The 143,324-nt window shown below is 41.8% G+C and overlaps 7 protein-coding genes and 1 long non-coding RNA gene across 19 annotated transcripts in view; 6 read left to right on the top strand and 2 right to left on the bottom strand.

Annotated features, from left to right (window-relative positions):
* zbtb16a (zinc finger and BTB domain containing 16a) overlaps window positions 1–39,775 on the top strand; it is a 133,165-nt gene extending 93,390 nt beyond the window's left edge. For both annotated transcript variants that reach the window (XM_058627673.1, XM_058627674.1), the window contains exons 5-7: window positions 22,547–22,717; window positions 31,757–31,927; window positions 34,917–39,775. In XM_058627673.1, the coding sequence (XP_058483656.1) occupies window positions 22,547–22,717; window positions 31,757–31,927; window positions 34,917–35,146 (572 nt within the window). In that variant the 3' untranslated portion in view covers window positions 35,147–39,775. The remainder of the gene's footprint in view (window positions 1–22,546; window positions 22,718–31,756; window positions 31,928–34,916) is intronic.
* Window positions 39,776–45,103: 5,328 nt separating this feature from the next.
* htr3a (5-hydroxytryptamine (serotonin) receptor 3A) lies at window positions 45,104–51,664 on the bottom strand. The gene is made up of 9 exons (XM_058626493.1): window positions 51,525–51,664; window positions 50,766–50,929; window positions 50,599–50,643; window positions 49,803–49,912; window positions 49,515–49,684; window positions 48,650–48,810; window positions 47,860–48,070; window positions 47,501–47,737; window positions 45,104–46,777 (listed from the first exon to the last, which is right to left on the bottom strand). The coding sequence occupies exons 1-9, from the start codon at window positions 51,592–51,594 to the stop codon at window positions 46,461–46,463; spliced, it is 1,485 nt and encodes a 494-aa protein (XP_058482476.1). The 5' UTR covers window positions 51,595–51,664; the 3' UTR covers window positions 45,104–46,460.
* A 3,267-nt stretch (window positions 51,665–54,931) lies between these two features.
* htr3b (5-hydroxytryptamine (serotonin) receptor 3B) lies at window positions 54,932–61,166 on the bottom strand. Its single transcript, XM_058626494.1, has 9 exons — window positions 60,449–61,166; window positions 59,814–59,977; window positions 59,616–59,660; window positions 59,111–59,220; window positions 58,067–58,236; window positions 57,546–57,703; window positions 56,221–56,431; window positions 55,489–55,698; window positions 54,932–55,275 (listed from the first exon to the last, which is right to left on the bottom strand). The coding sequence occupies exons 1-9, from the start codon at window positions 60,480–60,482 to the stop codon at window positions 55,010–55,012; spliced, it is 1,368 nt and encodes a 455-aa protein (XP_058482477.1). The 5' UTR covers window positions 60,483–61,166; the 3' UTR covers window positions 54,932–55,009.
* Window positions 61,167–61,521: 355 nt separating this feature from the next.
* Window positions 61,522–79,188, top strand: usp28 (ubiquitin specific peptidase 28). Of its 5 annotated transcripts, none has more exons than XM_058627704.1 (26): window positions 61,522–61,706; window positions 63,746–63,820; window positions 64,875–64,995; window positions 65,652–65,739; window positions 65,827–65,989; window positions 68,007–68,093; window positions 68,233–68,370; window positions 68,670–68,740; window positions 68,831–68,907; window positions 68,980–69,128; window positions 69,222–69,349; window positions 69,422–69,517; window positions 69,593–69,766; window positions 70,282–70,490; window positions 70,976–71,046; window positions 71,437–71,665; window positions 72,238–72,588; window positions 73,751–73,896; window positions 74,562–74,861; window positions 75,351–75,446; window positions 75,920–76,098; window positions 76,621–76,699; window positions 76,814–76,893; window positions 77,287–77,410; window positions 78,188–78,386; window positions 78,612–79,188. In XM_058627704.1, exons 1-26 carry the CDS (start codon window positions 61,662–61,664, stop codon window positions 78,785–78,787), a joined length of 3,651 nt encoding a protein of 1,216 aa, XP_058483687.1. In that variant the 5' UTR covers window positions 61,522–61,661; the 3' UTR covers window positions 78,788–79,188. The 5 variants fall into 5 exon arrangements, with proteins under 5 accessions (XP_058483687.1, XP_058483688.1, XP_058483686.1 ...); XM_058627705.1 differs by having other exon boundaries at window positions 63,743–63,820; window positions 72,241–72,588; XM_058627703.1 differs by having other exon boundaries at window positions 63,743–63,820.
* Window positions 79,189–82,202: 3,014 nt separating this feature from the next.
* orai2 (ORAI calcium release-activated calcium modulator 2) lies at window positions 82,203–89,546 on the top strand. The gene is made up of 3 exons (XM_058628406.1): window positions 82,203–82,556; window positions 85,968–86,203; window positions 86,759–89,546. The coding sequence occupies exons 2-3, from the start codon at window positions 85,973–85,975 to the stop codon at window positions 87,302–87,304; spliced, it is 777 nt and encodes a 258-aa protein (XP_058484389.1). The 5' UTR covers window positions 82,203–82,556; window positions 85,968–85,972; the 3' UTR covers window positions 87,305–89,546.
* Window positions 89,547–90,048: 502 nt separating this feature from the next.
* Window positions 90,049–95,443, top strand: LOC131458928 (uncharacterized). Of its 2 annotated transcripts, none has more exons than XR_009240168.1 (4): window positions 90,049–90,156; window positions 90,891–90,970; window positions 92,394–92,590; window positions 93,558–95,443. It is a non-coding gene; the product is annotated as an uncharacterized LOC131458928 (long non-coding RNA). The 2 variants fall into 2 exon arrangements; XR_009240169.1 differs by lacking the exon at window positions 90,049–90,156 and adding an exon at window positions 90,257–90,749.
* Window positions 95,444–105,047: 9,604 nt separating this feature from the next.
* Window positions 105,048–117,525, top strand: LOC131458927 (tubulin-specific chaperone cofactor E-like protein). Of its 3 annotated transcripts, none has more exons than XM_058628292.1 (9): window positions 105,048–105,229; window positions 106,711–106,781; window positions 108,715–108,863; window positions 109,273–109,412; window positions 110,283–110,464; window positions 110,991–111,247; window positions 111,362–111,488; window positions 112,615–112,731; window positions 114,551–117,525. In XM_058628292.1, the coding sequence occupies exons 3-9, from the start codon at window positions 108,725–108,727 to the stop codon at window positions 114,894–114,896; spliced, it is 1,308 nt and encodes a 435-aa protein (XP_058484275.1). In that variant the 5' UTR covers window positions 105,048–105,229; window positions 106,711–106,781; window positions 108,715–108,724; the 3' UTR covers window positions 114,897–117,525. The 3 variants fall into 3 exon arrangements, with proteins under 3 accessions (XP_058484275.1, XP_058484277.1, XP_058484276.1); XM_058628294.1 differs by having other exon boundaries at window positions 106,711–106,865; XM_058628293.1 differs by lacking the exon at window positions 105,048–105,229 and adding an exon at window positions 106,257–106,365.
* A 2,567-nt stretch (window positions 117,526–120,092) lies between these two features.
* Window positions 120,093–141,276, top strand: tecta (tectorin alpha). 4 transcript variants are annotated; one of them, XM_058628289.1, is made up of 24 exons: window positions 120,093–122,049; window positions 124,237–124,301; window positions 124,420–124,559; window positions 124,645–124,932; window positions 125,369–125,506; window positions 125,615–125,780; window positions 125,870–126,282; window positions 126,471–127,041; window positions 127,133–127,743; window positions 128,260–128,830; window positions 129,223–129,851; window positions 130,871–131,528; window positions 132,035–132,234; window positions 132,827–133,207; window positions 134,265–134,551; window positions 135,145–135,425; window positions 135,879–135,989; window positions 136,340–136,542; window positions 137,532–137,695; window positions 137,778–138,026; window positions 138,147–138,309; window positions 138,407–138,491; window positions 138,569–138,688; window positions 139,102–141,276. In XM_058628289.1, exons 2-24 carry the CDS (start codon window positions 124,238–124,240, stop codon window positions 139,203–139,205), a joined length of 6,597 nt encoding a protein of 2,198 aa, XP_058484272.1. In that variant the 5' UTR covers window positions 120,093–122,049; window position 124,237; the 3' UTR covers window positions 139,206–141,276. The 4 variants fall into 4 exon arrangements, 3 of the variants coding, with proteins under 3 accessions (XP_058484272.1, XP_058484271.1, XP_058484274.1); XM_058628288.1 differs by lacking the exon at window positions 120,093–122,049 and having other exon boundaries at window positions 123,395–124,301; XR_009240167.1 differs by lacking the exons at window positions 120,093–122,049; window positions 137,532–137,695; window positions 137,778–138,026; ... (2 more) ...; window positions 138,569–138,688; window positions 139,102–141,276 and having other exon boundaries at window positions 123,395–124,301; window positions 135,882–135,989; window positions 136,340–136,360.
* Window positions 141,277–143,324: the final 2,048 nt, after the last annotated feature.

Raw genomic sequence — 143,324 nt, 5'->3', positions numbered from 1 at the left:
AAAAATGAAGCAAATTCTTTAGGTTTAAATGCAAAGAGGTGCTCAGGGCAACGCTGTGGCGCCGTTAAAAAGGGTGTGTTAAGGTTTTCCTCCGAATAAAACTAATGATAATGGAGCATGCAAGCTGTTGTAGAAGCACTTCTTAATGGATTACTTAAGCGAGCAATTAGCAGTACACTAACAGCCAGATATCAACATTTGAGCGGTTTGAAAGATGTGTCATTTGTGACGATGCGGATGTGGCGACTCGTCTTGTTAACACATTGACGTGAAAGACGGTCCGACTGAGATATAATACAGCAAAAAAAAAAAAAAAAAAGATCTGCTGCTCTGTCTGCTCCTGACAACAAGTTCTCAAAGTTGTTTTGTTGTGTTGTATAATCATCCGCCCCCACGCGATCAAGAAGCCAAACCGAAAAAATCTAAAAACATAACGGTTTCATTTGAAAGCCTTGATGGTGAGGGAAGAGGGAAGGGTTTTTTGGGCTTCGTGGGCCATCGCTAAACACCAGAGAGAAGCGCTGCCATGTAATCCCTTGATATGTAGTCAGTCCAAAGGGTTTGCTGAGGGATAACATTGCAATTCAGAAAATGCGGCCGGTCCTTGGCCCTCAGGGGCCAAGCCTTTGTGGTCACAGGACCAGGATTACACTTTAACCCCCACCACCATGAGCGACCATCTCCCCCAGCCCCCCCTCTGGCTAAGGCCTTGGGTCAGGTGAAAGGCCAGGAATCTTAAACAGGATAGAAAAGGAGGGAAAGGGGGGAGAAAAAGAGAAAGTTGGTCCTTTAAACACACCAAAATACAGAGCTTTGAAACAGTCCTGGGTTGAATTTGGATTCCACCACTAAAGCCCTTAGTCTGTGCTTTTGTTCCTCTCCAACAAGTACATGCCAAGTTATTTACATCTCCAATCAACTAAATACAAGGAAACATGTTTTGCTTCTCAATTGTATTTGAATTGAAAGTTTTTCAGCTGCGCGTCCTGATCCAGCTCAGGGACAAAGTGAGTTAAAAAACAATGTATTTTCTTCCTCTTTTATTCCACCGCAGACTAAATCATCATCTTGACATCTGTGTAACAGTCTTTTGTACATAGTTTTAGCCATGGCTCACAGAATTTCATTTAAAAGGGAGCGCGAGGCATTGAAATGCAGATTACATGCTCCGTTCTGGAGAAGTGTGGTGAATACATTCGTACAATCACCACAAAATCAGCACAAGACTGAAAAACTGACTGAAACCAGATGGCAGCCCCAACTTAAGAGTTGCGCTTACAGTAAGTGTTGAATGTTAAGGGGGGGGGAAATGACATGTCCCCGTTAGTGGTCGCATTATCCAATCGGGGGCGGAAGAACGGATTGTTTGCACCGTTTTCTGTCAACAAAGCGTGATCCAGTGTTTCCAAAAAGTTGGTGCTCATTGAATCAAATTCGATGCGTCGCCGCAGACACACACAGGCTCGGTCTTTGTCACAGAAGCGGCTCATTGTGGCCCGATCACATGTATGAGGGCAGACGTGCCGGTTCTGTTCCCGTGCTGCTCGCCGCGTCCTCTCTCGACCACCCAAGGCGCGTGAGCGGAGGTCGGGGTTTGCGTCTGTGCCGTGCGTAGCCGGCGTCAGTCGGTGGCAGCCAGATGTACGGAGGAGGCCGCGGGGTCAAGGTGGTGGGGGGGGGGGGAATACCTTATGTACACTGATGAGACACGGCGGGAAGTGATGTCAGCGAGTTCCTCTCTGATTCGCCACCTTTGTACATTAAACACACATCTCACAATGTCTTCCATTAACGGTCCTAATGGCTCTTAATGACGCTCGAGGAACAAATAAAAGGCTCATCAAAGAAACTTTCTGCTCCAAGAAGTAGAAAGACGTGACTGTCGATGTTCCGTTCCTCTTGTTGTCAGTCGGCGAATTGATCGCTGTTTGCGTTCAGGTATGTCAGGGAATTACGGCAACTTCTTTTTTTATTGTCGTTGTTGTTATTGTTTTTGATGAAAAGGCTGTAGGTATTTGTGACGTGCATTTAAAGATTTTCTCGGGTAGGACTGAAAAGGCCCAGACGCCGACAGGACAGGGACATAATTAAGTACTGAGACATTGATTTAAGCATTGTTTAGTTTTGGTTTTAAAGGGAAAAAGAAAAACCATCATCCTTATGTCTGCATTGTACAAACTTCTGATGGATCTTTTTGAAGTCATTTTTTCCTGTCATCATTTTTGCAGACTGCATTGTTGCACTTTTTCAGGATTTCATTCAGGACTCGGTTTACTCAGCGACTCGGAGTATTTTTCGAGATCGTCGCGTAAATCTTATTTATTCACCGTAAAAAAAAAGAAATGCTTCAGGGTTTCCCTTTTGTGTTTTATTTAAAAAAGACGACATCAAACAAAGGCAAACAATAAAGTACAAGAACATCGCGACCTGCCAACTATGCCTCCAACTTTAATGAAGGAAAATTAATGTTTCCTTTGTGCGTGTGTGTGAGTGCAGTCATTTATTTTTAAAGAATAACTCTTTCATCTGTTCCTCCTCCTCTGACTTAATTACTTGCAGGTCAAGTATGTTTCCGTAATCCCGTTAAATTCGTTATTGCGAGTTAATACTAATTATTTTATTTATCATTAAAGTGACAGTTGAAAAATGTCACTTTCACCAGCCGAGATTCTTTCTCATGTTAATTCTTAAGCTGTTGTTTTGTCAAAAATAAAAAAAATAAATGTCACAGTGGAATGACTTTTGATCCAAAGCGTTTTCTTTTTCTTTTCTTTTTTTTTTTGTCGGAAAAAGAATTTTTCCATTATGAAGTAGTTTCTGTGCCTCTCACGGTCTTGTTTCGAGACATTGATTTCTTAAAAGGAGACAAAAAGCACCGAGAACAAGTGGAAATATTTCATTCCACCAGAAGAATAAAAAGTCCTCGAGACTCATATTAGACCACTTGCCTCGGTGAGACTGCTGTTGAAATCCACTGTGATTTATCTACATAAATTGCCAGAGAAACAGCATTTCTTTACCCTCATTGACCCTGGGTGCGTCGCGGCAAACACCTGACCCTGTAAACTACTTTCTAATCTCCATTCTCAGCCATTAAGTGTCTCAGCCGTGGACACTGAGACTGTTAAGTCTCACCATATACCATATAAGAGGCTTTTTCGCTGGAGGCAAACTCCTGTGAACCGAGGGGTCATGTGAGGACTTCTCTCCTTCCCTGTTGCTCCGGCTCTTCCACTGGGAACCAGTGAGTGCCGTGTGGAGACGGAGGAGCGCCCCCCGCTGGCCCGAGGCAGCACTGAAACCCTGCACAGACACACACAGCTGCCTCACACATGCTCCACCAGCACAGGCACTTTTACTGCTTATTTCCCACTCGTCTGCATCGCCTGTGCTTTATTCAGAGGTGACTTTATGGAGCCGTTTTGTTGTGATCGGCGCGATGATCGCCATTATATGATTATCTTCCCACTAATCTCTTCATTGTAAGAGTCCTGCAGGACCAATTTCTGGAGCAGGATCGTTTCTTATCTGCATTTTTAGGCAATCTGGGGCAGCAGGCTTCTCACTTCTCCCCAGAGATGGAGGCTTAAGATGATGGTCTTTCAGTAATGATTTCATTTCTACCTTCAGTGAATCTCAATTTGATCATGAATGAGTGTATGCCGCTGAACTCCACGGAATTTGGCAGCCGTTTTTTTGAATTCCCACATGAATATGTGGCGGTGGTATTTTGTATATCTGTATGTCGCTCGTTCCAACACTTTAAATATTTGAATGAATATTTCCCAGGCCCCATTCCGCAAAAGATCATCTCAGGATTGGTTTTAATTCCTCCTGGATACTGTGTCTCGGTGAGAGCTATTTTAGAAACCACAGGTGGGCACATGCAGGTGATTGTTACCAGTTCTGGCACTGAATACACTTGTTTTTCTCTCTCCTCTCTCCTCTCTCTCTCTCTATCTCCGAGGAGCTTTTTTAGCTTTGCCGAGTTTCTTGGCCGCCTTGTGATTTTCTTGTACAAATGTGGAAAACATGAACCACCTCTGCTCTCGTCTGTCTGCCTGAGCATACGTGCCGCAAAATGACAACGTCGACACGCTGCCTCGTGATACAGGCGATAAGTGAGGGGAAAGAGAAGCGGGGGAATCAAATCAGATCATTTAATAGGACGTTTTATTCAGATTTTGTGTTTTTAGATTATGCAGGAATTAAAAAATTGACTCCATCTAAAGTGTTGATGAATGTGTATTTATGTTCAGGTGCACGATGTACATGGAGTACTAACTAGGGCTGCACACCATGCAAAATAATCAACATTGCAACATGACCAGGGGTCATATCCACATTGAAAGGCACTGCAGTCAAATTCTGGGTTGCTGCAGGATTCCACGACCCCAAAAATGCCAAAATATGTTTAGTTTGTTGACAGATTTCTCTAGATTTCTTCATCAAACTGAAAAAAATAAGTCATAACAATTATAAATCACAAGACAAGCTACTGCAAAGTCGTTTGTTCGTGTCATATTGTGCAGCTAAGGTACAACACTTTTTGGGACGAGTCCTTTCTTGACCTATATTGCATTTCAATAAATACATTTATTCTAAGTATTTTCCATACGTCAGGAATTTAGTAGCAGATCAAGTCAAGCCAGGTTTGTTTCATTTGCAGCACACTAAAGCAAGATCGCTGAACATGTGTGCACATTTTAAATCAAAAGCAAGATATTCAACAGAAAATCTATTGACAAAAAGAGGAAAAACTTGTTTATATTTGGACAAACTGGATCATTGTGTAATGCACAACAATAATATGCCATATTGTGCATCCTCTCCATGTTTTTCCCACTTCTGTGTTCAAGGGCAATTCCAGAAAAGAATATCCTATTTAATTATTTTAAATCCAGGTATTATAGCACTTTGCATACATACTTATTCGGCAGCACATTATTCCTGTATTCCACCATTCTCCCCTGGTTCCTGTATTGATATTAGCGGTTGTATGTATTTATGCTGCAGACCTCCAGTCGGCTGTAATCTTTATTTATATTGGATTCTAATATTTATGTTCCTTTTTTTCCTTGTGACTTGTTGCTGCATCGAGCGGCTTCCCCACCCACAGGGATCATTAAAGTTTTATCACTCTTTTCTTTTCTTTTTTTTTTCTCCTCCTGCTAATGCTGCATATCTTAACACAAGCACAGCCACACAACGAACTGTACGCCGTAGCACCACAACACAAATGGGAGAAAGGAGGCCAAGACTTCATTACAGTGAAGTAATGGAAAGAGAGAAGAACCCTCTGCACCACCACACCGCACGACACCTACACCCTCCCCCCTCCCCCCAACCTCCAAATCAATTTCCTTTAAATGGAATTAAATGAGAGTCAGACACACCACTGTATTAGTTCTTCAAAACACAACCCTCCGAGCAAGTCTCGGACGCACACTCGCCGCCGTCCTCCCGTCCAACGACTGCCGTTCACCTCCTTGATGGAGTTTGATCGACACCCAGCTGATCTATAAATAAAGGCTTTTCTCCCAAACCCACAAAGTCATGTTGGCCGCTTGCAGTTTGGCTCCAAGGTCACAGCTGCCTGAACTCCTCTTTATTGCAGTCATCCACCACTTGTTTGGGAAATGGCTTTAAATGCACTTTAAACTAATGGGAGTCTGTTGTTTGATGGAAACGTGCGCATAAAATGGAGAGATGATGTGCGTTCTTTTTAAAGTGCAGTGCGACTTTTAAATGTAGTCTCTGGTGGGAGATGTAGTAAACCCACTCCCACTTTTTTTTTTTAATACCTATAATCACCAATTTAGCTTACGTACATATGCATCACAGTAAGTGAATGTTAGCGGCCAGATGTTTCGCACAAATGGGCCCTAAAATTATATGAGTCGTTAGGTTTTTGTTTTGTTTCAGACTTTTGTCTTTTAAAACACACTGCGGTGTCGTTTGTCTATTAGATCGAATCAAATTGAGTTCGATGGTGGAATATAATATATTATAGAAAATATAATGTTTGGTTAGATTTACAGATTAGAGATTTTATGCTCTTGCTTTCTTTATACATCGTCCACAATAAGTGAACAAATAAAATAGCTAATCATGATAACAGTTAGTTAAAATGCATTGGTCACATTAGATCATGAACACAAGGAAGCTGTAGATTCTCATGTAAAATCCTTACACTTTATCACCTGACTTTCTTGTCTTTCTGCAGAAATCGCTGCTGAAAATAAAATGCAACAGTCGTTCAAAGTCGGTTGTACCGGCTTTGTGATTGTGTCACAGAATAGTCTCAGTTTACTCTCTTGATGCGACAGTGCGACAGTGCTCAGCGGCTGGTGCCAATCCCAGCCGACGCGGGGCGAAAGGTGAGGTCACACCCTGGGACAGGGGGCCAACAGACAGAGACAGAAAACCGTCAGTCTCACTGTCTCCAGTTAACCTCTCACTCCTGCTGAACCATAGTTGAGTCCGTGTATTGCTGTGTCCTGCTCACTTTTCTGTGCGTACAGTAGGTCCTATGTCGAGGGCAGTGACTTCTCCAGTGGATTTATCCTGTGCAAAAAGGCTGCAGCCTGTCAGGGTGCTGCTGTGATGCTGTGTAACAATGTACATGAATGCCAGGACAGGTTTTCAACGCTCCACAGTTTGTTCCTCGCCAAAGATGCTCAGATCCGTACGCTTGTCAGTTTCTCCTGTCTGTCTGCCTGTCTGTCTGTCTAACCGTTGCACCTCCAGATGAGGTGGTCAACGCTCCTCCTGTCAGTGATTTTCATTGTGCGTCCAATCGTCGTACGTGTCCTCTCTGTTTTATCCATTTCAATATGTTGTTAAATACAGAAGTCCGTCTTTTTAAATATTTCGGTTTGTTCTGTACAAAAAAATTCCCTCCCAATGTCCTTCATACTCCTCTTGTTGAATAATGGAGTGGCCGTCTTGGTTTATGGCTCAATTCCAACCTGAGAATCATGAATGACTGTATTTTTTATGAACAGCCTGAACTTGTTCAGGTTCCTCTTCAACCCCAACACCACTATTCTGATGCCGCTTATCGTCCCATTATATTCACAGTATCCCGCTCTTCTTTCACCCACTCACTTATACAGGCTCGCGGTCTCGTTCATGTCGTCGCTCATCATGAGTGCAGTCTGCTGTAGTGGATGTCGCCCTGTCACATTCAGGTTCACAATACCAGCTTATCATGCATCGCTGTCACATTATAATGGTGGGAATCACAAGGGTACCTTATATGGTCCACGATACCAATAATATCACGACACAGCGATTCTGTGAGAACCAATATATTGCAAGTATAGTTACAGGATTCACCAAATCAATGAAATAAATAAAAATAAATATCGCCGCTCTGCCGCTTCCTGGACATTCAGCAGAAACACCTGCGCGCTCTTATTCTCGCTGCACTACTTCCCTGCGAACAAACCCCCCCCCCCCGCGCTGGTGTATGTGAACCAAACACAGCCCCGGGCCGACAATGAATGCTTGTACTGCACTGTGACTTTTTCTCTCAGAACTCCACCCCGGTACACATCCTCTGCTACGACCCAACAAAAGCCCTACAGTAGCTACATTAAGCCGGCCCGAGACGCATGCCATCCCCATTGTCGCTAACACGTCAGCGATTAGTGGGTTGGTTATGCTTTCCCCCGCAGCATTCACGTATGATTTGCTCGACTTTTTTTTTTTAAGGTTACACACATCAGATAGCCTTCATCCCTGTTCCTTTTTGTCCCCGTTGCTCCCTCCCCTCCTTTCTAAGACGTCTGAGAAAACACTGCTAACACCCCGTCCTGTCCAGCCTGGGACACGGAGGGTGCTAACTGTGGTTATAGGACAGTAGAGTGAGGTGCTAAAAGCCTTTTGTCCGGCAGGAAAGACGATGTCAGCAGCCACAGTGGACAGGGGGACGGGGGGGGGCAGCTGGGGTCATTTGGCTCCAGCCTTTTTGTGTTTATGTGTGTGTGTGTGTGTATCTGTGTATGGGTCAAAGGACATAAGAGCCTGTGACTAATGTGAGTTTGCAACCTCCATCCCCCCCAACCCCCTTTTCCTTTTACATTGTCTGCCCCCACTGTCCAGATGGCCAGTGAGAAGAATAAATCCTGGGAAGGCGAGGAGAGATTTGGGATTCCAGTGCAGGACAGGGGGTAAAGGTGGGAGGGGGGGGGGGGGGTGTTTGTGATGGGAGGAGGACAGGGTTCTGGAAGTCACTCTCAGTCTGTTTGGTCCACGGATGCAGAGAGAGAGAGAGAGAGAGAGAGAGAGAGAGAGAGAGAGTCTGAGATGTTGCTTCTTTTTTTTAAAAAATAGTGCAACTTAACTTCAGTGTGGATGAAGATGTAAACAGAGCGAACACAAGGAGACGGAAATAAATTGACTCTCCCGGAAAGAAAGAGAGAGAGAGAGAGTCGTTGAATGCAATAGCTCATGTTAGCAAGAGGTGAGGGATGGAAGCTAAAGAGGGAAAGAAGTAAATAACATCTGCACACAATGAATTATATATATATATATATATATATATATTTATAGGGAACTAAGTAGATGAGTAAATGATACATTTGTCAACACATTACTGTGGAAAACACAATGTCAAGCATGAATTAAATAGAATTTAAGTGTCTCTCATTTATTAAAAAATTAAAACATACTATACTATCATATATCTGATGAAGGAAGACCTGAGTCACATCTGCAAATGAGACTCATACTCTCATGTTAAAGCATAAATAACAGAGTAGAGAATGACTTTTCATTCTTTTCTTTGATGTCATACTTACATTTAATTAAGTAAATTACATTTAAAGACACCTCACACTTCAAGCATATATATATATATATGTATACATATATACATGGCAAACTTGGCAAACACTGTCTTTAAAGAAAAATCAGCTGTAATTTCTTCCTACGTTTATTTTATTTTTTTTAAATGATAAATTAAAACTCTCCTGGTTGCGGAGTCTGTGTCTTAATAAAGGTCATTGTCAAGGTGTTTGAAGAGACAGTGTTTGTTTTTGGAGCCGCACAGGAAGCCATGGTGATCAAAGAGGAAAGACATATGATGCAAGAGATAAAACCGTGTGACATCGACACGCCGGCAACATAGAAAGTCGACTTCTAGTAATTAACTTGTGCAGACACGAGACACAGAGTCGGGGAGAGGTGTCATTTTTGGCACATCTTGAATTGGTCTGGGACAGTTTTCCTGTCCTTTTTGTTCTCTAAATAAAACCAATATTATCCTTTTTAATTTCTTAATTTAGTAGTTTCTTGCACTGAAGTACATTTGTATTTGTATATAGCTCCGTGCAGGTTTGGTAAGAAAAAAACCAAAAAAAAACCTCATTGTTGTATCCAGTCAATCAGTGAATAAGATCTTTTTCTTCTCCTGGCTCAAGATCATTAATCTCAGTGACGGGGATTTACGTCACCTGACAGATTAACTGATAAATTTAGAGTGAAAATGTCTCCATTTCCTGTTAAAGAGAAAAATAGGGCTGCTCTCAAATGCTGTGCTTCATCTGTAAACACACAATCGAGCATTATATGTGTGTGTGGTGTGGGGGGTGTGGGGTGTGGGGGGGGCTGGGTATACAAATGACTGAGCTGCGCAAATTTCTCGGTGGGATACGGCGAACCTCCCACTGAATGCTGTCATTTATTTTCATTGGTTTCCTGCAGTAATGGACTTCGCTTGAACAACATCTTTGTATTTAACCTTGGGAACGGAGCGTTTTGAGTGCATATGTGCGTTTATGTATTCACTCAGGCACGCACTTAACCGTGGTGATCATCTCATGTGTTCTCTTTCTCTAATAGCACTTTTTTTATTTATTTTTTTTAAGCAGTTCCACAGAGGTCACAGCGTAAAAAAAAAGAGGCATTTTAATTCAGTCACACTCTATTTGCCAACGTTATTTAATGTACAGGTGTTTGTCTTGATGACACTGTTGAGCACATACGAGCAAATGGAATATATGACCTAGTGTGGCAGTAATAAGCGTACACAATTTTCTTTTTTTTGCGACAACATGCGTGCACTCTGTGTCGATAGAAAGGCATTCTGTGGAGTTGACATACTGTATAACCCTGTAATTTGCTGCACATAATGGAGCAGAAGACTCAAGGTCTTTGCACATTAACACGACAGTGTTACAGAGTTAAATGCAACAACTCTCCCAGTGATTGAGTGTGTAAATTATAAGGATCAGAAATTAGATCGCATCGGAAAATGATGAGGAATACATGGACACAGCCAGCACTAGAGAGGAGAGAAATTCTTATTATTTTGACTTTAGAACTTCATGATGTCTGAAATCTGTGAATTAATTGCTTGAAACGAAACGCGATGAACGCGGTCAAAGTCAGACGTCGGCGACATCTCGCCTCACGATGCCATTATTATCATCTTATTGTTGCACCTCCGCTGCCCCGTAAACACCTTTACAAATCCACGCCGTGTCACCTTGTCACTCGCACCTTCTCCTATCGACTGTTCATAACAAATAAAGACCACTGAAGATGTTACCTTGCTCTTTTCATGGAAGCGTTTGCCATTGGATTGGTGACTGATGGGCTTTGGTGTTCGCATAAAACCCAGCTTTATAGACCACACTGTCAAAATTTATATGTTGGTAAATGATAGAATAAGGGGCAGGTCCTTCTTAGTGGCCCCTACTGGCTCTTTACCAGTTGTACATCCCTTTGCCAGACCCCTCCCACTGAACCCCCGCCGCCCCCAGAGCAGCCTGCGAGCCAGTTGTCATGGCCAGGTTGGCCGAGAGTGAGGGAGGCCAGCTGTAGAGCAGGAGCTGTTCACTCTCGTTTCCACTTCATTTATCCTTTCCCTCCATTCATCCATCCGTCCGTCCATCCCTCCATCCATCCCTTCTTCCATTCTCTCCCTCTCTCTGCCAGTGGACCAGCACTTTCTCACTTCACGCTGCGCTCCACTGTGCCCAGTCAGCTGTGGCAGAGCAAATGGCATCTCCTTTGTTTCTTAACCCTCCGTCCACAAAGTCTCCCAGACTTTAAGTGTGTGTTTGTTTCCAAATGATATGTTCATTTATTATTATTATTTATATCTATTTATTAAAGCGGCATGTTTAATGTTTGTCACATTTCCGTGCCTGACGAGTTACCGAAGATGCCTCCGTATGACAGTGTTTTGAATTTGAATATTTCTATGATTTTGATCGTTGATAAGCAGGTTTATATAATTCCTGATTGTTACGGAGAGGTCACAGCCGCTGCTGCTTAAGATGGCTTCTCACTTCAATTTACGTTGGATTCTTCCAACAAATGTCTGCGTTTGTTTTTTAAGGATTTTATTTTTCTGTTCAACGCGTACGAGTCCATTTATTACTGACGTCGTGAGGGATCTATTTACGGCTTGAGGCCTGTGTGGAGCGCTTTATTTATGAAATGTCAACTGAAGTCATGCAGGAAATAAACAGAAACAAAGGAAACCTAATAATTTCCAGTTTTGACCCACTGTAGAGCAGAGCCAGATCCAGACAGAGCACTCTCTCTGTTTCCTTTTCCCCTCCCTCCCTCTCGCCCTCCCCTCCCCTCCTCTCCTCTCCTTGGTATGAATCTGCCGTATCTCATTCCCCAGCGCTAATTCCAATTTAATTGCCAGTAGCCCGAAGCCTCCTCAATAGGAGTAACAAATGGTTTGATTCTGTAGACTTCATCAGACTGCATTTTAAATGCGACACAGTAACCCGGTGCGAATGCCAATGAAGCCTGGCGAGTAGCTCCTCTGTTTACTAATTATCCTTTTTCTTACTCCGAGCCACACTGCACAAGTTGTCTGATTAAATCGGATTTGTGGGGATTGGAGAGTGGGGTAGGTGGGTGCTCCGGTGGTGGTGGGCGAGGAGGAGACGTCGGGGGGGGGATTGGACGGCGAGCGCGGTCTGTCCTTGTAAATGATCGGCAAGTCCACAACAAGAAGGGGCCGGCGGTTTAACTGTAAATCATGATAAAGGGCTTTGCCACTGTCTCTCATGTTGACATTAATTCCCGGCTTGCATCATTTATGATCTTTACAGTCAGCATGGGGGTGAAGGAAAAATAAACACAGGCTGGTAAATAAATTCCAGTGACATTTTAGAATTTATATCCACTGCAGGGAGGGTGTGAGATTTCCTTTAGGCGTCATGAGTGTGGTTTGGATCTGTGTTTAATATCAAAAAAGTATTGGTTTTTTTCCATTCTATGCACATGTTTTAGCTAAATTAAACAGTTACATTTTTGCTGGTTAATATCTGCAGGCATTCGAATATGAACAACAAAATATATTTAAAAAAAAACAAAAAACACAAGACAAATCTTATTAAAAGATAAAAACATAAATAATCTGTGACCTCCCCGCTCTGTCTGCGCCTTAAGCTTATTTATTTCTACTGAGCAATTACTCCTTAAAAGAAATGGGTCAAAACCTGTTTTTTTAAACAAATGTTCCATTATGTAATTGTGTAAGCAAATTTAAGTAAAATATGATGACTACACACTTAATATATACTTTGTTTGTTTTTTATAGTGTTACCACTTTCTACACAGTAACGTAGACACAAATAGCTTAGCTTTAGCTCTTTTTTATTCGTTTCCATCAGATGTATCCCTTCAATACAGTCCACATGAGACGTATAAGTCGTCTTAATAATGTATTCTCCATCATAGCGCGCTACAGATGCTGAGCAGACACGAGAGTCTGACTGATAATGTGCTAATAGTGGTGAAGTGCTCCACTCTTTACAGTGGGGGGAGAAAAAAATATGGCGACGGCTGTGATGCTGTGCAGATGAGGAAATTTGCACCGCTATAAAGACCTCTCCCTGTCAACTAAATGGCCAGTTGAGCTGCCATATGGTTGTGCTGACATTATCTCTGGGTAATTAATATGGCATCTCGCCTGGCATCTGGTGGCATTAATCTAGCTGCGAGCAGTTCATCTTACAATGTCAGCGCTGCTGCGGGGCCCCGACGTGAATTATCGCTGCCCGGTGGAACAGGGAGGCAGGGACGAAACAAAACAAAACACAGCAGGGTTAGGGCTTGTTGTTGTTGACTGTGTGTGCGCGCCGTTTCACTTTCTTATAATAGAGGTGGCCTTTTCTGTGATTTTCTTGTTTCCCCCCCCCCTTAGATGAATAATGTGAAGATCTATCAGGTCATTGAGCTGATTCCTCCGTCTGTAAAGCTCTCCGCTCGCCATTGGGCTGGTCATGTTTGTGTGCTTCTACAGATATTTATAAAACTCCATACACCACTCTTGCTTATTTTAATATGTATTTATGGACAATTACAACATGTAACATTGTCATTTCTATCCTTTTTTTTTTGCCTTCAATGCACTTTGTGACGAGTTCAAACGCTGATAATGTAAAGTAAAAAACTCAAAATAGTTTTAAAAGTGTTTAATGCTCGGGAGGGCAAGTGTGGAACTCCGCCCCCTCTTGTAAGCCCTCTCATCAAAGCTCCGCCCCACAAAACACTGAAAGGAACTGGAAATCATCGTCCAGTTAATAGCAGACACCGATATTTTTCTTTTTATGTGGATTGTTATAGCACGAAAACTTCGGCACTTCTCAAACCTGGAAAGGATGATGTTCTTTTAATGATTTCTTTGTAATATGGAGCAAAGAAACCAGACAATATTCACATTTACAAAACTGAAAAATCTAAAAACTTGTTTTAATTCCTTAAAACGCTCAAACCTATTAATTCATTGTCAAAACAGTTGATAATAATAATCAACTATTTAATAATCGAATAATCAAGTAATTTTTCAGCCCTAACTTTGAGAGATACATCTTTATTCTCACATCTCACACCCTATAAATAAATCTGTGCTGTCATGTACACTTAATGGTAAAATAGCTAGACGTTGAATAGCAGTGACCCTGAATAAAAGCAAATGCAGTGGGGATATGAGCTTAAAGTGATATCATGACATCCTTTTATGATATTGCAATGATAGATACTTCACAGAATTTCAAAATAAAAGTCTGTTGACATGGGACGAAGGTGGTGGGCCAAGTGGCGTGGATTAGAGGGCCGCTTGTGGCCCGCGGACCGCGAGTTTGAGACCGCCGCTTAAAACAGCGATCCCTTCCTCCTTCACTCTGATGAATAATCACCGTCTTTGACATATTAGAAGTGAGGGCTGTTGTATTTGTGTCACCGGAGTTATGAGTCTGCGCCTTGAAGCACATCAGAATAAGCAGACTGGAAAAATGTAAGCTGGGAAAAAGAGGATGTCGGTGCAAGAATAGTCTTTGAACGTGGCACCAGCCTACAGGTAACAGACTTCACTTTGAAAATCTGTGTCCTTTTCCCCGCTGACCTCCTTTTTTTGGGGGGGGGGAAATGCAAGTGCGAGCTCCAAAAATAAGAAAAAAATTGTGTCCCGAAACTGAAGGATTGGGCACAAACGAGAAATATCACCATTTGCATCATGGTTAGCCGCTCGCGTGCCAAGTGAGGCCTATGACGAATGGGACTCGCTCTTTGCCTTTGAAACGTCAATTTGTCCAACAATCTCCTCAGCCTTGTAACTTAATCCCCACCCAGAGCCCAGATTGTTTACTTGCCTGGATTTAAACATTAGCTTTAGGGGCTCGTGTGTAACAAACAGGAGGTGAGTGATGTAATTTGGGTGCAATGCATGTTATGTAAACTGCTTCAACTGTGCGCTGATTTCCTCATTTCTGCATCTGTGTCGGCAGCTCTCGTGCTTCCCTTTGCGCGCCACATGGTATCGTTACTGCATCACCAGGCCAAATGTACAATTAGACCAAAGCCCATGTGCTCAGCGTGTGCATCGTGATGCCCCTGAACAGACACAAGACGCCATTTCTAGTTTTCTCATCTCATGCAGCGCAATAATCACGCCGAGGAACGCTCCGAATGCAGAGAGTCGGGAAACCTGTAATTTGTTGATCGCAATATAATGATTTTGTGTCATGACAAAAAATAGATTTAGTCTATTAGGGGAGAGGCAGAAAGATCATTCGACTGATTTGAAGCTTCCAGCCAAATATGAAATGTCACTGAATTATACAGAAGATAATATAGGCTTAACTGATCCCAAAACTATAAAATATAATTATATCGAGATCAAAATAATGCGAGGACACTTGTGCACAGGCGGCAGTGATGCAATACAACAAGGATATGAGCAAAAAAGAATCGTAAAAAAGCATCTGCGGTTCAGCGAGGTGATGATTGGACACGCACTAATCTAAATTCCCTGTGGAATGGAAATGGAATCAGTTTTAAAATAATAAAGGTGTGTTCCCATAACTCACACATTGATGTCCAGAGTAAGAGAAAAAGTACATCCCCGGACAATATAAAACACGAGAGTAAATGACTTCATCATAAAGACTATGAACTTATAACCCTCCTTATTTTACTGATTGGTGTATTTACTCTTCTTTGCTCTCTTCAAACATAGTTTCCGTTGACACGATGTGGTGAGTGGAGTGTTTGCTCTCCAGGAAGCCACACTCGCCCACATGGGGTCCTGCAAAATCATGACCACAGCGTGACGCCTTCGCCGCGATGCTTCACCGAGAGACCTTTTCCGGTCCATACAGTCGTAAATTACGGATGGTGTGTTTATTTGCGCCCTCGCGACAAGATGCATTTCTCCAGTTATGCTCCGCGGAGGTAACAAGAGGGTGTTTGGTGACCTTTTCAGAGCAGCCCGTGACCTAATCTGTGATGAAGCCCCGACAACAAACACGGGAGCCTCCGCGAAGCTAAAGAGCAGCCGGGACGTCAGCTCCGGCTGCTTTGCCTTCACTCGCACCTCGAGGCAGGATTGTTGCGACTGGTGTTTGTGGTGACTGTCAGTCGGATGTTGGCAGCGAGCAGAGCTGGTGATTCCGCGGAGCGACCGGGCAGGATGGATGTGGCTGTGACTGATAGCTGAAGGCTTTGTTTACCGGTGTAAAGTGAGGTTAGACTGAGGCGAGAGAGAGAGAGAGAGAAGGGAAGAAATGGCTCTTGCAGTTTTGCAGTGAACACAAGTTACAGTCAGTCTTGTATAAAGTACCCGAAAGTGAAGTATTTTACCAGAAAATGAAGTTGAAGTCACTTTTTTATAAGATCACTTAAGTAAAAGTCTTAAAGTTTATGACATTTACTCTACTTAAGTAAGAAAAGTAATATTCTGATATGAAATGTACTTAAATTTTTACGAAAAAAAGTGAGGAGTTGGGATAGAGCCATGGTGGCTCAGTGGTAGGGCGAGTTGTCACTTCCTGGCCCTGCTAGTCGATGTGTGTCCTTGAGCAAAGACACTTAACCCCACGTTGAAGCGTGCGAATGGGTGAAAACTGTAGTGTAAAGCTCATCAACACTAGAAAAGCTCTATATAAATACAAATGAACTCTTCTGCGTCTGATTTTATTTGGTAGTAACGAGTAACAAAGACAGTTTGTCCCAAAAGTTGCGAGAAATATTGAACTAAGTAAAGTACAGATGCTTTAATTTTATAATTAAGTACGGTAACACAAGTATTTGTTGTTTCTTTATCGCTGTCGTGGACTATATTCACTATTAAGAACATCTTTAACACCTGGGGCTCGTAGTGGAGCAGATGATAGTTGCACTTCAGCACCACTCGTTTATCTCACCCAGAATCAGAATGACCACACGTGAACTCACAGAACGATGAGTTGTTCTCTTTACCTGATTCAATGTCCTTCCTTCTCCTGAGTTTTCCCACTGAGAACTTAAATCCCACCTGCAGTCTGCAGAGAAGAGACCGGATACATTCTCAGGCCGCGATCATCAGTGATGGAAAGATGATACCTGGTCAAAGTGAGCTAATGTCTTTCTTTTATTATTTTGGCAGTCTAGACACTGACTCTGCAGAACAACATACGCAACGTTCAAATCTGAAATTGTTCAGGCGCCATCGAGTTCGAGAGACGGAGAGGAATTATAATATTGTCTCTGGTCTCCATGGTGCTTCTCTTTTGTTGTGTGTTGTTTTTTTTTTCCTGCAGAAATTGTTGAATGTGACTCAGTTGTGGAAGAAAGAGCAGAAAGGCAGACTCCTCGACTGGAAATTGGAAAGGAGTAAATGGCCCTTGTTTTTTAGCACGTTTACCTGCTTGAAGAGAAAGAAAGAAACTGCATTACAGCCTCTTGTTTTGGTGTAGGCGACGTATAAGAAATGGAACCTAGCCATTTAAGGAGCCCATCCACGTGTGAATCTGAAACACCTGCCATTCATTTTCTGGCATGGACTTATTTTCACTGTTGCAGCTCAGCATATTTGTTGTGATCACACCTCAAAAAGAAAAATCCATGTGTTAGAGCAACGATGTCTCTATTAGGACGTCACATTTGTGGAGTTCATGGTTAATAATACAACATATTTGATGTCGCAGGTTCGAGACGGCCACAGTTATATATTTTTTTTAGGATACAGACACTCACATTTGGTCACTATTACACTCTCTACACACAAACTATGGATCGGTATTGACATGAGCGAGCAGTAACAGTGGTTGAGGGCTGTGGTAATGGCCTGTGATTGAACACCTTGTGCTGAGGTCCCGCTGCTCTCTGCCTCATTAACTCTGGCAGCTCCTCTGTTCGGCGCGCTGCATTGCAGGCCACAGTCGGGACACGTTTAACTGTCTCGACGACAGTCCGAGGCACACAGGCGCTCATTCTTCAGGCCGGATTATGAGGTGAGCGCCTAAACGCTCGCGCTGAAACATTATCTTTTTTTAAATTGTTGCAGTCACAACATGGCAGGATTCCTGCGGAGCCTCTGAGATAGTGCGGCTTCCACAAAGCACTGAGCAAATCCTGTGTTTGTCCGTAGAGGAAGTGAAGGCAGGAAATGTTAAGGGGGGGCGGATTTACACGTGAAACCGCAGGCTACACTGAAATATAGAGCCTGTAAGAGCCCAAGTGTAATATTTTCTTTTTTATGTCACATGAAGGAGGTTTTTATTGGGTGAAAATGTGTATAGTTGTTTTAAAATAAAAAAGCATTTGGTTTCTGTCGCCTTACAGTTTCTGAAGAGGAAGATTACTCTGCAAAGGAAGAAGAACAAATTCCTTTGTGGCATGAGAAGGACACTGGAGTTCTCTGTAGAGGAGCTGCAGTACAGTATATCTTACTGTTGCAATCTGCAGTCTCACCACTAGATGTCATTAATGCTTTCACACTGGACCTTTAAACCAGAAGTAACCATATTTGGAGGAACAGGAGAGCGGCCTGACCAAAAGCTTGTATTAAATGCATGTAGCATTGTTTATAATCCTTATTTCAGTCATTTTCCTTCGCGTCGCTACTGCTTTCTGAGCAACTGAGTAATTGTTTCAGCACTCGTTCAAAATATATCAGCTAGAAAAGTGCGACTGGTATTTTACTCGTACTGGACGGTAATGTGCAAGCTTTATCGTCTATTTGACAGGCTGTGTTATAGACCATGCACTCAAGAAAGTGTTTACTTTCTTTTTGTTGTTATAAATCAAGTGAGGGTCATTGTGTCACGGAAGGTTTCTTTTTTCCTAACTATTTAAGTCGCCCCCTGGTGTCGCCCCCTTTCCATGCCAGAGAGTTCAGGTTTTCATGCACCTTCACAGACTTCATCCTTTTTTATATACAGTCTGTCAAAGTGCCTGAGGGGCTGATGTGAAGTCGGCCACTTAGTAAGCGCACCAGAAAACTTCTAAATGCCATTTAAAAAGCTGAGTAATGCCATGAATATCTCACTGATTGTAAGTTGGAGACCATTAGTGTGATCTCTTAAGACTTTCTCAGAGTTTAATTAGAGCCGGTCGGTACATCATTGCTCCGAAGCTGGTGCAAAAACAACAAAGTGCGCCGGCTGCCTCCGTGGCCGTCCTCTCTAGCCCTGGGCTGTTTTCACAGATCTGTGCCCATCCGGACACTGTCACCTCCCATCGAGGAGTATTCCTCTCCATTACCAGCCTCTCTCCATCCCCTACTTAAATAACAGCAGCACTGCCACTCCAGCCCCATTAAGACACTGCCGACACGACCGCAGCCCCGCACACACACAAACTGCCCAGGCCTTTATAAATAGATGGCGGGAGACGGAGAGGCCGGTCGGAGAAGGTAAATTATTCCAAAACAACCAAACAGGACTGAGAGTAAGAACCCCCACCACTCCCGCTCCTCCTTTCAGGTGTCACTTTGGGCTGACTCAATTTTACACTGTAATGGACCTCCTGGGTCAACTACTTTTCTCCTACCTTTCCTTGCCTCTTTTTTTTTTTTATCTCTCCTCTCTCTCGCCGCTCTCTTCATCTATCAGCAGCCGACAAACACCTTTACTCACTTTCCTCCAACACACACACATTATTCCCTGTACAGGCCGCATGGTTTGCACCACTTAATTTTGTCTAACACTAATCAGAGTTCGCACTGCACTCGCCAAAGTGGGGTTTGCACACAAAGAGGAGGCGAGTGTTCTCAAAAGAAACACTCCACTCAGGTAAAAGCACCTTTACTTTGATGGAATTTCACTTAACTTAGTGTGGACGCATGATTTCAAACATTAAAAACCATTAAGTAAGTGTTCTGCGCAGAAATTACCGGAGCTTTACTGTAAAGTGGTCAAATTAGACCCACGTCTTTTAAGGATGAATGCGACCAAAAAAAAACAAAAAACTGCGCGTGCACTCTCACCGTGTGGATTTCACCGTTTTCATCTGCTGTTTGAAGGTAGAGGTGATTGGATTTTCTTTTTTTTCCAGCCCTGCTGTTAATGAAGCACAGGATAAAGGAGAAAAGTACCTTTCAAGCCTTACACGTTTTCCGTTTTCATCACATCAGGATATGCAAATCCTGCCATGTACGCGTCGCACGCGACGGCTCACGTAGCAAATATTATAAATTATATTTATTTCTGAGTTGCTTCAATGTTACTATTTTGTGTTTGTGTTGTTGTTTGAAAACACACTTTCAGGGATTGTCGGGGCTTCTTTAACTGTAACTGCCGTAAAAACATCAAAGCGTCCGTCTTTTGTTCAGCAGCATTCTTTTTCTCTCTGTGTGTGTGTGTGTGTGCATCTGGGTTTCATATTTCCTTCATTTCCAAGCCTTTGTCCGGGCCAGAGGTCAGAGGTCGCTAACCTTTTACATTCCAAAACCCTTTTTCTCTCCCCCCACCTCCGCACTAAATCTCTCCTCTTTGACCAAAGCCACTCTGTCAATCATCCTCTGACCCCTCTCACTTATTGTCCCTCTAAGACAATTAGAACCATTTCATTTTCCAAAACACTTGTTACGTTTGCCCCCTTTAATGTGTCCATTAACGATGACGCCTGCAGGAAAAAGTCCTTGGCTAATACTAACACACTGACAGACGGAAGATACATGATAAACTTTAAAAAAAAAAGAAGGGAGTGAGGGAGAGAGGGAACAAGGGTGAATAGGAGGCAGCCTTGTCAATCAAACCCACTTAAGTCCTCTGAGTCCCAGAGGGATTCCAGAAGCAATTGACCCCAGTCAATGGCCTATTCATTGATAAAAGAAGAGGAGAGGAAGAGACGGGCAAGGAAAACAAAATACTGGAAAAAGAAACAACAAGCACTAGCTCTCGTTACGTGTTTGTTTTATGTTGTACTCCAACCTCACTGCAGACCCGAGTCTTAACTAAACTGGGTTAGACTGCTGGGTCAAAACTATAAAGTTTGTCCTGGAGGTGGAGCAATCACAAAGGTTTGTCCTTTTCATCTAACGATGAAAGAAAGAAACCAATCATTTATATCTTCGTCTGAAAAACTGTACACACACATATACCTTGTCGTCCTCTGGGAACCATGAACATCTCACAACTCACCTCACTTGTAAATCTGACTCAGTCATGAGTGTTCAACAAGGATCAAAACCGTGGAGGCAAAGCTAAAATCGGATTTGTCAATAATAATTATTAATTTCCCAGTAAAAAGTTAGATGTTTATCATTTTCTCCCTTGGTTTTTACATGGCTTGTTCCAAATCTCCCATCTTTACGTGCTCTCCACAAACTCCCTCTCCATCCTGCCTCCTATCATCATCCTTCAGTGGTGCATCCTCCCCTCCATGCCCTGTTCTTTAGCGTTCAGTGCAGCCAAGACAGTGATTGATCTGGCGTAGAGGCTGTCGTGGGCCCTCCGCCTCCTCCAGTGGTTATGAACATGAGGCGGGCTGCTCTTCATAGATTTTTAAATTAGTGTCAGCTTTGCCCCAAAGATGTGTTATTGACTGATGAAATAGAAACTGAGCTCCAAACACTCAGTCCTTCCCCAGAGTTTTCCCCAGCCTGGTAATTGAAAAAGTGTGAAGGGAGTGTGTTCGTGGGAGTGTGCAAATGTGTGTGTGTGTTTGTGGTTTATAAGTGTTTTTGTGTTTGCAACTGTGTGCTCTTTATCTCTGCTGGAGAAAAATGTGCACTGCTCGCTGCAGACGAGATTCGATTGAAGCATTGCATGGGAGATCTTTATCTGTCTACTCACCCACCCTAAAACGAGAGTACCGTGTGCGACTGTAGACCTGTAAATACAGTGCTTTTCATGTAGTTATTAACTGTGACAAGCCGTAAAATATGAAAATAGAAAGCATGGGGTCGACGACTTCCTTGTTTTAGCTGATTGATCAGCTTCAACCGGCATCAGGTGACCCCCCGGCTCCAGCTGTGAACCTGCCTCCACCCATCATGTGGAGACGCAGATTACCGCTCTGCATGGAGGCTCCACAACCGCAGTCGTGACTGGCTCGCAGCACGCGGAGCACACAAACGGCGGCTATATTTGCTCATTCCGAGGCCGCCCTTGCTGAAAATGTGTGTGTATGTGACTTTCTCCTGCCAATTCATAAAAAAATAAACAATTTGTAAGACTCCGGGAAACTAAACGGTGCAGGCCAGGAGAGCTAGTGAGAGTCATGTGGAGTCTAGACTGTGTGTGCATTCAAGGAACCTTGTAAATTCCATTGCGTCGGCGTGCACTGTACAAGTGTCATAACATCACATATCACATTATCATAGGATGCACTATATCCTATAATGATTAACTTAGCCATGTAATGAAGGGGTCAAATTCACGTGCATTATGGGATTTTTGGAATTATAAACCATACAGAAGGTAAAATTATCGTACAGATATTATAATTATCGTACCACCGACACCACTAATCAGATGCCTGTTGCAGATGCATTCAAAGAACCTCGTAAATTCCATCACTTCCTGTATGCAAACACATGTATTTGCTACCCTGTGGTTTTAGATGCATGACTTGTGGAAATACACTATTGTTTGTTTTGGTAAATTTTCTTGGAATATTATGGCATTTACTGACCTTTTTTTTTAATTTCTGGAATGTTTTCATGGAGGAGTGGGAGTGGGGGGCTGTTGATGGATGAATCAGCCATCGACTTTCGTTGTATCACTATCGGCCCGACCTCCAGTTCTGAATTGTTCCAGCTCTCATCTCTAATTCCTCCCTCGATGTGTTTTTCTCAACACAGGGTCGGACATGGCCATCTTCTGCCTGCTCTGTGGGAAGCGTTTCCAGACCCAGACGGCGCTGCAGCAGCACATGGAAGTCCACGCCGGCGTTCGCAGCTACATTTGCAGCGAATGCAACCGGACTTTCCCCAGCCATACTGCACTCAAACGTCACCTCCGCTCACACACAGGTCAGTGGAAATACTCAGCTACACAACTGTGTGTTATACATCTATTCATTTTCAGCCTCTTGCTCTTGCCTGGCTTGCATTATGGTTACAAATGGATTGGTCGGTTTCTCAATATTTACGTCTGAGGTTTACGGTACGCTAAAACTCTCCAGTTGCAGCAGTTGGTTCAATATTTGAATTCATTACAAGTTACAGATTATGTTACAGCTTGGTTTTGAACGAAAATATCCTGCCTTCTCGCTCAGGCCTGGCAAATAAAAGGTTTTTCCATCTGAAGCACAACCCAAAGAAATTAATACACATCAGGACATTTAATACTCGTCCATTATGTCCTCATAAATGGGAAACCGAGAAAACTAAGAGTGGCAGATTAGCTCAGATATTCATCAGCGTTTCAGACCAGATCAGATATAATTCCCTCGCCGGTTTACTGTCAACTCCAATTTGAACCCAAAATACCTCATCCTAAAAGATTCAAGACGAGGAACTAAATATCTACGTTTGTTATGCTTTTCCTGGCCTGTTTGTTTCTCTATGACCTCAAACTAAGTCTAGTGTGGAGTGGAGTTTTTTTGTGTTCAAACCATTATAATGAAGCACTGAATTTATGTAACAGCTCAGCTGATTACATAAGTGAGTAAATAAGTAAAATGTGGTAACTTTTTGCCAGCATGTAGAAGTAAGTTTTAAGGTTTTTTAAACATTGAACTGATTCAGCTGATGTGATGGAAGAGGATTTAACAAAGGTACAGTCTCCTTTGGTTCCGGGTTCTGAGGTTTGTACGTGGTATTAAAAGTAGGTTTTGATATGACGACCTCTGTGATCTTTGTTTGGAGTAGTATCTGCTTAGTAAGAGGTGAATATTTGTGGACTATGTTTAAACAGTTTTAACTTACAGAAGTCAAATGTATGTAGGGCTGCAACTAACGATTATTTTATTAGAATAGAGTAATCTGTCGATTATTTTCTTGATTCATCGAGTGTTTTTTGTCCATAAAATGTCGAAAGATGTTAAATCCCGATCAGTGTTTTAACAAACCTGAAAATCATGATGTTCTCAAATATATTCACATTTAAGAAGCTGAAAAAAAACTTTGTATTAATTGTAAAAAAAAAAAAACCTCTGAAACCAATTAGTTGATAATTAATTGAGTCATTGATTAACAATCGAATAATCGTTGCAGCCCTAAATGTATGCTGCTTATGTTTGGTTGTCGTATCCAAATTGAATTGAAATTGAAGTTTTGGTCTGAACCCTGACTCAGGTCGCGTTAAATTAAATCCAAAACACTACATATCCATAATTCAGTGGCTGTCACTGTCAATCCCAGGTGAGAACTTTCCTCCGACAAAACTCCAAAATGTAAGAGTGTGAAAATTCATAGGCCTCCTTCACCGCGAGCTCCCTAATTAATCCCTTACACTCCACACGCGAACCGAACTGTTTTACATCAGCGTCTCAGGTGAGCCAGCACAATGCTGCTCCAGCGTTTCTGCTCAGGAAATGACTCATCTCCAATGGTCATGCTTAAAGAAGCATTTGCCGTCGTGTCTGCTACTTTATTCAAAGAGCACGCTCGATAGTGATTCGTCTGTACTTAAATAAATTCAAGGGCAGAGGCGGCACAGAGAAAAGGTTTGCGTCGCCGCGAACGGCTCTACCGCGCGTATTTTAATCATCGAGACAGTCCGAGGTGTCGGTGGATGTGGTTTCGCCACGATGACGTGGTTTTTGTGTTGTTAAAATATTGACATCAAGGAAAAAATGTAAAGCTCTATTAATATACAATGCCATTGAATATCGCTCAGTTAATAATATCTATGTCTTAAAACATGATGTATTTAATGGTCATTGGTCTTAAATTGGACATATCTAGAGAGAAAATATACATATTCTACACTATGTGAAATTGCCTATAGAAAATGCCTCTTGAATGTTTAGGAAAGCCATTTAAAATAATAAAAAATTATATTCCTTCAGTTTGTCCCGCCTTATGTCTTGAATCAAATATAATAATATAATTTTATTCATTTAAAGAATCTGCATCCCAAAAATGAGAATTCGGGAATCAAGAATGATGGTGTTATAAATTAACCAAATCAGCAAGATGATAATATTTGCATTAACCACTGAATCTTGAATCTATTCCTAATTAAAAAAAATATATATATTTTATTCATTCTTAAATTGCAGCTTGAAGTCACTGTCACACATATGAAAGTCAAATACAACATGTAAAAAAACAAAAGTGTTTCCTTAGATGATGCTCGTGCGCCCTCATATGTCAACACTTGAGGTCAGTGAAATGAAAAGAAATCTGCATGTCAGACAAAGCTCATTTACAGTGATTTTTTTTTTTTTTTACTTCCTTCATCTGCCGCTGCTGCTGCTGCTGCTGCTGCTGCTGCTGTTGTTGTTGTTGTTTACTTCAGTCCACTAGTAATTCTCTCGGTGCTCGCTCTCCACTGAGGCGAGGCCGGGATACTAATACATTGTTGCAAGGGAGCAGAGGTAGCCTGATGGATGTGGCTATTCAGACTGGAGGAGGGTGGGGGGGAACACACACACACACACACACACACACACACACACACACAACCATGACAGAATATGAAAACATGGAAATGAATCCCATTTCACCAGCAAAGGGATGGCGGCTTTTTTTCCCCTTCCCCTCTCTTTTTCTCTCTCACCCAGCTGCCTGTCTGCGACCTTAAATAACAGTCTCACTGTCAGAGCCGATTTAGCTCACCAGCTCCCGGATAAATATTTGAAACGAAAGGCAGAGAGATGAGAGCAGTCGTCCCTATTTACAAGTCAGGCGAATTCACCATTAGTCTGTGATGGTGGTACGTGCAGGGGATGGAGGGGGGCGTGGGGGGTGAGGGTTGTATGGGGGTGGGGGTGGCGTAGCCGGCTTGAGTACAGCCTGTACAGTAGCGGTGCACACATGCGCTCCGGCTTGGCAGACATTGGCGAGGACACGCGGGCGGCGTCTCTGATCCACCTGCCGCAAAAATGTCACCTCGGCTCCGTCTCCGGAGCGCGGAGACGAGACACTTTGAACCTCATCCCGGGCCTGTGGGCGTGTGCGTTAAATCACAATGAGCCCGCCGTGAAAGCAATCGCTTAAATATGACGCCGGAGCCTTTTGTTGTGGCGGGGGGGGGATTATAAAGTCAGCAACTCATGCAGCCATCACCAGCTCCAGAAATAGGTCCTAATTTAGCCTCTCTCCCCCCCACCTCCCTCAACCCCAAAAAAAGAAGAAGTGGAGGCACTGCATTCCTCTGCATTCACGCTTTGATGTTAATAATCGTATTCACACTTTGCAGGGTAACACAAGGCGAAAAATAGTGCGGAAAAGCAGAGGCGACATATCAGCCTGACAGACTCAGCCACTTTACTTGACATGTTTGTTCATATATGCTTTGTTTTTACACGCACATTCTTTTGTGCAAAGTCCTATTCCCGCAGTTCTTGATGGATATGTTTTGATCATTATTTTAGGTAGATGTACTGGAAATGCAAACTGAATCCAAAACAGTATGGCACGTATTAAAACAGATAACTGTCCCTCAGTTTCTTTATCGACCGTGATGTCGAGCGGCATTTTCTCGATCAACCGAGTGATCGCTTGTCAGAGGAACAGAGAAATGAAGAGAATATTCACATTTAAGAAGCTGAAACAATCAGAAATCTTGTAAAATAAGCGTCAAACCGATGAATCGAGTCATCGTTTCAGCTCTGTATAGTTGAACTGGACAGACTCTCTCCGGAATGGTGTCTTATCCTCTTCTTAACTTGCGCGTGGTACCAGCCGGCCCAGTGGGTCAGAGGTTACCGAGCTGTTTGAATGCAGTCCGAGATGTGAAATGCAGGGCAACGCGAGTTCACGCTATCTATTCATTTTTTGAGAGCTTCTCTCTTCTTTTTCTTTTTTTTTTTTATCTGGTTTACGAATGAAAGCTGAATATTTTCAGTGTCCAAAAAAACATATTGGAATAACTACAACGACTGAATGCTTGTCTCAGTGTTTTACTGTACTGTAAACAAACTGAGAACGCACCAAGAAATCATAATCTAATCATGAAATAATGTGCACCGAGGCTGATTCTGTTCCTTAAAAGAGCAATTCAACCACTATTATTATATGTTATATATAATTATATCTTTAGCTGTGCATATTTCCATCATGTTATTAAGTTAACCAGGCTTCTTTGATATTAGTCTCAGATGTTATGCAACGTGCTAAATTTGTCCACCTGTTGAACCCTTGCGCAAAGATTTGTTTGACAGATTTTTGAACTGCACTTTGGCAGCGATTACGGCGTGAAGAGAGATTTGTAACGGGAGAAGAAGTGCCGGCGTTGAAAGGTTGTTTTGGTTGTATAACCCGGATTGATGGCATTTCAAGGTTGCACTTTAGTTAATTTGTGTTATCGCGCGGCGTGTTTGTTTCCCCGCGTACAGTTGCTCCTCCGCTTCCTTCAGATATTCCTGCACAAGAAAACGGGAGTCAATCGCAGTGCGATTTTAATACCGACATCTCAATAGAGAGAGCGTTCAGCCCCTAATTTTAATGGACATGGCGCGGCGTCTCATCCCCCACAGAGAGGCTTTCAAGGCGCACCTCGGTTATTGGTTGAATCACCGCGCTTGTCGTATCATCTGACAACAGAGAGAGCGGCGGCAAAAAGCCCTTTTATACGGGCATTCATCATGTGTGTGCTTGGTTTTACCTGTCTGCACGCACGGCATCTTTTGAAAGCAGCCCTCTTTGCCCGTGCGCCTGACACAGGATCAGCATTCAGGACTGAAGCGAGGGGAGAGAAACAGACTTAATGGCATTTTGTTTCAGCAGCGTCTTTAATCTCGGCATCTCTCGCTCACTGTCTGTCTCCTCTGATTTCCCTCCATCCACCTGCAGTTTCATCACCCTCTATTAACATGCCAGACACAGTACACACACACACACACACACACACATACTTCTTCCCCTCCGCGTTGCCTCGTTGTTTTGGTTCATATACGATATGTTTACTGTCACCGTACAGTAAAGGTTCAAGTGCTTGTGCACACACATACAATGTGGGCTCGTAACAGTAGCAGCTGTGCTACACTCACACACACACACATGCTGTCTTTACAGACTAGGCCTTCATTAATATTCTGTTGTTGTGCACTGTCTGTGTGGAAGTGTGCGTGTGTGTGTTTTTTTTTTTCAACTCGGAGCCAATTTGCTGTCTGCTGTGGCGGGGTGTTTTGTGTTCGCAGCTGTATTTGATAGTGCGACAGCCAGAAAGAGAGAGGGAGAGACAGTTCTGGACCTGGCAGTGATGGAGCTCGGTGATTTACAGCCTCTTACCGTGTATAATGAACACGCCCCAGGTGCCCATGGGCACCCACAGTGGGCCTATGGGGAGTCTAAAGAGGTAACGGGGGGGGGTGGGGGGAGGTGGGTGATATGTAAATGCAGAGATGGTGCGTTGGTGTTTGTGTGTGTGTGGGGGGCGCGGGCAGGCGGGCGGTCAGGAGACGCAGGTGGCGATGCTCGGGGGCACCCATGGGTCCTCTCACCACACAGGCTGTGGTTCCACCTCACTGTGCTGGGTCCTCATCTGTGGCCTCACTGCCATGTGGTCACAGCAAAGGGAGAAAGGGGGAGGATAGAGGGGAGGAAGGAATGGTGGCAGATTTGGTATGGACAGAGGACGTGTCCTCATTCTTCTCCGCCGCCCTCCCCTCCATGTGAATATCCTGACAGGAGAAAGTCATGTCTGGCTCTTTACATCCTCACAGTTGTGATTGTAGAACTGTGTCTGATTTATTTAAAGCTCTGGCCGTGCAACAGTGCACTCTGGCGTCCCCGAGTGGCCAGAGTGTAGAACGTGCCTTGATGTGCATCCCACACACACACACACACACACACTGTACAGGATGCTGGAGCTGGGCAGCAGCCACTTGGCATTTTCCACCGGTCTGTTCTTCAACTGATACTGAACAGTTAATTGTGTCTACCCTCTGTTTGACTGTGTGCACACACACACAAAAAAAAAGACAGATAGTAATTTGAAACAAAAAAATCATTATTTTAAGCTGGGATTGGCACCGGCGGCCCCCCGCGGCCCTCATGTGGAGGTTAAAGCGGTAGAAGACGGATGGATGGATGGATGGATGGACGGATCATTATTTCACCTGTTCTCTGTTTATTCTACATCATCAGTGCACGGCGAGTCTTTAACCTCAGCCAACTGCAGCAGTATATGGGGTGAATCATTTGGGCTTTTAAACAGACAGACTCGATATGTTGATACAGTACATACAGTACATAGATAGAAACAGGACATATAGGAAAGAGGATAAGTGACGTGCATAGGTACAGGACGTAGGGACTCAAGTAGTTCAATAAGTAGAGACCACACATGCATAAATATGTAAGTAGAGACAGTCTGTACATAGATATGTAGATGGAAGCAGGACATGCATGCATGTATGGGAAAGGAGATAAATTACACACATAGATAAGTAGGTACATACATAAATACATGAAATATGACAATACTTGAGAGGATACAGTACATACAGAGACATATCAATAGACAGATTGACATATGGAGAAATGCAAAAGTCCTTCAGGTGAAGACCTTGCATTTTTACATGAATACAACCGCATTCTTATTCATTCAAGATTTCTGACGAGGGTTTTCCACCGGCAGACGTTTGCGCAGCAACAGGACATTAAGCATAAATAACCCTCCGCACACCTCCCCCTGTATTAGCATCCCGCTCTCTGGTCTGATCAGAGGCCCCCTAATTAAAGACAGGTGAATCCGAGCTCAATTATTATTCTTGCGGCGTCGCGCGAGCACCGCCGAGCCGACCGTGATGGATTGTGATCTCTGCTGTGGTTGGAAACGCTAGAAAGAGCACAATGTCTTACAGCGGGAGCCACTGATAACTTCATGCAGACAAATAAAGACTGTCACTTTTATTGATTTTTTTTTTTTCACCCAGCCCCCACCGCTGCCGCCATATACACCCACATCTCCTGCTCCGTCCCTCCCCCCCTCCCCTCGCCACAGCAGCCCCTCCACCCCGATCAAAGCCTCTCTTAAATAGTAAGCTGCTCAACATCACAGGGCACGGGAAAATGCCTTCTTCCTTATAGCACACCCCGAAATGAGATCGGCGGTTAAATGGCGACTATCTCTTGTTCCTGTGTGCACGAGTGAACCAAATAAACACATATATACTGTAACAAACATGAAATATTCACTACATTATGCAGAATGGAAGTGAAATTGTCCCTTAACAGTGGGGCGGCGGCGGCGGAAGCACATAACGAGAAATGCAATTTATTCCCTGGCACGTCGCTGCCTGGACAGGCAGATAATGAAAGGCATAGGTCATTGGTGGCGACTTAAACCTGCAGCAATGGTGTGAAATACATTAATAAATATCCACAGCATTAGTTGGGTGGAGAGGGGGGTGGTAAGGGTGTGGGCGCAAATGATGCGAGGAGGTGCTCCTCGTCAAATGTCGGGATACAATTAGTCTTTGGACCGCTGGTGAGAGGCCTCCTGCAAATCATAATATCCCTGATCGTTGACATCTGAATATCCATTACTGCTGCCCCCATGGGAAGCGGGGCCGTGGCAGCCCCGAGGAGCAGAATGTGATGAGTGTTGTCACTTTCGTTTTAGACGGCACACGTACTGTATAGGTTCACCCAGGCGGGGGCAGCCCCCGGTGTCTGAAATCGTCTCTCGCAATGCAAATATACGCCGTTAATATGTTTATACAGGGTGTAGGTGGAAAATAAAGGTTTTCTTTAATATTATTTTTACTGTACCGTAACACCACAATGTTTAAAGAGGCAACAGGCACAAAAAAGCTGCAGTGTAGGTCACTGGTATTTTCTCCATATTTGTTATGGAATAATGCACTTTCTTAAATAGAGTCTTAGTTTTTTATAAATCATCATAATGAAGCGTTAAAGACAAAAATATATCTGTTTTAACTTGAACCGGTTCCATTTAAATACTAATCCCTGAGGTTTATGTCAATGTAAATGTAATATAAACTGTTTTAAAATAGCTACAGTAAATATCTTATCTCAATGACGTCCAGCAGGGTAAAGGGTTAGAGGGGTGGAGCTATGACATCATCGTCCTATAGTTGCGTTACTTCTTTCACTCTGCGATCCATTTATCATTGATATCACAAGAATTTCCCAGACTTGCATCATGTGTCAGCAAACACAATGAACAGAGTTCTCAAACTCACGGCCCGCGAGCCACATGCGGCCCTTCAGCCAATTTCCTCTTGGCCCGCCACTTAAATGTTTGTTTTTAATATGTATTGATTCATTTTGTGTCATGGATGTGTTTTTTATACCAAATAATATATCGTTCCTGATCAAAACAAGTGCCTTTTATTGTGAAATGATGTAAAATGTCGGGAATATCACGATATGTTTAAGATACTGTAGCCCAAACCCTACTGAAGAGTTGTTCGGTTGGACTTTTCCTTCGACTGTTTGCCACTTCCTGTCTTTCACGGCATCTCGTCTCGCGTCTTGTCAGACTTTAAACCCATATTTGTGGGAACGAGGGGGATAATAAATTCTGCATTGACAAACTTAGTGTGTTGTCGCGGCGCCGCCACATCTGTCAGGTTTGTCCATTAGCGCATTGTGAGATTGGGACCGCGCGGTCAATAATACGTCTCGTGGCCGTCGGACAGCGCTGACAGGCTGCAATTATTTAAGGCTTCGCACGAAGCAGAACAATAGTGCAGGTGATTTGTTAAGAACAAATAAAATAGGTAACATTTGTCAGCTTCCATCAAACCCTTTACTTTTTTTTTTACTTCTTACTGGTATTTTGCATATCCATGTTAATGAGTTCTTGTGCACGAACAGTAATGAAATCTTTGTATTCAGGAAGTCATAGCGTTGCTTGGTCATTTTTGTGTTTTGAAACAAGACAAACTAATCCCTTCCTCTCTCCCTCTCTCTCTCTCTGTGTTACAGCGGGTGACCACCCGTACGAATGCGAGTTCTGCGGGAGCTGCTTCCGCGACGAGAGCACGCTGAAGGGTCACAAGCGCATCCACACTGGGGAGAAGCCCTATGAATGTAACGGCTGCGGGAAGAAGTTCAGCCTCAAGCACCAGCTGGAAACCCATTACCGCGTGCACACAGGTACTGTGATTAAAATGAGCCCAAATGACAAAGGGAGACGTCGGAAGAACAAAACCCTGTGTGTTTTCTTTCACAGGTTTTCTTTTCAGAGGATTTAGAAAACTGCATGTGGGTTTTCGGGGTAGTTATGCCCAAGAATAATTTCCGGATTTAATGAAAGCCTGAGCCGAGAACTTCTTGTACGGTCTTGTCTCGGTGCCATCGCGATGACTAATTTAGGGATTAGTTCATATTTGTTAAATATGTCTTGTCTCCCTGCCCCCGCTGAACTGACTTCATTTAATGTTTTGTGGTTTGACAACTGCCAAAAATGTATCTTTAGGGAAGATTCCCTCAAGATGTGGTTTTGAAAGGTCACAGTAACCTTGGTCAGGATTCCCTGGGAGTGTTCATGAGATACTGTGATCAACAGATATAAAAAATATATTAGTCCTTCGAGTCCGACTGGAATGCTTGACCAAATCTGAAGAAATACTCTCCAATAGTTGAGTGTAGAAGATCCAAAAAAGGCTGAGATGAGAATCTCCAATGACTTGGGATGAATAAGAATCTGTTCTGACACATGAATTAGAGCGGACGCATGGATGGACAAACTGGCTATGTAACAGTAGAGGTGCAAAGAAGGGATATTAGCCGGCTGTACATTATTGCCGCAATACCATTCTTCCATATCTCCTCATTTAATCACATCACATTATCCTTCATAAAAAAAACCGCAGTGTTTACACATACTGAAGTAGCACATGCAGCCCGGCGAGGGATTCTGTTTTAAAAATCCACATTGCACCGCACAGACTAGGCCAGATGAATATCTCTGTTGCCGTGATACAGTAGATGAATGTCTCCGAAGACTTTGTATCGATCCCGGTATATTTAGAGCCCCATAAAGATGTTGACACAGTGATAAGCTGGATGCCCTGGAGAATGAGTGTGCGCTCCGCATCCAGACTGAGGGAAGGATACCACGACTGCTCGCCAGCTTGGCACGCGGCCAGGGCTTTATGCCTCCTCACCATCTCTTTTTTTCTCTCACTGACACGCACACACACATATCCCATTCAATAAGCCAGCTGTTAAGCCACACTATCAAGGCAGGCTGTCCAATAATTGGCTCCCCCCTCCGTCCACCCTTTCACCTTTTATGTGGGGGAGAGGGGCTTTGCTTTAAGCCGAAGAGCAACAGCAGATAACAAGAGCAAGTGACAAGCTCACAGTCAAAGGCCACCGCGCACAAAAGGCGGCTGCTTGATGAATCATCGACATTGGCAACCTCGCCTCCCCGCCCCCTTCTCTCCACACATCCTAAATGCCAATGCCGGATCAATAGCCGGGGGCCCCATTTGCAATTCATTATTAGCTGGTTATACGAGGCGAGCCCCGTTTACAGTGTGGTTATCAATATCATCAGTCGTCCCCCTGCAGCACTGTATTTACGCTCATTGGGTAAACTGTGCCTTAACCCCCGACTCACTCCGAGGTCGAGGTCAACCCAAAAAAAAAGAGAAAGAGACGAAAGAGTTGCTCGGCGTGCCAGCGCACATGCACGCGCGCGGCTCCCAGCTGAAAGGTGACAGCAAGCGCCGGCGCCAGATCACTTCCGACAGCTCATTTCAAATGCCATTGGTAAAGGTCAGCATTTACATGTCTAATTTGCGTCTGCTGGCTCGAGCGCTGGCGGATTATTCCCTGCCATCGCTCAAATCATTAGCACATTTAGGCCCGGGTTGCTGTGGCTGAATTGAAATGTGCCTCTTGAATGTTGGAGCCCCCCACGGCAAAGGAAGCTGCGCCGGGCTTTGATTTATGACACCTTCAGGAGTTCTCTGTGGTCCGAGCTGCTTCCGCGGGTAATGTACCGGGGATCAGCTGAGTCGACGTGATGTCATAAAAGAAATACCACATATTCATGATATTCCGCGGAGTGTAACGTGGAGTTTTTTTGGAGCACGTTGCTTTATTTATTTGAGCGTGATAAAATAAAAGAAGGCAAGATAACTCGAAACAGCAGTAAGAAAAAAAGGTCCGTCTAAAGATCTGGCCAAACTGACTCCATGTTCTCCGTGCTCCATTTCTTGGGCACAGCTGTTCCATAGATGAACTCCTTTTGTCGCGATACAGCGGATCCTCCGAGAATAGATCCACTCGTTCATGTGCAGGAAACACGGTGACATTTTGAAGGAGCAGAGAAACCAAGGCTGTATGAAAATAACGTCTCCAGGTGTAGAAGGTGACATGTGGAGTCTATGTTGCACTCAATGATCTTCAGGTTGGCGTCGTCAGATATTGGTAGTTTCACGTCGTCTCCGATACAGTGTGGCGTCGTGCTAAAAATCGTGCTCGCACTGGCCAAACTGCAGAACCCTTGACACGAAAAAGTGACATTTCACAAACTAATGGGTGATGTCATGGTGGGTGGCCACTGTCCTCTGTGATGGATGACTGTGATGAAACTAAAACGCTCCAGAGGAAGCAAGGAAAAAAAAAAGACCCGTAAGTTCAGATTTGGGTCTCTTTTCTCACTGTAAACATGGGAACGTCTCAGTTCTCCAAAATCCCAATACAGTGGGGTCTTTTTAATGAGAGCGCTAATGAGAATTGATAACAACCGCACACAAAGCGCGGCAATCGCCCCAAGCCACGAGAATAATTAGGAGATCGTTGTGTTATCATTTGTGTTTTCAGTTGGGATGACTTTAAAGAGTTAGCGTTGGTCTTTTACAGCCACGCGCTGATGTTGGCGGGGACAGTTGGGATTTCACTCCCGACGTGTGCGCGCGGCACAATTACTATAACGGCAGTGATGGGATATCTGTCTCTCCTGGAGCCTTATGTTTCTTTTTTTCCTTCACTTCTTATATCTGTATTAAATGTCTTTATCCCCTGAGTAACAAACACATCACCGTGGATATAATACTGTTAAGGTTGGACGTTATACGGCTAACACAGTTGTTGTTGTCTTCATCCCCCTCCGCCTGACCTGATCTTTTAGGTGAGAAACCATTTGAGTGCAAGCTGTGCCACCAGCGATCCAGGGACTACTCGGCCATGATCAAGCACCTGCGCACCCACAATGGCGCCTCGCCCTACCAATGCACCATCTGCCTGGAGTACTGCCCCAGCCTGTCATCCATGCAGAAGCACATGAAAGGCCACAAGCCTGAAGACGTGCCGCCAGACTGGCGCATCGAGAAGACCTACCTTTACCTCTGCTACGTCTGAGAGCGGGAGATGGGAGAGAGAGAGAGAGAAAGGGTACGTGAGGAGCTGGGGATGGGGTGGAGAGGTGAGGGGGAATGTAATTGAGCGTTTCGGAGGCTCGCAGCTGTAGGTGAGCGTCGACAGTCGACGGCGAGAGACTCGAAAGCAAGTGGGGTTTGTTTTCTCTTTTTTCTTTTCATGCAAAGGCGGGGAGGGCAGGGCGGCAAAAAGACAGGGGTTTTTAGAGGGTGGTTACGTTGGGACTGGAGTGCTAAGAAGAGGAAGACTTGGACTTTCGGAAGAGAGTGACTCTCCACCATTGTTCGGATTCACCGGGTCATTCACTACATCTGCGACTGTGTTATTGTTTCAGGTCATTTCATGCAGCGCCATAAAGCAAGCGGGGCTGCAGGGAAGTGAATTTTTTTTTTTCCCTTTGGATGCTGCTGCCACAGTGGCAAGAGAGCGGCTTCTCAAGGGCTATCTCAGTTTGCACATCCATGCCACCAGGAATCTTTGACTCCACTTCAAAATAATCCAGAAGAAAGGACTTTTTTTCTTTGTTTTTTGTCGAGTTTACCTTCATGCTGCTCAGACGTTACGAGTTTGCGAATCCAAGCATCAGTTTAGGCCCCAGCTCATCTTTTCAATTTGTCTTTTGGAGGAGACGTGGCTTTTCCAACACAAGAAATGAACACTCACAGAGTGAGTGAGAGAACTGCTTTGGGCGAGCGTGCCCGTAATCCTTCCCTAAATAGGAAGCGAATCATCTCCCGTGCCTGAGCAGAAGACGTATATCTGCCCCGTCAAACTGTCCACACACTCAATCCCTCAGATCCCGGCAGTGGCAGTGAGATAGCCCATGAGAATCCGCACAGAAGAGCCGGCGGGCTTATATGCAGTAGATGAAACAGCTGAACTGGACAGGTGGGAGCATTAAAATACTGCAAACCAAGCACCCATTTGGTTGCGAGGGGGTGGGTCGGGGGACGGGGACGGGACGACGCTATAGTGCTGCTTTTGGTTGGACGTCTCCCCGGTTTTTTCTCAGTAGTCTTCCTGGTTCTGGTTCTGGATCTGTGTCACATGAGGCCTGGACAAGGACAAGGAGTCGCCCACCGCGGTTCTGCCCAGAGAGCCACTCTTATCATCGCATATATTTAGTTTCTCCGCTCCGCGTCATCGTTTATCACGGCTTGATTGCACAGATTAAACAAAAATGACGACAACGGTTTTCTTTTTTGGATGCCCGCACGGTGTATATCGTCTCCTTAGACCATAACTCGTTATCCACATTACAGCACAATAAACCTACTTAGCAATAGTTGACCGGACTGGCTTTTTATCCAACGCGCATTTAATCCAGATCACTATCATAATCTCACACTAACGACGGACTACACAAGCTGACACAGTACAAACAGTTAACACTCGGCAGATCTGTGCTACAAGGCTGCTTTTCCGTGGGAGTCCTGTGACTTTTTTTTTGTTGTTGTTTTGTTTTGTTTCACTTCTGCGAGTGAATGTTGAGGAGGTGCCGAGGAGGGGAGGAGCCTTAGCTGCACACCTTCACCATGTGGCGTCGCAGGATGAAGACTGTTATAATGGCTACGAAAACATGAATGTGAATGACTGTGACTGCCTGGCTTCATATCGGGCCGTGGTCCACGCACGTACCTGCAGAAAAGGTTCACGCTGCCTTTCACCGAACGTCAGAGAGCTTTAATTCCAACACAATACGCTCCTCCAGTTCTAATATGCAAGTGTTTTTGTACACTTGGAAACCCAGAATATACAAAAAGATAATCAGCCACACTGGATTCAATCACGACCAGTGCTGCGATGCTCATGTTTGGACTTTATAAACCACGGTTCCTGAAGATTTTGGAATTTCTGACTTTTCCTGAGGTCTGTGAAACGCAGCGTTAGACACGCGGGTACGGCTTGTACCTGAAGAGGCTTAAGTGAACATCACTGCATGTCACGGCGTTACTGGGGGGCGGTCCAAATGGCCGCTGGGGGGGGGGGGGAGAAACAAAGTCACTGGTTGGACGGGATACGGCCGAAGAGCTTAGGGGGCGACGAGTGAGACGACAGAATAAATCAACTCTTTATGTTCTTTTTTTTCTCTGTGGTATTTTTTTGTCCCCGCGCTTTGTCTCGTCTCCTGTTTTTTATTTGTTTTTTTTTCTCCTGTCGTTCTTATCGACCTTGAGTTTGAGCTCAACACATCGTACTTGAATTACCTCGTTTCTGTGACCTCGCGTTTGCTCGTTTTTTGTTGTTTTCCTTCATAATTCCCGCCCCCCCTTCTGTTCCGTTCTCGTTCGTGATTGTTCGTCGGAAAGATGCATTGCACAGCGTGATGAAGCAATGTATAGAAAAAAAGAATTAAGTGCCACGGTGAAGAGATTTGTTTTTCTAATGTTGTGTATTTCTCTGTGCATTAGTTGTTACCAAACTTGGTATTATTAACCCTGCTTGTTAAAGAGCCGGAAGGTTTGGTCTATTTTGTTTTTGTTTTTTTGTTATAAAAGCTACCTCTAAGTTTTTTTGTTTTGCAAAAAGCACATGTTTTTGTGTTTTGTGTTTTGCATTGTTTTCATCGTTGCTACTTCATCTCATGCTATTTTGTTTTGTTTTTCTCAAAAGTTGATTTATGATTGTGTTTTAAAGCAAAATGTATATAAAAGGGTAAGAAATAACAAAAGTAGAGGTTGATAGGATGTGAAAAATCATTCAAATGGATGTTTATGGTTCTCTTATAGTCTCCCCCCACTTCCCCTCACTGCACCTCCAACCATAGAAGAGTAGAGGGGGGAAAAAAAAAGAAAAAGCAATTTTGAAGCCTTAAGTGATGAGTCGGTGGAAGTGCAGCACGATAAGAAGAAGAACTATTTCTTTTTTTCAGATGGGGTTTAAAAAGCAAGAATTTAAACTTGAAAATATGTTAATAGAATTGTAGTTTTGTAATGTGAAAAAAAAGAGAGAGAGAGAGAGAGAGAAGGTTTGTCAAAAGTGGCTCAACCTCCCCGTGTGCAGGACAGGTGATCATTTGCAGAGATGCAGACGTGCGTTGGACAATTGGAACTGCAAGCGGTAATCAAAAAAAAAAACGAAAAAAGATAAAGAAAAGAAAAGAAAAACAAACCAGGAGGTTAAAAATAGAGATTCTCTCAGCTGACAAAGCTTCTCTTGAGAAATTAGTGTATTCCTGAACAAGAGCCAACAGAGGCAATTTGATATATAAAAATTGTGATATTTTTGTATTCAGTGTCAGTCCTTTTTCCATTTGTGGAGGGTTAAAGCAGGGCACAAATATTTGTATTTCTTTTTATTGTTATTGTTATTATTATTATTACCTGTCATTTTTTTCTCTCTGGGTGTGAATCATTTTTGCCTTGCTCCTCTTTGATATTGTTGGACAAAAAAAACCGTGTGTGAACCGTACGTTGTAATAATAAGTGTCGCTTTCTGGATGTCAATTGCATTGTAGGTGAAGGACTAGAAAAAAAAAAAAAAAAAAATCTATCTGCCACAAATTCTACGAGCGTGTGTGTGCGTGTAAACAAAAAAAAAAAAACGGCGAGTTCAATGAAAAAAATGATAAAATACCGGGGCGGCAGGGGGCGCTGCTGCCTCCGCCACCAACCGACCAATTAGTACTTGTCATTCACAGTTTTTCAATCAAACTTGACTGTCGACATTTGTTTTGTTTTTGTACTTGAAAAAAAAAAGAAGAAGAAGGGACGGTATGTCCCGTCCCGTGGTGTCTTGCCATTTTATTCTCAAACACTGTGAGCTGAGGGGGGTCTTTTTTTGTTTTTTGTCGTTAACCCTCGTAAATAACAAATATCCACCCACTACAATAATAACAGCCGGTCACAGTCTGAACCAAACCACAATGCAAAACCCGTGCAGTCACATGATTCCCATTAATCGTCCTCTGAATGTTTTCTACTTCTTTGTGCGGGTGAAAGAGTGCGTTTAAAAAAAGCGAGTGTGTAACTATGTGTGTGTGTGTTAGTTGAAAAATGCACTAATCAGATCAGATACAAAATAAGAGGATATTCTATGCCACTTTTTTTTTCTCTCTCTCTATGTTGGAAAAAAAAAATCGATATATATATATACATTGGCATCGATATAGTTCTTCCCTCAGTGTTCCTCCGATGTTTCTGTACTATCTTTGTGCCTAAAAATGGAAATTGTTCAACAAAAATATCCATCTACAGTATATCTGCTTAGTTTTCTGTATTTTCAGAAGAAAATAAAAAAAACCTCCAGCACACTAGGGATGTCATGACGCTCGAAAAATGACCAGATTTTTATTTTTCTTAAAAAAAACGAACCCTTATTGCTACTGAAGTAGCAACAGGGATTTCTTTCTTTCTTTTTTTTTTCGCGCTATGATTGGCACCCAAAAGCATTTACTTTCTGGACAAAGCAACAGGTTTGCTATCGTGAGAGAACTTTCTATTGCTCTTGAATTAAAAAAAAAAAATTTAAAAAATGAAAAAAAAAAATTTAAAAATCCTCCATTTTGGCAGGTTGGCACTCCTGTGTCGTTTCTTCACTTTTATTTCTAAGTACTTTTTTTTGTTTTGTTTTATTTTAAATTACTACGAAATGCATTTAGAGAGAAAAAAGGGGGGGGCAGCGGGGTGGGTGGGGGTGGGATTTGGGGGGGTGGGTTGTGATGAGGATTCATGGCATCCCTGGAGCTGGCACTCTGTGTTTTTCGGTGTGGTGTTTCTAGAACAAAGTAGCCATTTCATGCAGTGTTGCAATGCATGTGCCATCAAGGTCTAGACTAAAAACTGTTGGAGTAACAAAGCACCAAGACATTGTATTTTTTTATATTAGCACTGAGGACCAACTGCCCTGTCGGACCAAGCATAACAAAGCTTTTTTTTTTTTAATGTAACAAAGCTTTTTTTTTTTTTTCCTCACTCTCTCTCTCTCTCTCTCTCGTTGTCTTTCCCTGGCTTGTCTGTGTTACTTCTCTCCTCCATTGTTGTGACAGCACAAGTGCCAGTCGAGTTGCTCTGTATTAAGAAAATAGTGTTTTTATTATTATGATTTGAATTGTTATAGTTTTTGTCTACCTCAGCACCTAATCTTAGCCTAATCTTAGAAGGTGCCCAATTATTATTTTTTATTTTCATTATTTTGATCTCTTATTGTTGTCAGTTTTGTTTTTTTTTTAAATTTGCATTAGAGCTTTGCAAAAAGGTCCTTTGTCTTTTCCAGCGACAATGTGCTATATTTTTCTTTTTTCCCCGTGGCCGTGCGTTTCCTGTTGAGCTGTGCCACCAATCTATAGCCACCGTCTGTTGATATAGAGGTTGTTCTTTCTTTTCCTTTTTTTTGTTTCTTTCCATGTAGAATCAGACACATCTCTTTGTAACATTTCAGTGTTCTCTGATGGAGTGTGAAAAAAAATAAAAAGGAAAAATAAAAGATTGAATGCTGCAGGTTTCTCTTCTCCATGTTGTCACTGAAGTCAATGTCGTGCCTTTGATAGTGAAAATATAAAGAATATTTCTTTTTTCTACGCCCTACTAACGGTAGATTGTGTTTTTTGGTTGTTTTTTTTGTAGTGGAAATTTTTTTTTGTATTTTTATTTATGAGTCTCATAATAAAAATCAAATCCCGATGTTCGGTTGTATCCTTTCAATCTGCAGTTAGAAAAAAAAATAAAAAAACTGACTTCACGTTGTCTGTCTTTTTGGCTCAATATTCGTTTCCTATAATATTTAATATAAAGAGTTGAGAAAACAAAAATAGGTCCCAAAATATTACATTTCTAACTGCATGTGTGTACATGATTGTTATTTACCACTCTTGCCATAACTGAAATAATATACTGTCTCCTACTGTATAGCATTAAATCCCAAAATATAATTTTAATTGTTTTGTCTATAAAAAAGAATGTCATTTTTAATGAGCACCGTAAAATAAATGTTATTCAAAATTAGAATTGGTTCATTAGCTGAATGACAAATAATAATAATACATATGATATAATAATACTTGATAATGATATTAGAGTTTGTATTGTTTTTTTGATTATTATGCCTTTTTGTTACTTTTTACGATTGTTATTTATAGCAAAAAAATTTATGAATGAAGCCCAAACTGTTTCCATGTGTGCATTAACTGAGACTTTATTTATTAATTAATTTACCTTTTTATTTATTTGGCCCATGGGATTGACTGACATGTCCTTTTCTGTCTCCTCTATTCACAGGTTGTTTCTTTGTAAAGTAACGCAGTGAAAAATGTTACTAATGACAGTCATATGTCATTTTATATTATATATTCTATTCTATTGTTAAAGGGCCACTTCACCCCCCAAAAAAATACACACTTGGGGGTTTTTTTAACGAATTTCCAGAGATAAATGTGTTCCCACAACAACAGAGGAAGTTGGGATTGTAAAATATTTATAAAATTGACAAAAAGCCACTTCCTTCAAAGAAAATAAAAGCCCTCCGCTGCTCTTTACTGTGTTTCAGTCAAGTTTTATGAGTAAAATTAAAAAAAAAAAAAAAAGCAGCATCATAATTATTTTAAGTTTATTCTTCATTTGACCAAGTGGGGGAAAAGATGGGTGGAACCGCCCTTTAAGAGTCTATCCAGTACCTGCACTGTTTGTGCTCCTTGTTCTAATATAATTTAGAATGAATGGTTGTAAAGTTGTGCAAAAACACCCATGAATCCAAATGTATCCACACACATTAAAGTCAATTGTCCATTATTATATTTGCACCACAGTAAATCTAGGCTGGTGCTGCTGCTGCCGATGATGCTGATGATGCTGCTGATGCTGATGCTGCTGCTGATGCTGAGCATCAACATCCTGTCATGTGTTTCCACACAAACATCCCAGCTGAAGCTCTTTGTGCCTTCGCTCTCACCACCTGTTTGTGGCTGTTTGCCACCTTTTTCATACTCATGATGCACTAATGGCGGCACTTCAAGGCCGACTGCCTTTTTGTCTGCCGTGCCTCTTGTGTCAGCGAGGTCATAAATGCTATCATTAGATATGCGGGGCGTGTGTGTGTGTGTGTGTGTGTGTGTGTATAAAGTCACACACACACACACGACTGTCATTAGAGAGGAGGCGAGCCAAGCTTTTGCATGTACACAGATCAGTCTGAACCAGGTTTAGACTGTTCTTACTCTTTTTTTGGCTCCCTTTGTGTGTTTTTGACGGATCAAGTCAACCAGCAAACCTTTGTAACATGTGTAAGTGCAAATACTCGTCACCTAAAGTGACAATTGTGTGGAAAAAACACATTATTTTAACCTAAATAAAGTAAAATTAGGAATAAGCGATAAGCGATCATCAGATTAAGACATATAGTCAGTGCTCTTATTTTATAACATCAGATTATAACATCCTAATAGTCCCAGGTGAACAGTCTGATTATTGTTATACATTTAAACATTTACATTCCCTTTATACTGAACAGTACTGTAGATCAGAGGTCTCAAATTTGCGGCCCTCCAAGTGATTTCATGCGGCCCGCCACTTAAAATCAAGTTATTTCTGTTTTTGTTTTCTACTAACATTAATTATGCATCATAGTATGCATCATTTCCCTAGCAACAAAATGCTTTTATTTTGAAAATTCTGTGAAATGCCATCACAGTAATTGCCATTTGCGATATCATGATGGGAAAATCATGGTGTAATTCTAAGCTCATATTGCCCACCCGTACTGAAAAGTTGCTTGTTTTCCCCCAAATAAGTTAAGTTAAGTTTATTTTTTCACTTAACCGGCCCCCGACTGTCCAGACTCGAAGCTCAGTGGCCCCCAGGTCATTTGAGTTTGACACCGCTGATGTAGATTCTCTAAATGTAATACTGAATGTAATATGAGCACAGTTTCCAAACCTTTATTATAATAATTATTATTATTTATTTATTCGTTCATGTATTGGCTGAAGTGACATGCTTTATATATGACAGCATTTTCTTCTGCTGAATTTAAACATTTAAAATAAACTGTTATTACAATAATAACAATAAGAAGAAGAAGAAGAATTATGTGGAATAACATGTTGATTAATCCCATGAGCCAAATAATAATAATATCAGTATTCAGATAAATCCATCAACCTCACAAATCATGTCACTGGTCAATAGTCAGATTATCAGTGTCACTTTTATTTTTGTGTGAGTGTCTAAAGTCTTTCATGACTTTTCCTTCTTCGCCATCAGCTAATCATCAAAAAAACACCAACAGGGAAAAGGCCAGAATATTAGAGAAACTGTGAATCTGAAACATGATTTCCAAGGCTTTTACTCTGGGAGAACTCATTACTTTTGAGAGGAAATGAAAGGAGAATCACATCAGGGGTTGGGGGCGGGTGGGGGGGGAGAAAAATGAACACTTGAATGTCATGTTGCATGTACTTGATTTGATGTACGAAAATCTCTGACGTGGCCCTTTAATGTGCCGGAGTTTAAAAATTCATCAGACCAGTCAGTAATAAATCTCCATAATCAGCTCTGCATGGATGCTGTCATTTCACCCTCAATAAAGCCCCGACAAGACCCGGGCTGTCTGCTCTTCCAGCAAATAAACAAAAATCACATCAGAAAAGTGTCTGCAGTCCGTCCAGCGTCTGCTCATTTCCTCTCGCTGATACACGCCATCAGATCTGGACTTCACTATATTAGAAACTAATGAGGCCACTCTGCACTTTTCCACTGTTAACACATTCCAGCGTTTTTCTTTTTTATTTATGTCTCCCTTTTTTCAAGGTTTTTGGCAGAAAACAAAAAACAGGAAATGAGAGGGTGAAAGAAAGAAAAAGTCGGTGTGGATGAGGGTTTTTTTTTGTTGTTGTTTTTGCTGTGACTTTGATCTTATTTTTGGGGTTTTTAGGAAGGAAGGGGCAGCGGTCGGTTTGTCAGGATGGTGATGGGAACAGTGAGGGGGAGCCTTTTGTGTCGCCACGCTGATCTTTGTCCCACACAATATGTAAAAGGCTGGACTCCACGGTCAGAGTCATACTCTTCAAAGTTTTCGGCTCTACATCAGACTTTAATCTCACAATTCTGGCCCCTTTATACACGTTTTTTCTTTTAGTTTCCAAAAAAAAACATGTGGCCCTAATCCTCTTCTGCATCTGTGACACATAAATCTGACTTAAATTGATGATAAAATTGTGCATTAGAAGGAGAGGATGCAATTCCTACTTCATTTAATCTGATTGCAGTACAATTTTGTATACTTTTAAGTCACAGCAGCATTAAACTGATGTATTTCTAGGGTTTTTTTGAGTTGTTATTTCTCTTTTTATGAAGTAATCCATTCCTAATGTATTTATTCTACACTCCCTGAAATAACTGATTGAATGATTATTATTATTTGACCTTTAAAAAACGTGTCCTGTCCAAACAAACAAAGTCCAACAAGGTTACAGACAAACAGTCAGCAGCCATACATACTATAAAAACATAGAATAATCAAAAAAACACATTTCAGGATCACAATCATAATCATAAAAAAAAACCATAAATCAGAAATCTGCCTCCAAGTTGTCTAGAATAGTTCATTCCAGGCAAACGGAGCAGCAAACATAAAAGCCTTTTTTTTCACCCAGTTAATTTCAGACTCTTGGGATTTATTTATTTATCATCCTTTTTTTATTATTATTTATTATTATTGAAATCTCTTTTTTCCTGGTAGCAGTGCATACAGGGTTTTTAGACAGAACAGTTTACAGTTACAGCATACAGTTTATGGAATATAATCTAAATATATATATATATATATACAGAATACAATATAAAATCAACAAATGTCAATATAAGGAGCAATTGGACAAATCTCTGTGCCTCGGCGTCATTCAAAAGCACTTTGAAAGTGTCCAGCGAGATCCGATCCTTCAGTGTGAGATAACTTTGTTCCAGTCAAAGCGAGTTGTATATTTAAACGCCTTTTCCCCAGTTCACTGTGGACAATAGGAGTAAATCCTGGGTCTAAAGACTTCCTGTACTATTCTGACTGGTGTGGACTTGAGTATATGAAGCTCACAATGACAATAAAGGAACCTTGAACCTTGAGGCGACACAGTTAATGACAATATAAGCAACTGTCCAGGCCTTTAAAACTCTCTTTAATAACACATGAATATTGCTTTTCTTTAGTTTTTTCCTTTTTCACACAATTGTCACTCCCACAAAGTGGCACTTTAATAGCCGTCATTGATGTGACACTGATATTGACAACACAATACGTTAAAAGATAATTAAATATCACAGGTTTCACACAGACATCATTTGCAGGGAAAAAAAACAAAAAACAATTTGAGAGTGTGAAGGCTTTGTCCTCGGTGAGGACAGCAAACTGATGCCGTTGTACATGGTGCCCTCCTCTGGCTGCTGTGGTGTACTGCATGTGAATGAAACGATGATGTCCAGGTGAAAGGAGTCGTGTTTACAGTTTATTTAAGAGACAGGATAAAGAAAAGTATGAGGAAAATACAAACATCTCAACACAGAGCCAATACAGCAAAACTATTAATACTGTATAATACTTTTAAAGCCCAAACAAAATTATTATTATTAAACAGCTGTTTAAAAAAAGATCATCAGGTTTTATTATATCATGTGACACACATTTAATAAATAAATGTAACCAATTACATTTTTTTTCATATCTACTGTATATGTTGAGCAATATATGCAGTTTATAGTTTAAAATCTTTATTTCTTCCGTATTGTTAATGCATATTTAAAATATTTACATTGCAGTAATAGTAGTTTGATATTTTATGTACAGATAATCTGCCACACACCAGCCTGTGTATTATCCTGAACTGTATCTTCAATGCAGAAGATTAGAACTTGTTACTTTACACTTAAAAATACTGATGAATTTAAATAAATGAACATTGAAACTGACTCGTGAGCCATGAGGAGGCCCTGAAAGGATTTATTTGTCAGTATTGTTTGTACTTGCCATGAAAATGAACTAATCCTGGGATTTCTTTGATGGATAAATAAATCTGTTTTGTATTTTTACAGTGTAAGTGTGTGGGGATGTCGTATAGGTCTACTTGGCTGCTTTGGGCTGGACCCTGAAAGCATCTGTGATGGAAAAAAACCGAACATACTAAATGGATGATAACAATAATAGTGCTTGCAGGGATATAGTGCCTCAAGTACAGGAACCATTTCACTGTTCCACTGCTTTACGAGAGCCTCCCCTGTCTCCACTGAGCCACGGGGGCTTAGAGCTGCTAAGTCTCGCCTTTTTAATTCCACGCTCCGCTGAGCTTGTATCCACACTAGTTGTGTTGCTGCAACACTCAGGCGACCTGCCACACTGACCACAGTGTGCCCAGTGTGATGCTGTACGCCACCACGGCCACCAGGTAGACCCTGAAGAGCAGCACGTCCAGCACGTAGCCCACCTGCAGCCACTCTTTGGCCACTTCCCGGCACCTGTCCCTCTTCTCCAGGAAGTGACGTATGGCCGTCACCTCGTGCAGGATGTTGTCCATGACGGGCGGCGTGGGGTCTCTGGCGGGCGGCAGGCCAAGGCCACGCAGGCCGCCTTCCCTGTCGTGATGGCTCAGCCTTTGACCGACCTCGCAGGTGTGGTGGTGGTGGTGTGTGCACCGCGCTGCGGGGGAATATTTCACTTTGAAATGTTGCATTTATGTGGTGGTCCTTGGCTTAAAGGACCAGTATGTAACATTTATGGTATTTTATTTTTTATGGTTTGTCAACCATTTTTTTCTTTTTTTAAATATGCAGTTTGTACAGTTTGTACAGACGCCGCCACATTTTCCACATGAACAGACACGTATTTTGAGTGTTTACACCCTTTTTGGTCTACAAAGGCAACCGTAGTTCTCTGACATGCCTCGGAAAGGAATGGGTGATTGGAGGAGTCTGTTTTTTGGGTTTTTTTGTGCAGTCTCACCAATAGATGTCACTAAATCTTACATACTGGACCTTTAACCCCAAATATACCTCACCCATGGTGAAACCACGCAGGGTTTCTCAATCCTCTAACGCACCTGATTCAAATGGTCAGCTCATCAGCATACTTCAGAAGCCTGATAGCAACCTATTTATTTGAAACATCTAAAACATGCAGGACAGTGGATCCCAGAGGACCAGGATTGAGAAACCCCGGAAACCACAGATGCAGAGACCTCTGTCCTGCATGTTTTAGATGTTTCCCTGCTCCAACACACCTGATTCAAATAATCATCGTCATCAAGCTCTGCAAGAGGCGGACAGCCACTCACTCGTTTGAATCAGGTGTGTTGGAGCAGGAAAGTGGATCCCCGAGGACCAGGATTTTGGACCACTCTACATGCTTTCACCTGTACCTTACCAGATCCATAGCTGTTCTCCTTGTACGGCTCCAGGTCCGAGGTGTGGGACGACAGTCTGGAGCAGAGGCGGTGCTTCCTGTGGATGCAGAACAGGACCGGAGCTCTCTCCAGCACCAGGTACTTCACCCAGTGAGGCACGGGAGGCTGCAGGTCCTGCTTGTGGACCAGGCGCACGATCAGCACGGTTTCTGTCAGACTGATCACCAGGAGCGCCATGCACACCACGAAGTACACGCCTACAAGGCAGGTGAGAGCGGGCCACGTGTTAGACGATCCGCATGGAGTTCACTCATTGATTTAAAACTTCCACAGTAGATTAGAGGTGAAATTGTATGGTTTTAAAGTCACAAACGGTCACCTATCAGCGGGGTTCCTATGGCAGTGGCTGGCAGAGTGTCTGAGACGATGATGAGGAAGACGGAGTAGCCCAGGAGCAAAGTGATCTTGAAGGAAACCCTCTCTCCACTGTCTGGTGGCAGATAGAAGCCAACGATGTCCATCACCATCAGGAAGATGCTGGGCATGAGCAGGTTCACGGTGTAGAACAGCGGCCGCCGTCGGATCACCACCTGTAAATGTTCAGTTTTTAGATCAAGAAGAAGAACGTGGTTATCAGTGAGCTGAGAATGTCCTTCAATCAATTTGAGAACAAAATTCTTCACTTAATTCACGTAATTTTCCCTTTTCTTTGTTAATTTGTCCATTCACTCATTCATCTCTCTGTTCTTTTGTTCATTCGCTTAATAATTCATTCATTAGTTTGCTTGATCATGCGTTTGTCGTTCACTCCTTCATTCATTAGTTTGTCCATCACATCGTTCTTGTCCATTAATTTACCTATTTACTGTCTTTTGTTTGTTTGTTTGTTTGTCCTCTTATTAGTTAGTTTGCTCATTAATTCATTCTTTTATTTATTTGTCCATTCACTCATTGGTTTTTTCTTTCTTTTCTGTCTTGTTAATTCGCTCGTGTGTTTGTCAGTTAGTTGGTTAGTTAGTTAGTTAGTTAGTTAGTTATTTAAAACATTACAATTGAATGTTTTAAAATGATTCATTAATAATGATATTTAAAGTGTGGTAAAAATGGCCAGAACTAAATGGAAGGAGAGATCCACTCTGAGTAAGAAGTGCTCTGATCAATGCGCTCACGTGGAACTTCATCTCGGCGTAGTAGTCGTCGTTGTCCACGCTGAAGATCTTGTAGTTGGACAGGATGTGCAGCAGCTCCCACTCTCCCTGGTTCATGAAGACGCTCTTGTCCTCCCTGAGCTCCTCGGGGCTTCGCATCAGCGTGATGTTGATGTCATCGACTGCGGATCGAACACAGTTTGGAAGGAAGCGGCGTGAAACAAGGCAACAAGTTACCCTCTGACTACCATGATGGGTGAAAGGAACAAGGTGTTGAAGATTTAGATTTAGACAGGTTTAGATTTGTGTTTACAGCCAGTGCTAAAAACTAGTGTAAACATAAATATTGTAGAAATCTTTCAAAAACTTTAAAACAATTATTATTGTTATTTATTTGAAAAAATGACAAACTAAATTCACCTTTTTATACCCAAATTTGAGCCGGTTCATTGTGGTTTCTCTGAGAAGTCAGAAATTAATTAAGCATTAAACCACTAAAACTAATTTTTTCTCTTCAGGAATGCAAGAAAATTCCTTTAATTTGACATTTTAATCAAGAAATAGTTTATTGTAGAACAGTAAATTTGAAAAATTTGATAACAATTATTTTAGCATTAAAAATATAATTTTGGCGTCTACATACATGTGTATTATCATTACAGAAATGGTCAATCATAATAAATGATAATTTGGATTTTGTGCAGCCCCAATTAAAAGTATATATATATATATATATATATATATATATATATATATATATATATATATATATATATATATATATATATATATATATATATATATATGATGCAATATGTTTTATAACAAATGATGAAAATATGTGTGAAACAACAATTGAAGGTTCAGTGAGAGAAGAAAGTCTTACTGGTGTGGAGCCAACTCTGGAAGGTGAGGCTACATTTCTGCACATCAAAAGGGAAATTGTAGATGTTGAGCGTGCAGGCCGTCACCACCTGGATGGGCTTGTAGTTGCGCACGAGTCCATCGTGAGTCACATAGACGTAAGGGATGTCGGGAGACTTCCCCACGTCCACGCTGAAGATTCAGAGACAGGAAAAGACAGAGGATCTGTTTTCAGACGAGAACAGGAAGACCGAGACGATCCCTGAAACAAAAACCGTGCAGAGGAGTAAAAAAAAAAAAAAGTTCTTACAACTCATTGATGAGGATGTCGGGCACCCACACGTTAGCCGTGGGTAAAGACACTTGTTTGACTTCATCAAAGTCTTCAGGGTCCCAGACCAGGAATTCATCCGTCCACGACTGAAATATTCAACAACAGAAGCAGCAAAATCAGACAGATTGTGATTTGTTTTTCAAAAGAAATGAGGCCTTAAAGATAAATAAGCTATGAAGAGAGAGAAACTGTCAACTCACTTTTGATGATGAATGAATGGATGAAAAATGTGATACATTATAATTCCATTCCATTTGCTTTGATTAATTAAACTGTCTTTAAAAATGTAATGTTTTGTCTCTGATCCTGTTCCAGGTTTGATCATCAGGGTCCAAAATGGAGGAGACTTCACCAATCAGGGTTATAAGAGGTAAGTGTGCATTGTATATGCTTTTTTAGAATATACAACAAATTATAAATTTACCTTTTAAATTAATCTGACTAAAGGTGGTTGTTGCACACTGTAGGATGTTATTTTTGAGACCTAAGATGTGAAAAACCGTGATGTTTTATATCTTAAAGGCCAATTACTATTACCATTGTTTTACCAGACAGACATGTGTAACTTTTCCTTTCACTTCTACAGTTTTACCTCTTATTTTTCAGGCTGAAATTCCATATTTATATATTTGTATCAGTTTCTTGTCAAATGGAAACTAATCTGACCCTGGCTTCTTTTACTCAAGGTCATAGATCGGTCATATTTCAAACATTTTATCTACAGACAATAAACAGCCCATGTTTTTGGCTTTTAAAAAGACATGAGTCTTACTTGTCTGTACCACACGTATGTTGTCAAAACCTGGTTCTTCTCATCCTGTGGTGAAATACAAGAAAAAATCATTGGTATTACAGCGTGAATGGTAGAGAAAAATGTTTAGGGAAAAATTGCTCATAAAGTGATTGTGAAAAATGATACGAGATGTGGACTGGACTCACCACATTCAGAATGGAGTAAACCATGAGGTCTATGGCGACGATAGTGGACGTCCTCCAATCTTTCACTGGTCTCACTCCTTTCTTATAACCCGCACTCAGGAACTCCGACAGGCGCACGAGTGTGGCGTTGGCGAATCGTCCTGTGCTGCTGCCCAGGCGCTTAGCTGCAAATCCACAATATTTTTTTTTTTACTGTGTGTATATGTGTGTGTGTGTGTGTGTGTGTATATAAAGTACAATAAATGAGTGTTTAAAATTATAAAAATTAATGTGAGAATTCATATTTATAAAAGACAAAAAACATGCAAATTGCATTCATTTATAACAAAGAATGAAACATAGTATGTATAAGGTTCAGAAAATAAAAAGCAATCAGAAACTAAATTACCTCCTAAAATATGATCCCTGGTCTCAAAAAGGAACTGAAAATCCACTCAAATCAACACATACATTTAAATTAAGCCAATTTTTGTCATTTTTTTAAATGATTATTAAGTGAAATACAGTTTGTCAGTTTGTAAAATTACACCTGCTTATTAAAGGTGTCTAAAACTCTAAACAAATGGACATTTTATACCCTGTTTATTCAATTCATTTAAAACAAAAACATTTAGTGCAACAATTTAGTTTAATAAGTGCATCATCATGTCAGTCCCTGATAAAATAATAAGTAATGTAAGTGTGGTGTTGTAAGATTGACAGAAACATTATTGAAAGCATATAAAGGACAGAAGTGTATGTGTGTGTGTGTGTGTGTACCTGTGCACGCTCGTGAAGCTCCTTGAATCAGCAGGAACAGTAGTGTTGTCCATCCCGACGAGAGTCTCATGATTCCAGTTCACGTGCGTTTCCTGCTCCTGCTGCTCTGATGTGGGGCCTCAGGACGCCTGACACCGTTATGCTCCATCGCTCTCCACTATATCCATCAATTCACCCCGGCGTCCACCATCAAAACCTTGTTAGTGTCTCTCAGCCCATTAGGGTGTAACCAATCTGCTGTGACGTCACTCGTCCGCGTTCAGTAAAGCAACAGATTGCAGATAAATGGAGCTGATAGACTGGCAGAATGAAGCTGTAGGTCTCTATAAATCATATCTGAGAAATAATTTGATTAATATTTAAACTAGAACTTAACAGTCTTAGCTATTAATACATTGTATCACATAAATTCCACAGTAGCCACTGTTATATATGCATATAGCTGTGAAAACAACCATAATTCATGTAGCATCAGTTTTCAGTATAAATCAATTTGGAGCATATTATAGAAGAGGATTTTTTTTCTCAGAATTCTAACTTTATTCTCGAAATTGTGCCCTTATTTTAATTGTTTTATAAAACAATATTCACATTTGATTTATTGGTAATTTTACATGACTCTCATTTCAATTACATTAAATGTATAAGTTTGTTTATACTAAAAAAATACATGGATGGAAATGTTGCATGCAATTTAAATGCAGTGCACATATCTTAATATTAGGCCCCGATATGTTTACGAGTATATCATTTATTTGCACAGCTAAAATATGGAAGATTAAGCTGCTAATGTTAAAAAAAAATATTGGTTGAAATTGATTGCATCAATAATTTCTAAAATGTTAGAATAAAAAAATAAGATTTGGCTGTCAAGTTATACTTGAAGCTTGCTGTATGTTACTAAATGAATTTACTGTACAATTATGCAATTAAAACTGTACGATAAAACTTAACTGTACAATTAAAACAGTAATCTAAATAGGAATAATGACTTGAGACTTTCTAATTGTAATGTATTTTCTTCTCAGTGTTGCTCTAGAAATAAAAAACTCTTTTGATTTAGTCATGTTTTATCGTCATGTCTTCAATCATATGGAGCTCAAAAGGCAAAAGGAAAGTTTTTTTTTCTCAAGCTGCACAATGCAGTGTTTTATAATTATTAGTGTTGGCTCACAGTGAATTGGTGCATTAGATTATTCCACAAACACAAATACACACTGCTTCTCAACAGACTCTCTAAACAGGCACATTTTCCAACATCTTGGTGATTTAAAAAAAAAAGGCAATAAAGACAGTAACAAGACACTTACTTAACATTTATCCATCGCTCAATTGCATAACATCACGTAACTAGATCCACTGGAAGAAGAGGCTCGCAATTACTGTGACAATTACATTAATATGGATCTTTCCACCAGTGAGTTTTCTGTGACGCACTTTTGATATTCTTATCACGAGTATTAAGAAACCACCGGGGACTGGAGACACAGCAGCTGAGCTCTGAATGGGCCGTATTGATCTATTTTGTGGCTGCAGGATGGAAATTAAAGTATGAACACAGTATTTTATAACATCACACTGGCACTGGGGGGGGGGGTTCTCCAGAGAGCTGCCTCATTATAACATAATCTTAGCGTGAATCTCCGCTTGTCGGGAAAACAAGATAACAGACCTGATATCATAATGTGCCTGTGAAACAGTGACGTTGCAGTGCAATGTCTGCAGAGACATTTTAGACTGAATATTTTGTTTTGTTTTGTAGTTTTGAGTTTCAGACAGTTTGACCTTTTGGCTATTTCCCTTTTGTCTGACTCACCAACTTAGAATAGTATGAAAGGACTGTAAGAAGTCTGTGTACAGGGATATTATGGTCTAGATACAGTGGTTCTCAAACTTTTTATACAAAGTACCATCTGAGAAAACTACGCATTCGAAGTAACACCATTATCACCAACGTAAAACTACATTTTACTCCCAATAAGATCATTTGCTCTCATCATCCTCTTCCTCACATATACTTCACACACTGTTATAGTGAAATCAGATTAAGATGGAGAGAGAAATAAGGTGATTATTATCATTTATTTGTTTCATTTTCTACAAACTTAGGTCAAAATTCCTCAGCTGATTAACGTCCAAATTCTCACCAGAGGAAGCTTGCACACCACTGGTGATACACGTACCAGTTTGAGAACCGTGGTCCAAGAAAATGAAGAGGAAACCAGTGCTCAGAATTTTCAAATTGTCAATTTTATGACACACACACAAAAAAAAGAAATCATGAGGATTGATGATGATTCTCATCAATGTTCCAAAAATGTTATGCTGCTGGAACAGAAAATATTCCCCTAAAAATAAGTTTTTTATTTTTATGTAAATGTATTTTCTCCATCTCAATGTTCCCTGAATGAGTCCTTGCGAACTATACATTTCCATCTGATTTTGAGTTTATTACTGAGTTTTAACTGCCCCTCTGTGACTGCCTCTGCTACTCAATCACCTGCCTCATTTCCTGTATATTTGCTATTTGCTGCATGGAACCCATGCATACATTATTCTCCGACCTTGGTTGATTATGTGTGCATCAACAAACCTATTTAGTTTACTTGTAAGTCCAAATAAATTAATTTGTATAGTGTTGTGGACTGAAATCCAGAATTTTGGTCACAGTTGTCTAAGCAGGAGCTTTTGCCTGCACCTGTGTTGTTCTCCCACAGCCGTTCTGAGGTTATGGCTTTGAATGGAGGTGTGTTTTTCTTCCATTTACCAATTAATTTTGTTTCCCAACAGTCCAGTAATCTGTGTTATGTTTTGTTGAAAGTTTTGTGGAGCATTTACATGTTCCAAAGTTTGGGAGCTGCAACTGCAAAGGTCCAATCTCCTCTGAGGTTCAAACTCATTTGTGTTTGTGAAGGAATGATGGTGAAGTAAGACCATTTTGATAGAATTGATGGGTGAATGTGTTGAGTATAACTTCTCCTGCCACCTTTAGAAACCAAAAAAATTATTTTCTGAGCTTTGTTAGATTCCAGAAACTGCTAAATGTGCTCCCTGATTTCAGCAATGACTCCTGTGATTGGAAATGTTAAGATTCAGGGTACTTTATTTGGTACACAACATTAATATACACAATAAAATGGTCCACTTTGTTGGATTTAATGTGAATATGATTCTTTTACCATATCAAATCCAAAGTAGCTATCGGTTGCCTTTATTAGATGTCTTTATATTGAATATATTGAAGATCAAACTATCAATGTAAAAAATAATTACTTTAATCAACTGAAAAATATAATTTATCAATTTTATATACAATCATGTATGACTAAATCCATGTCAAAATGAAGATTAACTATAGTGCCAAATACACCACATGGACATATATATTTATTTAGTTTTTCTCACACAGATCTGCATCCGGCAACATCATCACACAAGAAGCTTGTTCTGTTCAGTAAAAATCAACAAAGTCTTTGAGCATGAGTTCAGGCAAAGCTCCAGGTGGCCCAGAGCAGCAGCAGAGTACCAGCGTACAGGGCCAGCACCAACAGGTAGAGACGGAACAGCAAACAGTCGAGCTTTGAACACAGGGCCAGCCAATCACCCTGAGCTGCGGACTCGCTGTCCTCCTGGGATAGAGCCAAGCGAAGGGAAATCAGCTCCTGGAGGAGCCATTCCGGCCCAGGAGAAACCTCCTGGATCTCAGTCAGGGACAGCAAATCACCCTCCAGTGAGGAGTCCAGCTCATAATCTATGAGAAGAACATCAACAAATGTCATTTGTGGGGAATTGAAAACACATCTAAAGACAAACAACAAAGAGGGAAACCATGTTGAATAGCTGAGAAATTGCCAGTAAAGATATGCATGGAACACTAGGCTGATGTGGACCCTCATTTAAAGTACCAGCACATGGGAAAATGTGCAGAACTCAGTAAGCGTATAACCCGGCCCTTGTACCTTACCATCACTCGCGTTGATGTGTTCAAGGGTTTTGACAGAGGTCACAGCGCTGTCGTCGAAGTCGTGACCACTTGAGCCGTACTTGTCCAGCAGGCAGGCGGACACCGACATTTCCCTGACCTCCTTCTCACTGTGGTGGAGCAGCTTCACCACCAGTATGGATTTGGTCAGGCTGAGCATCAGCATGGCCATGCACACCACGAAGAACACACCTGAGCAGAGGTGGAGGAAAGAAAGCACGAAAAGTAACACAACAGCATGAGTGAGGCATCGTTGATGTTGGTCTTAAAGCAGCGGTAGAGGCAGGATTGATTGAAAAAGACGTTGATTAGGTTGTTGAACAATGGTCGTTCTCTTGGTTATTATTGATTTTTTTGATATTGAAAAAGTAATATACTTACACCAGCTTTAATCCAGTTAAGGTATTGTCTTATTTGAGTATTCAGGAGTATAAGTCAGGTTTTTATTAATGTTTAATTAACTTGCTTCTTACAATGGGCCTCAGTTATTTTCATGCAGTGAGTAATATGAGGAAATGACAGACCAAGCGCCCTCCACCGTTTATTATCTTTCTCCAGGAGGTCTGGGTAGTTGCATGATGGATTTTAGAACTGGAGGCTTTTTTATGGTTGCAATAACAGGCCTAACAAAAGGGGATTGAATAGCTTGTACCATGAGTTCATTTTGTCCATATTCACTCGTGTGCCTGGGAAAAACAAATGTGCCAAACCCACCGATAAGAGGAGTCGTGACAGCAGAGGAGGGCAGTTCGTCCGTCAGGTTGACTCTGAAGACGGTGTAGCCCAACAGTATGCTGATCTTGAAGGCGATGCGTACGCCACTGTCCGGAGGCAGATAGAAGCTGATCACATCCACCAGCATGAGGAAGATACTGGGTATGAGGAGACCCACCACGTACAGCAGGGGGCGCCGGCGGATCAAAACCTGAACATCAAATATAAGAACAGAGAAACCTACATATGTGAGAAACACTGATTTTAAGATGTCATAAATACTCATTATAGAGTAGTTTCTGTAACAGTGGTAAATGTTTGCATTGTGTATATATATATATATATATATATATATATATATATATATATATATATATGTATATATGTATATATATATATATATATATATATATATATATATATATATATATATATATATATATATATATATATATATATATATATATAAACTCCCAGTGCACTGTTACCAAGCCGTGTTTGGTCTTTTAGCTGAATAAAGAGCAACGCTCCCTGCTCTCCACCTGCACTCGGCTGCAGGGCCATTTTCCTCAAGACTAACAAGAAGTCCATTGATCAGGCAGCCACTGAGACAGCCTCATTATGGTTGCTCACCAAGCTCTGTCTATCGGCTCTTCTCTCGCTCCCTCGCTCCCTCGCTCCCTCCCTCTCTGTCTCTTTACTTGCCAGATAGAGCAGCAGCTTCATCATTTGGCATTAGCGCACAAGCGGGATCCATGAAGGTCATGGCCAGTTAGGGTGGCTGGGTCTAACCCACAGAGGGCAACAGTTCGCCATCGATGAGCAATCATGCTCATCACAGTTTAGTAACTCACTTGCTGGGAATGACTCATTGGAGAGAGGTGTCATGGCTGAAAATGGAATAATTATTTATGATTTTGTGGAGGCAACTGTGCCTGTGAAGAAACGACCGAGAAGTCGCCCGTCTGCCAGTAACTAATGGAGGACCTGCGTCTACGCCAAGGCCTGAATAATCAATATCGCTCGGTTTGAAAGGGGTTAACAGTAAATTTCTTCACCTCCTTCTGCTTTATTTGTTCAATTACGACAATTCGTATATCAAAATGTGCATTTTTTTTGCCATGAAAAGTGCGGAGATGCACACCGTCCTCATCTGTCAGTACGCGGCCTGCTGTGATAAGGCTGATTGTGCAGATGTGTGCAAAGCCAAAGGTATTTAGCATTCCCTGCTGCATTGTCTGCAGGAAATTAAGATTAACTTGACTTGACTTAAACTTTCTTCACCATTTCCCTAAGTGCGAGCAATGAGGCAATAAGTCCCGTACATTGAACTGGATGTGTGCGTAGTCGGTGTTGTCGTGGTGGATTTGCCAGTAGCGTGAAGGGATGGACAGCAGCTCCCATTCCCCGTCATTCATGAACTCCCTCTTGTCATTAGCGATGGCCTCCGCGCTCCTCCACAGAGAGAGGTCTATTTCATTAACTGCAGCGAGTAAAGGATAGAAAGAGATGGAGAATGAAATATGTCCATGAATTTTCTCTTCTATTCTGATTTTGCGTGTTTGGGTACATGAATTGTCCTTATACGTAATGTATTATGACTTTATTCAGTCTCTTTTAACTAACATGCCTGTCCACTTAAAGGCCCAGTGTGTAAGAATTAGTGACATCTAATGGTGAGACTGCAAACTGCGGCAAACGTAGAACTCCTCTGCTCAACTTAACAGCCTTATTTTAAAGTTATTGTGGACTAATACATACATATGTATGGGTAGCATGTTCAATTTCTATCCATAAACGTTACATAATTGGACCTTTTAAATGAAAACTGTGCAGCATCACAGACCTGAGTGCAGCCAGCTGCGGAAGGTGAGGCTGCAGTTCTGCTTGTCAAAGGGAAACGCGTACATCTCCAGGCTGCAGGCCAGCACCACCTGCATGGGCCGATAGTTCTTCACTGAGCCGGAGGAGTTGACGTAAACATAAGGGATCGGTGGAGATTTCCCTCCATCCACACTGTGAACACACACACACACACACAGACACACACAGGAGGGAGAAGGGAAGTAAGGTGAAACTTGGAAAACAGGGCGGGAATTTGAGACTCAGCCTTCACACTCACCTTTATGTCGAGTTGACCTCGTTACATAAGTGTTAAAGCTCAGTTTGTTGCTTTGTGGCTGCTCACATGTTTATCACCGGTGCTTTCTGCACAGCTCACGTTTCGATCAACGATGTCGTTGAAATGTCAAATACACATGGACCAAACTCTCTTTGAAAGACTCCCCTGTCCTCCTTTGCATTTGAGACACTTTGAGTCTGTTGTTCTGCACTTTGCACTTTATAAATAAATTGTATTTGGAGTGGACAGAGTATTTGTAAAACAGGAGACATGAGGCAAGTTCTTACATAACTATTCTTTACACATATTTGATTAATGTTTACTTAACATTTAATGAATTTGACCAACACTACATTTTTTTCCTAATATTTACTGAAATATATGTTATTATCAACTATATAGGAACTTATTTCATAGTAAACTGCTAAAAAAAAAAAAAAAGCGTGGTGGAAGATTTGGTCTTGTTTTGTATTTTAAATCCCAGTGCTGCACATTTTATCTTTTTAAAAGTTTATCTATTTAGTTTCTTGATTTGTTTTGCTTTATTTTGCTTTCATTCGGCTTGTTTTCATCAGTTTTGTATTGTTTTAAAGGTTGTCTGGAGTTAAGAACTAACGCTTTTACTAAAATCTGGCATTGGAAAAAGGAAAAAATCCCATTCACAAAATTTGACCTGCTTAGTCCCAGGTAATAAATGAGACTTTAAGATCACACTGTTGACATAACCTAGCACTGAACTAAAAAGGTCCAATTTTCTCATAATCTTACAGTTCACTGACGATGACATCAGGAATCCAGATTGCATCTGATGACAGCGAGATTTCTGTGATGCCATCAAACTCCTCTGGATCCCAAACCAGGAACTCATCGGTCCAGATCTGAAAGCAGCAACGTAATATGTCATTAAATAGTATAGTAACGTTTCCTGAAAGTGGGGGGGAAAAAAACACTTAAAACAGTTTGTTTTCTCAATTAATCAATTAATAGTTTGGTCGATAAAATGTTGATTGATGTTTCCCCAAACCTCAAAATGATTTCTTTGTAATATGGAGCAAAGAAACCAGAAAATATTTACATTTAAGAAACTAAAAATTCAAACAGATTGTTTTTTAATATAAAAAAAAAATCAAACCACTCATAACAATTAATGGATCAATTTAGTCATTGCAGCTGTTTTGATTATAAATACATGGGTGTTCAAATTGTTGTTTACCTTTTAGATGTACAATAATTAACAAAATGGAAAATACTGAGAAGATAATGGGCCACATACCTGTCTGTACCAAATACTAATTGTCATACTCTGTGTTTTTCCATCCTGTGGGAAAAGATAATGGGTTTTAATAATAATACTGTTTTAAGGCAACTTTATTGAGCTTTCTTTGGGGTTAAACTGAGTCAATTTATTAGCAACAAGACAAATGTAGTGTATGTAAAACTATGACAACATTTTAGATTTTAAATTACACACCACTCCAAGGACAGACTGCAGTATGAGGTCTATGGAGACTGTGGTAGCACTGGTCCAGTTGTGAACAGGCCGGACGCCGCAGTCATATTGTCTCAGCAGGGTCCTGGTCAGCTGGTTCAGCGCTGACCTCTTTGGCTTCTCTGGCACACATTCGGACAAATGGGCTAAAAGACAAACAAAAAGATAAATAAAATAAACATTCAGTTCTATTTATTGTACTTGAGCAGTGCAGGAGGCTCTGAAAGCAATAAAATAAAACGGTTTTATACTGTACACTATTCAATGTGCATTTGCTGATAAAAACAAATTCAACAGCCAGATATTTAAAATAGTATACATTACTATGTGACAATTGGGAAATGTCAAACTATCTAATCTTATTTTAATGATTTTTATGCAGAATTGTGCATATATTTGTATTTAATAAGTACATTAATCACTAAATAAGAAATATAATGACACTGGATGACTTATACTGAATTAGACTATTTGACCTACTTTAAGATATAAACAGGAAAATGGTCAGTCTAAAAAAATATACTGCATACTAATAATAATACAGAAATCTTTGGAACAAAACCCCTGCAGGTCATTTCTCCCCTCACAAATCAATACTTCCCAAATTAAAATCTTACCTGAGAACAGCAGCATCAGCCAAATGAGCGACATCGAGCCGAAATAAATCAATGCTCCAGATTACAGGTGTTATCCAGGTGTTGCATCCAAACATCTGCCCTGTTTACACACAAATATCCTCAGGCTCATTGAAAAGCTTCAACTGCAGCAGCACAGAGTGCAGAAAAAACAGCAATGAACAGAGTAGCACAGAGATTTTGGCTCCACTGATATTGATTTTCCACTGGCCGAGTAATGTGATACGTATATTAAGGAAGAACTGGAGAAGGAAACTCCCTGGAGGTTTGTTTGGTGCTTGTTTATTGCTTCACGGCAGAGATTTACATACATCTGCATGTTGTGATTAAATTCATTGGTCATTGTTGAACTTCCGTAGCAATTGTGCAGCTCAGGTCACACACAAGCATGTTTGTCAGGGCACGTCCTAATGGGGATTAATGACAATATTTGTTCCATTTGCATGTACAAATACAGGAAATACTGTTTGTTTCTGTAAGTTTTCTTTAAGGAAAAGCGGTTGTTTCCAAATTGCATAAAGAAAATATGGGAGATACGGTATAGATAGATTTTCTCTTTGCTGGTGAAAAACACAAAATATTGAATGCACTTGACAATATGTAGAGCAAAAGGGTTTCCTGGACACATTTAAATATAATAAAACCCCACGTCAATCAATTTTGTAATAATTTATTTATTTTCTAATTTGTTAAACCACTTAAAGACTATAAAGTGATTACGTATCGAGAAAACACGTCAATATATTGAATTTGTTGTAATGTTATTGTATTTTAGTGTAGTTTTTGTACAATTCTTCAATGTGTCCACTGTATATACTTTATTTGTACATACAGTGTATATTTGTAGGCTTTTGACTTGTGTGTCTTTGTTATTTTAACCTTGAATGCTAATAAAATGATTTATGGTGGATTTTTTTCCTCACTTTTTGAGCTCACACAACGGATACGTACTGTAAAGTTGCATGTAACCTGAATGCACCACCAACTGTCCTGTCACTCACGTTGCGCGCGCGCACGCGTTCCGGTCCACGCGCGTGCCCTGACAGGTGAGCGCGCGCAGCTGGCCCCGGCTGTGTGGGCTCGCGGCTCTTGACAGATGGAGCTGCTCTGACTCGGGATCGGCGCTGACAGCATTTCGGACGTTGAGGGGAAAAAACAAAACAAATCAGGACGGAAATCCGGGTTTCCATCTGCAATGACAAACGAACAGAGCGAAAATGGAGAAAACTCGACGAACTCGGTGAGCGCAGAGGATGATGTGGAGCCGTTATTAACGTAACAAGTGGCATGTTTGCTTCGGAATGACTGAGGAACTAACGTTAACACTAACCCCCACCGCTGTTGTGTGGACAGAATCCCAAACCACTGAATCTGCCTGAGAAATCTCATTTTAACGTTAGCTTCATTCTTTTCTCCTTTTGAACAGGCTTTTACTAAAAAAACAACAACAACTTCTTAATTTGTATGAAGCACTTTCAAATTCGGCATACATAAACTCCATCAAACTGCTTTAGTTTTCTTTTTTTAACCAAAATTCAAACTTAATCTTCCCACCAACGTGGTTGTTGGCAGTTTTCACTTAGCTTGTAACCTACTTGTTGTTTTTAAGTAGATAACTTTGGAAGCAAATGCTTGACACACTGGAAATGTCACAGTAGATGTAATCACATATTTCCATCTCCATACACAGCCATTATAATGTCTTTCTTAGTCTAGACTACCACCTTAAAAAAAAAACATCAGTAATCTATTCCCATGTGTATCTTCAGGCCTTTAGAATTTATGTGGAAGTTTCTAGACTAGCTTTTTTTTTTTTTAGCTCAGTGTCCATTCAACCAGGCTGCTGCTTTATTAAAAGGCCTTTCTAATCCCAGCTAGCCACATACATGAAGTCATATTTTTAGTTATGTCATGAACAAAGGGTCAGGGTTCACAGTAGTCATGATGTGTGTCAAAAAATAATGTATGCCTGCATCTGTTTTTCCGTTTGCTATTGACATAGGATGTGTGTCTGTGAGTGTGTGTGTCAGAGAGAGACAGAGAGACACCCAGTGCCTTTGTCACTCAGGACTGGTGGCATGGTGAGTGGAATGATAAACAGAAGCCTGTGCTATCCATGTCAGCGGCCTAAAATAGAGGCTCACCAAGAGGGTCTCAGATAGACCTCAGACTCCATATAAGTCTGGTATGGTCTGTGTGTGTGTGTGTGTGTGTGTGTGAGAGAGTGTGACACACACACACACACACAGAGAGAGAGAGAGAGAGGTCCACCTGCTGTTGGGTATAGCAGGCTTTATATAGCAGATCTCACTCAGCAGACTCATGTTATTTCTTTCTTGTGTCTGTGAGGTTGAAACACATGACGACCGGTGAGAGTTTACATTTGGGGACAAGTCATGACCAAGCATTAATACGTGTTTTGGTTAGTTTTCTGTCCCCGAAATATGCTAAAAATCATTTATTTCATGCTGTCAGGACCAGAAATGATGCACTTGTTTAACATCGAACCCAAGCTGTGGTTTTGGTGATTAACTTGCATCATGACTAGTTGCACGCACAGTATATTCATATTTCCGTTTCCTGTGTCGTCCAAGTAGATGAATTGTAAACAAAACAAGAGCGATATCAACATGTAAACATGATATAGTGGTCATCAAACATCAGTCAAATCTATAAAATACTGCCTTAAAGGAATAATCAAACATTGCTAGTCGACGAACTTCACTTGGCACATGGACTGGAAATGAGACCTTGGCTCGGTCCGAGGGCAACATTATCCAATTACCAGCACCTTTAAAGCTCACCAACGTTTATTTGTCGTGTTTGTTTGATCTGTGTGAAAACCAGAAGTCATCAGGGTCGAGCAGTGTGGGTATGGAGGCTTTTGTAGACGTCCCTGGTTGCTTATATTTACGTCTGACGCATGAAGTACAGGCATGACGCAGGTATTAGTCATCTACTAAATGTACTAAATCAAGTATAGGCCACTTAATTGTGCTCAGTGTTACAAGCTGCATTGTCCTGACACAACTATGTGAACCTCAGCAGCTTGGCATTTTGGAATTTGTCCTTCAGCTCCATATATATATACACTCCGTGTTGTGCCAGTCCTGCTTTCACATGGGTCTCAGATCATTGACATTAAAGGATGGACGAGAATTTAAATACTACACAGAGAGGCAGTGGGAGGGGATTTGTAAGACTTTGACATCTTTCAACTCAAGCTTGTTTCCCCCCTCCCTCCCCCCCTCCCCCGTGTCCAAACCTTTCTCTCAGCAGAGCGAAATGCTGATCAACCAGCTGAGGGAGATCACTGGCATCCAGGACCCACAGATCCTCTACAGAGCCTTGACTGTAAGACCTTGAAAACCCTTCCGTTTTGTTTTTGATGACCTATATCTGAAATCTGTATTTATACTGGTTTACACTTGGGGAGAAAACCCGCAGATTGGGCTTGGATACTGAGCTGGAAAGGGTTAAGCGGTCGAGACAGAATCATGTCATCATTGATAATGTCCACGTGGTCACTGTCACATTTTTGAGGTCGTACGAGTCACATTGACGGGGGGGAATATCTGATCCGTCCACTTAGATGGCAAATATCTGATTTATTTCCATGTACAAGTGAGGATGGATACAGATCAGAATTGGGTCACTTGGAGCAAATAGTGTAAATGCAGCCTAACAGTCCCTGCTATTGGAAACTAACTGACTAATGGTAGTTGGCCCTCTTTAAAAGATCGATAGTGCCTGGTGTCATGGCCCCTAGTTGTTACACTCCTCTTCTGTGTGTGTGTTACTGTGTCGGCATATACTCTTATTATGCAGATTCCTGTGTGCCATCCCTCCTTCGCTATTGGTGCTCTTGCGTCCTGCTTCTATTCCACCTTCTTCATCCCTCGGCCATCCCTCACCTGCACAAACGTCCCTCACCTCCTCATCCAGCACACCTGTGTAAATGCCAGCAGCTGAGATTCAATCAGTGCTCTACAGTGCATCTGCATGAGATTGAATGAGCTGCTCGTGTGTGAGGTGAAGGTATGGAAACAGATTATGTCAACTAGGAAATGAATTGGGCTTGTAACTAGAGGGTCTCTGGTTTAAATCCCACGGCAGGGCAAGTCCCTGTCCCGTCAACAACTCCCTTATCCGGCACAGGATAAGGAATTGCATCGGTTCAATAAGCATGAAGATACTACACCATTGACTTAAGACCAGGTTTTTGCTGGTCGGTGGTGGACAATGTGCCCGACCTCACCTCGTTTTAAAACACACACACACACACACACACACACACACGGACACACAAGAGAGCGCCCAGTAAGTCTGACATCATCACAGCTCTGTCACATCCTAATAGTTGGATGGACAGGAATCATTGTCATGTCCTCGTCTCCTGTCTTTTAAGGCCAGTCAGGGTGATGTTGGACATGCAGTTGGACTGCTAACAGCACAGCCCGCAGAGCTTCAGGATCCTGGAGAACCTCAGGAGTCAGGGAACCCTGGAGAGGCCTGGGAGGGCCAGAAAGGTACTGGAAGAGTCTGGAAAAGGTCTTGTTAATAAGTCATATTATGTATAATTACACCAGCAACTGGTGATTTCAAGAAGACTTAGATATGTTAGCAATCATTGCTTTTCACAGTTTCCAATAATCAAATAAATGGTTGTGACTTTCTGTGTTTAGGCATTTCTGACACCTGGACACATAAAGTGGTTTATATTACAGTGTCTTGTTCACAGTTTTGGTTTTGTTGGTTAAAGTAGAGAAAAATGTTATTACCATTTCCAATTTTCTTTGGGAATTTCCAATTTCCTTTGGAAAAAATGGCTCTTTTCTCAGTAAAAGAGCCACTTTGCCCACAATTGCCCACAAAAGTGCGTGCAATTTTGCATCGTTTACGACATGCAGTGCAATATTAATCCATCTGTAGTGGCTTTACCTGTGTGTTTAGTTACTTGTTCCTTGTTTTTCGTCTGATTGTTAAGATAAACATCAAAACAACAACATAAAGGCACAGGGTGGATAAGAGTGATACGGAATATACACAAGCTCAAATGTTACCTTTCAAATCTGACAGTCGGTTGTCTATTTAAATAAATAAGTGAGGTCTCCAAAAAGAGCTATACAATAAGAATATGTGTCATATTATTCACAATATGTTATATTGTTGTGTAATTCTTCAGGGATTCCTAAAGATGAACTGCAGACCGCCATCGAACTCAGCCTGCAGGAGTCCCATAACGCCCAGGAGGAGGAGAGAGAATTTCACAGGTACAGGAAACTGTGCTTTTTTTTACTTTACTATCTCTTTGTTAATTTAAGCTGCTGCTGACGGACGATTATGATGATGTTCTGCAGGGCTCTGGAGGCCAGTGCCGAGGAGAGCGCAGCGAGAATGAAGAGGAAGCGATGCGAAGCCCAGAGCGACATGTGCAGCCCCTCGGACTGGGTACGCCAGGGCGAGTGGCCTGTGGGCATCCGCAACGTGGGCAACACCTGCTGGTTCAGCGCCGTCATACAGGTGAGAACATGCAGGGTCTGCTGAGCTATGAATAAAACACGGCAGGATTCTGGAGAGCGGTCGACCGACGGGGGGTTTTCTATGGCATAAAACATGAATTTAAATATAAATGGAATTTACTAAATACAGATATATAAAGTGCCTTGAGATAATTTATTGTCATTTTTCAGTCACAATGCAACCAAACATACAAACAGAATCAATAACCTTAACATCTTTGATTACTTAGATCAATAAATAAACATTTTACCCAGGTAGCAACAGTCACTCTTCATGTTTCACTCATTGCTATGTCCTAGTTGTTTTTCCTTCCCTGTAAAATTAGCATATGCATGGTTTATATATTTAGTCTTCTATTTTCTTTCACGGGCATCGCTCCAATAAATGATATCCCCGTGAGTTCCTGTATCCAGTGTGGTTTCAAAGTGGCGGCACAAGCGCTGCGGTTATAACGAGATCTCGTCTAAAATCTCAGCCTTTCTCATCAACTCTAATAAAATTAAACGTAATAAGAAGATAAAAACAAATATGTGAGGGCATCTTCCTGTTGTAGGTAGTTTTGTCTTTTTTTCCTGAGCTGCTAACTCTATTAAAAGTCCATTCCAGGCTGAATTTAGTGAGGCCTATCAGGTGGCTCGGCAGAAACCGGAGCTTCAGAATGTGTGGCTGATGTGATGATGGAGCGAGTGGTCACTTCCTGGTGTGAGCCCGAAATGGTCTCCAACAAAGACAATGGTTATTTGTCTCTGTTGAACTCAAATGTGCTTCTGCTTTGGATTTAACCCCCAAGGATGGGGGTCATTTTCTGGAAACACGAGTGAGAAAATGAAGAGTCGTTGTTTGAATACAAATGTCGTTCGTCTCATACCCTCCGTGTTTTCTTTTGTTTATTTACAACTCAAATGACTGATTCAACCGAGCCCCGGCTCTTGATAACATAGACTTTACTTAAAAAAAAAAAAAAAAGTAATTATGCTATCAGATTTAGGCTCAGTGACCACATGATTGGATTGTCAGTTCATTATCCCTCGACTATCCTTTGTGGTATAAATTACAGTAACACTGAGATAAGCCGTAATTGAATTTCCCACTCAAAGGAAAAATAAATCATTATATTCATAAGTGCTCAGAAGCGCCAGTCGCCAGTAAACATGACACATAAGACTTACTGACAGGTGTTAATGCATTTAGTTTATCATGGAAAACAGTGGCTTAGTATGTGAGTTTACAGTTTATACATGAAATAAAATAAAGTAAAAAACTACATTTGGAAACTGGAAGCAGTGTGTTTTTGGAGCCTACCAAAACAAAACGTGTCTCTATTACTACTAGATATTCAAGTAGAGCTGCAACTAAACGTTTGGTCCATTAAATGTCAGTTGTTGATCAGTGTTTGTCAAACCTGGAAATGATGATGTTCTCAGATGTCTCAAATGTCTCAAATTATTTACTTTTAATGCTTTCTTTGTTTTACCGGAGCAAAGAAATGAAGAAAATATTCACATGTAAGAAGCGGAAATGATCAGAAAACTTGTTTTAATTATGAAAAAAGCTTCAAAGGCAAGAGAAACTCATTGAACTGATATATAATTGGATGTCATCAGTATTTACAGTTGTTTTTTTTTTTAATATCTTAGTCAAATAATCTTGTAATTCACTGAGAATTACACTAATCAAGGGCCAACATGTTCTCCCAATCAGAATTCTTTATTAATCCCTGAATGGAAATTGGGTAAAAGTTTTGTTTCAAAGTGAGGGGAAAATCCACTGTTTCCTCTACAAGATTTTTATTTATTTTACATTCAGTTTGAGGAGTACTTGTTTGGTTCATAAAATGTGGATCACTGTTGACCAAACCTGGAAAGGATGACGTTCTCAAATGTTTCACGTTGTGTCCACAAACGAGTCAGTTTTAATGATTTCTTTGATTGTGGAGAAAAGAAACCGGAAAATATTCACATTGAAGAAGCTGAAAAATTTGAAAGTATGTTTTTAATGCTCATGTTTTTTGTTGCAGTCATTGTTCCACCTGCCTGTGTTCAGGAGGCTGGTGCTCAACTACCACCTGACTGAGCGACTGCTGGAGAAGTGTAAGAGCCACTCAGTGAGTAAACTCCTGTCAATGTCACGTTATTCCTCATTTCTGGTTAGGTTTCTCCCAAAAAAAAAAAGGTAATGTTGTGTATTCATCTAAACACAACACAAACAGTGGGTGGAGTTTGACTCTGGGTCTGTCTTAACAGGACAAAAGGAACATCGCTTTCATGCAGGAGCTGCGCTGCCTCTTTGCCCTCATGGTGGGCTCCACCCGCAGGTTTGTAGATCCCTCTGCTGCCGTGGAGTTACTGAGAGAAGCCTTCAGGACCAATGAGGCCCAGCAGGTACAGCACACAGTCACTTTATTACCTTTTTACTCTCACATAATCTCTCAGTAACCCTCGAGTCAGTGTCTGGCAGTGATATCTCTTCAGATTTCAAAGATCAATATTTTGGAGCTTCCTGTTTATGTCTGGGCCAAGACTTTTGTTTTCCGTCAGCTATACTGTTTGAAGTGTGATGAAGCAATACGCGACGTGACTGTGGAGTAAAAAGACGATCGCTGATGCATTACTGTCAACATATTCTAACAAAGTTGGCTTTTGGCCTCTCAGACCTTCAGTTCCTTTCGTCTTCATTTCAGGATGTCAGCGAGTTTTCCCACAAACTGCTCGACTGGCTCGAAGATGCATTTCAGTTGGCTGCCAGTGGAAAGTACGTCACATGTCATTCATGGCTTATTCCTCCTTTTCTTCTTCATTGGAACGTCTGTTTGCTCAATGACGTCATGTTTCCCTTTTTTAGTAACGCGGAAGACAAACAGAAAAACCCCATGGTGCAGCTCTTCTATGGCACGTTTGTGACAGAGAGAAGACATGAAGGTACAATTGCGTCGTGCTCGTCAACGAACTCTGCTTGTAGTTGCTCTCATACACGTGCGCGTTTCTGTTCAGGTAACACGTTTTGCAACACGGAGCAGTTTGGCCAGTATCCACTTCAAGTCAACGGCTTCAACAACCTGGATGAATGTCTCGAAGGAGCGATGGTCGAGAAGGAGATCGAGTCTGTCCATTCGGATCACGGTGTCACATCCGGTCGTGAGGTGAACAGATTCTTCGACCCATTCGCTGTTGAGTGTTTGTGCAGTTTGACGCCGTGCTGAGTCGTTTATGTTTTTTTTCTCTCTCGGGCGCAGAGATGGTTCAAAAAGTTACCGCCAGTCCTGACGTTCGAGCTGTCGAGGTTTGAGTTCAACACCCAGCTCGGTCGTCCGGAGAAGATCCACAAGAAGCTGGAGTTCCCGCAGATCATTTACATGGACAGGTCAGCTTTGTACAGATGACACGATTAAAGTGTCCAGGATTCTCTCAAACCACTGAGCTTTTTCTCGCACAGATATCTTCATAAAAACATAAAGCAGACCAATGAGAGAAGAAGTGAAGTGAAAAGACTTAAGGAGCAACTGGCAGTCCTTCAGCAGAAATTTGAGTGGTAGGTCACCGATTCACTCTGATTTTAAAAACATCAGATGAGTTTTGTCTAATTATCTCACGTCTTTATTTACAGCTACAAAAACTACGGCTCGGGACCGAGCAAGTATCCTCTGGCGGACATGTTGCAGTTTGTGTTGGAGTTTGCGACCACCAAGCCCACGAATCTATCCCCAGCTGAAGATCTGAGACTCGCGGCATCTTCACCGACTCCTGCAAACCACCCTCTAAGTGAACCCGTCTCCAGCAGGTGGAGTAAAAACCTCTCTTATTATGAATATGGTGGAAACCCCATCCTCATATTATGATTGGTCTGATAATGAGTCTAATTCATATGAAAGTGAGTTATGATGCAGCCGTAATCCATCCAGAACACTGAGATCAACCAACCTGGTGTTTCTGGATCTTTCTAGATCTTTGCCCGGGATATATTATGTACTTTGGCCTTTGCAGTTCATTTCTTCAACAGCTTTTAATAACAGAGCTGGTCAACGATAATCCCCACTGGGATTTCCGTGCTCATCAAAGGAGGAAAGAACCTTCTAGTCTTATTTCTGCAGCCCTAAAGTCCAGAATTACTCTTTAATGGTGTAAAAATACACTAAATCTTGATGTTTTTCATCAGTTTTCCTCTGTAATGTTGCTTCACTGCCTTCTTTCTCTCCTTCCCTTGCGTCCTCGCCTTCTCCCTCCAAATATCACCTGCCTGCAGCAAAAATAAACCAACAGACAGACTTATTTAAACACTGTTTTTTTTGCCCTCAGTGAACCAGCGGACACAGACTCACCTGACGGCCTGCTTTCCGGTGTTTCCAGTTGCCAGCGGACGCCGATATACAAGCCCTTCACGCAGTGCAGACACCCGGTGGACTGCTCGCCGCACCCGGCGCCGCACAGCGTCACCGACGAGGAGCTGCACTTTGTGAAGACCTGCCTGCAGCGCTGGAGGACGGAAGTGGAGAGCGACATAAGCGGTACGCTAACGGCGGAGTCGCGTGGGCCACAAATGGCACACTTAACACGTCGTTTGATCTATCGATGGGGGCGTTCGTATGCAACAACAAACCAATTACAAACTGATAAGAGCAGATGGAGCGTCATGACATATTTATCATGACTGTGAAATAACGGTAAACCCCAGGTTTGCCCAAGGCACTTCCTTTTACTGCACTTTGTTTCACCGAACAACCTGGAATAAAAATACCTGCTATGTAAATATAAATATAAATAAGTGTTCCAGGAAAGAGCCTCTAAAGTGCCTTAGGAAAATGCACCTTCACTAAAATAGAGCTTAATGTCTCTCTTTATATCTGTCAGCTGATTGTGACCCAGGTTTGTCCCAGGGAACAGATAACAATAAATGTGAAATGTCAAGTTGAATCCAAAACTTTTCCCTAATGGGGGGAAACATGAGTGAAAGGAAGAGAAAAAAGTGCTACTCTACTTTATTCATTCTCAGAGCTGAAGGCCAACATCGACAGGCTCTCGCAGAAACTGGAGGGCATCTACGCGGACAACAGTCTCTGCCAGGTAAGACTTCAAATTCAGCGATTCAATCGCAGTCTTTACTTCACGGAACTCGACCTCGTGACCTTTCGATATTCTAACACAGCTTTCTGGATGATTTAGTTCAGGAGATGCAGGCTCCACAGAGTCAACACCAAAAATATCAAAATGTTCCTTTTATTCTGTGTGCAATCAATGCTTTTGATTTCTGTTGCACTTCATTGGCAGTTCTTTTAAAACTGTGCTGGGCCGATGTGAATTATTTATGTTACATACATATATATATATATATATATATATATCGAAGGGGTTTTATTGCTTTTTTTTAAAATACAGCTAACAGCAACACAACTTTCCCCTTGAGGGACAATGAAGCTCCTAACTCTGATATGCCGTTGTGCAATCCCGTAACAGGTTCCCTACAGACTCCACGCTGTGCTCGTGCACGAAGGCCAGGCGTCGGCGGGCCACTACTGGGCCTACATCTACGACCACGGCAACCAGCGCTGGATGAAGTACAACGACATCTGCATCACCGAGTCGGCGTGGGAGGAGCTGGAGCGGGACTCGTTCGGCGGCATGACCAACGCCAGCGCCTACTGCCTGATGTACATCGACGACCGGCTGCCCTACCTCATCACAGGTACGCGCGCGTGTGTGTGATGTACAAGAACTACGTGTACTGTATGGACACACGCAGATATCCGAAGACACATCAGAAATCATTAATACTAAACCAATAGCGTGTTTGCACCGACTCGACTTAAGTAGCGTTTCCACTGGCATAGTATCTGGTAGCAGGTACTTTTTACAAATAGTTTTAATTAACTGATTCTAATGATTCAGTTCCACTGAAAACAACTGCTGTACAAGTCACTCGTCACTTGTTTGTGTGTGTCGTGTGTAAAACGAAGTCACCGTGCAGTGTTGACTCTGCCCAAGTTGACAAGGTACTATTTTAGTAGTGGAAAACCAACCTATACTGTGCCGTGCCGTGCCGTGCCGTGCCGTGCCGAGGCACTGACCAGAAACAGTCTGTTTTTTAGTGCATTAACACAAGAGCTGCAACTAATGATTCGTTTCTTGATCAATTAATCAGTCTTTTGGTCCAAAAACCAAAGATCTCGGTTTATTGTAATAGAACTGCAAAGGAAACCAGACAATAAAAACATGTGGAAAGTGGAAATCATAGAACTCTCATTCATTTCTCCCCAGAAGACACCGATGACGAGACAGGCCAGGTGCTGCATGGCATGGACTCCCTGCCGCCCGTCCTCAAACGCTTCGTCCATGAAGATAACCGCTGGTTCCAGCAGGAGCTCAGTGAATGGGAAGAGCAGTTCTGTCAGACGGCAACGCCACAGGAGGAGTCCGCTGCTGCTGCTGCTGCTGCTTCTGCAGAGTCGCCTGATCCTGGACCCGACAGTGCAGAGCAACAACCTGTTGAGCCAGCACCTCAGTCAGGACCCAGCAGTGAAGAGCTGGACCAGGGAGCTGCTTCAGAACCACAACCAGATCCAGAAGTGGAGAAGGATCCGGAGCCAGAACCGGAAGAGAAGCCTGAAGGTCTGTAGTAGAGCTGCAACTAACGATTATTTTCATAATCAATTAATCTGTCGATTATATTCTCGATTAATAGATTAATTGTTTGGTCCATAAAATATCAGAAAGTCTTAAAAAAATTGGATCGGTGTTCATCGAACCTGGAAATGATTCACTTTTAATGATTTCTTTGTTATCCAGAGCAAAGAAATGAAGAAAATATTCACATTTAAGAAGCTTAAACAATCAGAAACCTTGTTTTAATCATGAAAAAGACTTCAAACCGATTATCGATTTCAAAATAGTTGTCGATTAATTTAATAATCGATTCATCGTTTCAGCTCCAGTCTGTAGAGGTGAATGAAGGAGAATCAGGAGAGGGGTTGTGTGTTGTTTTTCAAATAATTAATCAGTAGTTAATCCTTTCATCCTTAAATTGTAACACAACATATACAGAAGCAGATCAAGTAGATTTCACAATTGAAATGTTTGATGTGCATCAGTTATGATACAGTATGTTGTCACTGCGTGGATGCAGAATCGTCGTAGTCCACATTGCAGCACTTTTGCAATTGTAAATAAAACAATAACACCTATGATCCCACATGTCAAAAGAGTTGAGGAGGAAAATTTCATTTGTTTGCAACATGTCACAATGATGGCTTAATCTACCTTTATTGACCTGATAAAACATAGATGTAGCTAAACAGTATTACAATGACTAAGTTTTACATGTTGGGGGAGATGACACATTTTAAAATATCTTTTTAATAACTAAACATTGTATTAAGCTGGAGCAGCCATCTCAACAGGTCAAGGGTGTGGGGGTACCTGACCCCCATTGCTTCCCACACATCCTAGTGCCAGTCCCAAGCCTGGATAAATGGGGGGATGGGCATTATGCACATCACCGTACAAGCTGTGGTGACCCCCAGTGGCAGAAGCCGAAAGTAGAAATGACACAGTATATTCAGCAATTATCTTTATTCATATCAGTATTTTTTCATATTGTACATTCCTAGATGTTAAAATGAATGTTTTATTGCCTTCACCTTGACCGCCTTTGCTGCCAACACAGTACATTCTCCTCATTGTTAGACTCATAAAGGACTTCTCTTATCTTATCTTCAAAGTCATCTTCCACTTTAAACGCCTGCATTTATTCACTCTCTGGTTTTGACCCCAGAGGAATCAGAGTTAACGCCGCCGCCGCCGCCGTCACAGAGCGATGGCTGCCAGCCAGACGACAGCGGCAGTGCAGCAGCAGTCACCGACACCACGGCGTCGAATCAGAGCTCCGCTCCAGCCGAGAAGGAGACGCAGGAGAGTCAGGTGGGCACGTCCGTGGGAACCCTGACGCCCCCCCACCCCCACCCATCTGTTCCCTCCCCCGCTGCTGAATATGGGTCAGAAATTCTTGGCCACAAAAATAAAGTGTGTACATGTGGGTCAAGGGTCCCATTTCACCACTTAGCATAGTGACGGAAATGTCAGGACGAGGGAAGAGCGATGTACAGATACAGGCGAGGTCGGGAGTAATTACTGCCTTCCACTAATTTGTTTTATCCTCTGTGGTTTGTTCAGAGACTTACCAAGTATTTTTTTTACTTTCCTTTTTTTTAAGCTTGAATGTGGTTCAATCCTTATCAGTAAATGATCTCTTTCAACTTAAAAGTTTATCATATAAGCGTTGTGCAGAGATAAACTCTTAATGACTTTGAATGTTTTGATTTTTAAATCTGCTTAAAAAAAAAGTTTGTTTTCTCTCCATAAATAAGTTTAACGTCACACACGGCTGCTTTCCTCAACTTTCACTCAGGAGCCAAAATCAATATTTAATCATCTGACATTACTCGTCAATATTGACCAATTACTTTTACATTATATCACTCGGTAACAAAGTTAAGCTTGTGACTAGAAACCACTTCATTAAAATGTATGGATTTATTGATTTCGGCGTGATATTGAGTCATTTAATATTTTTGTTTCTCTGGCAGACGCCTGATCCCGAAGCAGAGCTTAGCAGCCAGGAGTCGTCTGACCTCCACGAGGATAAAGGAGACGCTGAGGCGACGGGCTGCAGCTCGGAAAAAACAGAAGGAGAGCCGGAGGCTCCGAGAGAAAATCCTGAGCGTGAGGCTGAGCAGGAGGGCGAGGGGGAGGAGGCGCAGCAGCAGCAGCAGCAGCAGGAAGTCCCAGCGAGACCACGACGGACCGAGAACGAGGTCTCGGAAGTGGAGATCCCCAACGTGGGCAGGATCATGGTGAGAGCGGATGCTGATGGATACAACGAAGAGGTGAGTGCATTGCGCAGTAACTGTTTTTCACTTGAGCTTATGTTTTTCAAAGTGTCAAACACTAACGTTGAGGACACCAAGATAAAGTTAATGACCAGCTCAACCCATGAACCACACAGGTTAGTGTTTTGAAGGAATAAATGAAGGACTGCAAGAGTGGTCATCCTCGCTTTGGGGACATTGTTAGTTGTTACTATAACTTGATTCACCCAAATTATACAAAAACAGAACTGACTATATCGTTCAAATTCTAAAGAATCACATTTATAATCCAGTCTTTATTTATTCATTTATGTGCTGCTTTATTAGACATAGACAGTGCATAATAAGGAAGTTTTTATCCCATAGTCCAGGGTGTGATGTTACAATAGGCTGCGTTCAAACAGAATTACTAAGCTGATTTTGCTACTAGTTGTTATAAATAATCTATTTGACGTTTTAATCACTCCTCTGCCTCTTTCCTTTCTGATGCTCCGTCTTTTCCCCCAGATGATGCTGACTCCAGCGATGCAGGGTGTGATTCTGGCCATAGCCAAGGCCCGACAGATTTTTGACAGCGAAGGCCCCGAGGCGGGCCTCATCAAGGTGTGACCTTTGACACCAACACCGCTATCACAAAATCACTGCATGATTAAAGTGTGTGTGTGTGTGGGGAGGGGGGGGTTGTGAGCAGCTTGTTCTACCGACACGGAATAAACTGCTGCATATTTTTTTTTCAGCGTTAATCATAAGTGATAAAAATGTGCTCTAATAAATGACAGACATTTTATAATCCACTGTGTTCCGAGGGCAAGGAGCTCAATGTCAAGAACGAGACGAGTGGAACAATCTTCACATTGTTAATGACGACACACAGACACAGAAAGGATTTTCCAAATTGGCCTCTTGTGCTTAAGAGAAAATTCAGTTTGTTCACATGAAGAGACACTCGTTTGAAATTTTGAGAGACACTTATTTAAAGCTTAAAGTTAGGTTTTAAAATCTGCTGTGTTTTATCGACACGTGTTCCCTCACTGAGGGCTTTATTCTTACCCCCTCACCCTCTCTGTGTCTGCCAGGCTTTCCACGAGGAGTATTGTCGCCTGCATGAACTCTCCGAGGAGGAGGCGACGCCTCAGGAGGACGCTCGTCTGCAGCACTCTCTCGTCTACTTCTTCCAGAACGAGGCGCCCAAGCGCGTCATCGAGAGGACGCTGCTGGAGCAGTTCACGGACCGCAACCTGAGCTTCGACGAGAGGTGATCCTGTAGTTATTAATTAAAAAATGTAAATGTAAAACCAAGCCCTCATTGTCAGTGGCCTTTCACTGCGGCACACTTATTGCCCACCAGGTGGCATCAGATGATCACACTGGAGCGGACTGTCCTCTGATTTGGATCCCCCACCTTTTTAAGATGACAGATTTAAAACCTTACATGAATCATAATAGCAAAGAATATAATATAATGTTTCTGACCGTTTCACTGCCATTTCTGTAACATCTAATATTATTTTAAAAAAGCAGCCATTTCCAAGACATATGCCTGACTAATGAATCAACTTAATTTTATGCTCCAACTCAAGGACAAGGCTGGGGGAAAATAATAAAGCAAATTCATTTGGAGACCTTCAAAAAGTGTGTATAATATAATATACTGGCGTAGGAAAGCACTACAGTGGGCTTAGTGTGCCATCTAGTGTGGAGAGCAGGGATGTGCAGTCAACGTGGTTGTATGTTTTTCAACCTCTGGCCTCTTTATATGTCCGTTATGTAAATGCAGGGGCATCAGTATCATGAGGGAAGCCCGTGCCAAGCTGCGCCTCATCAAGCCAGAAGACATGGACATGGATGAATATCTGGTAAAACCTCAAACAATCAGTGCTTTATTCTTTTGAGATCTTCAAATTACACAAACCAGGAGCTGGAAAAACAGAAAATAGGAATTGTTTTTTTTCTCCGTGTCTCTCACACAGCAGTGGCACGATGAATACAGGCTGTTCAGGACGGTGTTCGTCTACCTGCTCACGGGGCTGGAGCACTACCAACACGGGAAGTAGGTGTCAAATAATCACCAGAAATCTCATGCACCACTTGGGCGAAGAAACATTTAGTCATTCATGGTCTCCTGCTTTATCCTCCACATGGAAGAAAATGCACAAGCACACATGAAGAATATGCAAACTCCATCTAGAAAAGTTGAGTTCACATGAGTTTAAAAGCTAAATTTGACGACTGAGCCACAGTTTGTGGAGCTCTATTCTACATATCCATTCAGTGGAATAAACAAAAACAAAGATATGAAGGGGAACTGATTTCAAAGGTTAATAAAGTCTTTTCTGTCATTGTTACTGAAGATCGTCGGATCAAAAATGTCAGTGTTGTGGTTTTTAAAAGTGGTATTCTGTGTTTTCTTTTGTTTCCGTGTGTGTGTGTGTGTGTGCTGCAGAATGAAGGAGGCGCTGACGTACCTGGCGCACGCGTACGAGACCAACGCCAGCCTGCTGAAGAACGGCGCGAAGCGCGGCGTGGACAAGTCTCTGATTGCAGTTTACAGGAGGAAATGTCTCACTGTGAGTAAGACGACGACGACGACTCTGCAAGACACCTCTGTGTGAAACCACAGCACATTATTGCAAGCCACGATAAACGGCCGAGGCTCCGTCTTACATTTACCTTAACACCAGCGCAGCTGACGAGAGAGAGGCAAGAACACAGTGAAAACACAGAGCTATTCAACAAGAGGCCTTAAGAATATGTTCGCTGCTCTATCTCACTGTTACTTACTTATTTACAAGCAAAACAACCTTTAGTTTCCTGCCGGTTTTTCACCAAAATCCAAGAAAATAATTGAGTTTGCATGGATTTGAGAGTCGCTGGTCTGCTGCTGCCTTGTTAAGTTAATTTGTGTTGCAACGGTAAAGCTGACTCAAGGATAGCAAACACCAAAATCACAAAATAAATGTATCTTTGGATATGGAAGACAAAACTGCAGTCTCCCCTTAGTGCCAAGATGAATAGGTGAATACATATAAGTTAAAAACACGTTAATAAAAGCAAAGACATGGGGATAAATGAATGAATATGAATCAAATAAGTAAAAAGCTTTATTTATTTGGAGATGAAATTGAAAGCAGCCTTCACAAACTCAATGAAGAGATCGTTTTGTTGAGTGACACCAAAAAAACTTCAAGTTAAGGAGGAATTTCAGCTTTTCATGCATTAAGATGCAACGTAAGTCCTTTACCTGTAACCAAGTTAGTACAAGGACAAGTAGTACTTGAGTAATTCCTCAGTGTTCGCCGTGCTGCAAACTTCACAATCGCTCCCTTTCTCCATCCTCCTCGCAGACGTTGAACGAGAGCGCGTCGCGGCTGTTCGGCAGCGGCGAGGAGAGCAAAGTGGAGGAGGGCGTCGCCATCATGGACGACGCCGTCATCCCCTGCCTCCACCTGATGAGCCGCGACTCGGCTTTGTCCCAGGACGACCGGGACGCCATGGAGAGCATCCGCAGCCACTGGTGCTGCTGTCTGGGCCAAGACATGGAGGGTATGACTGTTTATGACCACACCAGCATGTTAAGTGATAATTCACTAACCAAAAGGTTTTGGTCATTTCTAAAGAGATAATACGGGTTTTTTTGGCAAAAGAAAGCAGTGAAGACATTGTTAATATTGCATACAATAGATTTTATTAGGTTAGGCACAATCAGCTGTATGTTATAATGTTGAAGTACCTCATACAATACTTAATCTAAGCTTCCTTTGTGTCCAGACTCGCTGCAGGTGAAGCTGGGTGAGTTGCTTCCCAGGGTCCTGGACGGCACGTCGGAGACCGTGGTGCTCAAAGACCCCCCTAAAGTCCACGTGAACCAGGCCCACGACCTGTGCAGTCGCCTGGCGGCCGTCATGGAGTCCCTTCACAACACCACGATAGTCACCGTCAAGTAAAGTCCGAAATGAAACCTCCTTCTGCCGTGCGCTGCCACTGCGAGCGCCGCGGACGATAGACTGTTGGGACTGTGGGGATGAGACATTGGTTTAGTTTTTACTCGGCTCTTTTTTTATCAGCTGGTTTTGGTTTTGCACATAAACATGATTTTGACATGTCAAGAAAAGCACTCGTTAGGGATTCATTTAAGGATTGATCATGGCTGTCACACGATGACTACGTGCTCATTGCAACAGCATTGCCATATCAAGACATTAAAGCTTTTTGAGTTCATTTCTAATCATGCTTAAAAAAAATCTACTTGAAAGTCTAATTTTGAAGAAGCTCCCTTTTCTAAAAAAACAAAAAAAAATATTAGCAGTATCTTCTATGACCTGCAGAAGTGGCAGCCTGTGACATCACAAGTCAGTCAGTCATCATCTACCGCTTTATCCTCCGTCAGAAGGTCGTGGGGGGTGCTGTGCCAATCTCAGCTACATCGGGCGATAGGCGGGGTACACCCTGGACAGTTCGCCAGTCCATCGCAGGGCCACACACAGATAGAGACAAACAACCATTCACTCTCACACTCACTCCTATGGTCAATTTGGAGTGTTCAATTTACCTATCCCCACATTGCATGTTTTTGGACTGTGGGAGGAAGCCGGAGAACCCGGAGAGAACCCACGCACACACGGGGAGAACATGCAAACTCCATGCAGAAAGGCCCTTGTTCCAACCGGGGCTCGAACCCGGGTCTTCTCGCTGCAAGGCGAGAGTGCTAACCGTGACATCACAAGTAAATATACTTATTTTTTAACGTCTTTGGGTTCCTTAAAAGCACATTACTTATATACATAAACACAGCACATATGTACATATGTAACAATTTACTCTCTGTAGCTAGATGATGTTGTTGTTGTTTACCTCACAATGAGCAGCCCCTTTGTATCACACTGACCTTTTTAAATACTGCACATGTAGAGATGTTGGCTGAACTGACTGAAATGGTACTTTATTGTATTGACACCCAGATTATGCGATTTCAGCCGGACCTGAGTCAGACTCACGTTGGCCCAGGGAACTGCTTATGTGCCACAGTCCTCTCGAAGCTCTGTCTGCAGAAATAATTGTAACGCTAACAACAGAGGTTGACATTGATTCGTTGAAATACACCAGACTCTTCTTTTGAAATGAGATTAACGCATGTTTTTGGGATTTTTAAGTCTTTTTAACTGATCTGCAGTTCGGCATCGTTCGGTTTGATTCCTGTGTCGAGCGTCGCGCTCATGACTCTTCCAGTGACGACACTCTCTGACCAATCAGTGGCCGGCAGTCTGTTGACATCACTATTTTAGTATCGGCTCAGCTTGTTTGGAACAAGCCGAGCTGTGCTAGAACTGTATAATGGAAAAGCACCACAGTAGAACTCGGCTGTCGTTACGGTTTCTGCAAAACCACACAGCTCAGTGCCTGTTGGAGTATTAGTAGCAGTTGGACTTGGATTTTTCTCATTTCTCTCATGCCACTAAATCCTACACACTGGTCCTTTAAATCTAACTGGCATTCTGGAAAAAAAGGTTCATATAGGGGTGTGTTAAACTGATGGTGTAGACTTTTAACACTGTCAATGACTGGAGGAGTTGCAGCCTGTTGCTCAACTCTGCAGGGTAGTGACGAGGCTGCTGATGAGCTGAATGTGTGGCCGAGCAGTGAACACAGCACCATAAGCCTTTATTCAAGGCTTAAAAAAAACACACTAGACTTGTATTGCACAGTAAACAAATACTACGTTAGCTTTTTTTAAATGTATATGTTGTATTACTTTGTAATTTTTCCGAAACAGATTCTCAAAACAAAACAAAAATCCACTCTTAGATGAAGATCAGATACACGTGAGTGCTTGTTATGCATAATAATTAAAGGCAGAATGCTCTGTTTCAAACATCGAGGTCAGTGCATCTGTGAACCGGGTCTAATAATACGTGGCGACTCTTCTTTGTGAATCCTGTTGAACAGATGTGCCTTATCTGCCTTTTTTTTTTTTTTTTTTTTTAAACATGTCAGTCCTTTGAAAGGAAAGACGTGGACGGGAGGAGAATTGTGTGTGTGTGATTGTGAAAATCAGTATGAATAAATCGTGTAGTAGCCGCCTCTGCAGAGCTGCTGATCCCACAATGCCTTTTTCACTTGTAGTCTGTGATGATATTAATAAATATTTTAAATATGAATCGTCTATTTTTGTCAATGTGCTTTTTATCTCATTTCATTTTTTTTATTTTGAAATTCTTCAGTGGAGCTATAATGGAGTTAGGTGTTCAAGAGAGTAATTATAGTTAAGTTAAGTATTATTATCCTTTCCACTCATGGTTAGTTGGGTTATAGGCCACGTGTTCTCTTAAGTGCTGGGATTCTTGTGTTTGTTTCATGGCTTTATTCTGGAATAGCTACATGTAATCTTCCTAAAATAACATAAGCCTCTTTTATCTCCGTGTGTAATACGGCACAACACCACAGCGTGCTTCTTCATTGTGAAAGGAAGCCTTTACAGTAGAGACACAATTATACTGAGATTAAAGCAATAATACTCTGGAGTATTGGATAATCTCGCTTGGCTTTCTTTTCCAAAACAGTTTCATCCAGCGTTAGTCGTTATTTAACCAGGATAAAATAACACAAAATCAACAAGATGTTATTGTCATATTACAGAACTAAAATTCAGAGGAAAAAATGATTCACTTTTAATGATTTCTTTGTTATCCAGAGCAAAGAAATAAAGAAAATATGCACATTTAGGAAGCTTAAACAATCGGTTGTTGATGAATTTAGTAATCGATTATTAATCGATGAATCGATGAATTGTTTCAGCTCTAATTTAAGCAATATGTTTTTCACGCTCAACAGGAGGAACTATAAATAAGCACGCTAATAAAATATAAAAAAGCTCTTTTCTCATGTCAAGTGAGAATTAAGATTATAAATAGAATAGAACAGATGTACTTTATTCATCGCAAACTAGGAATTTTTTTTAAATGTTTCTGTAGTTTATGTATCATTATATTTTTTTTAATCTCCTGGGATGTTTTCATTTTTAAAGCCACATAATCCAGCACATTATTTTTTTTCTATTCACTTTGATCACTTTCTCTTTTTTGCAGTGAGAACTCTCAAAGTGAAATTGTGCTTTGCTCAGTTTTCCATTGGCAAGTCAGCCAATTTAGGGGGACATTCAATTTTATTTAATTTTTCTGTACAGTGATATGATATGATATGATATGATATGATATGATATGATATGATATGACGCCCGGTGCCATAAAGTCTAAAAAAGCTGCGCCTGTGAAAACACAAATTACCAACACATCAACGACTGCGCCGAAGTCCAGATCCGGATGGCGGCGGTTTTATTTTGAAAACCGGATGTTGGTAACCCCGCACACCAGCTAGCTTCGATCCAGAGCGTTCACCGCTCCAAATTTGGGGTTGGATAGAGGGATTGACTTGGGAGAAAAGATTGACAGGAAGCTTGACCGCGGTATGAACTTCAGCTGGCAGTGACTGTGGTGAGATGAGTATGAGGAGAAACGGACTCTCTTCCTCTTCTTCTTCTCGTGTTCTGAGCGGAGCTGCTGTTGCTAATAGTTATGTGTGAGGAAAAGGCGGAAGTTGCCGAGACAACACAGCGATAAAGGTTCGTGCTGGTGTGGATACTTCCATTTATTGTGTCGCGCAGCGTGGGAAGAACTGCTCCGTGGAGTTTGACTCGGTGAAAGGCTCTGCAGCAAACCGGTAAGTTAAGAATAAAACAACTATCGTAGTTAAAAAACAAACATGTTTAGTGAGCTAACTGAGTTAGCTAGCTAAGGAGTGGTTGCAAAGCGCTGTCTTTATACTCATTTAAATGCATCAACTAAACAACTACGAGTGTTTTTGTTCTGGTTGATTTGTTCCTTTGTTTTTTAATGTAATGTTAGTTTAATGATAGGTTAGCTTTCTGTTAGCCGAACTCGGGAAATGGATCCTGCTGAGTTAACCACTGCTCTAAATATACTGTACTTAGGCTCATGTGTTAGCTTTGCGAAATCAGCAGGTGTGAAGGGGCCACTGGGTGTAACCGTGGGTGGAACTCATCTTCTCTTATAATGTCATGTAGAAAACACACTTTTTCGAAATAAATTCTATTTCACACACTCAAACAATACAACACAGGTGACAGCACAGTACATGGAGGAAAAGGGTGGCAAAATACCTAAATAAACAATCTCACAAAAGTTTAATATATTCAATAGTTCACAATAATCATATTTGCTCGATTATCCGTTAATTAGTAGATTATGTAACTGAAGTGGATTAAATAAACATCCAAGGCTTGTTATCTTTATAATGTTTTGTAAAAAAAAAATCCACTTTTCAAAATAAAGTTCTATTTCACACACTCAACATAGGTGACAGCACAACATATTTGTATCAAACAAATAGGAAAAGGATGAAAAATACCTAAATAATACACATTTTATATATTCCGTAGTTTCCAGCAATCATATTTGTTCAATTATCCATTAATTAGTAGATTATGTAACTGAAGTAAGCTTATACAAACAACATGCACAGTACATTAAACTATCATAGATATTCATCTAACTGTTCTTCTCTCTAAACTCTATTTCACACGCTTACTCAAACAATACAACGTTTATTATTACAAAAAAGTAGGAAAAGGATGGAAAAATTGCTAAATAAACAATCTTACGCAAATGTTCAATACTTCGTAAAAGCATACTTGTTTGATTATTCATATAACATTTAAATTAATAGATTAGTGTAAGTGAAGTAAGCCACAATGCAGTGTCAGTCAAACTTTTAAATCACGTTGCTTATCCAGTTATACTGCATTTACATGAATATTTCATCAGCAGAATTTTTTAATTTAATTTTTCATGCACACTTCTGATATTTGTGTTTTCATTCTTAGAGATCGATCACTAAGGGTTATTCTGCTGCTGCATTATTGATCTTTACAAATCAGCTGATTGTTAGTGCTGCAACCAAGGATTATTTTTCATAATCGATTCATCTGTTGATTATTTTCTTGATTAATGGTGTACTTGTTTGGTCCGTAAAACATAGAAAAATGTTGATCTGTGTTTCCTAAATGTGGAAATGATGAAAAAAAACGATCAGAGAATTTAGTAATCGATTTAATACAGGTTTTTTTTGCTCCATCTGATCAAATATAATCATATAAAATAAAATTATATTAAATATACACATACAATTGGTTAACTCTTCCTTCTATAGGTAAATTACTTACATTACAATCAGGTGTATTTTTCCTAAATTGTGCAGCCCTCACTACAGTGCATGGCGACTCCTTTTCCGCCTACGTTTGTTTTACTGCTGACTTTCTCATGAGATGGTTGGTGTGCAAGTTTTAGCACAAACTCGGAAAACCTGTGTGGTTCATGTTTGCACAGTCAAAGACACGAGCCACAATGTCAAGTTTCACTTTATGCAGTTTTAAACTTTAGACTTTCACTCCTTCCCCCAATAAGTGGCTTTTAGCTGCCTGTGTTTGCTTTACTTTCACTTTTATACGATTTAAAATTTTATACGATAATAAAATATGCTCTCCAATTCAGCCTCACACACACTGGCTATGTAAACGTGGACACCAATCAACCACATCCTATGACAATCTTTCTCACACACACCACAAGCCCACAAACAAACACTCACCTAAGTGCACCCTAGTGCAAATTATTTCTATATGAATTGCTGTGGTTGTTGTTGTTGTTGTCATTATTGTTGGAAATTGGAAAATCGTTTGGTGTTCAGAATATCAGAAAACCTTAAGAAGTGTTGATCGGCTTTCATCAAAACACTTTTTTTCGCTCAAGCAGGCTCTGTTTTTAACAATCTACTGAATACATGGTAGACGTCTCGGGCTGCATCCTAACTACTTCATTTTCATTTAAAAATGCATAAGTTCTGCTCCAGATACGCCTGTCGTCCACAGTAGCCCGAGCCACAGAAATTGAGAAATTTAAAAATACTGCTCGCTCCTTTTTAGTTCATTTTCGTTTGGACGGACAGAAACTAGTGCTGATGACACGGTCTACCACATTCACTTCCTGACTGCTTCTTATTGGCTGTGCGCCAAAAAGTAAACACTTATTTCCAGTTTATGTGTAACAATAGACATGCCTGCTTTGACTATTCACCTTTCTTGTTACTCGTACTTTCTGAAACTAAATAAACAACTGCAGTATTTGAACATGAAGTTGATTTAACCTAACTTTATTTCTGATTATTACTTTTGTTTACTTATGTGTTTTTTATCATGATTTCGAACTTAAAACATCCTGTGTTATTTCTAATATGAATAAGAAGAAGGAACAGGAAATTAGAAGTACAGATGCTGACTTATTTTTAAACGTCTCCTGGGGTTGTTCTTGTGCGTTACTTTTCTCAATATTTCCTGTTTTTCATTTGTCATCTTTTTACTTCAGCTCACACACGTCAATAGAGAGGAGGGTCGGTACCAGACGGCCTTTGTTACACTTTATCTTGACTTTTAGACGCCAACCGAGGTGGAAAAAGCATTTAAAAACATTAATGTGACAGACGTCTGAGTGCATCTGAAGAAGAAAAAGTTCATCCCGGGTTGTGGGAATATTTGTGTTTTTCCCTTAAAAGGCTGAACATGTCGATGAACTTGGACAGAAGCGTGGAGCTCCAGTGACGGATGGCGAGATTACACTGACTGCATGAAGTCTGTGTTGTGTTGCTTTTGGCATTATTTAAAATCCGAAAGCAAATGGGCTACTTTAGCAATCATTCTTATACATTTTTGGTTCTAAATGGAGGGAAAAAAAGAAAGCGTGGAATCCTGTATCAGCTGCAGAAAAACATATAATGTTAACGTCGAATTGTGTGTTTTGTATAAAGGCCCTTTAGGCACAGGAACTGTCAAACAGCCTTCGGTTATTAATGTTGTGGAATTTGGCTGTGGTCCCTGCTATGTACCGGCCCCAATAAAAGCCAATATTCATTTCAACTTGAGTCAATATTAATAGTGTCATTAATACATAAAATGACATACACACAGGCCTGATGAAATTATTATTTTTAATCTCTTTGTGTGATTTATGGTCTAAATTCCAAGTCTTTACATAACACAAACTTCATCTTCATCACCAGGAGCCATGAGCAGGGAGCTGAACGTGCCAATGGGCTCCCCAGATCCAGGAGTCTCGGAGCCGGGTCAGGACCGAGGGGGGATGGACTATCGGGACTGGGTGCGGCGCAGTTACCTGGAGCTGGTCAGCTCTAACCATCACTCGGTTCAAGCGCTGTCCTGGAGGAAACTGTACCTGAGCAGAGCCAAGCTGAAGGCGTCCAGCAGGACATCTGCGCTGCTCTCTGGCTTCGCCATGGTCAGTCATGTTATTCTGTGTTATTATCAATATCTTCAAGAGCTTGTGCCGATACCAGTTATGTTTTATTCTCAAATGCAGAGGTCATTTAGTCTCTTCTGTAGTAAAAATTAACATAATATTTACCATACTTGTGTCACAGCAGGTGCAGATAGACATTTTCTTCATTGTGAAAAATAAATAAACGTCAAAAAATAATAGTTGGAAGGGGCACAAGTATAGAAGTCGATGAGGCAGCTGCTTATTCTGCCAACTGTTTTAGTCATTTAAGGGTGATATATTGTAATATATTACATTTTAAAGCCGTTTTAAAGATCGTGCTGATTTTAAACCACATGCATTTCTGTGTTAAGATGGTACTTGCAAGACTTTGTTTTTGGATCATTTTTTTTCTCTTTAATTTCAGCTTCTTCAATGTCACAATTCATAGAATCTTTGTGACATTAAACTCCTATATCTTTACTTTTGGTGTGTGAACAACACAAGGCGTGTTCAGATGTCGCCATTTTGAGGTTTGGGAAGCACACAGCGTCATTTTCGATCTTTTTCTCACAGGTGGCCATGGTGGAGGTGGAGCTGGAAATGGAGTACACTTACCCCCACGTGCTGCTCATTGCCTTCAGCGTGTGCACCACCGTGCTGGTGGCCGTGCACCTCTTCGCTCTGCTGATCAGCACCTGCATCCTGCCCAACGTGGAGGCCGTCAGCAACATCCACAACCTCAACTCCGTCAGTGAGTCGCCACACGAGCGCATGCACCACTACATCGAGCTGGCCTGGGGCTTCTCCACCGCCCTGGGCATCCTGCTGTTCCTCACCGAGGTGGTTCTCCTCTGCTGGATCAAGTTCCTGCCCGTAAACTCTGGCGGGGTCAAAAAGGTCTCCACCACGTCGACCCCGCCTGCCAACAACGGCTGGCAGGCGGCGCTGGCCTCCACCATCATCATGGTCCCGGTGGGGGTGATTTTCATTGTGTTCACCATACACTTCTATCGCTCTCTGGTGCGCCACAAGACCGAGAGACACCACCAGGAGATCGAAGAACTGCACAAGATTAAGATCCAGCTGGACGGCCACGAGAGTGGCCTCCTGACTGTGTGACAACGACGACTTCCACTTGTTTCTCATATTTATGAAGCCTCACTCCTCTGACGTTTGTTCAGATCGCCGGTGTCGCCTCACCCAGACTCAGGCTCCTCTGGGCTGTTACACGTCAGACTCTTAACTTATTCTTAAGGTCAATTTGTGTTGTAAGATTTTTTTCCGTAAACTTAGTCTGTTTTTTGATCTGTAATCTCTGTCAGTCAACGGTTACAGTCAAAGGGCTATTAGGTTCAATGTGCCATTTTTGTTTGTGTCGACGTGGTCGGAGTTTGATGCAGGTAACGGTTCAAGTCGGAGTCTTTTCTCTGTTCTCAATGAGTCTCTGATTGAACACTCACTTGTGTTTGAAAACAGAAGACAGGTTTGGCGACACTTTACAGCAACAGTATGGTAATAGTATGGTAATTATTCTGCTCCCCATCATCTTATTAGTTTTTATGTGGCAACGTTACAGCGCCACATACAGGCCTGGCATATATATACTACAGCGTTTTGTGTGTATGCAGTTATTTCTTGAAACAGTGCCGTTTTTATGAAACAAAAAAGACAAATATTGTGTAGGCAAAGTTCTGTTTCTGTGTAGATTAGGTCTATCTGCATATGTTAATGCTGCAGCCGTGCTACTGACACGGAGCAGAGGAGATCGACAGAGAACGCAGAAAAAAAACACATCATATTTTAAAGTTTGTGTGGCATATTTGTCCGTTCACATGATGATATTTAAGTATTAAAGACTTAAATCGCAAATAAATATTATAATGAATTGAAAGCAGTCGGTAGGCACCATTTTTATCTACATCTTTTATCTATAAACTCGTAAATTAAGCGAAGATGCATTTCACCTTATATATTGTAATTGCCAGTTTGTACACTGATAGTAGCCCACAGTAATTATTATTACCATGGTATTGCCTGGAAGTCACACTGGAAATATTGTGTATTACTGTAATAATCTATCCTTATTACAACACTATTACATTATAATTACACTTACCAACACAAAACTGCCATCAATATTTCCGATATGCCATGAAATATTGCAATTTTTCTGGGAATGTTTATTTTCTTACACCCCTTTACAAATAGTATAGTATTGCCAACTGATGATAAAGTTATAACCATACTTTGACCATGTTGTTACTGTACTGTTAATGTATAGAATTCAAATGGCCGCCAGTAGAGTAAACTAATTAACATTAATGCCATGAGGAAATTGCTAAATTTAATGTGGATATTTTTAAAAAATATATATATGTATATTATTTTCTGCTTTTGATGCTGGTGTTTATGGTTCGGGCAAAGATGACGTTTGCACCGTTGAGCTAAAAACGTGAAAATGTGATTTTAAACAAGTTTTTAAAAGGTTTACTCGATTATTCTGCACGTCTTGAGTAAGGCTTGAGTAAGATAAAATAAACAGTCTTAAACAGACATAGTCAAATGCTGCCGAGCCTTAACTCTACTCCCTCGTGGATCACAACACACACTCGTCTTAACTGTTAAAAGTCAAGTGTTTGACTGTGTTGTGGTTGATTTTGTGTGTTTTCGCTCATGTATGTGCACACACAAGGAGAAACGACGACCGCCATAGTTTATAAACTGTCAAAAGTCTTAAATGTTCTTGTAAAATAGCAAAGAGGTTTCTCTGTCTGGGTTTTTTTTCTTCCTTCCTGCAGCTTTTTTGTCTTTTTTTTTTTTTTTTTTTACAGAGACCACATATCCTGTTGAAAAGGCGTCAAACCGGTCACACTGATGCTGCTTAAATATGAATGTGCTACTGTCCAAATATCCTTCTGCCTTACAGAATCATTGCCTTTTCATGTGTTGCTAAATGTTTTAACACAAGCATATGTTTTTTCTTTTTTTTACCGCTTTCTTTCTTCATTGGAAATATAAGGTCAGGTCCTGGTTCGCAGGGAGAAAAGGTCAAAGTGGAAAAATGAACAGCACATTGAAATTGTGTTTTGTTAAGGGTTTTGTTTTTTGTTTTTTTAAAAAAGAGGGAAAACCTGTTATGACATTCCAAATAAGATGCCTGACCAAAGTGTCGCTCATATGTTTTTTTGTTTCTCCGTAGAGGAAAAAGTGCACTTGTAGTTTAGTCCAAACAGAAAGTTACTCGTCAGAAAAACTGTTGCTATGTCTCATGTTTGTGGATTTGTGCTTTTTTTGATTGAAAACGGCAGAGAATCAACCTGCAAAAGATTAAAAAAAAATAAACTAATATATAATAACTGGATCATAGTTGTCATGGTATTTCATGTGCCATTCACAGACAGTCATTCCTAGACACTGGGTTGGACTTTTACTAATGGTGAATTAAGAACAGGTGTGTTTTTGTTTCCCGAGGTCAAACTCAAATGTGTGGAAGCCTGTTTAGTGTCATAACATGGTAAAATATCTTACTATCTCATAATTTTGACTGTCGTGGGTGGAGCCACGATGCGGTGCGCGATGCAATATTTGTAATATACTGTACATATCGCCACATAAGGACAGCAACACGACGAATTTAATAAAGATTGCAACAGGTAAGTTTACGTATTGTTGTTTATTGTTTGTTTACTTAAATGAACGTTACTGCAGCGTAATATGTGCTTAAACTGTGATCCATGTAATACGACGGAGTATTCGGGCCACATTGATTAAATTCAGACTTCGAGAATAAAGTCTTAAATTTACGAGTCGTACTGTACTGACGCCGCGTGTAACAATGGGAATTGTTGCCATTGTTCATGTTGTGCACGGACGTCTTAGAGTGATGGACCGGAAGTGAAAGTCGTGAATTCACAACAATAGGACAAGTTTTGAAGTCAGTTCAGAGTGATATTTTGCCGGGAAGGGCCGAGGTAGGTGAGGGGTGTCGAGGGGGGAGGGATTTTTCAGGATATAACGTCTAAAAATTTGTATTATTATTTATTATTATTAGGTATTACAACTAAGCGTAGCCTGCAACGATGCAACTGTATTTACTGCAACTGAACTGCAAACTGTTGTTTCAAAAAGAAAAGAAACAACACAAACACATGATGGAAATATGACTACACTAGTGTAAGGACAAGAAATGATAACAGAATAAGCCCCCCGTATATTTTTCAAGTTATTTCATTTCATATGTTAAGAGGTTATTATGTCCAGTTTTTGTATGTATTGTATATGCATTGTTCTGTGTAGCAGTGTAGCTCACAAAATAGTATCTGTGCTCCAGTTTCTGTGATGAGAAGTGGCACATACAGAGAGGTGTGGTTTCTCCTTTTGGCCACAAGGTGGAGTATCTGCTAAATTGAGCACTGTTGGGCAAACTATTGTGTTTTTTTATTGAACCTTTCCTTCTTTTTTTTTTTAGATTGACAGCTAAGGAGCAGGATCAACTCAGAACTCTATGGGAGACATGCTTGATTCCATAGCGTCGTAATGAAACGCTAACTTAAGATATTAGTGTGTAGGTTTTATTTTATGGCTATATGGCTAACTAAATGAAAAGCTAACTAAAGACAGACAGTAACTGATAAAGCTTAGCTTGTTAAAATCTATTGCATCAGCTGTTAAACAGCTCACTGTTTTGTTTATCTTGTCCTGACAGTGACCCCTGACCCTGATGTGAGGAGGAGGACTACGCCTGGCAGAAACAGGAAAGCTTTGATGTCAACACAGATGCTTTTGGTAAGAAGGGCCAACAGAGGTCTTACCTACCTAGGACGTTAAACTCATTTAATATAAGTAGGAAGATACAGTGCATATTTTACAAGTCCTTTATTGAAAGTACTTTGACTTTCTCATTCATCTGCTGGCACAACAGCTTGTGTGTTAAAGACCGAAAAACGTGTCTGAACAACATTGTGAATTTTTTTTAAACTTTTCTCTGTTGTTTATTAATGTACTTATGCTATAATGCATATGTATTTATGCTGTCTCTTGCATTGTGGACCAGATGTATTTATTTATTAGTGGGCTCTTCTTGGTCTCCCCCTGTTTTATTGTTTATGCACACCTTGTAGTCTCAGTAGGTGACACAGCCTGCTTGCTCTCAATGACATTGTAAATATCTGCACCGGTATGTATGTATGTATGTATGTATGCATTGGAGCCTGTACTGTTCTTGGTGGGCTACTGAACAGAATTGCCCTCTGGGATTAATAAAGTTGATCAAATCAAATCAAAATGAGTAAAGGAAAAACAAGACAAGTGCGACAGTCACAAACTTTATTGTGAAAGGTTTGCTGCTCCATGGTGGAGGTGAGTGAGCTGTTAAGGGTATTGTTGACCAGTTAAGTTATCTCAGCCTAGATAATGGTTTTTGAGTAATAATAATAGATTAACTATGACGTGTACTGCTGCCTTTCTTGGCCAGGTCACCCTGTGAAAGATATCTTGATGTCTAAATGGGTCTTTATCAGATTATAATAAAATAAAATACAAGTATGTTATTGTTATGTTTTGTGTTCTAATGTCAAATAGGGAGATGATAATGTTGACATGTGCAGAAAACGTGTGCTGCTAATACTGTCTTGTACTATTGCAAACTCCTAACTTATACATACAACTTTTTGCTGCTAATTCCTTCATTTATACTGTGAACTCCTACTCTCTTATTGTTTATTTTAGTGTCAGTAAATGTCTTGATTTACTGTGCACATTATTTATTGTTTACTTTAGTGTCAGGATATGTCTGTTTTGTTATCGAATGACGTTCGTGTGCTATAGCAGTTTATGGCCAGTAGAAGGTTAATATGGTGTTAAGCATACAGTTACTGAAGAGACGTTGCCTGCATTAAAAATCAGCTGAATGGAAGGTCAACTTTCTGCGTCCATGTCCATATTAACATCAATAAAAACTGTCCAAATATAAACTGTCATAATGTCCTAGTATGTTGCGAAAAGCTGTCCAAATATAAAGTGAAGTGAAGTGTCCCGTGAAGTGTTTTTATAAGAAGAGGGGGATAAAGCACAACCAGTAGGTGGCAGCATTTCCTATAGGTGGTGGTTTTTTTCTGCTTTAGCAAAAATGTTTTTAAGTAACAACAATTTCAGCTGCCATTTTTCTTTTATTTGACCTGCGAGGACATGAATGTTTATTTTTTTACAGGTGGAGTTGCTCCTGAACAAAGACACACTGATTTAAAAGCCTTTGTGTTCATCCCGTGACTTGGTACATTCCACTCCTCCCCTCTGTGTCGATCTATTTGGAATGTTCCACTTCCCTTGTCGGCGCTTTCTCAGACGGAAACAGGAAGAGAACGCGGAACAGCGGGAACAAACGTGATACCCTTCTCCAAACATATGGTAACTGCTACTTAAAAAATGAGCCACACATTTCTTAGATTCTCTGTTGACGCTCTGTTCACACCTGCTGTTAACATCCGACCAGAGCGATCCGATCACAGGTGTTCAGATTACACCTGCTACGCTAATGTGACGTCACTGCTCCTCAGCAAACACACGATCAAATATGAACGTTCCTAGTATAGTAGGTCATCAAAAACGTTAACATATAAATTGTCCACATGTGTCATCAAAACATTGTCCAAAATGTCAAAGAATGTCCTCAAAAAATGTCAATAGACCATTAAAACTTTTAAGAATGAGTATCTAGTCACACTCTAACCATGTACTTGTGTGTTTTCAATGAAACTCTTTTCAAAAACAGACTAAGTGTCAAATATGTCATTATACGGTATGATGTCAACAACTGCCTTCATACTGTCCAAAACGAGATTATTTAGTAAACTGTCCAATTATAAACTGTCCAAAATGTCAAACAATGTCCTCAACAAAAAATGGCAACATACCATTAAAACTGTTGAGTATCTAGTATCTAGAATAACTTAAAAAAAAAAAACCTGTTCAGGAGCAGTGGTTTAGTAGAATAAATAAAAGTGTCTGTGTTGATATGGACCAATATATAGTTGACAATAAAAACGTTTGAATGTATTTTACTCACATTTGTTCACTCATTTACTGCAATGACCACATGTGGAAACTCTAAACTGGATACTACTTTGTCTCATCATGTCCCATGACTGAACACCTACAAACAGCTGCAGTTAAAGACACAGTTCATGTGTTTTCAAGCATCGTTAAATGAGGTCATTATCATCAGAATTTAGGGCAATAAGAGAAAAAAAACCAAGCCAACCAAGCCAGTGCTGTCACTAAATACATCAGAATCCTTAAATGTTGAGATTTTAGAAATGTTTTTAGGATTTTTAAAGTCATTTACAGTGTAACTCATCTACAGCATTGTTTGCAGCAGGTGCAGGAGGACCTGGCTGACCTGGAGGAGGACGAGGACGAGGACGAGGAGCAGCGCGGACAAATGTGTGGTAACTGATGCTTAAAAATGATCCACACATTTATTAGACGTTCTGTTGATGCTCTGTTCACACCTGCTGTTAACATCTGATCCGAGTCATCCGATCACAGTTGTTCAGATTACACCTGCTACTGCTATTGCTAATATCACGTCAAATGATGATTCTCAAATGTCTTTTTTTATCCACCAACCAAAAATTATTCAGTTTTAATTCCTTCTTTGTTACAAGGAACAATGAAAACGGGAAATGTTCAACATTTATAATAAAAAACAAACAATTAATCCAATATTAAAGTATTTGACAATTCATTTAGTAATCGTTTAATAATGCTGTAATCGTTGCATCCCTACTTTATATATATATATATTTTTTTAAATCATCAGAGACACAGCAGCGCTAGTGAAAGTGACCACTTGGCACCATCTAGTGGACTGAGAGGTTCATTTATTTTGTTTATTTGTAATGCTAATCCACAAAAAAGTTTGACGTTTATTTATAACATCAGTTCAAAACATTGTTATGGAACAAACCATGACTCTTTCACCTGTCATTTCATCACCTCACACGGACGATGTTAACAGCACTTGTCAACAGAGCCTCTGTTTAATGTGTGCACATTATTTTTACATTGTTAACAGGTGAAAACTAGGGACCACTCAAAGTCACAAAATTCTATCAATAAATACACCATTCAATAATTACTACAATGTGCCATTCATTCATTGATTCAAATTGGAATTAAATACATACACGTCTTATTAAATGTGACATTCATTTGTTCAAATACCAATTAATTTGATGTAAAAAACAACATATAGAATGACTTGACTGTTGAATGAATGATTTCATGGTCCTATGTTGCAGTGCATCATCAGTTGATTTGATGCTGATGGGTGACTTTGACACTTTAAATCAATTCATGATGCACTGCAACACAGGACCATGACATCATTCATTCAAAAGTCAAGTCATTAGATATGTTTTGTGTTTTGTTTTTTTACCTCAAATTGGTATTTGAATGAATGAATGTCACATTTAATAAGACGTGTATGTATTTCATTCCAATTTGAATCAATGAATAAATGTCACATTGTAGTCGGTGTATTTATTTATTGAGTGAATTTTGTAACTTTGAGCGCTCCCTAGTTTTCACCTGTTAACAATGTAAAAATGATGTGCACACATTAATCCCACAGAAGTCTAATTGATGTGCTGATCATTTTTAAGCATCAGTTGCTGGACACCGGTACCCCGACTGTGTGGTCAACAGTCCAGAGAGTGGACCCCTGTCAAATTTTTTTTGTGTGTTTTTATGGGATTTCTTGGGGGAATTTTTTTTGGGAAAAAATGTGAAATAAAATGGTATAACCCCCTGCTGTCATCTGTGCAGGGGGCCGGGGGAGCACAGCCCAGCCCCGGCCCCAGTTTGGCCCCGGCGCCGGGGCCAAGTGTTCGGAGCATGCTGGATTTGAACCAGCCACAGCCGGACTGGCACAACCTCCTCGCGGTTGCGAACCAACCCACCACGCCACAAACCCTTTTGAGGTGTTGGGACGGAGCTCCGGGCGTTTTTGAGTCTTCACTTTGGCTGTGGAACCTTAAACCTTGACATATAAAGGAATTGAACCGTCAACGTCAGGACTGAAAGGCTGCTCTCTATCCAGCTGAGCTATCTGTCCACACTCTTCTGCAGCTTTTGTCACACCTATTCACTCTCTGTGTAGAATATTGGGCTTAAGAAGTTGCTTCATCTAAGATTTGAACCTCTGACCCCAGGAACTCCAGTCTTTGTCTGAACCACGTGAGCTATTTGTCCTCACACACTTCTTCAACGTTGGACGACTTTTTCAATAATGGATGAGCACAAGCATGACTTCAAAAAAACCTCCGACTGATGAAGTATTTCACGGTACATGTCCTCTGTGATGGGCCAAACAGTTGGTGTAGTGGTTAGTGCTCTTGCATTTGAAACAAGACTTTCAGGGTTCAAGACCCATTTGGAACAAGTATCTTTGTGGAGTTTTTCATGTTCCCCCTGTGTGTGCGTGGCTTTTCTCCCGTTTCTCTGGCTTCCTCCCACAGTCCATCAATCATCTACCGCTTTGTCCTACACTGGTGGGTTGCGGGGGGTGCTGTGCCAAGCTCAGCTGTCATAGGGTGATAGGCGTGGTTCACCCTCAACTCTTCCCCAGTCCATTCAAAACATGCACTACAGTGATGAGGTAAATTTCGACTTAAACAATGACTTCATGTAAGATTCGAACCCATGACCATAGGAATGCCAGTCCACGTCTGAACCATGTGAGCTATTTGTCTTTGTTTGGATTTGCTCACAATTTGTAAGTCTTTCAATAATAGAACCCATGACTTCAAAAAAATGTCAGACTGATGAAATATTGAAGAACGTTTGTCTCCTAAAATGGACAACGTGGTTGGTGTAGTGGTTAGTGCTCTTGCCTTTGAAACAAGACTTTCAGGGTTCAAGACCTATTTGGAACAAGTATCTTTCTGGAGTTTTTCATGTTCTCCCCGTGTGTGCGTGGCTTTTCTCCCGTTTCTCTGGCTTCCTCCCACAGTCCATCAATCATCTACCGCTTTGTCCTACACTGGTGGGTTGCGGGGGGTGCTGTGCCAAGCTCAGCTGTCATAGGGTGATAGGCGTGGTTCACCCTCAACTCTTCCCCAGTCCATTCAAAACATGCACTACAGTGATGAGGTAAATTTCGACTTAAACAATGACTTCATGTAAGATTCGAACCCATGACCATAGGAATGCCAGTCCACGGCTGAACCATGTGAGCTATTTGTCTGTGTTTGGATTTGCTCACAATTTGTAAGTCTTTCAATAATAGAACCCATGACTTCAAAAAAATGTCAGACTGATGAAATATTGAAGAACGTTTGTCTCTGGAAATGGACAACGTGGTTGGTGTAGTGGTTAGTGCTCTTGCCTTTGAAACAAGACATTCAGGGTTCAAGACCTATTTGGAACAAGTATCTTTCTGGAGTTTTTCATGTTCTCCCCGTGTGTGCGTGGCTTTTCTCCCGTTTCTCTGGCTTCCTCCCACAGTCCATCAATCATCTACCGCTTTGTCCTACACTGGTGGGTTGCGGGGGGTGCTGTGCCAAGCTCAGCTGTCATAGGGTGATAGGCGTGGTTCACCCTCAACTCTTCCCCAGTCCATTCAAAACATGCACTACAGTGATGAGGTAAATTTCGACTTAAACAATGACTTCATGTAAGATTCGAACCCATGACCATAGGAATGCCAGTCCACGTCTGAACCATGTGAGCTATTTGTCTTCGTTTGCATTTGCTCACAATTTGCAAGTCTTTCAATAATAGAACCCATGACTTCAAAAAAATGTCAGACTGATGAAATATTTCAGAACGTTTGTCTCAGAAAATGGACAACGTGGTTGGTGTAGTGGTTAGTGCTCTTGCCTTTGAAACAAGACTTTCAGGGTTCAGGACCCATTTGGAACAAGTATATTTCTGGAGTTTTTCATGTTCTCACCGTGTGTGCGTGGCTTTTCTCCCGTTTCTCTGGGTTCCTCCCACAGTCCATCAATCATCTACCGCTTTGTCCTACACTGGTGGGTTGCGGGGGGTTTGCTGTGCCAAGCTCAGCTGTCATAGGGTGATAGGCGTGGTTCACCCTCGACTCTTCCCCGGTCCATTCAAAACATGCAGTACAGTGATGAGGTAAATTTCTACTTAAACATTGACTTCATGTAAGATTCGAACCCATGACCATAGGAACGCCAGTCTACGTCTGAACCGTGTGAGCTATTTGTCTTTGCATGTTTTTTTGCACAATTTGGAAGTCTTTCAATAATAGAACCCATGACTCCAAAAAATGTCAGACTGATGAAATATTTCAGAACGTTTGTCCCCGAATATGGACAACGTGGTTGGGATAGTGGTTAGCGCTCTTACCTTTGAAGCGAGAGGGTCCTAGTTCAAGCCCAGCTTGGAACAAGAGTCTTTGTGCATGGAGTTTTAGAGACTAACAACATTTCAACACATTTACAAGTGTTTCAATAGCAGAGTCACAGACCTCAGTTGCTCAATTTAGAGTTACCAATTAACCTCATCGCCATATTGCATGTTGTTGGGAAGAAGCCAGAGAACCCGGCGAAAAGCCACGCACACATGGGGAGAACATGAAAAACTCCATGCATTAGGACACTTGTTCAAACTTGGTCTTGAACCCGGAAAGTCTTGTTTCAAAGGCAAGAGAACTAACCACTACACCAACCACGTTGTCCATTTTCAGGTGCAAAACGTTCTGAAATATTTCATCAGTCTGACATTTTTTTGAAGTCATGGGTTCTATTATTGAAAGACTTCCAAATTGTGAGCAAATGCAAACAAAGACAAATAGCTACCATGGTTCGGATGTGGACTGGCATTCCTATGGTCACGGGTTCGAATCTTACATGAAGTCATTGTTCAGGTCGAAATTTACCTCATCACTGTACTGCATGTTTTGAATGGACCGGGGAAGAGTCGAGGGTGAACTACGCCCATCACCCTTTGACAGCTGAGCTTGGCACAGCACCCCCCGCAACCCTCCAGTGTAGGACAAAGCGGTAGATGATTGATGGACTGTGGGAGGAAACGGGAGAAACATGAAAAACTCCAGAAAGATACTCGTTCCAAATGGGTCTTGAACCCTCAAAGTCTTGTTTCAAAGGCAAGAGCACTAACCACTACACCAACCACGTTGTCCATTTCTGGGGACAAACGTTCTTCAATATTTCATCAGTCTGACGTTTTTTTGAAGTTATGGGTTCTATTATTGAAAAACTTCCAAATTGTGCAAAAATGCAAACAAAGACAAATAGCTACCATGGTTCGGATGTCGACTGGCATTCCTATGGTCACGGGTTCGAATCTTACATGAAGTCATTGTTCAGGTCGAAATTTACCTCATCACTGTACTGCATGTTTTGAATGGACCCGGGAAGAGTCGAGTGTGAACTACGCCCATCACCCTTTGACAGCTGAGCTTGGCACAGCACCCCCCGCAACCCTCCAGTGTAGGACAAAGCGGTAGATGATTGATGGACTGTGGGAGGAAACGGGAGAAACATGAAAAACTCCAGAAAGATACTCGTTCCAAATGGGTCTTGAACCCTCAAAGTCTTGTTTCAAAGGCAAGAGCACTAACCACTACACCAACCACGTTGTCCATTTCTGGGGACAAACGTTCTTCAATATTTCATCAGTCTGACGTTTTTTTGAAGTTATGGGTTCTATTATTGAAAAACTTCCAAATTGTGCAAAAATGCAAACAAAGACAAATAGCTACCATGGTTCGGATGTGGACTGGCATTCCTATGGTCACAGGTTCGAATCTTACATGAAGTCATTGTTCAGGTCGAAATTTACCTCATCACTGTACTGCATGTTTTGAATGGACTGGGGAAGAGTCGAGGGTGAACTACGCCCATCACCCTTTGACAGCTGAGCTTGGCACAGCATCCCCCGCAACCCTCCAGTGTAGGACAAAGCGGTAGATGATTGATGGACTGTGGGAGGAAACGGGAGAAACATGAAAAACTCCAGAAAGATACTCGTTCCAAATGGGTCTTGAACCCTCAAAGTCTTGTTTCAAAGGCAAGAGCACTAACCACTACACCAACCACGTTGTCCATTTCTGGGGACAAACGTTCTTCAATATTTCATCAGTCTGACGTTTTTTTGAAGTTATGGGTTCTATTATTGAAAAACTTCCAAATTGTGCAAAAATGCAAACAAAGACAAATAGCTACCATGGTTCGGATGTGGACTGGCATTCCTATGGTCACAGGTTCGAATCTTACATGAAGTCATTGTTCAGGTCGAAATTTACCTCATCATTGTACTGCATGTTTTGACTGGACTGGGGAAGAGTCGAGGGTGAACTACGCCCATCACCCTTTGACAGCTGAGCTTGGCACAGCACCCCCCGCAACCCTCCAGTGTAGGACAAAGCGGTAGATGATTGATGGACTGTGGGAGGAAACGGGAGAAACATGAAAAACTCCAGAAAGATACTCGTTCCAAATGGGTCTTGAACCCTCAAAGTCTTGTTTCAAAGGCAAGAGCACTAACCACTACACCAACCACGTTGTCCATTTCTGGGGACAAACGTTCTTCAATATTTCATCAGTCTGACGTTTTTTTGAAGTTATGGGTTCTATTATTGAAAAACTTCCAAATTGTGCAAAAATGCAAACAAAGACAAATAGCTACCATGGTTCGAATGTGGACTGGCATTCCTATGGTCACAGGTTCGAATCTTACATGAAGTCATTGTTCAGGTCGAAATTTACCTCATCATTGTACTGCATGTTTTGAATGGACCGGGGAAGAGTCGAGGGTGAACTACGCCCATCACCCTTTGACAGCTGAGCTTGGCACAGCATCCCCCGCAACCCTCCAGTGTAGGACAAAGCGGTAGATGATTGATGGACTGTGGGAGGAAACGGGAGAAACATGAAAAACTCCAGAAAGATACTCGTTCCAAATGGGTCTTGAACCCTCAAAGTCTTGTTTCAAAGGCAAGAGCACTAACCACTACACCAACCACGTTGTCCATTTCTGGGGACAAACGTTCTTCAATATTTCATCAGTCTGACGTTTTTTTGAAGTTATGGGTTCTATTATTGAAAAACTTCCAAATTGTGCAAAAATGCAAACAAAGACAAATAGCTACCATGGTTCGGATGTGGACTGGCATTCCTATGGTCACAGGTTCGAATCTTACATGAAGTCATTGTTCAGGTCGAAATTTACCTCATCATTGTACTGCATGTTTTGAATGGACTGGGGAAGAGTCGAGGGTGAACTACGCCCATCACCCTTTGACAGCTGAGCTTGGCACAGCACCCCCCGCAACCCTCCAGTGTAGGACAAAGCGGTAGATGATTGATGGACTGTGGGAGGAAACGGGAGAAACATGAAAAACTCCAGAAAGATACTCGTTCGAAATGGGTCTTGAACCCTCAAAGTCTTGTTTCAAAGGCAAGAGCACTAACCACTACACCAACCACGTTGTCCATTTCTGGGGACAAACGTTCTTCAATATTTCATCAGTCTGACGTTTTTTTGAAGTTATGGGTTCTATTATTGAAAAACTTCCAAATTGTGCAAAAATGCAAACAAAGACAAATAGCTACCATGGTTCGGATGTGGACTGGCATTCCTATGGTCACAGGTTCGAATCTTACATGAAGTCATTGTTCAGGTCGAAATTTACCTCATCATTGTACTGCATGTTTTGAATGGACTGGGGAAGAGTCGAGGGTGAACTACGCCCATCACCCTTTGACAGCTGAGCTTGGCACAGCACCCCCCGCAACCCTCCAGTGTAGGACAAAGCGGTAGATGATTGATGGACTGTGGGAGGAAACGGGAGAAACATGAAAAACACCAGAAAGATACTCGTTCCAAATGGGTCTTGAACCCTCAAAGTCTTGTTTCAAAGGGAAGAGCACTAACCACTACACCAACCACGTTGTCCATTTCTGGGGACAAACGTTATTCAATATTTCATCAGTCTGACGTTTTTTTGAAGTTATGGGTTCTATTATTGAAAAACTTCCAAATTGTGCAAAAAAGCAAGCAAAGACAAATAGCTCACACGGTTCAGACGTGGACTGGCATTCCTATGGTCAGGGGTTCGAATCTTACTTGAAGTCAATGTTTAAGCGGAAATTTACCTCATCACTGTACTGCATGTTTTGAATGGACCGGGGAAGAGTCGAAGGTGAACCACGTCTATCACCCTATGACAGCTGAGCTTGGCGCAGCACCCCCCGCAACCCTCCATTGTAGGACAAAGCGGTAGATGATTGATGGACTGTGGGAGGAAGCCAGAGAAACGGGAGAAAAGCCATGCACACACGGGGGGAACATGAAAAACTCCAGAAAGATACTTGTTCCAAATGGGTCTTGAACCCTGAAAGTCTTGTTTCAAATGCAAGAGCACTAACCACTACACCAACTGTTTGGCCCATCACAGAGGACATGTACGGTGAAATACTTCATCAGTCGGAGGTTTTTTTGAAGTCATGCTTGTGCTCATCCGTTATTGAAAAAGTCGTCCAACGTTGAAGAAGAAGTGTGTGAGGACAAATAGCTCACGTGGTTCAGACAAAGACTGGAGTTCCTGGGGTCAGAGGTTCAAATCTTAGATGAAGCAACTTCTTAAGCCCAATATTCTACACAGAGAGTGAATAGGTGTGACAAAACCTGTGGAAGAGTGTGGACAGATAGCTCAGCTGGAAAGAGAGCAGCCTTTCAGTCCTGACGTTGACGGTTCAATTCCTTTATACTTCAAGGTTCCACAGCCAAAGTGAAGACTCAAAAACGCCCGGAGCTCCGTCCCAACACCTCAAAAGGGTTCGTGGCGTGATGGGTTTGTTCGCAACCGCGAGGAGGTTGTGCCAGTCCGGCTGTGGCTGGTTCAAATCCAGCATGCTCCGAACACTTGGCCCCGGCGCCGGGGTCTAACTGGGGCCGGGGCTGGGCTGTGCTCCCCCGGCCCCCTGCACAGATGACAGCAGGGGGTTATACCATTTTATTTCACATTTTTTCCCAAAAAAAATTCCCATAAAAACACAAAAAAAAATTGACAGGGGTCCACTCTCTGGACTGTTGACCACACAGTCGGGGTACCGGTGTCCAGCAACTGATGCTTAAAAATGATCAGCACATCAATTAGACTTCTGTGGGATTAATGTGTGCACATCATTTTTACATTGTTAACAGGTGAAAACTAGGGAGCGCTCAAAGTTACAAAATTCACTCAATAAATAAATACACCGACTACAATGTGACATTTATTCATTGATTCAAATTGGAATGAAATACATACACGTCTTATTAAATGTGACATTCATTCATTCAAATACCAATTTGAGGTAAAAAAAACACAAAACATATCTAATGACTTGACTTTTGAATGAATGATGTCATGGTCCTGTGTTGCAGTGCATCATGAATTGATTTAACGTGTCAAAGTCACCCATCAGCATCAAATCAACTGATGATGCACTGCAACACAGGACCATGAAATCATTCATTCAACAGTCAAGTCATTCTATATGTTGTTTTTTACATCAAATGAATTGGTATTTGAACGAATGAAGGAATGTCACATTTAATAAGACGTGTATGTATTTAATTCCAATTTGAATCAATGAATGAATGGCACATTGTAGTAATTATTGAATGGTGTATTTATTGATAGAATTTTGTGACTTTGAGTGGTCCCTAGTTTTCACCTGTTAACAATGTAAAAATGATGTGCACACATTAAACAGAGGCTCTGTTGACAAGTGCTGTTAACATCGTCCGTGTGAGGTGATGAAATGACAGGTGAAAGAGTCATGGTTTGTTCCATAACAATGTTTTGAACTGATGTTATAAATAAACGTCAATCTTTTTTGTGGATTAGCATTACAGATAAACAAAATAAATGAACCTTTCAGTCCACTAGATGGTGCCAAGTGGTCACTTTCACTGGCACTGTTGTGTCGGTGTATCACAATGTATGATTTTGCAAGTATCGCAATAAATCATATGATGTCTATGACGATTACTAAATGAATTGTCAAATATTTTAATAATGGATTAATTGTTTGTTTTTTATTATAAATGTTGAACATTTTCCGGTTTCATTGTTCCTTGTAACAAAGAAGACTTAAAACTGAATAATTTTTGGTTGGTGGATAAAAAAAGACATTTGAGAATCATCATTTGACGTGATATTAGCCATAGCAGTAGCAGGTGTAACCTGAAAAACTGTGATCGGATGACTCGGATCAGATGTTAACAGCAGGTGTGAACAGAGCATCAACAGAACGTCTAATAAATGTGTGGATCATTTTTAAGCATCAGTTACCACACATTTGTCCGCGCTGCTCCTCGTCCTCGTCCTCGTCCTCCTCCAGGTCAGCCAGGTCCTCCTGCACCTGCTGCAAACAATGCTGTAGATGAGTTACACTGTAAATGACTTTAAAAATCCTAAAAACATTTCTAAAATCTCAACATTTAAGGATTCTGATGTATTTAGTGACAGCACTGCAGAAAAACCTCTTTTTACTCTTCACTGTAAAGTCATGGCTTGGTTTTTTTTCTCTTATTGGCCTAAATTCTGATGATAATGACCTCATTCAACGATGCTTGAAAACACATGAACTGTGCCTTTAACTGCAGCTGTTTGTAGGTGTTCAGTCATGGGACATGATGAGACAAAGTAGTATCCAGTTTAGAGTGTCCACATGTGGTCATTGCAGTAAATGAGTGAACAAATGTGAGTAAAATACATTCAAACGTTTTTATTGTCAACTATATATTGGTCCATATCAACACGGACACTTTTATTTTGAAATTCTACTAAACCACTGCTTCTCAACAGTTTTTTTTACTTGATCTACCCCCTACTGGCCAGAATAGATACTCATTCTTAACAGTTTTAATAGTCTTAATTTTTTGTTAAGGAATTTTTTGTTTTTCTTTGACAATTTTGATGACAAACTTTAATAGGAAAGTTCATATTGGGACATACTATCACATTGACCACAAATGTACATGGTTGGATGACGATCATGTGTTTGGTGTGGAGCAGTGACGTCACTCAACAGTTTTAATGGCATGTTGCCATTTTTTGTTGAGGACATTTTTTGACATTTTGGACAGTTTATAATTGGACAGTTTACTAAAAAATACATATTTGACACTAAGTCGGTTTTTGAAAAGAGTTGCATTGAAAACACACAAGTACATGGTAAGAGTGTGACTAGACTCATTCTTAAAAGTTTTAATGGTCTATTGACATTTTTTGTTGAGGACATTCTTTGACATTTTGGACAATGTTTTGATGACACATGTGGACAATTTATATTTTAACGTTTTTGATGACCTACTATACTAGGAACGTTCATATTTGATCGTGTGTTTGCTGAGGAGCAGTGACGTCACATTAGCGTTGCAGTAGCAGGTGTAATCTGAACACCTGTGATCGGATCGCTCAGGTCGGATGTTAACAGCAGGTGTGAACAGAGCGTCAACAGAGAATCTAAGACATGTGTGGCTCATTTTTTAAGTAGCAGTTACCATATGTTTGGAGAAGGGTATCACGTTTGTCCCCGCTGTTCCGCGTCCTCTTCCTGTTTCCGTCTGAGAAAGCGTCGACAAGGGAAGTGGAACATTCCAAATAGATCGATACAGAGGGGAGGTGTGGAATGTACCAAGTCACGGAAAGTACACAAAGGCTTTTAAATCAGTGTGTCTTTGTTCAGGAGCAGCGCCACCGCTAATTAATCAATACTAATGTCCTGATTGAACAAATAAAAAATGGCAGCTGAAAATGTTGTCATTTAAAAACATTAAAACAGAGGAAAACCTAGTACGTGAGGAAATGCTGCCATCTGCTGGACGTACATCATCTTTTAAAAACGAACACTTTTTTTTAAGTACAGTAAAACACGATCGTTGAAAAACAACAACGGGCACTTAAAAAACGTCATTTCCGGAAGTGGGCGTGTTTAAATGGTCAACTCACTGAAAATAACAAAAACAAACACTACGCCAAGGTGTTCAGGGGAAATGGTGAGTGCAGCTGTTTTAAAAATATAGGATATCAGTTACAAAACACACTGTTACTGAATTTGTTTTGCATGTGACAGTATCGTCCGCTCATGACAATGACTAAAACAGCTCCATTTAACTGACAACTTGTGACGCGGTGCACAGTTTTCAAGGTTGTCAGTGCCGTCCTTCGCTTCTGTGGAAACGATAGGCATCGATAAAAACTGCGGCTGACAAAAGTGTCGACTCTCAGCTTGTTTTTGTTATCATTCGCATTTTCACGGGCAACAGCCAGAACGCTGGCATAAACGACTGCACTAGCGTGCCTTTTGTCGAAGACGCGAACAATGTTTCGCAGAACCTCGTCGAAAAACTCGCTTTTTTAAGACGTCCTTGCTCGTCGTCGTGTACATACACTGTATACAATGCGACCTTTACGCCTCAATGAATCAGGAAGAGTTGCCATTAAATTCGGCACCAACAACGCGTTCATTTGAGTTATGTAGTAGCACAGAAAACCTGGAAAACCAGTCAACAAATCCTTTTGCCGAACCTCATTGAAAATTCTCCTAATTTAAGACAACCTTACCTGCAACCATATGTTAACAACCGGAAACAGCAAACCCTTCGAGTCTTTATGAATTATAGTGTTTTACCGTTCATTTCGGCTTTGATTATATACCAATTTGCGCTATGTAGTACCGTAGAAATCCGTCAGTGTATCAGTTTGACTTTTCACCAAACTTTATTTAAAAATCTGCATATTCATGACGTCTTCGTCACCTTGTGTGTGAATCATGTTTGAATTCAGCATTATGTCAATGCAATTCGGCTAATATTATTGCTCCTAGCGAGCAGTTATACATTTTATTTATTTTTTTTAAAAAGAAAAGAAAAACACATTAATGTGGTAATAAAGAGAAAACCTTTCAATTATAATTTTTATGTATGCAATTGTTTGTCAGAATTTGACCAAAGGGAATACCCGTGGTAACAAAGGAACAAAGGTAACTTTATATTGGCAGGTTGAATAGATGCCATCATCTCTAATAGAGAAAACAGTGCCAGTGTGACATATGCTTACCAGACCTTTAAAAAAAAAGACAAAAACTCATCCTCTGCGAAAACCAAGCATCTTCAATTTTCTTCTCTTTCAGGTATTGTCACCCTTATAAAACAAGTTGGACTGCTTCTTTCATGGAATTTATGTCGTTTTATGTTTATTTTATCTTTTCCTCGACAAATATGTGTCAAATACTTAAAATAACTTAATTTAATTCAATTGCCAGTCATGGGCATAGTAGGGTGTTTAAAACGTGGGTCAGATGATCGGCAGCCTTTGTGATTTGCCTACTATTTCAGTTTTAAAATCTTTTTCTAAGTTTTTGCTTGTTCAGCCCTCACTTTCTCTTGCTCTTTCTGCTGTTTTGTTTTGAACGCCTAATTTTCATTTCATCAAAGTTCTTATCGACTGTTTCTCTCTGTGCGTGCACGTCTCACAGGAGGAGGAGGCATGTGATCTGAAGTGTTGCTGAAAACAGGGCTGTCTCCTTTGGTCTCCGCGAGATCAGAGGTAAGAAACAGACGGTCCGTGAAACGGGAAACTGTCTACGAGAGGGACATCAAACGGGCTCTGGACGCAGTGTGCAGCTCAGGCGTGGGTTTTTTTTGTTTTTGGCAAAAATACCACCTCAGATGGGCTGAGATGATCAGATGATCAGACCACATGTGTCTGAAAGTGATAGGGCTGATCAGGGTTATGAGTCTGTGTGTGATCTGACGATCAACGTCAAAAGTACATGCACACTGATCGCAACCAGAAAGCTGGTTCTGCTGGTTGTGTATTAATTGACCAATTAATCATTCATTAAACAGGATTATTATTAGACTACTATTAATTATTTCTTGCACTGCTGCTTTTGTTGTGGGCCTGTAGCACGTTTGTCGTCAGTTAGAAGCCAAAACTGACAGAAATCGTAAAAAAACAACTAGGGTTTAAACATATTGTCGATCATTAATCGATGACTAAATTAATCAACTATTTTGATAATCGATTTATCATTTTTTTCGTTCTCTACTTTTTTTTAGCTTCTTAAATGTGAATAATTTCTGGTTTCTTTGCTAAATATCACAGAGAAATCATTAAAACGGAATAGTTGCAGCCCTAATCCACTGTATAGCAATAAATATTTCAAATATTTCATATCACACATATTAAATACAGTATGACACTCAAATATATTCATGCTACAATGATTTGAAACCGAAAAAGCAATAGGTCCAGTCATTTGTGTCAAAGAGTGAGTAAATGATTGATTATTGAAATATTTTGTGATTAATTTTGTAATAAGTTTGCTGACTAATTGTTTCAGCAGCAGAGAGAATGACTCTCAGTATGAACAGGTGGTGCAGCCTCAGTATAGTATAAGTGCATATGTGTCAGATATGCACCTGCTCGTGTCAGTGCTGCCTCTCTTCTCATGTTTCTGCGTTCTGTGTCACGTGTGATGTTGATACGGGATCAAACGGGGGGGAAAGTTAATTATTACAACTGTAAACCAACAACAACTTTATCACTTGATTTAAATATTTCTATAGTTTCATTAACGTGAAGACACCAAAACCCAACAATGAATTTACTGTATCGTATGAAAGTAGCTGTTGTAACTACACCATAGAACTCTATTATTGATGTAAAAAAAAAAGATGTTGACTCTTCAGTCATCATGACATGAACTCAGCCACTGCAGTTTATTTTTAGTCCATGTCACGTGTTGATGATACCGGTGCCATAAAAAAACAAACTCAGAATTTGTGGCTAAAAATAGTCCTCGTGAAATAAATGCACACTGTACTTTTTAATAGATAATTATTGGACTACTAAATTATTTATTAATTATTTGCACCTCAGATGAGACTTGTTGTACCTGAAGCATTTACTGTTTCTGTCATTAAAGGATTTCTGTTGTATTCTATTAATAATTGTCTATTTTGAAAATCAATTAGTGGCTTTCTGTGTTCTTGAGTTCATTGTTTCATACATCTTTTTATTTGTATTTAAATATAATTATATAACTGAATCAATTATCAATAAAGAAAACCATATATTCACAATGCATAAGCAGGAAAGAAGATAAAAAAGATAATCAGTTTGCTGTCACAGAGAAACAAACGTGTAATGTGTCATAGTTTTCCGACTTTTTATCTAATTGGCTGATTGATAAAATAATGAACAGATGAATTTATCTGGAAAATAAACATTGCTGTTGTGGACAGCAACCGTTTTTGGCTTGCACATCCACTTCTTATGAAAGGTGCGTAAAGAGGAACACAGATAAGTCTGAACTTGCAAGAACAAGTGTATTACTACAAGTAACAGCCAGCACTGAAATGTTGCAGTAATAAAATTGTTCTCGCAAGTTCAGACGGTGTGTGACACGGAGGTAAAATAGAGGAAATAAAAGTGACACTGAGTCCACACTGTCTCTGATGATTCTGTCTCTCAGAACTGTGACCATGGAGTCTTCCTTTGATGAAGAGGAGGTGCGCACCTTTGTCCAAGTCGTCAGTGAGAAGTACAACGCTGATAATTTCCCGTATGGCCACGGCGTGGGAATAGTGATCCTGCCCAGTCCTCCAGGTTCACCTGTGAAGGGTGAGCGATATGATCACCACTGACACCTGACTTTACCGAGTCCCATCCTTATTTGCTGAAGGGTTATTGCTCCTTCTACCTAATACTTGTGTTTTAAATGTTGTAACATTGGCAGATGGTTCTCATGTGTGTGCTCCTTATTACTTTGGCCTTTCTGGTGCTTATTTCAAGTTGGTACTCGCTGGAAACTCTGTTGAGTACAGCAATTCTTGGCAGTCCTTCACGCTATATATCATTGGTGGAGCAAAGCCTGTTTATGTTTCTGCCTTCTGTAGCAGTAGAAGCAGATCAGAGACAACGGGCGACCTTGCCTTACTGCCTTCCTGCATTCAAACCCCTGCACTGGCTCCACCTATCACCCTACATTCTAATATTTTAGTGTCATAAATCACATTTTTCCTCTTTGCAGAGCACCTGTTCCTGCCCAGCAGTGTGGTTGTGAACAACTGTGGAATCAAGAAAGCCGGAGACAAGTCATACATCGCAACTCTGTGTGCCCACGTGATGGAGCTGGACCTGTCCCATAATCAGCTCGACGACTGGGCAGAGGTGAGTGTCCGTCACTAGTCAAGCTGCAGCCAAATCACGTTCATGTTCCTCACAACCTTCAGACAGAGATGATGTTATCAATTTTTATTTATTTGTTTGTATTTGACACGACCTTTGCTAACCTTTAAATATAAACTAATGCATCAAGTTTACGTTTTCTTCATGCTGATATGTAATTGTATGCCTTTTTAATTGTATTTTATTGTTTAAAAAAGGAGAGGAGAGTAAAAAAATATGTATTTGAATGCAGAATTTACGACCAGGTAAAGTTGGTATGCAGCATACGCCAAAAAACACTTTCACATTTTTTTGTTGGGCTGTCTTTAGTACTGATTATGACTAACATGTGCTGTGGCATTGCTTCAGTAAACACATGGTATCTTGTAGTGATGATGGGAAAGTTGAGCCACGGTGTTAGTATTCTCCAGCCCATCCCATAGATTCTCTGCTGCCTTTGTCATCTTGGAATATGGCCAAAAAAACAAAAAACAAAACTGGTCATCCAGTATATTTAGAGTATATATAACTGACCTCACTGTTCTCGGCACATAATATCGCTGAAGCTCCACAGGCTTGCACTGCTGGCGCTGAGCTAAATATTCCAGTCAGTGACCTTGTTGACCTCTAAACCCGGTTGATGTGTAGCTGCCAGATATTGTATATTTGTGCAAGGTTTGTACACAGAGCACAGTTTACCTGTATGTAAGAAATGGACCATCTAGAAGTACCTCATACAAAACCACATCAACAATCCCCAACTCTTACTTTGTCTGTTCTACATTCGAGCAGAAAAAGTCAAAATTCAGCTGAAAATAAAGTCTTGAGTGTTTTCCTGAGTTGAATTTGTGTGTGTGTCGCCCTTGTTGCCAGATCTGCTCCATCGTTTCCAACATCCCCCACCTGGACTTCCTCAACCTGAGCATGAACCCGCTGAGCGGCGTGGAGCTGGAGCCCAGCATGGCCGACATTTTCTCCAGGGTGCGACAGCTCGTCCTGATCAACACACGCGTCAGCTGGGAGACGGTGCACACGCTGACGCAACACGCGCCCGAGTAAGTGAAGGAAAACGCTGCGTGGCACGGCACAGAGAAGTTCGGCGCACTGTCCCTTTTAGAAAAGAATACACCGATGCTCACTGTTCTAATAACGATAATCAATATAGATGTTGCTGGGTTTTTTTTTCTACTATTTTAAATAACGTGTCATGAGTTTTTCCTGCATGTTTTTGCATCGATGTAAGACACCTTTCCAAGACGAGGACGTCTCAGCTGGCTCACCAAAGACGGTAGTGTAGGAGCAGGTGCAGGAATTACTCACGAGTAAACAGTTAAACTGCTGAGAAGGGTTTTTATAACGTTACAGCGTTTGAGGAGGAGGTGCATCATCAAAACATATTTTTAGAGACGCCTTAAAATCCTGAACAAAAGGTTAAAGAGAAAAAGGTTTTATGTTTTTACTCCCAGTTGTAATTTCTCACATGTTCACAGCCGGAGGTAGAATCTCTGCATTTGCACAACTCACGACTTATCGACTGTGCTTTTCTCAAACGTACTCAGTTGTGTGAACCTCGTCTTCCAGGCTGGAGGAGCTTTTCCTGTGCCTGAATCAGTACAACACTGTGTCCGAATCCCCGACGTCCTGTCCGTCGCTACGCCTGCTGCATATTTCAGACAACCTGCTGCAGGACTGGACAGAAGTGAGGAAGTTTGGTCTGATGTTCCCGTGTCTGCGGACACTGGTGTTGGCCAACAACGGCATTGAAACTGTGGGCGACTCTCAGGAAACGCTGCAGCGCCTTTTCCCCAACCTGCGCAGCATCAACCTCACCAACTCAGGTCTGAGAGCCACACTGAAGAATGTGCACCTGTCATTGTCCAGAAATAAGCACCTGTGTGTGTGTGTGTGTGTGTGTGTACAATTATTAAACTCTGTGATATTCTGTCATCCAGGGCTGAGTAAATGGGAGGACATTGAAAGGCTGAATTTCTTCCCAAAGCTGGAGGAAGTCAAAGCAAAGGGGATTCCTTTATTGCAGCCCTACAGCGACCATGAGAGACACAGCCTCCTTTTAGCACAGTGAGTCAAAAGACAAACACACACCCTATTTGCCACGTATATGCTGTATAAATGAATCTGATGACACAATTCAATCTAAAAACGACTATTAGAGTTGTGCGATTGCAGTGCGTCGCACATAACGTTCCCACACGCTGCTGTTTTGTGTCGTTGCGCTCTCACGCCACATGAGTATCCAGAAACAGGGGATCAAATCCTGCCACTCTTCCACCAGAAGGAGGCGCTGATTCATCATGAAAGTTCACCTGAGAAGAAACACTGGGAATGATGCGGCTAATTTAGCTCAGTTTCACGTCCACAAATATATCTGTTACATTTCTTGTTTCTCTTCATCACTCGTCTTCTTTCCATGAACGTTTGCCTGTTGGGATTTCACCCAGACTGGATTTGTTCTTGATTCTTTACCCGGATTAAACTTCCAGCTTTTTGGAAATTAGATCAGGGTCCACAGATTGTGACTACGTTCAGATTACCAGCCACATTGTTCGAATCTAATTCATTTCAGAACAAAATTTAGAACTTCAAGGGTCAAACACCACATGTGCAAGTGCACAAATCCCTTTTTTAAGCATCATCAGCAAAAGAAAATGTTTGTGAGACAACTCGGTATTGAAGCATTAAATGCAAGATATGAAAAGATGAAATAAGAGGTGAAACAATTAATTGACGGAATGATTATTAACTATTTTGATAATCGATGAATCGGTTCAAAGCTTTTTTCATGATTAAAACAAGATTTGTGAATCATTTTTGTTTTTGGACAAAACAAGACATTGGAGAACATCATCATTTACCAGGTTTGACGAACACCGCTCAACATTTTTTAAAGGTTTTCTGATATTTTATAGACCAAATGATGAATCGAGAAAATAATCGACAGATGAATCGATTATGAAAATAATCGTTCGTTGCAGCTCTAGATGAAATGTAACTTTATTTATCCTGGTGAAGGAAATTGAAGCTGTTGCTGCAATATTGGTCTCTACAGTACAGCGCTCCTCTAGATAGCGTAACACAAAAACCAGTCACCTGTTTGTCTTGACACTTACGTCAACTGTGCTGTATTTGCTTACGCCTTAAAACAAACGCGCCTAAATATTTGTACTGGCGTTGCTTTTGCCTGCAGGCTGCCGTCTGTCATGGTGCTTAACGGGGGCGAGGTGTCAAAAGGAGACAGAGAAGCCGCCGAGAGGTTCTTCATCAGGTACTACCAGGACTGTCCGCAGGAGGAGCTTCCCCCGAGGTAAACAAACGTACAGCGAGCGCAGTCTCCTCGGACGGAGGGCCCGACGGTGTTTATATAATTGTCCACGCTCGACAAGAACCACATTCCACTTAACCTGTGCAGAATGTTGGGGAGGGATATGTGAAGGAAGGTGTAGTCACTGACTGGGGGAAAAGTAACCTTTGGGAGACAATGCTGCCAGTCTCTCGCTGCTCAATGACTCCTTTGTGTGGGGAATTCTCTGATTGGAAAAGTGATACATGAGGTAGCAGGTAGAATTTTTTTAGACATACATATATATATATATATATATATATATTCACTCACTCACACTTTGAGATGAGAGATTGATGTGTTTTTCAAATCTTGGGAATTATGGTATAGTCCGGATGAATTTATCCAGTCACACGTGTTTCTTTGAAGTCCCAAAGGCTGATACTTCTCCAAGTCTAAAATCCTTTCCCCCACGTTGGTGAATGTTATATTCGTGGTCTTGGCTCGGAGCCACATTCCCAGTGAAGGTCTAAGGTTGGGGATCACCGTGGCTGCGCGGGGGTGTTATACGGGTGTCGGACACGCTCAGTAAGCATTTGAACACACCGCTATCCGCTTTCCCTTTTCGGATGGCGCTGTGGCCCTGCTGACCTCAGAGATCAGAGCACTGCGGGCGGGTCACAGCCTCTCAGGTGAACACGTCTTGACGTGAGCTTTGAGAAACTATAAAGGCAGCTTCACGTTTTAAAACCTACGTCTGCCTTATCACGACGGATATGCCTCCGTGGTCTCTTAAAAAATTGGGACACGGAATTGTGGATAATCTGGGAAAGGGGTAGAGGTTGTGCGACTTCTGTGGACAGGAAGTATTAGTTGCAAAGGAAAAGAGAGGACTGGCTTGAGGAGGAAATTTGAGAGTCAGTGTATCCAGTTAAATAAGTAGAGAGAGGGTCTGGAAAGGGAACAGGTGATGTCGAGGTCCACTCTGGGAAAGGAGAGGGTAAATCAGCATTTTAACTTTTTAACGCAGGTCATTTTTCACGTAGAGAACGGGAGAAATGAGAGGCGAAACACAGAGAGAGAAGTCTGTTATTTATAGTTATATAAGCTTCTGAATTGGTTCCAAACACCCGTTTTTTGTCCTGCTTCACCTTTAGTCCATTATCGAATGATGCTTAAAAAGACAATGGGAACTGTGTCTTGTTATCACCTGCAGCTTTATTTGCCCCATTATTCTGTGCTTACCACCTTAAATGAGGCCTTTTAGTGAAATGGCTTTCGCTAGAATGGCACTTTGTGCACTGTGGCCTTAGAGGAGAATTCCCAGGGTGGACCACGAGTTTTGGCCACAAACCTCAGGCCAGGGGGACGGGCGCGAGGGGGGGGGGGGGGACAGACAGCTTTGTGGAGACGTTTTTGGGGAGGGATTGGTCCAGCTGTTACTGTAGCTTTGAAAGCACAGGTCATTTTCTCTCTCCTGGATTTTACTTAATCGTTCCTGGGTCCTTATCTCAAACACGCATTCCCCTGAGATGCCCGGGAGCTTTCTCACGGCAACACGGGGGTTCTTTGCCTCTTTAATACGCGTGTACATTTCCAGCCACCTTTTTTGTTTGTATGATGATTTTCAAACCCAGAAATGTGGGGAAGGGACCTATAATACCGTGTGTTGAATTGAAACAGTACGTCATAGGGTAAACATGGATCTTAATAAAGGGCGTGGTATCTTAAAGTGGGAAACAACAATGAAATGTCATTAAGGGCCCATAAAAACAAGAATGAGGGTTGTATTAAAGGTTTTTGTCAACATCCATATCCATTAACTGGCTCTGCTTGAACCCAGGTACCACGTCCTGGTGTCCAAGTACGGTCACCTGGCCCCGCTGGCGGACGTGGACCTGCGTCCTCGCCGCACCGTGGTGGACGTCCGCTGGGGCGACCGCGTGGTGGCGGTGGGTTTACACTTGGAGCACACGGTGGCGGAGCTGAGGAAACAACTCCGAGCTCTGCTGCAGCTGCCCAACAGCGGGATCAGGCTGTTCTTCATCAGCCGGGAGATGTGTTCAGTGGTGGGACCCGAGGAGCTTAAGAGCGGCGCGCGGGCTCTGCACTCCTACAGGATTCGAGACGGAGACGAGATTCTGGTCGTGCCTAAAGACAAAAGCCGCTGCAGCTCCTCACATATCTGAGTCGAGACCTTTTTGAGAGATTCAACAAAAGGATGGGTTTGTTTTTATTGTCCAGCCTTGAATGTAAAGGATGTTTGCTATCCCATCATAATGAACAAACAATTACACAATAGTATATTTGCACATACAGTAGGAGTCATATTTCCAACAGAGTTTATCCCTTTTATGTGGACGCCGCACACTCGTTTACATCTCATTTATGACGTTAGTTATGCAAAAAAAAAACAGATGCTGTGCATGTGGATCTCTAAGAGGAAGAACCGACGCCTGCCCGGATAATAATTGACCGCACAAATTGCACGTTGAAGCCACTTTATAATTGGTGTTCGTCAATTAAATTTGACCCCAAACCCCACCCCCACCAGTCCTATCAAGCAAAAATAATATAATAATACAAAACACTGGCAAAATGCAAGGCTTTTCTCACTATTACTAGTGAACAGTGCATTTTTTTTTTGCTTAGCATTTGACAGATTGGGTGATAAAGCCAACACAGCGGGAAACAACACACCATAATGTTTACGGCCAATCTGAATTTACTAACCACAAAGTCCACATGACTTTACATTTTTTGGACGTTGATGTTGCCAAGAATTAGTGTCGCGAGCACCTCGCATAACATATATAATGACACGTGTAGATGTAATAATGTATGTTTTTTACATTATCACGACCGGCTGCAATTTTTCTAAACCTCTATCAAAGTGGAGCAGAGGCTCGTTTGTGCTGCCTTTACATAGGAAACGAAATACGTCCATTTTTAAATGACGTAACTTGACAGCCCATGAACTTGAATACGTCCTTTTTAGAGGAGATTTTTTTTTTTTTTAAAAATTGTGGTGATGTGCCTCATAAGAAAGAGGCAAAATGATCACGTTGTTGTTGTTGTCAAGTTTCTTACCAACTCACAAAGTTCTACCATTGCTGAAATGTGTCCCTCGTGTCTCTCGAAGGATTTTCTACACTGCTTTCCTATCATTTCTGGTGTTTCTGCACCGTTTGTGTTTAGAGGAAGGTGTGCAAATGGACAAAAGGAGTGCAGGGAACAGAAAGACTCTGTATGTTTCCATATACATATCTAAAGTTGAGCCTTAGATTTGCTGATTATGATTTTCTGGAGAAACACAAGGCAATATTCCGTGTTGCATGACTCGCGTGAGCATTTTGTGACGTGTTTGGTCGTAAGCGCACCATTCTTAGGCTTAGGGTTGAGTTTTTCCCTCTTGACTCGAGCAACCTTTAAGCTGATGCTCAGAAGCAGCATGTCTGGAATGAGGTCTTGTGGTTCTGCAGGCCATGAACGGAGCAGCTCTCCGTCTCCGCAGCAGAGGCAGCCGAGTCTGTGTGGTAACCGCACACCAGCCACGGTGTCACGGGACACTTCCGCTGCCTTTAGGTTAGCATGGGTTCAGCCCATTGGCTCTGGCCTTAACATGACTCCCACAAACCTGACACTAGTGGTGTCTGCTGTTTCACAGGTTGTGGGGGTCTATAGTTACTCAAGACCAGCAAATATAGATTATACAGTCAGTATGAAGGAGTTCTTCTTATGTACGCATAAAACAGCAGCACAGATAGAAAAACACACTCCCACCTTTGCCGTGGAAAGTGTAGTAAAGCTTGTTGTTATTGTGGTTTTCTGGAGATATTTGTATAGTTTCTGTGTGTGGTGCAAGCTGGTTTTACACAAAGTCATTAGCTGCTGTTGTGCACTGCGGGTGCGTCGTTTACTACACCTCTGAGCGTTCGTGGTCGCCTCGAGTGCAGGTTTTGTCTCCGTGCAGGCAGGAAATAGTGGAAACAAAAGCCTGTCACCGTGTGGAATAAGCCACTTTCTACTTCTCCGTTAAAAAAAAGCCAATGGTAGCCTTTTAAAATAAAGCATCGCCGACATGCTCTTCATCAAATCCAGCCCCGTTCTCTTCCGCAAAGCGGGAAAGCTGCAAGCCACGAGTATTTTTTGTGAGGGCTTCGTAGCTTAATGTGCTAAATTAAATGTATTTTGATGGTGTTTCCATGCATGCAAAGATGTGTTCTGGCAATGTGCAGCACTCAGTGGAGCTTTAACGTGTCCCCCACTGTGACTTTTCAGCCGTGTATTATCAAAAAGTCATAGCCGTGAGACTTGATCATGCTTTTGACGGATTTTTGTAGTAGATAACTGGAGATGTGGGGTTTTATCTGTCCTGACTCCCTTGCATTATAATATTCTAATATGACAGAGTGGATACATGGGAAATAATGGGGGTGAGTGTTTGTGAAGCTGATGCCAGCGTTGGTTTGCATGTAGCTGGTGTTTTAATGTGCTTGTGAAACGTGTCATTTCAGGGAAACAAAGGTGTGTATGGGCATCGCCTCTGTCCTTCAGTAATACCAAATACAGAGATTATTATTATTCCTTTTAAAAAAAATCAAAAAAAAATCTATAAAAGCAGTTGCTAATCACTTTGCCATGTGGTGTTTGGTGTATTGTGTCTTATTTATGTTCACACTTTCTTCTGTTTCTCATGTGTATATTGACATTTTCAATGGTAAAGTCTGGTTTGCTTTCTTGACGTTGTGCCATTTCCAACCTCAACTGCATAAATTATGCTTTAACTGCTCTTAAAGAAATAAATTATAATAATTATTCCAGGTTATTGCAGTGTTGTGCTTTTATAGGTAAAGGCAGGTAAATCACACACAATGATTTCTGCTCTTTCCAAGGGATTAAGTGTGTACATTTAAGCATTTTTCACACAATGCTGATTAAGCACGGCAGCTCCACTCCACTGTCTTTCTTGTTTCTCAGTATGTCGTCGTTCCTGTGTTTGGTGGCTGATGAGAGGATCCATGAGAGGAGCTGGACGGAGCCGGTTTGTGTCGCGTATAAAACAACGCAGTGGAAGTTTCACACCGCCCACAACGAGCAGGTACAATGAAGTATTGGAAAACGACGTGCCTGATATCAAACCGAGTGGAGTGGAATGGAGTGGAGTGGAGCAGTGTTAGAATAGTATAAAGGAAAAGTGCTGTAAGAGACCTATGTCACTAAGCAGACATTCTAGATCACTATTTCCCAACCTTTGGGTGTGGGGACCCACATTTTTAAGATGGCACACTATCGTAAACCACATCACAATTTTACAGCCATATCTATGAATCTATGAATTGGTAAACAATTTATTTAAAACATATGGCATGTTTCCACCGCCTTGGTACCAGGTACTAAAAAAATAACTTTTTCGTACCAGACCACCGGCCACTGACAGGTCAGAGTGCCGTCACAGGAAGAGACGTCCGACACAAGAATCAAGTTGCCGAACTGTAGATCAGTTAAAAATGCTCAACAATCCTAAAAACGTGGGTTAATCTCCAACAATTACCAGTGAAATGTCTAAAATCTCAATATTTAACAGAGGAGTCTGGTGTATTTAGTGGTGCCATGCTGTGCCGAGGTGACCCGGACCATAGTGGAAAAGGGCAAATACACATGAACGTATGGTTGGACAAATTCCACTCATTTGTTTCCGTGCGTCGCAACCCCTGAGAATCACTGCTCTAGATCAGTTATAGTTGTCAGTTTGAGTTTAAAGTGTATTTTAAGTTAAGTGTTATACTGACAAACCATTTCAGTGGCCTGTGGGAAAGACGAGCTATGTGAAGAGGGCTCACTCGGTGACAAACTCAGTCATGTTGCAGGCGCAGTGAACACATGACCAGCACGCACGGCTCCGTTTCACAGACTGAATGCTTGGCTGTGGAGAAAGTTGGGATTCTGCGGATCTTCTCTCTTTCTGGCAGGCACGTTCCGGGCTTGCTGCGAAGAGTCCATTCCATACGTGTCAGGCGGTGTTGTGTTTCTGGGGCATTCCCTCTATCTTTTCCCCTCCGCCTTCTTCCAGCAGCATGGCTCTAATCCATGCTATCTATGCCACCGACTCCTTAACACAGCGTCACTAGCAGAACCCACTCTCAGAGTTCTGGAGCCAAGGAGCCAATAGACCGTTCAGTTACATTGGTGCTCGTTGTCTTTTTTAAACCTGTAGCAGCTCTTGAACACCAATATGCTGTTGCTTCCCTGGTGTGGAATGATTAAAAATCCCCCACAAGTTTAGTCTCTTTCAATCTTTATTGAATTAATCTTGATATGTGAACACTGTAGAATTCAATGAATTTGGATCCTTCCTTCTAACTTGAAGTGCGTGATCTTGTGTTTCCAGAGTTTTATTCTACAGAAACCCATTTACATTGAGAATGAACCCTAAACCCTACAATTATTTGATCTGCTAGGGTTGTTTGACACAGAAGCTGGTCCCAATGGAGACACTGTAGATGGGCGTCGTAAATAAATAGGATGCATTAGGCACTTGTGTTCTGATCACTGGGGCATAAAGGAGCCTCAAAGGTCACAGCAGTCTCTCTGTTTCATAAACAACATGACATTCCGAGAAAATGGCCGTAGCCCAGCTGTCGTCTCTGAGTTTGGAGATGTTCATTAATCCAACGTCAGACTGTATTTGGAAGTTGGACGAAGTTGAATTCATCAGTCGCACCTTGCACCTTCTTATACAACGACGACCTGGCTGCACAGTTGGTACTCTGATCTGCCCCATTGCATTATGAAGTGGGATTGAGGGCAGAGGGCCTGAACGAGGCCTATTGTTTGCTGAGGTGAGGGAGGCATTGGGGCACGAAGGTTTGGGTTACTGGAAGGAGGTTCAACATTATGAATGGAAAGGAAGGGGAGGAGGGCAGGGCAGGGCAAAGCCAACCGCTGGGCATCGGGGTCGACTCAGAGTGGCCCTCTCCAAGGATTAGGTGACTGCCAAACAGAGCTCAACTGGTATCCAGTCCAGGAACTTCTTTGTGAAAGCTAGGCTTGACGGAGTCTCCAGAACCTGTGATGCTGGATACATTGACCCTGTTCCCACACGGTGCCGTCCTGCCGCAGAGAAACGTTTGATGCCACTTCCCCAGTTTTATCCAGACAATTTTAAAAGTTCCAGTCGGCAGCTAGAACTCCACAAAGGGGCTCCTCTTTGCTCACAATGTTTGGCTGTTTGCTGGTAAATAAATACCTTCATGCAATCATGATGTGATGTAGGGAGGGGAATGCTGACAGCAGCAAAAGATGTTGTTCACAGAAGCTTTAAAATAACTACTGTGTGCTCTTATCTCTCCACTGAACACATCCAGTTCAGAAGGGACAAGCACTACCTTTTTTTAAGGCATTCTGGAACTTTATGAGCATGCCGACACCATAGCATCTAATAATCACTAACAATCTAACGATTACCTTGTAGATGATAAAGGATCCAGTGTGTAAAAAGTATTGACATCTACATCATCATGGTGAGTCAGGAAACTATGGTAAAAAGGAAATGTTGTTGATCTGTCATCAAAGTAATCCACCTGTCTACAGCTGAGGGAATGACCTTTCAGTATGTGTATGATGAGCCAATGCTTCTTTGATCTAGATTTAAATACCAAGTTGGAATTTCTGTTGCGTCACATGATGAATCTTCATTAGTCACTTCAAGTTATCCACATCGGACTCATCAAACTTGACCACCCGGGTTTCATTTTCCCAATCCGTCGTCCTGACTCACCGTGAACGGGAAAGCATGAGTGCAAGTGCGAGAAATCGCGTCTATCAGCCCATCTCGGTGTCCCCCGCTCCTCCGTCCTCGACATTTCCCAAAACACGGCCCGTAGATCAGGAAGCTCTCGCCGACCCAGTAGGTCACCTGTAACTGTTGATTTTTTTTGTCCCTCTTTGTGCGTCGCTCTCTTTCACAGGTCGTTTAAGAGTATGTGACCATTTACACAACAAGGCGTGGGAGGTATGAAAGAGGCCCGCACAGAGAGCCTTGGTGCTGCTTAATGGGAACTCGGAGCTTGCCCTCATACCCGCAGCCTTTCACACATCGTGCTCCCTGCCTCTCCAATTACTTCCACTGTCCAACTTCAACAAAGCCCCAACTGACTGCCCTCTCCTTCCCAGACTCTATCAGCGTGGATCCACCTGAGATTTCCCCGCGCTATCTCTCCAGCATCTATAGTAATGAAGTGTCTTGTGAAACCTTGTAAATGAGGCTGCCCCTAATTAAAAAAAAAAAAAAGGGGGTACACAGAGTTTCCAAAGTGACTCATGTTAATTCTGTAACTCTACCTATCGCCAAGCTTGAAAAGGTTTCAGGCTGTGTGTTTCTGGTGTTTTGTCCATAAATGCCCCAGAGCGCGACTGTACTACTTTGGTGAGTTTGTGTGCTTCAGTTGACCCGAGCTTTGAATGTCCTGGGTGAACTCTACCACAGCAAGAGCTGAATGGATTGGCCTGACCACATCGTCTTAACAACTTTATTTAACACTTGGTGAGGTTCAAAGGATTAAATTATGGAAAAACATGCTTCTATTTTTAGAACATTTATGAGCAAATATATTTAAATGCTTCTTGAGATTTAGGTGTCATTATTCCGGAAGGATAAAAGCCACAGTGTTTCCCCACAAATTTCAATTTTATCATCATTTGGCCCATTGCAGCTGTTAATGACAGATCCTGCCAAAAAGACTTGATTACGTATGAGAGCCTCTCTTTGTGCAAAGCATTCCTCTTCCTCTGAATTTAAAACATTTCTTGCGACAGCGTTTCCCTTATCTCTGACTTCCGAGCGACCCTTTTCATAAATTGCTGTGTTTTCACTCTTCTTCTCCTCCTTGGAGTCTTATGCTGTCCCTCCCCTCAGCTTCAACTCTCCCCCCTCCTCACCTACCCTCTTTCCCCAAACACAGATCTCAGATTAAGTTGAACACTAACCCAGGTAAAGTTTGCACCTGCTTGTTTTTGGGCTAAGCTCTTTCCACAGCTCCAGCAGGAGCTTTTTGAGTCCAGAACCTCTTCTCACAGTATTGCTTTATTAAATATCCAACACAAGACTCTGGATTGTTATTGCTCATTTTTGGACCTGGAATTGGACAAGAGGAGCCTTTCTGTACCTGGACGTCAGACTCCTCTAACGACGTTCTTCTCCAGTCATCACGTCAGCAACTGTCGCCTCCTCTGCCTCCTTTTTAATCTCTCCATCACCACTGCTCTGTGGATGGGACACTGCTGTGAGGAGGTTGCCAGATTAGACTAGACAGGTGCTGGATGTCCGTCTTCTGAGGGCAGGTGAGTACATCCTCATTTCCTTCTAAACATCATTTTATCGACTGGGTTTCTTTGTGAATCAGAAATGTCATTATTGGACACATCATTTTGTAATGGTGCAATCGTGAACTCTGCCAATATATATATATATATTTGATTATATTATATAATTCTGAATGACATATATATTTTTTAATCTTTAACATAACTAAAGTTGTTCTACACATGCATACTAAGAGGTATATTCATTTTTAATCTACCCATTGCAACATAAGAGGTTCAAAAATCCAGAGATTTTTTTCATAACATCCAGTATCTGACAAAAAAAATACTTTCCCTATTTCCAACAACTTCAAGTAATTTCATCCCTTTACATTTGTAAATTGCAGTACTTTACAGTTCTTAATTTAAGCCATAAATGTTGCCATTAATGTCAGGTTGACCCTAGTTTTTAAGCTTCAAATGAAATGAAATGATCTCATCATGAGTAAAATGATTGACCTCTCATAAAGCATGCATCTTACTTGATACATTTTCTTCAAGCATGACCTCAGAGATAAACATGTCAAAGCGCCTTCTTCATCTTCTATGTCTCACGGACTTTATCTTAATTGCTTCCGTCAAAAGGCATCGAGTTAATGCCAGTCAGATAAGCGGGTGTGTTTGGAGAGTCAGAGGAGCGATTGTTGTAATCGACCTGTTGAAAGTGTATGATGAGACACTGATGACATTACAGCTGAACTCTCTCAGCAGTGTCCAGTAACAACGGCGGCACACCTGAACGAAATTTACCATCGAGGCAATTGGATTTCACGCTTTATGGACAGTTTGGAGAAGAATCCCACATAAAGAATTCACATATTTCATGAATAAGTAGTTTCCGTGTCAGTGAAGATGTTGCATGTCTGGGGTTGGGTCACAATGGCAGAAGGTCAAGCTCCAAACATCTCTTTTCCCCGGTTGATGATTTCCAGCTTTTCTTGCTTCAGGATTCCAAAGTATTCCAAAATTCCATTTATCCTCATTTCCTCACATCCCAGAAATCGTGTCATTATCTTGTCCATATTCAATAACTGAGCTCATCAAATAAAGACAGTAGATAGTGTTCAGTCTTTGTGCTGCAGTGCAGGAATAATTAAAATAGTCGGGCAAAACCAAACTAACTTAAACTAAGCATTTGCAGCACATTTACTGCTGTTTTTGTAAAATCCATGATTGGATAGTGATAACGGCTTAGGTGACATTTTACATTTAAAGTCCGATTGTTGAACAAGTACAAAATGTACTCAGGAAAAAGGATTTAGTGTAACATTTCATTCTTTTTCAGATTAGTTTAAAGATCCAGTGTAAGACCTAATGGTAGAGACTTCCTGCCAGTTTCCAGTGAGTGATCCGGACTAGAATATACTGAAATGTTATAACCAAGTTATCAGGTGAATCAAACATTTACTTATTTCTACAGTAAAGGGTCATGCAGCGGATTTGTCCATTTGGGCTACTGCAGAAACACGGTTTCACAAGATGGCTGCCTCAAGGGCCTTGGCGACAAAACCAAACAATTTTTGTTCTAACACGATTTATAGACCAATAAAAGCTGCTAAATTTTACACACTGGACCTTTAAAGGCTATATCTGCCAACTTGGCTGTGCATTCTTCTTTGCCAGTGGGAACTTAAACGAGGCACAGAACAGCCCCATAGGGCCAGTGCAAGGACCCCGGCTATTCAAAGCTACTCACTTAAAGCCATTAGTGCCTCAGTGTTTATGCTCCTCTCTTTTAGCCAACAAGGCATGGATGGCTCCCAAACAACAGCGGTAATCAGGTTCTAAGCAACCTTGCGACTTCAGACACAGAGACACTGGACCAGAGCGGGCCAGTTCGGTCAGCTGCGGGGATCCAAGGCACAGAGAGGCCCGTAGTTCAATGTTGCCGGCTCACATGGGACCGTAAGGCAAATGTGATCCTGACGCATTGTTCTGGCACGCATAAAAGAGCCTTTTCAGCTCTCCTCAGGGGAGACCTGGGAGCCTGATCTTAAAGAAGTAACATGACGTTTGTTTCATGGCTCCCCCCTTCCCTCTACTTTTGTATGGGCTTGTTTATAAGATGTTTATGACTCATGTCTTCCCCGAGTTTCCATTATCATTAATGGAACTCCGAGACAGAGGATTTTCTTGTGATCCTTCATCTCCGTTTTTTTTTTTTAGAATGGTCAGGCCAGGCTGTCCAGTCATCCTGTTCCACCTCTTCAGCATCTTTGCACAGACTGGAGGTAGGATGTAAATTTAGCTTGATCTCACTTTATTGGACATGTAACAGTCACAATCATCAGCAAATTCATGTTATAGGGTACATGACAGTCTGTTTAATGTGGATTAATCTCTTTTTAGCACGTACTCAGGATATTCTGTATCCATATGGACCTGGCCATAGGGATTTAGAAACCCCCAAGATGGATGATGGGAGTTCTCCAGAAGTTGTTTTGCTCATTCCCTTTGTTTTCTTCAATATCCCCTACCGTTCCATCTATGTAAGCCCTGATCAACATTCTCCAACTTTTACTTTTGGACAGAAAGCTCATAAAGTCATTTATTATAAATCCTTTGTGTCCACAGGTAAACAACAACGGTGTGATTTCATTCAACGTGCAAGTGAGCCAGTTCACACCAGAGGCATTTCCGCTAAGTGACAGCAGATCGTTCATTGCTCCACTCTGGGCAGATGTGCACAATGGCATCCGTGGAGACGTCTACTACCGCGAAACCATGGAACCAGAAATACTGGAAAGGGCGACACAAGATGTCCGAAAGCACTTTAAAAATCTGCCTGCCTTCACCGCTACCTGGGCCTTTATTGCATCATGGCATCAAGTCACCTTCTACGGAGGAAGCCAGACAACTCCAGTAAAGTCACATAAGTTATCTTTATCATACACTCAACACTCACGTTATTTGGTACACAGGACATCTCACTAAGAGAACATTAGCAGTTTCTGAAAGACCTTAAACCAGTCGGTCTGGCACACAATCATGCCACTTAAATCACTTTTCTTTCTCAATTGATGCTCAGTTTGAACTTCAGCAGGTCTTCTTGACCATGTCTACATGCCTGATTGTATTGTTGCCATGTAATTGGCTGATTAGATAACAAGGTTGATGAATTAATATATCTAATAGTAACCAAGCAGTTGCCAACATGAGTAATTTCTACATAATGGAAATTGAATTTCAAAGTGTTCTTCCCCAGTATTATATTCCTTTCTTTGGTTTGCAATGCTTCATGTTAAAGTCTATATTTCTTTCCGTAAATCTAGTTTATTTTATTCTTTTTAATTACAAGGTGAACACATTCCAAACTGTGCTAATCTCAGATGGCGTGGCATTCTTCAGTATGTTCAACTATGGGGAAATCACATGGAGCACAGGGACAGCCAGTGGTGGAGATCCTTTAACAGGACTGGGTGGGACAACAGCTCAGGTAATCTCACATTGCCCATGAGATGATTTATTGAAATATTATCCTTTTTGTTAGATACATGAATAATGAACATTCACCTCGCGTTCCTCACACTGTTCCCCTTTCCAGTCAGGTTTTAATGGTGGAGACATTGGTCACTTCTTCAACCTGCCAGGGTCGCGGTCAAATGACGTGGTGAACATTGAACTGTCAACCAATGTCAATATTCCTGGGCGCTGGTTATTCCGCGTTGACACGGAACTGATAGATCCTGCCAATGGCTGCAGCTACAATGGTAAGTTCAAACATGAAACAATGATAAAGTGTTGTATGTCTCTGCAGGGTCCCATCAAAAGTCTTCTGTCTTTCTTACATCCCGTCCAGGTCGTTTTTACAGACGAGGGGAAAACTTCTGGTTGTCTGATCAGTGCTTGCAGCGATGCCGCTGCCTTGACGTCGACAACGAGGTTCTTTGCCAAGAAGCTCCATGTGGGCAGTTGGAGACCTGCGAGCAGCAGGAAGGAGCCTTTTACTGCCAGCCGATCCGCACAAGCACCTGTGTGGTGTTCGGTGATCCTCATTACCACACCTTCGATGGCCTCCTCTATCACTTCCAGGGCAGCTGCTCCTACCTGTTAGCTCGGCCTTGTTGGGAGGTGGCAGGACTGCCCTTCTTCAGTGTGGAGGCCAAAAATGAGAACCGTGGCACTGCCTTTGTTTCCTGGCTCAGAGATGTGACGGTAGAAGTCTATGGTCATCGAGTCACGCTACCGAAAGGCAGTTTTGGAACAGTCCAGGTACAAATCTACAGATCAAAAGTTGATTTTTCATGTATCTGTCTGCACTTACTTTTTGCTTTTAAAGTCTTTTGGACGTCTTGGAAGACTGGTTTGACCGTTTGATCAGCAAAAAGTTAATGGATGCAAGCGACAGTATTCCACTGTCCATTTTGCATTTCTGAATTTTTCTTTGTTCCTCGTTCTAGGTGAATGGCCTGGTTAAAACTTTACCAGTCCAACTCCAGCTTGGTGCCATCAGGGTGTATCAATCTGGGGTTGCTGTTGCCTTAGAAACAGACTTTGGACTATTGGTGACCTATGACGGCCAACACTATGCATCCATCTCCCTACCCAGCTCCTACTTCAACAACACATGTGGCCTTTGTGGTAACTATAACGACGACCCTGCTGATGATCCGGTTCTGCCCGACGGCTCTTTAGCAGAAAGCGTGGTGGAGTTGGGGGGCAGCTGGCGAGCCGAGGACACAGACTGGAGATGCAATGATGGCTGCACTGAAAACTGTACTGTGTGTGACCCACTTATAGAAGCCTTTTACTTTCGCTCAGATTACTGTGGGATCATCAACAAAACCGATGGACCTTTTAGGGACTGCAGAGCTGTAGTGGACCCTACCGTTTTTGTGTATAGCTGTGTTTATGACATGTGCAGCAACAGGGACAACATCACCACACTCTGCCAGGCCATCCAGGCCTATGCTCTAGCCTGTCAGGCCCTGGGTGTTACGATACGTTCGTGGAGGTCTCGCACCTTCTGCTGTAAGATTCAACCTACAGAGATATTTCATTATCGTTTTAAATTCATTTATTTGTCGTCTGACATCATTCCTTCTATTCTTTTGTCTCTCAGCTTTGACATGTCCAGTGAACAGCCATTACCAAGTGTGCACGAGTGCCTGTCCAGCCTCTTGCTCGGACCTCACTGCTCCCCTGTATTGTGTCCACCCATGCACTGAGGGCTGCCAGTGTGACCAAGGTTATGTTCTCAGTGGCAGCCGTTGTGTGCAGCGTGAAGACTGTGGCTGTGAGCATAATGGCCTCTATTACCCGCTCAATGAGACTTTCTGGGCAGGTCCCAGTGGTGAAGAAGGAGAATGTACCCTTCGCTGCACCTGTGGGCCTGCCGGGGAAGTATCCTGCTTCAATGCGTCCTGTAAGGAGGGGGAGGTGTGTGTGGCAGAAGTGGGCCTGATGGGTTGCTACCCGCGGAGGGAAGGAGTGTGCTCAGTCACACAGAACTCGGTGACCTCCACCTTTGATGGGACCTTCCTGCAGTTTCCAGATGACAGCTCCTACTACCTGCTGAAGCTCTGTGGTGGGGTGCCAGCTAATGGCTCAATGGTAGAGGTGAAGATGGGGAGGAGGCTGGTCAGCAAAGGCCCCACCTGGAAAAGACCTGTTGTAGTTACAGTAGCTAACCTGGAGGCTCAAATTGGAGGGATGGATTTTGAAACAGTAAAGGTTAGTATTTGCTCTTAAATAATTTTCACAAAATACATTGAAAAGTTAGGCCAAGGAAGATGGATGGAAGAAACATTTAGCCACCAGGTGGCAGTAGCCCCACAAGAACCTAAACTGCAAGTTTCAAGTATTCTTCAGTGGTCATAATGTCATTTTTTCTTCATCCTGACCTTCTACCGATTTCCGTAAGATAATTGTGCTGTTCAGGGAGAATGTGGACATGGGGGCGGCGCACTTATTGGCCCCTCCCACATCCTATTTTCAACGTACATTCCCCTAGTTAATGATGTGAATTTTGAAAATTATTTAGAGGTAAGCAGATGATAATACACTGCACATATGCTGTACCGTCCAACAAGTGCCTAGTTGCAAGTGATTTCTGTCAAATCCTGATTTCAAAAAACTGACATTGTGACAGCCAAATCATATTTTGATTTGCAAGGGGACGACTCCGTCCTCATTGAATGTATCCTCCAGTATATGCTGAATATCTATTGCTATGATTTTGTGCTGCAGGTGAACGGCGAACAAGTGACACTTCCATACGTCCATCCAATGGAGACAATGATGATCTACAGAGCACCAGGCAATGCTACAGTAGTGGAGTCACGTGGTCTGCTTCATGTTCGCTACACACGTCAGGGATTCCTCAACATCTCCCTCTCCACCATTTTCTACAACGTTACTTGTGGTTTGTGTGGCGTCTTCAACAGCAACACCACTGATGACCTCCGCCTCCCTAATGGACGCCTGGCAGAGTCGATTGAACAGTTCACAGAGGGCTGGCGGTCCATCGCCGACGACCTCACTTGTAATGGCGACTGTGATGATCTGTATCGCATGTGCACAGACCTGCGTCTTTACCAGAGTCCCTGGATGTGTGGCAACATCAACGACCCCGGGAATAGTTCATTTCTGGCTTGTCATGCAGTGGTCAACCCCTCGCCGTTCTTCCGGAACTGCTTGTATAACATGTGTGTCAGGGAAGGGAACCGTTCCGCTATGTGCTCTTCACTTCAGGCTTATGCTAATGCCTGTCAGGACGCTCACATAGGCCTCACAACCTGGAGGAGTGCCACCAATTGCCGTAAGTAGATATATAGGAGTAATTTTAAGGAGATTGTTTGGCATGTGATGTTATCTCTAATGTCTAGAGTAATGGTCAAAAGCTCTGCAGAAACAAAAATATGCCTCCTATCAAATCCAAATGTTCCTACCTTGCCTGTAGCCACCTCCTGATGTACAAATGTGAACGCAAAGATATTCACAGCAGATACAAGTACATGAAGTTGTATAGCAGGATAAGCTAAACTATAAAACTGGCCTGCTGTGCATATACTGTACTTGGATAATCACATTCTGAGTAATGCTACAGATGTGTCCAAACTAATGTTTTTAATGGTTTTAATGGACTTTTTCCACAGTATGTTGTGCCTTCACTTTTGCTTTTTCCCCCTCATCTTTTTTCTACTGTCTCAGCTCTTCCCTGTCCAGCGAACAGCCATTTTGATGAATGCACCAACTCTTGCCCTCTGACCTGTGCCATCCTGGATGAACCTGAAGAGCCATGTCCTCTGCCCTGCCAGGAGGGGTGTCAGTGTGAGGACGGCTTCGCCCTGCGGGACGGCCTGTGTGTGGCACGCAGCGACTGCGGCTGCCTGAGCCACGGACGCCAACTGGCCACGAATCAGACTTTCTGGACAGACTGGGAATGTCAGGAGCGCTGCTACTGCAACGGCTCTGACAACAGTGTGTACTGTCAACAGGCACCGTGTCACGCTGAGGAATACTGCCAGGAAAGTGACGGCCTTTATTTCTGCCAGCCGCGCACTGAGGCCCTGTGCGTGGCAGCTGGTTACGGACACTTCCTGCCGTTTGGTGGCTCATCATTTGAGCTGCAGAGCTCTTGTACTCTTAGGATGTCCACCACTAACTGTGCGAGAGACAACGTGGACCAGGCAGCTATTTCTGGAGCCTTTCCTCAATTTAAATTGGCGGCCCGCAATGAGGAGAGGGACACAGGCCAGGCGATTTGGGTGAAGGGGTTTGTTCTGGAGGTCTACGAGTATGAGATTGAAGTTTCTAGAACTTACAAAAACACTGTTACGGTAAGTGTGTGGAGAGGAATAACAGCAAAGGTTTTATTAGCCAGAAGTATTTTTTATGAAAGGATACCTACAATGGGTTATGAAAATACAAGTCAAATTAATTCATCCTGTGACAAGACGAAGAGTTATTATTCTGCATGACCTGTGAAGGTTATTCTGTGTAATGTGAAGACATTTTTCTAATCAAGCCGATAGAATAACTAGGCAGAGGGTGAATTCCTCTTTGATTGGCTTAAGGTGGATCTAATTTCAATGGGCATCTTTTATCAGGCTTGGATTTGGCTGAGCGGGATTTGGCCTGGGTTCACAAACCGCGTTAAGATCAGAGCAGGAACAGAAATTACACACATAACACAGCGAAACCCACACAAATACAGATACTTCCTCAGTCTCTGTGTTTCTGGTTCTTGCTCTTGCTCTGCAATTAGAGAATTTCAAAAATTCAAGAAACTGTATAGTTTGTGGATCAGTTGAATTACAATTAAACACGGATTCACTGATTTAAAAACTGCTTTAGTAGGAATAAATAGTTAAAGCCCACTGACATACATCATAAAAAATCGAAAGAAAAGTGAGAAAGGAGCCAGAGGTTGTGACGTTTGTGGGGCTGTTAAGAAGCAACCAAAACCTGGCATCTGCAGATATTATGTTATATTATGTGATATTAAGTTGCTAAAATTTCACTAAATAAATGAACATATAACAACAAAGACGTCAAAACAAATAAAACAGACAGTGGATTACCAGTGCCACATTTCCCTCACCACAGCTTTGCTGTTTGGTAAATTTGTGGAGAAAATAAGAAAAAACTCACTGTATCTGTGTATATCCTGTCTTTCATAACTGATTTAGGATCTTGTTCTGGATGTAGTTTATTTCAGAGTCGACAAAGACCAGTTTGATCTACTTCTTTGACCCTAGTATCAAAAGACGTGCTGAAAGCTGCACTTGAAAAAACCCTGTGCCAACGGCTCCTTAATCTTGTTCACACTTGTTTTACTTCATCTCTTTCCACTCAGGTGAATAAGGAGCGCTTGTACCTTCCTCTGAAGCTCGGCCTCGCGAAGGTCAACATCTTCACTTTGGGCATGCAGCTCATTCTGGAGACAGACTTTGGCCTGAAGGTGGCCTTTGACTGGAACACTCTGCTCCTGTTAACTTTGCCACGCAGCCTCTACAACGCCTCGTGCGGCCTCTGCCAGGGTCTGCCCGCGTCCTCACCCACTGTCAGTGCCACTGAGTGGGGCATGGTGTGGGCAGAGAGGGACACTTTCTGCCAGGTGGGCTGTGGAGACTCCTGCCCCCGCTGTGGCCTGGGAGACAAAGTGCAAAATGAAGGCCCTCTCATGGTGGCTGACGCAAACATGAACATGGGCACTGACAACGGGGCAAACGGGGACGTGACCACAGGCATACGCTTCCACGTTGGAGATGGGCTGTACGTGTATGTGGAGCCTGACGCAGTGAGGCTGTGTGGGCTGATTGCTGATCGAGGTGGTGTGTTTGCACGCTGCCACAGCAAGGTGGCACCAGCGTTCTTCTATCACAGCTGCCTGCAGGACACCTGTGTGGACCAGGGAGCTCAGGGCACTATCTGTAACTGGCTGCAGATCTACGCCAGCACCTGTCAGACCCTTGGAGTCCCTCTTACTGGATGGAGGAGTGAAACACCCTGTGGTGAGTCTGAGCTCAACCTGATTTTCTCCATAAAATCCCTCATTACATTACATTACAGGACAAGAAAATATAACCATATTTAGTTCAAGTTGCATCCGCGCTGTAGATTGCTTTAGTTAAATGTTTTTAATATTTGTATATTCACATCAAGATGAATATTTGAAACACTGAATTAAATATTGTGCACTATAATTTATCCAAAACATTGTTTATTCAGATTTATTCAGTCTATTTCTTTATCCACGGGAACACGAAACACTGTTTCTGGTCCGACACATTTACATTTTAATATATTTACGAGTGTAATAAACATTTACAGACACATTTGATACAATTTTAAGTTGAAATTCCCCCCCGACAACCACTAAATTCTCATTTTAACAATTCTTGTAGTTCATCATTAATAAAAAAAAGATAGATAGATAGATAGATAGATAGATAGATAACGTAATGTGTGGTCCATGCAATCATGAACTGAATGTCTTTGCCATCCTGCCTGCTCCCAGTCCAGAGCTGTCCACCAAACAGCCATTACTCCAGCTGCATGCCGGTTTGCCCACCGCAGTGCGCCCCCGCCCGTGGCCAGAGGGACTGCAGCCAGGACTGTGTGGAGGGCTGCCAGTGCGACCAGGGCTATGTGCTCAACGGCAAGAGCTGCATCCTGTCCCAAAACTGTGGCTGCTACACCGACGGCAAGTACTATGAGGTCAGTCAGTCTCTCATCCAGCACCATGGGGAATGAACTCAAGCCAAAGGTGTCTAATTAAAGGTCTTCATTGACTCTTACAACATTGTCACAGTGCAGTATTACCCAGACATATTTTACATGCACATGTCATGACTGGGCTTTATAAAACCTTAACCACATCCTCATATGTTACCATTTAGTAATACTGAAGTACAGAAAGGGAATGAAGGAATACAATGATTCAAGTCATGATTCAAGTACAATTAACTTGATAAAATGTCTTTGATTAGTCAGACATAATTTAATTTAAGTGTTTCCTAAAGTTTTAATATGGAGGCCCACCTTTTAAAGATGATAATCCAATTCCCAATTATTGATGTAAATTGTGACAACAGCAAATAATAGTGCATAAAATAACGTTTATGATTATTTTTACTACACCGAATGTTATTTTACATGTGTGTTACTGGGTTGTGTTATTTGGTAAATCTTAAGTATAAAAAAGTCTCCCCTGAACCATCTGTGGCTCCCAACCCAGTCTCAGAAAATTACAATTTTAGACTGCAGACTCATAAAGTCGTTGTCGGTCAGAAAATGCTCTTTATTTCAGTCCAAACAGCTTTTCTGGAACAGCGACTGCACCAAGCGCTGCCAGTGCATCGGACGGAACCTGATCCAGTGCGACCCGAGGCGCTGTAAGGCCGAGGAGGAGTGCACCCTGCGCTACGGCGTGCGGGGCTGCTTTGCGCGGCGCCTACAGCACTGCGTGGCGGCGGGCGGCGGGGTCTTCAGGACCTTCGACGGGGCATCGCTGCGACTCCCGGCCTCCTGCTCCTTTGTGCTGTCCACCAACTGCCACAAGTTGCCCGACCTCTCCTTCCAGCTCATCGCCAACTTCGACAAATGGAGCACACCCAACCTGACCACCATCTCCCACGTCTACCTTTACATCAATGAGGAGAATATTCTCATCTCTGGCAGCACCGTGAAGGTGAGAGAAATACCGGAGTTTAATCTTCACATCAGCCAAATAGTGACATTGGTACGATTCATTTAATGATGTTGTCTGTGAAGTTTCTCAGTCATCCAGGTCATTGTCATCTGAGTTAGTTGTAGGCAACAACAGAACTCGCACAATGACTCAAGACAGTCATTTGGTGGTCGTACACTGTCAGACAGACACTCCTCACCTAACCTCTGTTGTGTCTTCTCTATCTTGTTCCGAGTAGAGACAGTTTGTGCCTTCCTGCAGCTCTTATCTCTTTGGCATTCCAGCTCAACCGATTCCACAGTTAGTGAAAACGGAGTTCTGCTCCAAGACACAAACCCGTTGTGGATTTGGGTGACGTTTTCCCCCTGTCCTTACTCTGTGTGCTGTCACCCTGCATGACCGAGGGAATAGTACAGATCATAAAAGAGACTGTAAATGTCATGGCCAAAGCCAAACCTATCATTACAAACTATTAAAGCAAAGAAAACATGCATTTGGATGAAGTCATTCCTTCACTCATCTCCCTTCAAAACAACTATTATCTCAATTAACATAGCATACTTTCCGCCAAGTGCACACCTCAAACATCTCTTTAGGAAACAGATTAAAGTTGAGTCTCTGGATTCCTCAGAAGCGTGCAGTCAGTTTACCCTTGAAATAATCGCCTTTTGATCTCTTCCAGCTCTGGCCTCGGGCCACATCATCATATTGAAAGTGCAGTCTCAGCTTTAGTTAATGACCTTGCTGATTACCTCTAACTATGGCCCCCAACTGAGCCTTAATTCCACTTGACGTGAACGAGTCATTAACCACCACATTTATTTTCAATTGCCTTACAAGAACTACAGTCAGCTACAGTGGGAGAAATGCAGTGATGTGACTCAGGTCATATTGACTTGAACACAGATAAATCGCAGAACCATTTAATCTAGTCAGAGGCTTTTGCTTTGGGCTGTGAGTCCAGGTTTATTGTGCTACTAATCTCTCTACCGTCTCTTTTTTTGTGAATATGGACTCTGTATGCAGATGACGCCCTAATCGACCTCTGTGTTTCCAGGTCAATGGTACACCGGTGTCGGTTCCGTTTCTCACGGGGCTGATGACCCGTCTGTCCACGTCTGAGGGTTTCATAGTCATCGACACGCCGCAGGACATCCAGGTCCGATACAATCGCTTTAACACCCTCAGCATCACGATGGGTCAGCGGCTTCAGAACAAGGTGTGCGGCCTCTGTGGCAATTTCAACGGAGACCCCAGTGACGACTACATCACGTCGCGAGGAAAACCGGCGGTCAGTGCCCTGGAGCTGGCCCAGAGCTGGAAGACCAACGGTATGCAGAACAGGTGGGTGTGGCTGAGCACAGATGCTGTGTGCATATCCAATCCACATAATGATTAACCAAAAGGTCTTGCCACAGGGAGGGTTTATTGGCAGAAATTGAAAACGAAACCCATTTTAAATATGGACAAACCATCCAGAGCAATAACTTGGAGAAGCCACCTTAGTTCCCTGACTCAGTGTTACAGTCTGCTGGCTCACCATTAGATGTCACTAATTCTCACACATTGGACATTTAAAGCTTAATGCATAGATTCTAAGCACCCAATAAGCTGACTTTAAGTATCTGTCAGTGGTGCAATATTAGCATCTATTTGTGTGACTAAGAGTTGGAGCATCTGGCAACTGCAGAGCCAGATATTTACCTTAGGAGACTGTGGAGACTAAAACAGAGCAAAATTAGAATTAAAAACATATTGAAGACCTAAAATCAATATAGTATTAGTATTGCTACATTGAGCTTAGTTTGACAATCTGGCACATTACCACCAATTATCAACTGGGATCATCCAACACTGGAATCAGCTGGAAAAGATCAACACACAATGTCAGGGTTGAATACAATACAAATATGATAACATCTGTCTTTTCCCTGCAGTTGTGATGAGACCCAGTACGTGGCTCTGGCACAGTCTTGTGAAAACACAGCCGTGGTGGCGCTGCAGGGTGAAGGTGCCTGTCAGAAGCTCACCCAGCTGAAGGGCTTCTTCCAGCCGTGCCACGGCCTGCTGGACCCCCGGCCCTTCTACCAGTCCTGCTACCTGGACGGCTGCTACAATCACCGCAAAGCTCAGGTCTGTGGGTCGCTGGCGGCCTACGCCGAGGCCTGCCGCTCCCTGGGAACCCTCACCACCAAGTGGATCACCCAGGAGAACTGCTGTAAGAGCACCGCGAGACACCTGCCCTGTGGCCCTTTTTCTAAAATCTATCCAAGTTGTTATTATCTTACCACATAAATCAGAGTGAACCGCAATTCAAAATGATAGCTCAGTTTTTTATGTGCGGTTGTATGAGGTATTGACACTTAATTAACTTTAACCATTATTATTATGTTATATATATATTATCCAATTAACATTGGACCAGAACACTGAACATGGCTGCCAGCAGGTACAGAAGGAATTAAACACCTCAATTAATAATGCCTACACCTGCGTAATCTATGATAACAGGGACACCTTGTTTGTTAAGTTTGTGTCATTCAAGTAAATACAAACTGGTGCTCATTTAGATTTATCCAAATGCTGACGTTTACCTTTCCGTGATACTCGCTGAAAAAAATAAATCAATTAAAAAATAAATACTAACATTGTGTGTGGACCCTGTCTTTAGCAGAATGGATCTATGACCCCTGTGCAGGAGAGATCTGCACAAACTTCACCTGTGAGCTGGAGAACGGAGGCGACCTGTGTGGCTGTCCAGAATTACCCACCAGCACCGGAGGTGAGCGCTTGATTTTAGACCAATAATGTTTATGTGTAAGGGTGGGAACTACCTATGAAACATTGACTATAATAATGATAATATTACGACCAGACAATGATTTTATAATGATTCATGTCTTGCAAGACAATCAATTTTGTCTAATTCATTCACACTTTAGTACATTTTTGAGGCTAATATCATCGATGTTTTTATATTTGATGAAGAAATAAAGAAGTAAGTAAACTGATGTTCTAGTCACACACATTAGTGATGTCATTGCTTTAAAACGATATCATCGTCGTTATTTTACAGTCATTTTAGAACACACGAATGCCAGAAGTTGAAGAGAAATCATTCAATTTCCACAGGTGATGATGACATCATACAGGCGGAGGTCACGTGTAAACACGCGCAGATGGAGGTCTCCATCTCCAAGTGTAAGCTCTTCCAGCTGGGATTCGAGCGTGAGGACGTCAGGATCAACGACGAGCACTGCACGGGCGTCGAGGGAGAGGATTTCATCTCCTTCCACATCAACAACACGAAGGGTCACTGCGGCTCCATCGTACAGGTCAGTGGGATCGGGCATTGCCCAACTGCATTGTGGGTTCACTGCTTCACTTTCTTCACGATCTTGGAGAAGACGATTCTTTCTACAGCAATCTACACTTTCTAGAGTTTGGGGAAGGGAAATAGTCATGTTGATAGCGGTAAATGCTTTGTGATGAGGAAATAACATTAAAATATAAGGTTATTATATTATTTCCCAAGTATCATAGTATCAATCTACATAATAACTATAATAACTAATAATAACTAACAAAGCGGCCCTATAAAGACATCCTGTAATAACCAGTGTTATTTGGCTGAGGGGCCCCTTTCAGATATAAAGACTGAATAACACAAACCGTTGTATATGATTGAGGGGCTTCAGGGCCCCAGTAAAATATGAGTTGAACCTTCAATCGTGTAGTTTTACTAATTTTGTGGGTGATCTCATGTTGTTTTATTGTATGTTTTTATGTCTATTTTATGCACGTACTATGTACATACAGATTTTAGACTGTACAGTGCTTTGGTGCGACGCTGTTGTTTTAAATGTGCTTTATAAATACATTTGGATTGGATTGGACTGGACACGAAGTGAAATATTATCCTCATTTATGTCTCACAAACATTGTCTTCTCTTATCTCCACGCTAGTACTTGGATACTACAGAAATATGAAGGTATTACAGTCATTTTCTGGTATGTTCCAGTTTTAGAGAAACTTCTGAGTTCCTAGTCGGAGGTTTCAAATGGAACACCACCCTCAATTTGGATTTCCAACAAGGGACTTTGGAGCGACTTCACAAGACCTGACACTTTAGAACCTAGTTTTGTTAAATACATCTTGCAATGCTGTTTTTATGTGGTAAAAATACTTTATAAAGCATTGTTTTCGAGATGTTTGCATTCCTATCTTTGAAGGCAGTCCACTCGGACGTGACCTACTTACAAAATGATGATCATGTTATTACAGTACAGTAACATTCTGAATTTCCCCTTCTCCCTCTGACAGTCGAATGGCACACACATTATGTACAAAAACACCGTGTGGATCGAGAGTGTGAACAACACGGGGAACCTCATCACCAGAGACAAGACCATCAACGTGGAGTTCTCCTGCGCCTACGAGCTGGACCTGAAGATTTCCCTGGAAACCGTCCTCAAGCCCATGCTCAGGTCCGACCAGACCGAGGACGTGTCCTGCAGCTCCCGCAGATCAACGTTTTGCCTCAAACTAAACGTCTCTGTCTCTTTTCAGTGTGATTAACCTCACCCTGCCGACCCAGGAGGGGAACTTCATCACGAAGATGGCTCTGTACAAGAACTCGTCGTACCGGCAGCCGTACCGAGAGGGCGAGGTGGTGCTGAGCACACGGGACATCCTCTACGTCGGCGTCTTTGTCGAGGGAGCGGACGAGAATCAGCTCATCCTCATAGTGAACATGTGCTGGGCCACACCGTCCCGCTACAGCAGCGACCGACTCCGCTACATCATCATAGAGAGAGGGTGAGCTGCAGATTACAAAACACAGTGTTTCCCACATGTTTTATTAATAACAGTGTGGTTAATGTTCCTCACCGTCTCGAATAAACACGGCGCCTTCGCGTAATGTCTGTCCCTCGCCAGGTGTCCAAACATTAAGGACAACACCATCGGCATGGCAGAGAACGGCGTGTCCCTCACCTGCCGCTTCCACGTCACCGTCTTCAAGTTCATCGGCGATTACGACGAAGTCCACCTCCACTGCGACGTCTCTCTGTGCGACTCTGAAACCAACGCCTGCAAAGTGGTGAGAAATCTGAGGACGTAAAATAACACACACACTGAAAAAGTCATAATGAAATGTGCTGTTTGAAATGTCAAGTCTGTTTGTGCTGTTGACGCAGAACTGTCCACACAAGAGAAGAATGTACTCGGAGGAAGTCGACCATAAAGAGCAGATCCTGTCTGTGGGGCCCATCAGAAGGAGAGGTCAGTTTGTGCTTGAGTCGTCTACTCCTGCATTGTTTTATCTTATATTAGGAAGTAAAAAAAAAATGTTCTCTCAGAATCAAACTGGTGTGAGGAGGATAATGGAGGCTGTGAGCAGATCTGCAGCAGTAAAGGAAGTGGACCCATCTGCAGCTGCGTGACTGGGATGCTGCAGCGAGACGGGAAAAGCTGCCGGAGTAAGAACAACAAACACACACATGTGCACTTACACACTCCTACACACACACACAATTACACCTTAATTTACTGTTAAACTATCAAATAAAATAAAGGAATTATTGAAAATGTTTTAACACATACGAACATTTGTGCTGCTGTTGTACTAAAGACACTGTAAAGTCTGAAAATGTAACAAATAAAAAGTTACAAACTATATAAAATATTCCCACACTAGTAAAAATAATGATTCAGAACAAGTACAAACACAAAATAATGAATAAATACCAACATAACATGTTATTTATAATCAAAGTATGCAGTTAATAAAAATTCTGCATGTAATTACAAGCTGTGAAATTTAAAACATCTCTGAATTTCAAAGAAAACCTGAATCCATGTTTCCTGTGTGTTTGTTTTTTTTGATTCTCAGCCGTGAGCTCGAGCTGTGACGTCACACCTGCGGTTCCTCTGCTGGTCTTCAGCGCCGTCGTCTCCGCTCTCTGGGCTCGCACTCACGCTCCTCTCCTCTCCTAACGCGCAGTGAGCCGGTGAAATGAAACACACACACACTCTTCTAAGACTTGAAGACGCTCGCAGCGTTTGAGTAGCCAGTAGACGAGCCGCGAGTCGGTCACAGAATCTAGACAGAATTCTCTGTGCGTTCACAAAACTTCCGAGGAAAGGTTGAGTCAGTTTTTTTAGACACGTGGACGGTCGGTCAGTTTTTATTCCACTTCATCTCTGATTCCTCCATTATTTACATTTATGAGGACATGTTACCATATATCATCACTCACTTTACACCATTATGTGTAGATTATTAAGATTTTATATCACAATAACGTTGCTATCATACCAGTTTTTTACACTTCGCCAGTTGATGCCAAAGAAATTTCGTCATAATCCCACATGAAGAGGTTTTAATTTGTATTTAATGGAAAGAAAAAAGTTATAAGTTCCTTACAGGCTTGTTTAAAACATGTTGAATACTGTAAATTCATCTAGGATGCACTGATTGTCATGTTTTTGGCCAATAATCATAATTTAAGGGATAAACTGGGTTGTCTGATTTATTGCATTTTGCCACTTCCATGGACCTGAACACTGAAAAACTGATCAAAACGCTCAACTTATAAAATCTACACCTGCTCAATATCTGTAATATCTTTAAAAAAAAACAAAAAAACATGTTTTGCTGCTTTATTTTGTCATTTGAGAAATTGAACTTTGTAAACTACTCACTCCCATGCACCAAACCCCATTGAAAAAAATCAGAATTTTTTGCTCACAGGGACAAAGGAGGTGCTGGTCCACTGCTGCCTCATGTGGTCAGTTTATGTCACTGAGGTAAATCTGAATAAAGGATTTAAAACCACAGAGTCACAAAATGATTCTTTTTTAAATTACTAATGGAGGCAGAAGTGGAAGAACCACTCCTGTGTGCTGTGGTGTAAAATCGCTGATTTTCTCAATGGACTTTGGTGTGAGGAGTGAGGTTTTTTACAAGCTTTAGTTTGCAGCCAGAAAAGGTTGTCGAAAGGTATGAATAGTGACAATAATGTACTCTTAAGGTATTGTCGACTATGCATAGATTCTATTAGGTGATTTTTTTTTGTTATCAGAAATCCAAAATCAATAGAAATCTGATATAAATTGCATTTCTGACCATTTTGCCTTCCTCTTTCACATTCAGATGAAGTCATAATTCACAATGTAAGCAGTGACCAGCAGCAGAGTACAATGTAAACAGGCGGACTGCATTTATAAGAGGCGTTTATGGATGAAGTATTTATGTGTGAGGCGAGCGCTGTGTGACGTGAACACTCGTAACTCAGATTTCTAGTGTCGTAGGTTTAGAGCCCAGGAAGTGTTGTGCCATCAGAATGTTTCCTTTCTGTCTAAGAGGTTGTTTTTTTTTTTGTTTTTTTTTAACGCTGCTCTTTATGCATGACAATACTTTAAGTTCCAGCCGGGTCTCCTGGGAAATTGTACTACAACAGTGACACAAATGTAGTTATTTGTGAGTATTTGAGGCAAAATTCACACCAACCTCTGAGAGTTTGTTGTGTAAGGAAAAACCTAAACCTAACCACAGGTGAACAAGAGACAACGTTTCATTTTCCAAACATATTCATGGTTTTCATGGTTGATCACATTGACATTTGTCAAATAAAACTTACTGATGTTTCTTCCAGGCTTTACACACAAATTATACACATTAAATTAAATTAAACATTCATCATGTCATTATCATATCGAGGACAGTATAGAAGAGAGTGTAACTTATTGCCATATTCTATTCCAGTGTTTCCAATCTTTGAATATGCCGACTCGATTCTTAAAGATGGCAAACAATCGCGACCTAAATCACAATATAAATGTGGGCGTAATTCACTTTATTCACATTTAAATACTGCATTTTAAGCATGTTTTTGGGTCTCCTGTCTCCTGTGAGCCATCTGTGGGTCCCGACCCAGTCTTTTGGAACCTCTGTTATATTCTTCTAGATCACGTGTTTCTTTGGTTTGCAGAATGATTCCATTTGGGGTCATAAGTGTCATTTTATCTCCAAATATCTGCTGAAATTCTCCATATTTAGTTTGTAGTTCGTTGGGCCTTCAATTTGCTGCCTTCTGTGTACAAATGTACAGTCGTCGTCAGTTATGTCTGTTTATGACTGTTTTTAATAATCAGTATCTTTGTTTTGTTTGTGTGCCTGTGTGTGTGTGTGTGCGTGCATGCGTGCGTGTGTGTATAAGTGTTCAAGAATATGACCAAAAAAAAAAGCATCACATGACTGTTAATAAAACACAAAGTTCTCCAGGCGAGTGTGAGTCAAGTTTACTCGACAGGGTAACACCGGCATCTACGCCCCCTGAAGGCCGGACCCTGAATGCACCACACCCACTCTCACTTTTATCACGTCGAATCACATCAAAGCGTGACAGGAAGTAAACACGGGGCCGGAGGTACTGGTGACTTCCAAGTTAATGAAAAAGGTTTAATTAAATTCTTTCCACGGTATAACACAGAGGTGGGTGGCGCCCACAGCACGGCCTCCTGCCATGACCTGTCAATCACAGTTGATAATAACGTGTAATAGTGTTTTTGTTGTTTACTTGCCAGGTTTTTTATTCTGCCCTTTACTTAGTTAACATGTTTTCTTAAAGCCGGGGGAACATCAATCACAAGACACCGATTTGATGGCTTTGTCTTTTAATTACAAGACGAAAGTTTACTTTTCCAATCGTAATTAAGTGATTTATTGTCACTGGGAATTCAAAAAGTATGAAAAGAATCTGGCTAAAACCGCCAAGGATGAATAGACGTGATTGGTAATTACATTTTAAAAAGCAAGTGCTGTCCAAGACTGAGCTTTAAAAACAAGAACCGAACAACAGTGTGTTTAACAGGAGTTATTAGGTTAAATTAGGTGTGGAGGTATTGTGTCGTGGTGGTTTGTACAGCAGAACCAAATGGATAAAATAGCCCAGCGCTTAATTGTTTTATTTTGAAGTCGAAGCTTACGACACAAACGTCCTTTTGGCCACCGTAGTTCTCTGATGTGTTCAGGAAACGGGTCCGTCTGTTTGTTCTCTGAGTTTAATCAAGCTAAGGTCGTAGTCTGACTAAGACAGACCATCGGACAACTCCCCGTCAGTCCAAAAAGTGGGTCTACTACGTAGCTTTAGCTCTCGCAGACACCGTCGGCTTTGTTTTTTTGTTTTTTTTTGTCGAAATCACACATAGTATCGTCTTAGCTCGCCGTGCCGTGCCGTGCCGTGCCGAGGCGAGCCGGTGAGAACACGCCATAAGCGCATACATGCAGAAATAATCGTGACTATGAATCGCATTAACCAGATATCTTAGTCCGACTAAGACTAGCTCGATTTCAGTCAGACTAACGTGTTTACGTGACATGAAGAAAACCCAATTATTGTCTTAGTCGGACTAAAATCGGTCTTTTAACATGCACGTAAACACACTGAGTGAACAGATGCCCCGCCCCCTTTACCAAACACAGGTGAGTGAGCTGAATTTCTTACAGCAAGCAAAGTTGTCCTTAGAAGCCCTTATATTAAAATTCAGTGCATCACTTTATTCACAGTTGTGGAGGCGAACTGTCAAATCTGATTTCAACTGAATCAGAATAGAAGTATGTCGTTTCTGTGAGTGGGTGTGTCTGTCATCCTCACACCTGTGTTCGTCTGTGCACCTGCTGTCAATCGATTCATCAGAAACGCACTTTCAGCCTCTGATCGTGCTCATAATGCTCACCTTCTTCTCAGGTATTTTCATGAAAATCTACAATCTCCAGCCATAAACTGATCCTGTGCTCAGACCAGAAGTAAGTTTCTTCTCCAAAACGCTGCTTTAATGTTATATTTGACATATTATTGCCCACTCGGTCCCTTTTACCCGTCAAAATACCTGTAAAGAGCCAAGAAAATGTGAAAGTTTAACTTGCTAAATCCAAATGTAGCCGAGATGGCAGTTCCCGCATGAATAAAACGTCGTTTCTCCCACAAAATATAAACTCTTTTAGTTTAGTTGGATTTGACCAGATTGTTGTTCCAACCATTCACTTGAACATCCTGGAATTTTCTGAAGAGCGACAAAAAAGACCCACTTTTTAACCATTGTATAAGCTTG

The sequence above is a fragment of the Solea solea genome, chromosome 4 (assembly GCF_958295425.1).
Source record: "Solea solea chromosome 4, fSolSol10.1, whole genome shotgun sequence".
Taxonomy (NCBI): domain Eukaryota; kingdom Metazoa; phylum Chordata; class Actinopteri; order Pleuronectiformes; family Soleidae; genus Solea; species Solea solea.
This window is presented reverse-complemented; position numbering and strand designations above follow the sequence as displayed.

Bases quoted from the DNA above. Each gene is read 5' to 3' on its own strand.
- htr3a (XM_058626493.1), bottom strand. From the start codon at position 51,594: ATGAGACTCTCGTCGGGATGGACAACACTACTGTTCCTGCTGATTCAA. The intron at 49,913-50,598 runs GTAAGACTCATG...TGAATATTTCAG, and splicing joins CATACGTGTGGTACAGACAA to TCGTGGACGGATGAATTCCT. The intron at 49,685-49,802 runs GTAAGAACTTTT...CTGAATCTTCAG, and splicing joins GACATCCTCATCAATGAGTT to CGTGGACGTGGGGAAGTCTC.
- htr3b (XM_058626494.1), bottom strand. From the start codon at position 60,482: ATGTCGCTCATTTGGCTGATGCTGCTGTTCTCAG. The intron at 57,704-58,066 runs GTCTGTGATGCT...TACTCGCTGCAG, and splicing joins CCGCAGCTGGCTGCACTCAG to TTAATGAAATAGACCTCTCT. The intron at 55,699-56,220 runs GTGGGTTTGGCA...ACCTCTGCTCAG, and splicing joins TGTCACGACTCCTCTTATCG to GTGTGTTCTTCGTGGTGTGC.
- usp28 (XM_058627703.1), top strand. From the start codon at position 61,662: ATGACAAACGAACAGAGCGAAAATGGAGAAAACTCGACGAACTCG. The intron at 68,094-68,232 runs GTGAGTAAACTC...CTGTCTTAACAG, and splicing joins AGAAGTGTAAGAGCCACTCA to GACAAAAGGAACATCGCTTT. The intron at 69,350-69,421 runs GTCAGCTTTGTA...TTTCTCGCACAG, and splicing joins CAGATCATTTACATGGACAG to ATATCTTCATAAAAACATAA.
- orai2 (XM_058628406.1), top strand. From the start codon at position 85,973: ATGAGCAGGGAGCTGAACGTGCCAATGGGCTCCCCAGATCCAGGAGTC. The intron at 86,204-86,758 runs GTCAGTCATGTT...TTTTTCTCACAG, and splicing joins TGCTCTCTGGCTTCGCCATG to GTGGCCATGGTGGAGGTGGA.
- LOC131458927 (XM_058628292.1), top strand. From the start codon at position 108,725: ATGGAGTCTTCCTTTGATGAAGAGGAGGTGCGCACCTTTGTCCAAGTC. The intron at 111,489-112,614 runs GTGAGTCAAAAG...TTTTGCCTGCAG, and splicing joins CACAGCCTCCTTTTAGCACA to GCTGCCGTCTGTCATGGTGC. The intron at 112,732-114,550 runs GTAAACAAACGT...GCTTGAACCCAG, and splicing joins CAGGAGGAGCTTCCCCCGAG to GTACCACGTCCTGGTGTCCA.
- tecta (XM_058628288.1), top strand. From the start codon at position 124,091: ATGGCTCCCCCCTTCCCTCTACTTTTGTATGGGCTTGTTTATAAGATG. The intron at 124,302-124,419 runs GTAGGATGTAAA...ATCTCTTTTTAG, and splicing joins CATCTTTGCACAGACTGGAG to CACGTACTCAGGATATTCTG. The intron at 134,552-135,144 runs GTGGGTGTGGCT...TTTTCCCTGCAG, and splicing joins ACCAACGGTATGCAGAACAG to TTGTGATGAGACCCAGTACG.